Source organism: Thamnophis sirtalis, unplaced genomic scaffold (genome assembly GCF_051295495.1).
Source record: "Thamnophis sirtalis isolate CommonGarterSnake01/CBP01778 unplaced genomic scaffold, rThaSir2_p1.2 scaffold_2, whole genome shotgun sequence".
In the NCBI taxonomy this organism is placed as follows: Eukaryota; Metazoa; Chordata; class Lepidosauria; order Squamata; family Natricidae; genus Thamnophis; species Thamnophis sirtalis.
Genome location: NW_028261382.1, coordinates 93,561,435 through 93,705,613, shown reverse-complemented (window position 1 = coordinate 93,705,613; position 144,179 = coordinate 93,561,435). Strand labels below are relative to the sequence as shown.

General features: G+C 45.0%; 1 protein-coding gene across 3 annotated transcripts; it reads left to right on the top strand.

The window, feature by feature from the left end:
- The first annotated feature begins 26,334 nt into the window (after window positions 1-26,334).
- Window positions 26,335-128,134, top strand: IGSF9B (immunoglobulin superfamily member 9B). 3 transcript variants are annotated; one of them, XM_087706379.1, is made up of 20 exons: window positions 26,335-26,575; window positions 58,692-58,889; window positions 63,085-63,231; window positions 73,073-73,224; window positions 73,859-73,976; window positions 75,537-75,678; window positions 76,615-76,760; window positions 81,838-81,980; window positions 83,911-84,051; window positions 85,397-85,513; window positions 88,670-88,820; window positions 91,038-91,161; window positions 95,754-95,929; window positions 97,660-97,886; window positions 101,211-101,295; window positions 102,771-102,932; window positions 104,782-104,827; window positions 106,730-108,361; window positions 123,977-124,083; window positions 124,986-128,134. In XM_087706379.1, exons 1-20 carry the CDS (start codon window positions 26,494-26,496, stop codon window positions 125,207-125,209), a joined length of 4,320 nt encoding a protein of 1,439 aa, XP_087562505.1. In that variant the 5' UTR covers window positions 26,335-26,493; the 3' UTR covers window positions 125,210-128,134. The 3 variants fall into 3 exon arrangements, with proteins under 3 accessions (XP_087562505.1, XP_087562507.1, XP_087562506.1); XM_087706380.1 differs by having other exon boundaries at window positions 26,336-26,575; window positions 91,038-91,149; XM_087706381.1 differs by lacking the exon at window positions 123,977-124,083 and having other exon boundaries at window positions 124,986-125,149.
- The last annotated feature ends 16,045 nt before the right edge of the window (window positions 128,135-144,179 follow it).

The window sequence follows — 144,179 nt, the reverse complement described above, 5'->3', positions numbered from 1 at the left end:
CACCATTGCATTGCCCAGTTTGATAGTAACTGCCTTCCACTTAAGCAGGGATCCTCGTGATTACGGATTATTAATGCTTAATTCAAAGCTGGAGGAAACATTTTCATTATTAAGTGGGATGGTTGATTCAATAGGCCCCTTGCTATGAGAGGAGATGAGCTTTTTGCTGAGCGATAGAGATGGAGAGATAGATAGATAGATAGATAGATAGATAGGTAGGTAGGTAGGTAGGTAGGTAGATAGATAGATAGATAGATAGATAGATAGATAGATAGATAGATAGATAGATAGATAGATAAAGAGCTAGATAGATAGACAGATAGAGATAGAGAGATAGGTAGGTAGGTGGATGGATGGATTGACAGACAGATAGACAGAATTAGATAGATGGATGGATAGGTAAAAAGGTAAGTAGGTAGAACTAGATAGATAGATAGATAGATAGATAGATAGATAGATAGATAGATCGATCGATCTATCTATCTATCTATCTATCTATCTATCTATCTATCTATCTATCTATCTATCTATCTATCTATCTATCTATCTATCTATCTATCTATCTACCTACCTACCTACCTACCTACCTACCTACCTACCTACCTACCTACCTATCTATCTATCTATCTATCTATCATTTACCTACCTACCTACCTACCTACCTACCTACCTACCTACCTACCTACCTACCTTAGCTAATTGACCTTTGTGGTTACACACCTTCCATTGATGGTTAGAAGGAAACAGCCAGGTGATAAATGTTGATAGTTGGATTCTATCAGTTGATATAGTTCTTCATTGATTATGTGGCATCAAGTTGGTGCTGATTCTTGGCAATCAGATTTTCTCCATGATGACCTGTCCCTAACTTGGTCCTTCCATCCTTCCAATGGTGCATCCAGCTGAACCTGAATACATCTATCTTCCTGCTGATCATCATCATCATCTTCATCTTCATCTTCTTCTTCTTCTTCTTCTTCTTCTTCTTCTTCTTCTTCTTCTTCTTCTTCTTCTTCTTCTCCTCCTCCTCCTCCTCCTCCTCCTCCTCCTCCTCCTCCTCCTCCTCCTCCTCCTCCTCCTCCTCCTCCTCCTCTTTCCTTGGATCATTTGAGCTTGGTTCTTTGTGCCTTGCGGGAGGACTTTCAGTTGATTTATTCAATGATGCATCAGTTTGTTTCCTTGGCTCTTCATAATATGGGGAGTCTTGTCCAACCCCAAAGTTCAAAAGCGTCAATATGCTTCCTATCTTCCTTTTTTCTTTTGCTTGAGAACATCACTATTTAGCATTAGATTTATAAGCCACCTTTAGTTGTACAATTCACTGTGGCATACGTAACAACAATCCATTCGGTCAACCTATTCTCCAAAGCAACTGCAGGCAGGACAAGGAGCAATGGGTGGAAACTAAACAAGGAGGGAAACAACCTAGAACTAAGGGGGAATTTCCTGAAAGTGAGAACAAATATAATCAATGGAACAGCTTGCCACTAGAAGTGATGGGTGCTCCACAGTGATGGGTTTCAAAAAAATTTAGAACCTCTTCTGTAGGTGTGGCCTGCTTTGTGGGAGTGGCTTACCAACCATGTGGCTGGGTGGGAGTGGCTTGTTGGCCATGTGACCAGGTGGGAGTGGCTTGCCAGCCATGTGACTGGATGGGCGTGGCCAACTTGTAAAATGTGGCGAAACTCACTTAACAATGCTCTTGCTTAGCAACCAAAATGTTGGCTCAGAAACTCTGGCATTTGAAGCACACAAATCTTAAAGCTGTCAAGTTACAAGACCCTTGCACCCCTAACCCTTTAGAAAAAAAAACCCAGGGGTGTTCAAGCTTGACAGCTTTAAGACTTGTGGACTTCAACTCCCAGAATTCCTCCTCTCGCTCTTCATCTTGATGATGTGCGGATGGGTGGAGGGGAGGAAGCTGGAACCGGTTCTAAACAGCATGGTAGATTTGTGGAACCTCTTCTATAGAAGAGCTTAGAACTGGCAGGAACCCACCCCTGGTGCTCCATCTCTGGAGGCTTTTAAAAAGAGACTGGAGAGCCGCTTGTCTGAAGTAGTATAGGGGAGTGATGGTTAACCTTTTTGGTGCCAGGTGCCCAAATCGCATGTACGAAACCCCAAAATGCCATGCGAGCACCCCTGCCCATTTTTGGCTTCCAGGCTAGTGCAGGAGGCTTTCCAAGTCCAAAACGGGGCTCATGGGAGCCTTGCACTGCTACTACACACCCTGTTTTGGCTTCCAGATTAATGCAGGAGGCCTTCCAGGCCCAAAATGAGGCACAAGGGAGGGCATGCACACATGCACAACCCCCCAAAATGCAATGCGAGTGGCCCTCGTGCATGCATGCATGTATCCCTGCATCAGTGTGTGTGTGTGTGTCCCATGTGCGTCCCCCCTACATGCGCGGCTCAGACCTGAAGACTAGCTGGTTTGGGGGAGGCGCATGCACATGTGCGGACCGCTGAGCTGGGGCGACAGCTGTTGTGCCCGCAGAGAGGGCTCTGCATGCCACCTGTGACATGTGCGCCATAGGTTCACCATGATAGGTATAGCGTCTCCTGCTTGAGCAGGGGATTGGACTAGAAGACCTCCAAGGTCCCTCCCAACTCCGTTATTCTTTTCTGTTGGGCTGAAATGGAAAGACGGGAGCGCTAGAACTCACAGTGCCCTGGTTTCTAATTTGGCATCTTAACCAAGAGAGCCAAGTTCCCTTCTGAAATCTGAAGATCCAGCTAGAGACCATCTCCTGGTTTGAGTTGAAGGCCAGCATTGTTTCATCAAAGAAGACGTTTTCCTCTATGTTTTCCTTTCCTCTCCTTTTCTGTACCATCCTAATTGCCAACTCCCCTCTTCCCCCCCTCCCGTCCTTCCCTACGCTCTCCTGAAAGTTGATTGTGCATTGTAAGAAGAAGCAATGTGCACAGCATTCATTTCTCAGCTGCCTGAATTTAATTTCTTGAGTCCTTTTTTTTTTTCCTTTTTCCTTTTTTTGTCACCACAGCCAGAGAACCTGTCCAACCGCAGAACGACAAACAGATGGCAATGGATTAGTTCCCGGAGGGTCATCTCTGCTTTATAGATATTATCCAGCCTTGATATCCAGCCTTGCTATTTCTCAGTGGAAAAGGGAGGTGAAGCATCAAACAACTAGAGAATTGGGGTCTAAGCTTCATCGGGGAGGGGGGAAGGGACTTAAAGGTCCATTTTGAAGTTCATTGGAGCTTGCCCTCTGAAGCAGCATTGAAATAATCCCTTGTATGTTTGAGCATGATAGCTCAGTGGTTAAAGATGCTGAGTTTGTCAGCGGGAAAGCTTGACAGAGCTTCGAGATCTGAGCGCCACGCAATGGGGTGAGCTCCCATCACTTGCTCCAGCTCCTGCCCACCTAGCAGTTTGAAAGCAGGCAAATCAGGAGTGAAATTCAGCAGATTCTGACAGGCTCTGGAGAACCGGTAGTGGAAATTTTGATTAGTTCAGAGAACCAGCAAATACCACCTCTGGGTGGCCACAGAGAGGGGTGGGAATGGAGATTTTACAGTATCTTCCCGCAGGAGTGGAGAGGGAATAGTGGTTTTGCAGTATCCTTCCCCTGGAGTGGGGAGGGAATGGAGATTTTACAGTATCCTTCCCGCAGGAGTGAAGAGGCGGACTATATAAACCCCTTAGAGAGGGGTGTAAAGCACTATGAAGCAGTATATAAGTCTAAGTGCTATTGCTAGTGCAAGGTGGGACAGAGAGAAAGCCAGAGAGACTTTCCAGAATCTCTGACTTTACTATAAGATTTTACTACCCTGAAATTCCTCCCTGCTGGTAGCCCTCCACTTACGGCTGTTTGAAATTATAACAGCACTGGAAAAAGTGACTTACAACCGGTCCTTGCCTCACGACAGAGCAAAATGGCCACTGTGAGCATCCTTGATGCTCTCTGAGGTTAGTTGTCTTCTTGCAGACATTTCATGACCCAACAAGGTAACATCATCAGTTCTCAGCAAGTGAGGGATTTGCTCCCAGGTAGTTTCTGTTGAACGACAATCATCCAGTGACCCAAGTTATGATGGCACTGCACGAGGGAGTCGAATGGTGGGTCCTCATTGTTGCAGCTACTGCAGTGTCCTCGCTCTCACCATTTGTAATCTTCACCACCAGCTTCCGTCGTGCAAAGTTTCCACCTTGGTGGGTTCCTTGACTGATTAGAGTCTTCCCCTTGATTTATCTGGAGCTGATCCCTGCCTACGAGAATGTGGAGGCGTTTGTAATTTTATTTTATGTTTTGGTTGTTTCTTTCCTGGCATTTTTAATCGTCTCTTTTGAGCGGTGTGACAAATTGCCATTGTCATCTTTCAGACGGTACTGCAATCCTGCTGTTTTAAGACGCTCCTGCGGAAGGAATTCACCCAAGAGAAGGGGGAGCCGCACCTGCTTTCCATCTGATTATTTCCCTGGACCGCCTCTAATGATCATATCGGTTACAAACGGCTGGGGTGAACGGCGTGTTTTTGTTTGCTCACGCAAGGGAATCTCTCCGTCGCCAGCGTCTTTCAGCAGATGCATTTCTGCTCCTGTACTAGGAAAAAAAGAAGAAGATGGAAGTCCTGAAGTGGAAGAGTGGAAGAGCTTGCCTCTGGGAGGTTGTGGGTGCTTTACAGTGGTGGGTTTCAAAAATTGTTCGAACCTACTCTGTGGGTGTGGCCTCCTTTGTGGGAGTGGCTTGCCACCCATGTGACTGGATGGGAGTGGCTTGCTGCCCATGTGACCGGATACGAAGATGCCGGTGACACTTGTCAGAACCACCTTAAATTACCTCACACACAGCACTGGCATGCATAAGAATAGGATGTAAACTTGTTTTTTTAAAAGGCATCTTCGGTTTGCGTTAAAACAACTTCAACACACGCAATGTTCTGATTGCACCACAAACGCCGTAGTCAGCCTTACCTTTCACAGAGGCACTGAGTTTTATAAATATGAGCATGATAGTGTAGAATAATCATATCCAAGGACCAGTGGTGGGTTTCAAAAATTTTGGGAACCTCTTCTGTAGGTGTGGCCTGCTTTCCGGGTCCACTGGTGGAACCTCTTCTAACCGGTTCGGTAGATTTGACCGGTTCTACCGAATAGGTGCGAACTGGTAGGAACCCACATCTGGTGCTTTATCACTGGAGGCAGTGGTGAAATCTAATTTTTTTTGCTACCGGTTTTGTGATACGAATAAGTGGGGACAGTAGGACAGGGATGATAGGCATGTTGGTGCGCTTATGCATTCCCCTTTAAAGATCTCTCGGGAATGGGTTGAGATCAACAGTAGACCATCTAAGGTTAAAGTTTTGGGGTTTGAGGATGTAACAACGGAGTCAGGTAGAGCATTCCAGGCGTTGACCACTCTATTGCTGAAGTCATATTTTCTGCAATCGAGTTTGGAGCAGTTTACCTTAAGTTTGTATCTATTGCTTGCCCAGGTATTATTGCGGTTGAAGCTGAAGTAGTCATTGACAGGTAGGGCAGATAATTTTGTGTAGTACGCTCAGGTCAGACTGAAGGCGACGTAGTTCTAAGTTGTCTAAGCCCAAAATTTCAAGCCTGGTGGCATGCGGGATTCTGTTGCAAGAGGAGGAGTGGAGGACTCTTCTCATTAAAATATCTCTGGATTCTCTCAATTGTATTAATGTCTGATATGCAGTGTGGGTTCCAGACAGATGAGCTGTATTCGAGAATTGGTCTGGCAAAGGTTTTGTATGCCCTAGTTTGCAATACAATATTACCGGAGAATAAGTTTTGCAAGATTAGGTTAACAACTCTGAATAACATTTTGGTAATGCTCTTACAGTGAGCTCTGCCACTTAGATCATTAGAAATGAGTACTCCAAGGTCCTTGACTCGGATATTCTTGGCAATCCTAGAAAGTTAGCAGCTGAGAATAAAGTGGGTCCTTGGATGAGTTTTAGCAAATTAATGGGAAATAAATAAATGCATAGATTCCCCCGGTTATGGAGAAGTATTATCAGCCACATCCCTCCTTGCTTTCAAGTGTAGGTGTAGCTACAGTTCTCCTACACTTTCCCTGGGCATAACGCCAAATGCTGATTGTTGCCACCTCGGGAACAAGTGCCACGTCTCCACCAACTTTCACACCGAAGCCTCTCGCAAACAACATCCAGCTGTCTGCAGAAGTAGGTGTAGAAATTACGTTCCCATCTCCTTCTGCTCAGGGGTGGGCTTCAAAAATGTTGGTGAGGGGTTGTCTGGCCAGTTGCTGGGTGGGCGTTGCCATGGTGGGTATGGCCTAGTTGCCCCCATGCACCACAATAATGGGGGCATTTTTGCCCTTCCCAGGCTCCGGAGCCTTTCCTTGAGCCTCTGGGAGGGAGAAAACGGGCCTATTTCCATCCTTCCCGAATTTCCGGTAGACCCATTTTTCGCCCTCCCGGAGCCTCCATGGATGCTCTGCACTTACCTGCACCCAAAATGGGCCACTGGGGACTCCAAACGGCACAGAATCTTAGCTAGAGGTTCTCCAGAACCTCTGTGAATTCCTAGCAGCCCACCTCTGCTTCGGATGGAGCGGCATGTGAGTCTTCCTAGATTGGAAAGATGCATCTTGACAAAGCTAGGAGAGGCCTCTAGGATGGGTCTAAGGATCTAGTGCAGTGGTGGGATACAACCGGTATGCCTTGGTATGGGCGTACCGGTGCCTGCTGGGAGCACCAAGTACCATTCTGGTACAGTACTGCAGAGGGCCCACCAGCCCGTCCACCATTCTTACCTGTATTTGAGCCAATCGGGGCTTCCGTGCACACGCACGGAGCGTATGGTACCTGCGCGACGCTCCGACGAGCAGCTAGAGTGTTGCGGAACTGTGGCGGAGTGTTGGGGGCAGTAAGTATGCTTGTGAATGCTGCATGGATGCTGCACATGTGTATGTGGTGGACGCCCAGCCCCGCTGCACCGTACTGGTTGCAATGGGATCTGGAACCCACCTCTGATGTAGTGGGAACAGTGGGTCAGGCAGCCCCCTTGATTTCTCTAAGAAGACTCCATCAACGTCCTCCAAGGGGGGAGATTTTTGTAGCTTAGTTTTCACAAGCCACAGCTCAAGTGTTAAGCTTCTCCCTAGTATGAAGTGCCTCGTGTTTTCTCCTAGAGCCAAGCCATTGTGAAAACAAGCACATCCTTATTCAAAGTCAATTGGGTGACTTGGAGGAGGATTTAAGACTAGTGAGACTGTACCTCATTGCAGAGGGAGGGCCATGTCTTGACTATGAAGCAGTAAATCAATACTTTAGATCTCCCCCCTCACAGCTTGAAGTGGTACAGTCCACAGGCAGGCTTCCTACTCTTCCGCTCGGTGTAAGAATTCATCTCAGATCATCACTCTCTAAAACGACTGATCGCACGGGAAGTTTGATATGGGATTTATAAAGTCTTACAAGTTCCATGTTTGGGGTGTTTCAATGACACAATGACACATTGAACTGGGAATGTCTAGTATTATAAAAAGAAGGACTAGCAATGTTCCAATATCTCAGGAGCTGCCCCAAAGAAGAGGCAGCCAAGCTATTCTCCAAAGTGAGCATGAAGGCAGGACAAGAAGCAATGGGTGAAAACTAATCAAAGAGAGAAGCAACCTAGAACTAAGGAGAAATTTCCTGACAATTAGAATGATTAATCAGTAGAACAACTTGCCTCCAGAAGTTGGGAATGCTCCAACACTGGGAGTTTTCAAGAAGATGTTGGATATCCATTTGTCTGAAGTAGTGTAGGGTTTCCTGCCTAAGCAGGGGGTTGGACTAGAAGACCTCCAAGGTCCCTTCCAACTCTGTTTCTATTCTATTCTATTCTATTCTATTCTATTCTATTCTATTCTATTCTATTCTATTCTATTCTATTCTATTCTATTCTATTCTATTCTATTCTATTCTATTCTATTCTATTCTTATAGTATACAACCCAATAATCCAAAGTGGGATATAAAGGTTGAATTCTACTGCAGCCAAGCAAAAATGAGCAAATTTGCATCCTTTATTCCTCTTTTTACATTCTTCTGCAAAGGGCTGTGTGTTTTTGTTAGGTGTATAAAGGAAAAGGCTAGAGACAGAGCAAGGCTATATATTTTAGTGATACCAGTTCGGTGGTGAGGGATACAATACTGGCGTCCTCATGCAGTGCCCTAACATGACTCTTTGGCAGTGGGAAGACCACAACATAAGCTTCGATGCTAAGAGGTTGACCACTGATCCTATCAACTAATATCTCTGGGTAGTTAGTGTGGGGAGAGAGACTGGATCATGGGATTTATTTGTTTATTTTTTTATCCCACCTGTATTATTTTATAAACAATTCAAGATGGTGAACATACCTAATATGCCTTTCTCCTCTTATTTTTCCCAGAATAATCCAGGGTTTGTTTGTTTGTTTGTTTGTTTGTTTGTTTATTTATTTATTTATTTATTTATTTATTAGACTTATATACCGCTTCATTGGGCTTTCAGCCCACTCTAAGCGGTTTACAGATTTTTAGCAAATTGAGTCAGCAAATTGCCCCCACAGTCTGGGTCCTCATTTCACCCACCTTGGAAGGATGGAAGGCTGAGTCAACCTTGAGCCGGTGAGATTTGAACCGCTGAACTGCAGATAACAGTCAGCTGAAGTGGCCTGCAGTACTGCACCCTAACCACTGTGCCACCTTGTCTCAACTGGGTTAACTGAGAGAGAGGGGGGGAAGGAGGGAGGGAGGGAGGGATTGGCCTAAAGACACTCAGCCAGCATTAATGGCTAAGGTAAGACTACAATTTATCGTCTCCTGGTGATTGGACTAAAATCACTCTGGTGGCTTTCATGCCTAAGGTGGGACTAGAACTCACCATCTCCTGGTGATTGGCTCAAAGTCACCTAGCCAGCTTTCATGCCTAAAGCAAGACTAGAACTCATTATCTCCTGGTGATTGGCCCCAAATCACCCAGCTGGCTTTCATGCCTAAGGCGGGATGAGAACTCACTATCTTCTGCTTTCAAGCTGGATGTCTTAACAACTAGAACAAACTGGCTCTATAGCGGTTAGATCCTCCAGGTTGGCTCCCTAGTCCTAGTTGCAAAACTGTGGAAGACTTTCCCTCTGACATAACTACATGGAGGGAAGAAGTCAAGCTCTGGACTGGAAGATGTGCTGGAGATGGATCTATCCAATGGCTTTGACATCAGCATCCAGAAAACAGCGCAGGCGATGGGCAGATGAAATATTTAATTAGAGAGTATAGATGTCCTACTAATTATTTTTTTAAAACTTGTAACAGAGTTTCCACAGAGTACGGTTAAGTTTTCTGTAAAGGAATTCCTACAGAAACTTCTGTAGAGGAAAGCTTAGAGGCTTTTAAAATTTTTGTGCTCACCTATTTTACTTTTTTCCAACCTTCCTTCCTCCTCCTCCTCCTCCTCCTCCTCCTCCTCCTCCTCCTCCTCCTCCTCCTCCTCCTCCCCACCTCCCCCTCCCTCTCCTTCTCCTTCTCCTCCTCCTTCTCCTCCTCCCTCCTCCTCCTCCTCATTGCAATCTCTCTCCTCTGTGATACAAATTCACTGGAGTACATAATAATAAGTCTCTCTGTGAATTTCATTCCTTAAGAGTTCCTACTCTAAATCTTTACATGGCCTAAGCTTTGAAATCCTTGTAATCAAGACGTGGAACACCAAATTATCTGGTTTCCGTATACATATTCACATTTTAATTTGCAAAGAAACTGGGTCTTTAAAAAAATGGTGCTAAGTTATTGTTTAATTTCCCAGTTGCCAGAAGGGAAACATCGACTGAAAAAGATTTAGATGAATGGATGCATTCAGCTCTATTTTTAAATTGTTCGGAGAGTTTCCTGATCCTCCCCCCCCCCACTAAAGTCTCTCTGCTTCTGAACAGACTTTGTTCGTGGCTCAAACACTAAAATCTCTCTCGCCCTACACCAGATGGACCTCAAAGAACATATATAGGACATGCGTCTGTTGCGCATCATATGCATTATTATTCAAACAAGCCAGAAATCGAAGCTATGCATCATCCAGAGTTGTTTGCTGGCTTTTGGTCTGTGTATTATGTATTGTAGGGGGGCAATTCTAGCGTTCTGACCTAGGCTTCCCCCAAAAGCATGAAGCAGATTCCTGGTCCTGACAAACTCCCTTTTATTAAACGAATGTGAATTCATCTCATTCACATTCAGCAAAGACCTGATAAGCAGTCTTTCAAAGGTGAAGTTATGACCACAGACCTTATCAAGCTTGGAAAACTGCCATGTAAATATTTTCCATGTGAGGTGCTGTGCAAGGAAAGACTTGGCACAGAGTCTCTGAGATTCACGGACAGATCTTCACACTCCTGAAACAAATCTAATGACTGAAGAGCCAAGGTGGCGCAGTGGTTAAATGCAGCACTGCAGGCTACTGCTAGATCAGCAGGTCAGCGGTTCAAATCTCACCGGCTCAGGGTTGACTCAGCCTTCCATCCTTCCGAGGTGGGTAAAATGAGGACCCAGATTGTTGGGGGCAATATGCTGACTCTCTGTAAACCGCTTAGAGAGGCCTGAAAGGCCTATGAAGCGGTATATAAGTCTACTGCTATTGAATGTACGAATTGTTTCCTGCAAAAGCCCCCTCCCCTTTTGCTCCTCTTTTATTTCCTGTGGGAGGGGCCAATCATTTTCCACCTGTGACTTTACTCCCAAGTCTACCCCGATTTCTGAGTTGTTCTTTTCTTCTGGCAGCTCTGCGCATGCACACACTGGGAACAGGCTCCAGCTGTTCCTCTGCCTCACTGCTATCTAGCTCCGTAGGCACCTGATCACTGCCAGAGGGCCTCAGCCCTATCTCTGCCTCTGACACATAGCCCTCTTCCGAGCCTTCCTCAACTCCAGGACTGGCCCATGTTCCTCCCCAACCTCCTCACTGTTCAACTCTGACACAGTAGTTAGGAGGCAGTATTGCAGGCTAACTCTGCCAACTGCCAGGAAATTGATGCTCACTGGCTCAAGGTTGACTCAGCCTTCCATCCTTCTGAGGTGAGTAAAATGGGGACCCAGCTTGTTGGGGGAAAGGTGTTGACTAAACTGCTTAGAGAGGACTGTAAAGGTTTGTGAATTGGTTTATAAGTCTAAATGCTATTGCTAAGTGCTAAAGAAAGAAGAGAGAAAGAGGGAGAGAGGGAGGGAGAGAGAGACGGAAGAAAGAAGGAAGGAAAGAAGGAAGGAAGGAAAGGCCATGGTGACACAGTAGTTAGAATGCAGTATTGCAGTCTAACTCACTGCTCACTGCCAGCAGTTCGATTCTGACCTGCTCAAGATTAACTCAGCCTTCCATCCTTCCAAGGTGGGTAAAATGAGGACCCAGATTGTTGGGGGCAGGATGCCGACTGCGTAAACTGCTCAGAGAGGGCTGTGAAGCACTGTAAAGCGGTATATAAGTCTAAGTGATGTTCCTCTGGTCCCTTCCTCCTTTTCTGCCTCTTTCTGAGCTACCAGCGGGACGAGCAACGTGCACACAACCGCTAAAACCCAGGAACGGTGGTTAACTTGTAAAAGTGCGGGCGTGAATTTGTCTCCCTGAAGCCTGGGTCAATGCAATCGATTGGGGAGGAGTGATGAATCAACATTAATTTGCTTGATGGGCCGACTGCCACCACAAGTCCAGAGCAATTAGAACCGCTACTGATGTTGAGAATGGAGACCTTCCCCAAGACTCTATCTGTATCCTGAGCTCATTAATGAAGTCAGGAGCCAATGGTGGCATTATTAATTTGAGGAAATGGCCTTTTTTCCTCTTTCCTGTTTTGTGTCAGCCGGTGAAGTCAGGGTGGAAAGTCACGTGTGAGGATAACTGGATTTATGTCCTTGGTTTCTTTACAATTTATTTGCTCCTCACATTTATTTATTTTGGCGACAATTTTATTGTATTGATTTATTGGTTAGATTTATATAGCCACTTACCCGTGATTCTGGGTGGCTTACAAAGTTGAAAATGCAAAAAAAAAACAAAAGCCCCATATCCCAAGCCCTATACAAACAATCTGACTAACTCATTGCGTCCTGGGGATTCGGCCAAAGGCACCCAGCCGGCTTTCATGCCTAATTGCGGGGGGGTGTTTAGAACTCCCTGTCTGCTAGGTTTTTAGGCTGGCACTTTAACCACTGCACCTGATTGGCTCCTACATTATATGAGATGAAATTGAAGGATTCAGCCAGAATTGTTTCGACTTCTTTCTTATGGGCAGGACACAATGTAGAGGAAGCAAAAAACTAACATCTGATCAACACTTTCATTTCTCTCTCTCTCATATACATCTATCTATCTATCTATCTATCTATCTATCTATCTATCTATCTATCTATCTATCTATCTATCTATCTATCTATCTATCATCTATCTATCTATCTATCTATCTCTATCCATCTATCTATCTATCTATCTATCTATCATCTATCTATCTATCTATCTATCTATCTATCTATCTATCTATCTATCTATCTATCCATCTATATCTATCTATCTATCTATCTATCTATCTATCTATCTATCTATCTATCCATCTATCTCTATCTATCTATCTATCTATCTATCTATCTATCTATCTATCTATCTATCTATCTATCTATCTATCTATCTATCCTATCTATAATTTCCATTTTTAAACTTGTCTGTCTGTCTCTATCTGTCTGTCTATTATCTACTTACCCACCTACTCACCTACCCACCTATATCCATCCATCCATCCATCCATCCATCCATCCATCCATCCATCTATCTATCTATCTATCTATCTATCTATCTATCTATCTATCATCTATCTATCTATCTATCTATCTATCTATCTATCTATCTATCTATCTATCATCTATCTATTCCATTTATCTATCTGTCTGTCTGTCTGTCTCTCAGTCTCCCTGTCTGTCTATTATCCACCCACCCACCCACCCTCGGTCCGTCTGTCTGTCTGTCTGTCTGTCTGTCTGTCTGTCTGTCTGTCTGTCTGTCTATCTATCTATCTATCTATCTATCTATCTATCTATCTATCTATCTATCTATCTATCTATCTATTTATCATCTATCTCTCATTTTTCTTTCTACTATTTGCCTGCCTGTCCCTCTATCTCCTTGACATTCCACTTTTCTTCTTAGAGCTCAAGAGAGCTTAGAGATACATCTGAATGACCCCTCACTTTATTCATACAATAATGAAACCTTTGAGACAGGCTAAGTTGAGAAATAGTGACCTGGTCGAGGGTCATTCAGTGAATTCCATAGTTGAATGGGGACTTAATAGTCATTTCGCTAGACCAAGTCCTAAAACTTTACTATTATATCTCACTGACCTTTTATATCAGGGTTTATGATATCAGCCATTGTTTTGAAGGTCAAGCTGTTCGAAACAGCTCCAGTAATTTTTAAAGCAATTATTGTGAGCAAAGGATATCCGTCTATCCATCATCTCAGGGAAAGCCGAGGTGGTATTCAGCAGGTTCTGACCAGTTCTGGAGAACCAGTAGCAGAAATTTTGAGTAGTTCAGAGAACCTGGTAGCAAATGCTACCTCTGGCTGGCCCCGCCCTCATCTATTCTCTGCCTCCCGAGTCCCAGCTGATCGGGAGGGAATGGAGATTTTGCAGTATCCTCCACCTTCCACGCCCACCAATCCACACCCAACAAGCCATGCCACACCCACCAAGCCACACCACATCCACAGAACTGGTAGTAAATTTTTTTGAATCCTACCACTGAGGGAAAGCCTTTGCATTCATTGAAGTTCCACCTAGAGGAGGTGTGCAAAATATTGGAGCTATTTTTCTAACCTATCCTTGAAATTTCTGCTCATGCTTCCTCTGGATTCAAAATCCATAACAATGAATGCTTCAAGCAAAATGAGAAGCTCTACATTAACTCATGGCCAATGGTTGCCACTGTGTGTGGAGGTGTTTTCTTTTTCCCTAGTGGAAGGAGAGAACAAAGGGAAAGAGTCGGAAGAACGTAGATAAGACCGAGAAGAAGAGAAGTGATGCAGAAGGAAAGGATGAAGTAAACAATGAGTCCAGAGAATAACAAAGGAGGAGAACAAGCAGTGTGCAGCAGCTGCCAAAAAAAGCCAACACAGTTCTAGGCTACGTAAACAGAGGGATAGAATCAAGATCATGCGAAGTTTTAATACCACTTTATAAGGCCTTGGTAAGGCCACACTTGGAATACTGCATCCAGTTTTGGTCGACACGATATAAAAAAGATGTGGAGACTCTAGAAAGAGTGCAGAGAAGAGCAACAAAGAGGATTAGGAGACTGGAGGCTGAAACATATAAAGAATGGTTGCAGGAACTGGGTATGTCTAGTTTAATGAAAAGAAGGACTAGGGGTGACATGATAGCAATGTTCCAATATCTCAGGGGTTGCCACAAAGAAGAGGGAGTCAAACTATTCTCCAAGGCACCTGAGGGTAGAACAAGAAGCAATGGGTGGAAACTGATCAAGGAGAGAAGCAACTTTGAACTAAGGAGAAATTTCCTGACAGTGAGAACAATTGATCAGTGGAACAACTTGCCTTCGGAAGTTGTGAATGCCCCAACACTGGAAGTCTTTAAGAAGATTGCTGGATAGCCATTTGTCTGAAACGGTATAGGGTTTCCTGCCTAGGCAGGGGGTTGGACTAGAAGACCTCCAGGGTCCCTTCCAACTCTGCTATTGTATTGTAAGACAAAAAAGGGGCCCTCTTCAGATATGAGCTAATGGGACAAAGCAGCCACTCATTTGTGTTAAATATTCATGTGCCATTGCTGAAAATGGCTAGCATGCGAGAATCCATTGGCACTGTGTACATCTGTCAAGATGATGGCTGTCACAACTTTGTCAGTGAAGGAAGTCTGCAATCTGCTACTTCTCCCTCTTTTCTTTAAAAAAAATTTTTTTTCTTGAAGATTTTTACATAAATAAAAGGTAAACATGAAATTATGGAGTGTGAAATTGAGGAAAAAAAGAGAGAAAAGATAAAAGAATAAATAGAAAAGACAGTGCAAGTACAAGGAAAGGAAAATGTATGGGAAAGGGGAAATGGGAAAGGAATATAAAGGAGTGACTTCCGATTGTTTTTTTAGCACAGTGTTTCTCAACCTTGGCAACTTGAAGATGTCCGGACTTCAACTCCCAGAATTCCCCAGCCAGCATTCGCTGGCTGGGGAATTCTGGGAATTGAAGTCCGGACATCTTCAAGTTGCCAAGGTTGAGAAACACTGTTCTAGCAGTAATAAATAAGTTCATTATTCAAAGCAATAAAGTTACATAATACTTCTTGTCTTTCTTTCTTTTTTAAATTGAATTTTTTTGAAAAAAAAAAGGCTTTTACAAATATTTACCTCCCCTGGTAGGAACCCACCTCTGGTTAACATATCATCATCATCATCATCATCATCATCATCATCACCATCACCATCACCATCACCATCACCATCACCATCACCATCACCATCACCATCACCATCATTCATCATTTACCTCTGAGCACTTAGCACTGAAAATCCCAAAGATGCTTTGGGACAACCCTGGGTGACTGAGAATCTCCATGGACACCTTCCATTGGAGAAGATTCTTTCTCTCTTCTTAGTGGTACTGTCAGTACTGCGGAGAGGAACGTGAAATTTATAGCACGAATTCAGACCTTTAGGTTCTGCAGTGCCAATCGAAGTCGAACCTACGAAGAAGCTTTCACGCTGGAAAGGCGAATGGAAAAAAAAACCTAGCTAGAAGGAAAACCAAGTGTGGAGAAAGTGCCTGCGCATTCCTTGGATAGCACAAGGTGACAAACAAGGAAGTAATGGAGCATAGAAAATCAGACACATCACTGGAAGGCAGAATCACAACATTTCACCTTACTTATTTTGGCTGTGTCATGCAAGCAGACTTGCTGGAAAAGGCAGTTATGCTCAGAATGGTCAGCGGCAAAAGAAAACGAGGCCACCCCCCCCAAAAAAGGAAGCTAAGATACCATCAAAACCAACTGGAGCATAAAACAACCGAAAGAAGCAGAAAAACAGAACAACGGAGTTGGAAGGGACTTTGGAGGTCTTCTAATCCAACTCCCTGCTCACGCAAGGGACCCTATGCTATTTTAAACAAATGGTTGTCCAATCTCTTCTTAAAAACCTCCAGTGACGGAGCACCCACCACTTCTGAAGGCAACTTCTGTTCCACTGGTTAATTGTAGAGCCGAGGTGGCGCAGTGGTTAAATGCAGCACTGCAGGCTACTTCAGCTGACTGCAGTTCTGCAGTTCGGCTGTTCAAATCTCACCGGCTCAGGGTTGACTCAGCCTTCCATCCTTCCGAGGTGGGTAAAATGAGGACCCGGATTGTTGTTGGGGGCAATATGCTGACTCTGTAAACAGTGTAGAGAGGGCTGAAAGCCCTATGAAGCGGTATATAAGTCTAACTGCTATTGTTCCCATGGTTGGGAAGTTTCTCCTTAATTCCAGGTTCCTTCTCTTCTTGATTAGTTTCCATCCATTGTTTCTTGTCTTGCCTTTTGGTGCTTTGGAAAGTTAATGTCTTCTTTATGGCAGCACCTCGAATATAGGAACGCTGCTCTCATGCCAGCCTTAGTTCTACTTCTTATTAAACTAAACCGGTTGGGGAACCTTTTGGCATCGAGTGCTGAAATGAGAGAGAGAGAGAGTGCGTGCGGGGGAGAACCAGAAACTGGAACAGCAGCTGCCTGGCATGCATGCTTCCAGTTTCCAGCACCTGGTCTTCCAGTTTCTCTCCCCAGAGTCTGGTCATTAAATGAATCACCATAGTCACTGAACAAACTCCGAGGTCATTAAGCAAACCTTTAAAGTTAAAGTGGCATAGTCCACCGATAGGCTTACTACGCACATCAAGCAGAAGAACTCAAACCAGGTGGCCAATTTACCAATTTAGATTGAAAGTTTTATTTTCAGGGTTTGCCTCATTTATTCCTCTGTTTACGTAAGTAAAAACATTCAAACGAGAGCGAAATGCGGAAGTAGAAAAATAAACAAACGAATAAAGACTGTATTTTTTCTGAGTATAAGACGCACCTCCCCCCCCTTAAAAGAGGGCGAAAAATTAGCTGCATCTTAATAGACCGAAGAAGAGCTTTCTTGGCTTCCCGAGCCCGTTGTGTGTTGCATTTTCGGCATCCTGGCCCCCAGAACCCATGGGTGTGTTTTTGGCGAAAATGGACACGTTTTTGATGAAAACGGGCTGTGCGGAGCACTGCAGAGTGCTTCTGGGGCCAGGGAAGGCAAAAACGTGTAGGGGGCCAAAAATTATTTTTTTTCTTGTTTTCCTCCTGCAAATTTAGGTGTGAAAATATAGTCCGAAAACTACGGTAGTGAGCTCCCACAATTGCCAAGAAACTAGAAGTCTCTACGTCTTTGCATTTATTTTAAAAGTGCCCTGGTTTCCTGCTTCTCTGATTGTGCAAGTTTTATTTTGTGTAAGGAAGAACACACCAAGATTTTTAAAAAAAGGATTTAGGTACATCCAGCGGATCATGGTAGAAATGACGTTGTTTTAGAACAATTAGAGGCTCAGATGTGAAGATTTCCTAGAGCTGTCCATGGTCCTGTTTCTCTAGCTATGGAGCTCCAGATTACAGAAAGACCTTTTGCAAAAGATTAATCTTTTACTACTACTAAGTCTTTTACAAAGATTAGTGGGTCCAATTGCGATACAACTATACTGGTTAATGTGCAGGGGTGCGGGAAGAAGAATTATATACACTGGAAGTAATGGTATCAACTGCATTTAATTAATAATGTTCAATTAATGTTCAAATCCAATTAAGCCAAATTAGTTCATGTCCTAGTGCCAGATTCCTCCTAAGTGCAGTCATTATCAGCTGGTGATGATGATGATAATGAAAACCATGCATGGTTCTTTTCTAGAGAAATCGACTTTTTATCTCATTACGAAGCCTTCAGAAAATGAATTTCTTCCCCACAGCCCCAGTACTCAAGTCAAGTCAATATGAACCAGTGTTAGATTAAGAAAAAAGGATTAGTGGGGAGTTGTTGGAAATGTGGTCTACTCAGCATCAAGCCAAGGATCTACTTCAAGCCCCTTCCTCCCCTTAAAATGTGTCAGGTGCACAGAATCAGTGCCACATGTTAAGTTACAGCTAAAGGATATTTATCGCTCATGCTTGTACACAAGAATCTAATGTTACACACTAAATTGGCCCTACATAAGAGTAAACTCCTGGGGAGGAAAGCTATGTCAAATCTAGACAGCATACTAAAAAGCAGAGACATCACCCTGCCAACAAAAGTGAGTATAGTCAAGGCTCTGGTTTTCCCAGTTGCAATGGATGGCTGTGAAGGTTGGACCATAAGAAAGGCTGAGCGCCAAAGAATGGAGGCCTTTGAACTCTGGTGCTGGAGAAGACTCCCTTGGACTGCAAGGCAATCCAACCGGTCAATCCTAGAGGAGATCAACCCTGACTCCCCTTTAGAAGGCCAGATCCTGAAGAGGAAACTCAAAGACTTTGGCCACCTAATGAGAAGGAAGGACTCACTGGAGAAGAGCCTCATGCTGGGAACGATGGAGGGCAAGAGAAGAAGGGGACGACAGAGAATGAGGTGGCTGGATGGAGTCACCGAAGCAGTCGGCGTGAGCTTAAATGGACTTCAGAGTATGGTAAAGGACAGGAAGGCTTGGAGGAATATTGCCTATGGGGGTCACGATGGGTCAGACACAACTTCGCAACTAACAACAACAAGAGTAAAAAGAATTCGAGAGGGGTTGGACTTAAACCACTTGTGAGCGTTTAATGATACTAAGCTGATAACTCTCTTGACTCTGTCCCCAGACTTTTCCTGTCCTTCTCTGACCCTCCTGGAGGGTATTCTAACCTCCTGATTCCATTCGACTGCAGACAGCCTCAAGGAGATTGGGACACAGAGAGATGCAATTGTGTGGACAGGTGTGATTTCAACTGAAGGTTCGGTTGGAAAGATAAGACGGGAGGCTTGCATTACTCTAGTTGATTTTATACAGGAGGTTAATAGGAGATGACAGACAATTGCTGCTCTCTAATCCAGGAGTTGTTGTGCAAGTGAGTCTATTAGTGGTTTGATGACTAACGCAATATGTTGGAAGATGTACTAATAGGTGGAAGAGTTGCTAATATGATTCAAGCGACCCATTATACTGGAGCTACCATTTTTCATTTATTTTGTTTGGTTTGTCAAACATGTATAAGATAGCAGGTATAAGTATGAACATGTCCATACCCCCTTTATGGACCTCTTAGGAATGGGGTGAGGTCCACGGTAGACAGTTTGAGGTTGAAGCTGTGGGGATTTGAGGATGTAATAATGGAATAAGATAGAGCATTCCAGATGTTGACCACTCTGTTGCGGAAGTTGTATTTTCTGCAATCTAGTTTAGAGTGGTTTACCTTGAGTTTGTATCTATTGTTTGCCCGAGTATTATTGAGGTTGAAGCTGAAGTAGTAGCTGACAGGTAGGACATTGTAGCAGACAATTTTGTGTACTACGCTTAGGCCAGACTGTAGGCCGCGGAGTTCCATGTTGTCCAAGACCAGAATTTCGAGCCTGGTGGCATAAGGGATTCTGTTGTGAGCAGAGGATGTTTAAATGTAAACATGTTTAAAACATATTTAAAAGATGTTGCATAGTGTTTTAAAGCTGTCTCCCCTTCATCTTCACCGATAGATCATAACAAAAGTTTTTTTATTATCAAGTAATGGTGGACAGAACCCACCCCTGCACTGCACTACTAACCAGAGCATACAAAACCTTTGCCAGACCAATTCTCGAATACAGCTCATCTGCCTGGAATCCACACTGCATATCGGACATTAATACAATCGAGCGAGTCCAGAGATTCTTCACAAGAAGAGTCCCCCCCTCCTCTGCTCGCGACAGAATCCCTTATGCCACCAGACTCGAAATTTTGATCTTAGACAACTTAGAACTTCGCCGCCTTCAGTCTGATGTAAGCGTAGTGCATAAAATTATCTATTACAATGTTCTACCTGTCAATGACTACTTCAGCTTCAACTATAACAATACACGGGCACACAATAGATACAACCTTAAGGTAAACCGTTCCAAACTTGATTGCGGAAAATGTGACTTCAGCAGCAGAGTGCTCAATCCTTAGAATGCTCTACCCGACTCTGTTGTTACATCCTCAAACCTCCAAAACTTTAACCTTAGACTGTCTACTGTTGACCTCACCCCATTCCTAAGAGGTCTGTAAGCGGCATGCATAAGTGCACCAATGTGCCTACCGTCCCTGTCCTATTATTCCCTTGTATTTTTATCAATTCCATGTATTCATAAACATTTTTATACTTATATATGCTATCTTATACAGGCTTGACAAAACAAACAAACAAATAAATGCTATACTCCAAAAAAACTATAGTAGCCTCCTTAGAGATACCCTCATTTCTGCACTGGGTGTTTTTCCATTCATCCCCAGCCCTTGAAGTGAGAACACGTGTAGGATCACGAATCAAGGTGTTTCTTTCCCATTAAAAATAATAATAATAAGGGGGGAAATCCTATTGAGTTGTGGAAGCTCAAGATGCTGGGAGGGAATTTGCAGGCTTTCTCTTCAAATCTTGGGATTAAAAGCTGACTCGGAGCCTTTAAGATTTTTCCTCCTCCTTTTCTTTTCCGGCAAAGAGAAAAGCAGATTATAAACAATCTGAGACCAAGATCCTTGAGTAAAAGGTTGGTTAGCTTTAGATTAATTGTCAGCAGGTGGAATCCTTTGTTTATCTTGATCCCATGGAGAGGGATTCCCACCTCTCAATTCTATAATAATAACAATAATAACAACAATAATAACAATAATAACAACAACAATAACAACAATAACAACAATAACAATAATAACAACAACAACAACAATAACAACAACAATAACAACAATAACAACAATAACAATAATAACAACAGAGTCCCCTTCAGGGGAAAAGGGCGGCATATAAATGTAATAAATTGAATTGAATTGAATTGAACAATAATAACAATTCAACGACTATGGCACAAACCAGCAGTGGTAATTCCAGTGGTAATTGGCACACTGGGTGCTATTCCAAAAGCACTGGAATTACATTTAAAACAGTTAAAAATTGACAAAATCACCATTAGTCAAATGCAAAAAGCCGCACTGCTTGGATCTGCACGCATATTACGAAAATACGTTACGACGTCCTAGGCCCCTGGGTGGGGCCCGACTAGTAACCAATGCCAAATCCGGCGAAACAACTGGCCGCTGTGATACAATTGTATAATAATAGAACATTCTGATTCTACAAAAAACCACCCTACTTGGAACATATTATATCCTCCGATGTTACCTTAACAGTTCCTAGGTCCTTGGTTAGGACTCGACCTGTTGAGCTACCAACCAGCCCCAAAGGTTGTGAATCTCACAAAAGATTAATCAAATAACAACAACAACAACTTGCAGGAGTTACCAGAACGTGGTTGTACGCAGTCATGAACTGCTTCTGGGACTCCGGCTCCGGATTTTGCCTTGAGGTTGATTCCCGAAGTTTTTCCCAGTAGTGGATAGAGCCACCTTTCAGTAGTGGATAGAGGTTTGGAATCGGAGTTTCCCTTCTCCTTGAAGATTGTCCCACCGCTTTATCTGCCATTGGAGCGTAGAGCCGTCTTCCGCCTTCAAAACCGTTGACCGTCTTCTCCTGTAACCCTGTAAAGGAGCCCTTATGAGGTGCTCCCAGCTGGGCCAGCTGGACCAAGGATTTTTAAGGAGGTGTTACTCCTCCATCACTCACCCTTTGTCCTGGCTTGTGACAGGCAGAGCCTGGCTTCTCAAATGTTGGGCCCAGTATGGCAGGCTTTATAAAAAATATGAATATAAATATGAATCTTTCTTTGGGTGGGATTGGCCTCTTCCTAGAACTTAGTGTAGGCGTATAGGATATGATACTAGGACTGAATTCTTAATTGTAGTATGTTCTCTTCTATTTCTCTGTCTGGTCCAATTTTTCTTTCTTGTTGGAAGAAGTTCTTGACCTTCTAGCTGAGACATCTAATGTTAGGAACTGACCTTGCAGTTCAGATATTTTGGCTGAACCTACAGCTTTGCAGGAAAGCATGTTTTTTTATTTTTACAGTGAGCTAAGGCTGCTCATCCTTGGTCTGTGTTACCATGACAAATTCAGGCTGGGTCTCCCAAACACATATTACTCGTAGCCATAATGTGTTTTGCTTTTAGCTTTGCATGGTCTATGAAGTTTTGTGGCTTGTAATCCATTACGGTATTTTATTTTTATTTAGTTTACCACCCATTATTGTTTATAAATCATATTTCATGGCTGATACAAATCCAGCCAGTTTCTGTATCTTTGATAAAAGGCTGAAAAAGGCTCTTAGCTTAGCAAAATGTGTGACCCCCAGTAAGTGATGCTGTTTTAAGAATACTAGCCCGTTTTTTTTAAGTGTGCAAATATTTGCAGGCAAGAAATCCCACAAAAATCCTTCTCAAAATTTGATAATAGCGTAGCATCTGTCTGTCTGTCTGTCTGTCTGTCTGCCTGCCTGCCTGCCTGCCTGCCTGCCTGCCTACCTACCTACCTACCTACCTACCTACCTATCATATTCTCTCTCTCTCTCTCTCTCCCTCTCTCCATCCAATCATCTATCTCTGGATTGCATCCATTCATTTCCTTGCATTTATCTATATCTATCTATCTACCTACCTACCTACCCACCTACCTACCTACCCATCTACCCACCCACGCACCCACCCACCCATCTCTGGATTGCACCCATCCATCTATCCATTTACTATCATCTGCCTGCCTGCCTACCTGCCTGCCTGCCTGCCTACCTACCTATCATCTATCTATCTATCATATCCATTCATCCACCCACCCACCCACACATACATCCATCTATTCATCTATTTTTGGATTGCATCCACTCATCTATGGATTACATTGCATCTATCCATATCTATCTGCCTGTCTGCCTGTCTGCCTGTCTATCATCTATATCAATCAATCAATCAATCAATCAATCAACCAATCAGTCTGTCTGTCTGTCTGTCTGTCATCTATCATATGTCTGTCTGTCTGTCTATCTCTCTCTATATATATATCTACCTATCTATCTATCATTTATCTAATATCTTGCCTTTATTATTATTATAACTAACCCTAGGTAGCAAACAAGTTTTATACTCATTCCTTTCTTCTACTTTCCCCACAACATCTCCCGTCAGGTGAGCTGGGTTGAGAGAGAGGGGCCCTAAGCCACCCAGTGGGCTTTAATGCCTAAGACAGGACTAGAACTCCTGGTCTTTTTTTTTAAAAAAAAGTCAAATCAACGTGTGAACAGTGTGACACCTAGGCACCATGCATTCCAATACAAATAAAACTGGGTGAAACATTACTATTACATTCAATCAACTTCTGTATTCCTAATAACAATACGCATCCATATCAGATTGCAAGTTATCATTATTCAAGCATTCCACCTATTTCTCATTGTTACTTTCGTTTTATCAAATAAAAATGTATATATTAATATTCCCTTTATTTCTATCACTTACTCTAGCTATTCATCATGTCGCCCTATATTAAAAGGGTTTTTTCCTTTCTTTCCTGTGTTGCTTCTAATCATGTCACCTGCCTAAAAAAGAGAGAGAGAGAGAGAAAAGAAAGAAAGTAGAGAGGGAGAACAGTCTCCTGATACTGGCTATTCCATGGCATTGCCTGACTTTAGCTGAGAGAGGGAGGGAGGGAAAGAGACAGAGGGAGGGGGCATCATTTGCAGGTCAGGTCAGAGATGGTTAACTTGTTCCCCAGATGGTGCAGCCCTAATCCGTGCAGCAAAGGATGCTGGGAATTTTACTTCACAATCTTTAGAAAATTCAAAATTCCCTGGGATATAATATGGTGTCTTTGATCTGAAAGGGTTACCTCCCTGATTTCCTTCTAGCAAACTTTTGATGATACAGAAACCACAACCTTCAATGTGGTCAACTTTAGTCGTAAAGTAGGAGGAGGAGGAGGAGGAGGAGGAGGAGGAGGAGGAGGAGGAGGAGGAGGAGGGGAAGGAAGAGGAGGAGGAGGAGAAAGAGAGGGAGGAGAAGGAGGAGGAGGAGGAAGAAGAGGAGGAGGAGGAGGAGGAGAAGGAAGAGGAGGAGGAGAAAGAGGGGGAGGAGAAGGAGGAGGAGAAAGAAGAAGAAGAAGAAGAAGAAGAAGAGGAGGAGGAGGAGGAGAAGGAAGAGGAGGAGGAGAAAGAGGGGGAGGAGAAGGAGGAGGAGAAAGAAGAAGAAGAAGAAGAAGAAGAAGAAGAGGAGGAGGAGGAGGAGAAGGAAGAGGAGGAGGAGAAAGAGGGGGAGGAGAAGGAGGAGGAGGAGGAAGAAGAAGAAGGAGGAGGAAGAGGAGGAGGAGAAAGAGAGGGAGGAGGAGGAAGAGGAAGAAGAAGAAGAGGAGGAGGAGGAGAAGAGGAGGAGGAGAAAGAGAGGGAGGAGGAGAAGGAGGAAGAAGAGGAGGAGGAGAAGAAAGAGGAGGAGCAGGAAGAGGAGGAGTATTAGTATTAGTATTAGTATTAGTATTAGTATTAGTATTAGTATTAGTATTAGTATTAGTATTAGTATTAGTATTAGTATTAGTATTAGTATTAGTACTAGTATTAGTACTAGTATTATTATTAATAGTAGTATTAGTAGTATTAGTAGTATTAGTAGTATTAGTAGTATTAGTAGTAGTATTAGTAGTAGTAGTATCAGTAGTATCAGTATCAGTAGTATCAGTAGTAGTATCAATATCAGTATCAGTAGTAGTAGTAGTAGTAGTAGTAGTAGTAGTAGTAGTAGTAGTGGGGGAGGGCATACCCAGGGCGGCAGACCTGGGGGGGGGGACAGCAGCCCCAGCCCTTCACTCTTTGCCCAGTCTAAGCAGCTGTTGTGAAACCAGCCAGCAGAGCAGGCCAAGGTAGACTCCATCTAGATATCAAAGCATAGTATCAAGGCTGGGCTTCCTAAAACCAAGGCCAATGGGGAAGGGGCTTTGCATGTTGTGGGAACCCAAACCAGCTGGCCTTTCCCAATCATCCTCTTCCATGGAGCCCAAGAGCTGCCATTTTGGTCCCCAAGTCTAAAGAACTAGCTGGCTCTTCTTGGGGGGCCTGGCATGGCCAGTGCTCCTTCTGCTCCTCTCCTGAGAAGGTGGGCATTGCATAAGAACCAGGGCCGAGCCAACAGTGCCCCCCTTCGCCCTTTCCTCACCCCCTCCCTCTCTTGTCCTTCCCCACCAAGCGGCCCTTCTGCTAGCCCCGCGCATCGCCGCAGCCTGGCTCCCCCTCCCGCGAAAATCCCACCGACGTGCTTTCCAGCGGCTCTCCGACTGTGGGAGCCTGCCTGCCTCTGTTTCCCCTTTGTAGAAAACGGGACAGGCGAGCCGGCTTCTTTCTGAGGGCCGTGCCTGGCCCGGGATAGGAGGCTGCTAATAGTGGGTCGCGTCGGGGGAGAGGGAAGGAGGGAGAAGAGAGAGGGAGGGAGGCGTCCGGAGTAGAAGCCGGGCCGGGTGGGGGCGGTGGGGCCAAGCGCCCCCTCCCCATCCCAAGGTAGATCAAAAGAGTGGGAAGCCGGCAAAATCAAAGGAAAAGGACTCCCCCCCCCGCTTTGGAAAATTGAAGGGGGGAGGGGAAAAAAGAGTAGGGGGTGGGTGGGGGTGGGTGATTCCCTCCCTGCCCCTCCCCTCCCTGCCCTCCCCTCTTCCTCCTCCGCACCAGCTGCAGCGGGAAGCTCTGCGGAGAGCTCCCGTGATGAATGCGCTGCAACGGGTCCCCTCCTCCAAGCCCCTTCCTCCCCCCCCCTCCAGCCTCCCTCCCTCCTAGTCCCGGAGCATCCTCCCGTTGGAGAAGTGGCCATGCAGTGTAAGCGGTGCGGGGGGGGGGGTGGCAGAGAAGCGCTGCCGGCCTGGGCTCCAGCATTGCGCATGATTCTGCGGCTCTGTTGCCTTTGCACGCTCCAACCCACCTTGGCACGGGAGGGGGGGGGAGAGAGGGGGCCGCCCCGCTCTCTCCCCCCCCTCCCCTCGGGCCCAAGCTGTCAGAGCCCTCCGCCAATCGGGACCCGCCCTCCCGCGCCGGCTGCCCAATCGCCGGCCGGCGGGGGCGTCGCCCGAGTGAGTGCGGGGGGGGGGCAGGGGAAAAAAAAGCAGCGAAGCTGGCATGGCCCAGGCTAGGCTGCGCGCCGGGAGAAGAAGCCTGCGGGGCTGAGCGCTCGGGCGGGCGAGCGGCGGCTGAAGGGGGCGCAGGTGGCTGGGCGAGGCGAGGCGAGCGAGCCAGCCGGACGGCGAGGATGGCCGGAGCGACGGCGGGGAGGAGGCAGGCGAGGGTCGCGCCGGGCGGGCGGGCATGAGCGCGGCGGCTGCCCTCAGCCCGGGCGCGGAGAAGGGCGCTTGGCCGAGGAGGATGACGCCCCTGCTCGCTGGTCGGTAGTACTATGATTTGGTATGTGGCCGCTTTGATAGCAAGTCTGATCGGCAGCAGCCCCCGGGGACTCGCCGCCGCCGCCGCCGCTCAAGGTGAGTCGAAGTGCACGGCGGGGGCTCCGGGTTGGTCCCGGCTGGCGCAAGAGACGCCGCTGCCCCGGATCTCCGCCGCGCTCTCTCCCCGGGGTCTTGGGCTGTGGGGAAGAGGGGATTGGGGGGGGGGGTGTCCGATGGTCTCCGGGATGGAGAGTGGGGGGTTCAGTTGCCTTTTCAAGCGAGAGGTTTCCCTGCTGGAGAGGGAGGGAGGGAGGAAGGAAAGAGGGAAGGAAGGAAGGAAGGGAAGGAATAGAACAGAAGGAAGGAAGGAATTGAAGAGGAAAGAAGGCGGGAAGGAAGGAATAGAGTATAAGAAAGGAAGGGAGGGAGGGAGGAAAGGAGGAAGAAAGGAATAGAGAAAAAGGAAGGAAGGAAAGAAGGAAGGAGGAATAGAACAGGAGGAAGGAAGGAGGAAAGGAAGGAATAGAGTATAAGAAAGGAGGGGAGGGAGGTAGGAAGGAATAATATAAGGAAGGATAGAGTAGAAGGAAGGAAGGAAAGAAGGAATAGAGCGGAAGGAAGGAAGGAATATATAAGAAAAAAGGGAGGGTGGCAGGAAGGAAGGAAGGAAGGAAGGAAGGAAGGAAGGAAGGAAGGAAGGAAGGAAGGGACACCCCCTTGCAGAAAGTTGCCGAGCGGGCGAAAGCTGTCAGCTTTCCCTCCTGCTTCCGAGCATCGGGGGGGGGGGTGTGATTTTAGGAACAGATCGCAGGCCAGTTTGTCAAATTAATGGAGAGGGGAGAGGGAGAGAGAGAGAGAGAGAGAGAGAGAGAGAGGGAGGGAGGGAGGGAGGGAGAGAGAGAGAGAGAGAGAGAGAGAGAGAGAGAGAGAGAGAGAAGAACGAGGAGATGGAATTCCCCCCCTCTTTTCTTTTCCTCCCCTTTTTAATTGCAGACTTTTCTGAATGGTTAAAACGCAGCAGGCAGCCGGGTGTTTCCCTTGTTTTCTCGCCTTCTTTTGGTTTTTTTTTATTTTATTTTTACCCTTTGCTTTTTAATTCCCCGGCCCACTCGCTTTCAGAGACAGATGAAGCAGAAGCGGCGGCGGAGATACCCAGGCGAAATGACGTGGGATGGTGACGAGCGCGTTTTATCTGAAGCAAAAGTGGATGGGGTGGTGGTGGTGGTGGTAATCGGGCAAGATTTTCTCTTTCTACGTGTGCTTCGTGCAGAATATTCGTTTCCCCGAACAATCCCGGGTTCCCCGGGTTTCGGGATTCCATACGTGCTTCAGACGTGCACCCCCACCTCCCCCATCCACTTCGTATGTGACACGCGTGTCGCACTTGCGGGAAAACCTTTCCCGGACAGAGTTCAGAGATCCGGGAAAGTCTCATCATAGGATTCCCTTGGGGAGTTTTTTTTTCCCTCTTGGGGAGGGAAATAAAAGAAAGCTAGAAAAAGAAAGACGGCCAGTTCGTGGTGGAGCAGTTGAGACTTCCACTAAATCAATCCGTGGTGATTTGGGAGATCAAGATTTTAGGAGCCCTGTTGCAGCAGGCTAATAACCCAAGAACAGTGAAATGGATCAGAGGCTTGATGAAAATTGGGAGACTCCAGGCATCCTTGATGGAATCCTGGCTGGATGTTTTGAGAGGATGGTCTGATATGTGATATATTCCTTCCTGGGACTGCTTGGAAAACAGGCTGAATCCGTTAAAGCTTGGGGCATAAAGATGTGCAGTGCGTTTGCTCTGCTTGGAGGGGAGGGGGGCATCACGGTTAAACACCCCCCCCCCCGCGCACACAGGAGTTCCCAACATCATCTTGGCTCTTGATTTTTTTCTTCTTATTTATATGTTGGAAGAAACTGTTTTTATTATCCTTGACTTTTGTTGCAAATCTTTGTCCATTCTGAGTCTGACTGCATCTTTATAGATTCGGGCTATCTGCTGATATTCTGCCTTAGTTGCTTGCGTGGGATATAGAGGGGAAAGCAGGCAGCAGAAGCTAGAGCATCTCTTGACCTCTGGCGAAAAATGCAGAGCCTGTGTGTGTGTGGGGGAATGAATGACCTCTTCGGCCGAAGGAGTTTATCGGCGTCAGGAAGCTTGCGGGGAGACAGTTGTGCATTGCTGCTGCCGATAATGCTCTCTTGATGCTCTCTGGAGGACTGGGAGATGGTCCTTTTAAGAGATCAACTCCAGAGAGGGAGTGGCCAAGCTGGGATGGAGAGATTCTTGAGTGGTCCAGGGCCAATGGTGGGAGGAGGGAAAATACACCACCCTGCCTTCCACTCTGGAAGATCTGCCGGATGGAGGTGGAGATCACCACTTTCTTTAATGTTTGCAATTATTGCTTCTGTCATTTGGGCAGTTTTGGTTACATTTTGTCATCTGGACTGATCCTTGAAATATGATTTTGCTCTCTGTAGTGGGGACTAGCTGCAAGTGTTCACCTGTGTGATGGATATTTGGATCGGTTTGCACTAAGGTCCTCTCGGCAGTCTTCTCCTCCCCAGGAGGGAGTGTGAGAGCCTTCACATAATTTTATGATAGCACCGTTCCGCATGTGCTTTGCCCCCCCCCCCAGCTTCTAGTTTCCCCGCTTCGCGAATAGGCACCCCGAACAGACCCCCCCCCCGCCAAACAGTGCTCACATTCCATTAATTTAATTGCATTTCTCCACTGTCACTGATTTTCTGGTTGCTAAGCATCTCTTACATTTTTGTGTGGTGGGCTACGAATCTTCTTGACATGGGCTGCAACACAACGGTCCAGTCAACATGTGTGCAGCCGAATGACGTGGCAACGTGGTGGAGGTCAGACGAACTGAAAATATGTCAGACTGCAGGGGGTGGTGAGGGAATCCAGTTCGGGAGGCTTTCTGGTGGAGGTGGAGAGCTCGGTTGCGCAACAGGGAATGAGCTGGCGTGCTCCCAAGTGCGCTGTTGATTCGTGCAGGGAATCCTTACTGTGGGATCTAAAAATATCTAAATATCTTTGGCTACTGAAAGGCCCCAGATTGCACTGTATCGTCATGTCTTTTCTTTTTGGTGCTGCGATTTTATCTCGCTTTGCGGATGGAACTTGACTTAAATCCTGGAGGAGGTAACTTTTGACCGGTGAATTCTACCAAATCTTAGTACTGATGAAGTGAACCCAGTAGCTGGAATGAGGAAATGGTAGTCCAGCTCCATCAGTTGGGCTGCCGGTGGCCCACCTGTGTTGGGAAAAGTTGAACTTATTTAACGATGATATAATCCCCCCGAGGTTCTGAGGAACATCAAGATTCAGGTGGATCCTGAAAGATCTTTCAGAGCTCTGTCACCTGCAGGGGAGGGTCACTGCAGCTCTGATGGAAAGAGTTGGCTTGGCCCCAGCCACTAATGAAGAGATGTTGGGAAAGAGGAATAGAATTCAGCATTTTTAGAGGACCTAGAGGACATTTTTCTTCTCTGCGCTGAAGAATGTAACTCTCAGGTTAACGATTCTCTGGGTTGTGTAGGAAAACTACGCCAAGCCAGATCTGGCTGGATTTGATGACACACGAAAGGCTCATTGCAATGCCATCAGCCTGGACACGAAGGTCTATTTCGACCCTCTGAGCTTTCTTCTCTGCTCCTTTTTAGCATTGCACCACAAAGCGAGGTCAACTTCAACCAGCTCTTCTCTCTGGTTTGAAGAACCCATACCTTGCGTCTTCCCCTCTCCTGCCCCTCAGATGAAGGGGCTGCTGTCCCCAGAAACATAGGGGTCGGAGGGCTGGTGACACGTTTTGTAGGGTGGCAAATTCTTCTCGGGAAGCCCGTGCTGCATAACCCAATGGCTGTCTGGCCGATCCCATCATCAAACCTCCCCCTCCCCCTATTGGACTGGCCAATGCTACTGAGTAGAATGTTCTGTCTGCAAGCTATGAATCATGTCATGCAGAGTCTGGTTGGCTCAACAGCCTTCAGATGCCTCGAACTACATTTCCCATCAGCACCCAGGAGCAGGGCTGCCAGAGACAGTTGGAGCCTGCTCAGTTGACCAAGCCTGGCTTGATGGGGAGCCCATAGATGGAGACAACGTCTGTATTCCAGATGCTGAAATTGAAGGAGGAAAGATGTCATTATTTTTTTTAGGGGGGAGTGCATTATTTGGGGGGGGGGCATGATGAACTTCAGGCATCTGGGTTTGGTTGGGTCTGTTCTGACCGAGGCTTCCCCAAAAAGCACGAGGCAGAGTCCTGGTCCCGACAAAATCCCTTTTATTAAACAAATGTGAATTCCTCTCATTCACATTCAGCAAAGGCCTGGCAAACAGTCTTTCAAAGGAATATTTATGACTACAGACCTTATCTATCTTGGAAAGCTGCCATGTAAATATTTTCCAAATGAGGTGCTGTGTAAGGAAAGACTGGGCACAGAATCTCTGAGATTCACGGACAGATCTTCACACTCCTGAAATGAATCTAATGACCGAACAAACAAACAAATTGTTTCCTGCAAAAGCCTCCTCCCCTTTCGCTCCTCTTTTATTTCCGGTGGGAGGGGCCAATCACCTTCCACCTGTGACTTTACTCCCAAGTCGAACCTGATTTCTGAGTTGTTCTTTTCTTCTGGCAGCTCTGCGCATGCGCACACTGGGAACAGGCTCCAGCTGTTCCTCTGCCTCACTGCTGTCTAGCTCCGTAGGCACCTGATCACTGCCAGATGGCATCTGCCCCATCTCTGCCTCCAATGCAGAGCCCTTGTCCAAGCCTTCACCAGCCTCCAGGACTTGCCCCCTGTTCCTCCCCAACCTCCTCACTGTCCGACTCTGCTGCCAGCTCTCCTGGCCCCTGGTGGGCCACAACAGTGTCTTCATTTAGTTTTAGTTCTTCTTTTCTTCAGATGGAAGAGTTCGGAAGTTGCCAAACCAGGCGACTATGAGTTCTAGACCCATTCCCCTCTCATCCTAACTCACCTCACAGGGTTGTTGTTGTTGTTGGGGAAAATAGGAGAATAAAGAGTCATATATACCTTTGCTGCCTTGGGCTATTTAAAAAGCAATAAAAATAGGATAAAAATCTAATCCCTAAAGCAAACGCCTAAATGAAAATCAGGATGGAGAGTAAGAAAGTGGGTTGTTTCCTAAATGTCACTTTCAACACAAGGTGCATCCATCTGAAAGGAAGCACCGACTTTGATTCCCATCGGTTTTGTCCATGCTTGGCTATATTAGCATCTTGTGGGCTGAAGTAGAGCAAGCGAGAATATTTGCTGGGATTTTTCTTCTTGCTAGATTTGGTGCCTCAAGGACTTCTTGTACTGTAGATGAAATCAGTGGGTATCTGAGACCTTCTTGGCATACTTCTCAAAAAAAGAACCGATTATAAACAGATTAACAAGAGTCAAAAGGGACCTTGTAGGTCATCTAGTCCAGCCCCTCAACCCAAGCAGGAGAACCTACACCATTTCTGACAGATAGCAGTCCAATCTCTTCTGGAAAGTCTCAAGTGATGAAGCTCCCACCACTTCCAATGGCAACTTCTGTTCCATGGGTTGATGGTTCTCAACTATTTGGAACCCTGACAGAAGGTGGAGTAGACCTGAAAATGGCTTGGTTATTTGAAAGACCACCTCTTGCCTATTACACCCCCCCCACCCCCCCCCCCAAGGACAAGAAGGCAGGGCATGTTATGAAATTCCCACCAATTAGGGATTATCATTATCACCCTCTGAGGGACACGATTGGCCTCAACCCTGCTGCTTTTTCCAAATGGCCCTAAAACACAGTTTGGTCAGCGGGACAGGGGACCACAAATTTAGACAGAAGCAACTGATTTGATTACGCTGTTGCTGCCATGGGAAGCGTAGGGCGATGGGTTTTTTTTTAAATGGATTTTTATTATCGGGTAGATTTTTTAAAATTGTTGCCATTGTTCCCCTCTGGGAGGAGGTTTCGAAGTATTTCTAGCAGGACTGATTCTGTAACAGCTTTGTTCCCTATGCCATCCATCTGGTAAACTCCCGAGATTCGGTTTTTCTCGCATGTACGTGTATACATCTGAACTAGACTGTGTGGTTTCTCTGGGTCACATAATATATGTGGGTATATGAATAACTCTCTCATCTGTCTGTCTGTCTGTCTGTCTGTCTGTCTATCTATCCATCCATCCATCCATCCATCCATCCATCCATCCATCCATCCATCCATCCATCCATCCATCCATCCATCATTCCATTCCATTCCATTCCATTCCATTCCATTCCATTCCATTCCATTCCATTCCATTCCTACCTACCTACCTACCTACCTACCTACCTACCTACCTACCTACCTACCTACCTACCTACCTATCTATCTATCTATCTATCATCTATCTATCTATCTATTTCTATCTATCTATCTATCTATCTATCTATCTATCTATCTATCTATCTATCTATCTATCTATCATCTACCTACCTACCTACCTACCTACCTACCTACCTACCTACCTACCTACCTACCGATCGATCGTATATTGGAAGTGGTGACCCTTTGAGAGCTGCATGTCACGAAATTTCCTTTTAATGTATGCCAATTAGTGTACATTCAAAGTGACAATAGAGTTATTTTAAGTTATTTTAAGCCTCTGAATTTTGATTGTGTGATCCTGGGGAATGCTGCAGAGGTTGTAACTGTGGAAAACAGCAGTAAGTCCCTTTTCTCAGGGCTGTCGTAGGTTTGAACGGTCACTAAATGGAACTGTTGTTAAGTCGAGGACTAATTGCACTTGCCTCAAGGCCCTGTCTCTGTGGGAGCTATCTGACATCTTCTGAACATCTGCCTCCACCTGATGCTGCTTTGTACTGCTTTTTCTCATCTCCAAAAATCCAGCATGTTCTCGCCCCATCTGTTCCTTGATCCCAAACCTGATGATGTCACAGTGCCGTGCAGCTAATCAGGCTGGGATCTGGGATGATGTCACAGGGAAATTCCTCTTGCTCTGACTCCCTCCGAAGGAAGGGATCCGAGGGGAGGCGATGCACGTCTTTTCTTCTTCGATTTCTTTGACGCGAAAGCCATACTTCCTGCCGAGGTGGCTGACTTTTAAGGGCGGAGGAGAAGACCTCTGCTGGGATTTAGCTACAGAAGGGGTGCAGAAGGTGGGAAGGTGGACATACCTGGATTTGAAGTTTGGGTATACAGTTGTGTGTGTGTATCCCATCTCACTGTGTGTGTGTGTTTGTGTGTGTGTGTGTCAGGAGGAGAAGACTTCTGCTGGGACTTAGCTACAGAAGGGGTGCAGAAGGTGGGAAGGCAAGCTTGTCTGAATCTGAGGTTTAGGTATAACTATCAACACAATAGTCATGTGTGTGTGTGTCCCATTTCACAATAGTTGTGTTTGTGTGGCAGCAGGAGAAGACTTCTGCTGGGATTTAGCTACAGAAGGGGTGCAGAAGATGGGAAGGCAGGCATACCTGGATCTGAGGTTTGGGTATAACTATCAACACAAGGTGTCTGTGTCCCATCTTACAATAGTTGTGTGTGTGTGTGTGGCAGAAGGAGAAGACTTCTTTTGGGTAAGGCAGGCAGCTGGGATTTAGCTACCGAAGGGATGCAGAAGGTGGGAAAGTGGACATACCTGGATCTGAAGTTTGGGTATATAGTTGTGTGTGTGTATATATATCCCATCTCACAATGCTTGTGTTTGTGTGGCAGGAGGAGAAGACTTCTGCTGGGATTTAGCTACAGAAGGCGTGCAGAAGGTGGGAAGGCAAGCTTGTCTGAATCTGAGGTTTAGGTATAACTATCAACACAATAGTTGTGTGTCTGTGTCCCATTTCACAATAGTTGTGAGTGTGTGGCAGCAGGAGAAGACTTCTGCTGGGATTTAGCTACAGAAGGGGTGCAGAAGGTGGGAAGGCGGGCATCCCTGAATTGGAGGTTTAGGTATAAGTATCAATACAATAGTTTTGTGTGTGTGTCCCATTTCACAATAGTTGTGTGTGTGTGTGTGCCCATGTGTCCTATTTCTGCCTTTTTGCTTGCATTGTGGCCGCTTGGCTCTAGACCAGCATTTCTCAACCTTGGCAGCTGGAAGATAGTGGACTGGATTGCATCCAGTTTTGGTCACCACACTATAAAAAAGATGTTGAGACTCTAGAAAAAAAGTCCAGAGAAGAGCAACCAGGATGATTAGGGGACTGGAGGCTAAAACATGTGATGAACAGTTGCAGGAACTGGGCATGGCTGGTCTAGCGAAGAGAAGGACCAGGGGAGACATGATACCAGTCTTCCAATATTTGAAGGACTGCCACAGAGAGGAAGGGGTCAAGCTAGTCTTCAAAGTACCTGAGGGCAGGATAAGAAGCAATGAACGGACTGAAACTAATCAAGGAGAGAAGCAACCTAGAATTTTTCTGACAGTGAGAATGATCAATCCATGGCACAGAAGTTGCCTTCAGAAGTTGTGGGAGCTTCATCCTTGGACACTTTCAAGAGGAGACTGAACTGCCATCTGTCAGAAATGGTCTAGATCAGGCTCATGGTTGACTCAGCCTTCCATCCTTCTGAGGTGGGTAAAATGAGGACTCAGATTGTTTTTTTTGGGGGGGGGGGCAAGAGGTTGACTCTGTAAGCCGCTTAGAGAGGGCTGTAAAGCACTGTAAAGCGATATATAAGTCTAAGTGCTATTGCTAGTCCTTCCTTCCTCTCTCCTCTCCCTCTTCCTCTCCCTCCTTCTTTCTTTCCTTCCTTCCTTCCTTCCTTCCTTCCTTCCTTCCTTCCCTCCCTCCCTCCCTCCCTCCCTCCCTCCTTCCTTCCTTCCTTCCTTCCTTCCTTCCTTCCTTCCTTCTGTTTTGGAGCAGTGGTTAGAATGCAGTATTGCAAGCTAATTCTGCCAACTGCCAGCAGTTCGATCCTCACTGGCTCAAGGTTGATTCAGCCTTCCATCTTTCCAAGGTGGGTAAAATGAGGACCTAGATTGTTGGGGGCAAGAGGCTGAGTCTGCAAACCACTTAGAGAGGGCTGTAAAACACTGTAAAGTAATATATAAGTCTAAGTGCTATGGCTAGTCCTTCCTTCCTCTCTCCCTCTCCCTCTCCCTCATTCTTTCCTTCCTTCCTTCCTTCCCTCCCTTCCCCCTTCCTTCCTTCTGTTTTGGAGCAGTGGTTATAATGCAGTATTGCAGGTTAATTCTGCCAACTGCCAGCAGTTCGATCCTCACTGGCTCAAGGTTGATTCAGCCTTCCAAGGTGGGTAAAATGAGGACCTAGATTGTTGGGGTCAAGAGGCTGAGTCTGCAAACCGCTTAGAGAGGGCTAGAAAGCACCGTGAAGCAATATATAAGTCTTAAGTGCTATTGCTATTTAGGCAGCGGAAACATTTGTGCAATTTGCCCTCCCTAGTCTATCAGCTTGCAAAATAGTATTTACCTGTTCATCTTGGGTATGTGCGGAAGAGAGGGATTGATGTTTATTTGATATAGGTAACCAGTTCATTTATTTGGAGTAAGCAGTTTGGCTTTGCATATGCCTTGTCCTGGAATGTCACAGGAAAAAAAACGAAGACAGACTTCATGGAGAGGAATTTAATTCTGCTGGAGTAGAATTGGTAATGAGCATCTGTTGCGGCTCGCAACAGCACCGTCCGTGGACTTTGTTGAGCAGACCTGTTCGAGGTTGTGTGCTTTGCGTCAGAGAGGTGCATTGCACCACAGAGCAGCCTGGGTCCAGAGGTTTCTCCTGTCGTCTTCTAGCAGCCAGTTGAGGAGCTCTGGAAGTCAGAGGAGGTTTCTTGCCTGCATGGTGCAGGATCGCCTCTGTCCTATGGAACCAGCAGCCTCACATATCTTGAGGATGTCGCCTTTCATTTTCTTTTAAAATGTAGGTTTCTGGTTTGTTAGGGCTTCTCTGGGGAGATAGGAGGAAGGAGAAGGCAAGGGGTCATAAGCTGATAACAGCAACAACAATAATAATATGCTTGCAATTTCTTCCCAGGAAAAGAGAGAGGGAGGGAGAGAGAGGAGGGGGATATGATATTGATGATAGATAGATAGATAGATAGATAGATAGATAGATGATACATAGATAGATAGATAGATAGATAGATAGATGATAGATAGATAGATAGATAGATAGATAGATAGATAGATAGATAGGTAGGTAGGTGGGTGGGTGGGTGGGTGGGTGGGTGGGTGGACGGATTATGCATGGATGATAGATAGATAGATAGATGATAGATAGATAGATAGATAGATAGATAGATAGATAGATAGATAGATAGATATATGATAGATGGATGGATGGATTGATTAATGATGCATGGATGATAGATGATAGATAGATAGATAGATTAGATAGATAGATAGATAGATAGATAGATAGATAGATAGATAGATGATAGATAGATGATAGATAGATAGATAGATAGATAGATAGATAGATAGATAGATAGATATATGATAGATGGATGGATGGATTGATGATGCATGGATGATAGATGATAGATAGATAGATAGATAGATAGATAGATAGATAGATAGATAGATAGATGATATATGATATATGATATATGATAGATATATGATAGATGGATGGATGGATTGATTGATGATGCATGGATGATAGATGATAGATGATAGATAGATAGATAGATAGATAGATAGATAGATAGATAGATAGATAGATAGATGATAGATATATGATAGATGGATGGATGGATTGATTGATGATGCATGGATGATAGATGATAGATGATAGATAGATAGATAGATAGATAGATAGATAGATAGATAGATGATAGATTGGATGGATGGATGGATGGATGGATGGATGGATGATGCATGGATTATAGATGATAAAGATAGATTAGATGGATGGATGGATGAATGGATGAATGAATGGATGATGGATGATGGATGATGGATTAGATAGATTAGATAGATAGATGTATGGATGATAGATGATAGAGATAGATTAGATAGATAAATAGATAGATGATAGATAGATTGATTGATAGATTGATTAGATATGTGGATAGATGGATAGGTGGATGAATGGATGGATGGATGGATGGATGGACGGATGGACAGACAGTAGATGGATGATAGATGATATGGACAGATGGATGGATGAATACTTGGGTAGGTGGGTATGTAGGTAATGGACAGATAGACAGACAGACAGGGCTTAAAAAGGGAAATTGATTCAGTATAAAGACAAATGAGGCAGTGGTTACCGCACTGTTGTAATGAGTTTATTATTATTTTATTTATTTTATTAAAAGGAACTTATGTAGCTGATCAACTCACAGTCCGGGCAGCTTGCAACCATTGCAGCCCTTCCGATAGCTTGACCCCAAATTGTGGATGGCTTTGAAGCAGAGGCTGGCAGCATTTTTCCGACTTGGGGTGGGGGGGGGTGGGGACTCTGCTAAGGAAAGGCCTCCGACTGATACAGAAGGAACAGCTACGAAGCCAGTGAAATTTCCGTCCGCTTCCCTCCCTATGGATATGTTGTATGTGTACACACATGTTTTACGTGCAGCTCGTAAGTGAAGCTCCAGCATGGGCAACCGTGAGAAGCAAAGGCCTAGAGAAGGAGCAATGCGTTCTGCTCAGAGCATCGGTGCGCATTGAGAATAAGGCAGGAAAGATGCTAATCTGATGTGCTGAGAGAGGTGGCATCTCGCACACTAGCATGCACCTGAAAGTGTGGTGCCACTGTCGACACCCTCACAATACCAGATGCCACAAGCGGCCCTGTTATTCACTCCAGCGGGTATTTGTAGGTGAGGCCGGCTGTGTTTGGGAAGTGGGCTGGGAGAAGCATGGTGTGTGTGTCTCTTGACATTTTCTATAGTGGCTTTGGGATGGGGTGTCACACTCGAGGCCCGGGGGCCACATCTGGCCTACAGGGTACTTAGATCTGGCCCACGGGGCCACCCTGAAAACAATGAAAGACCGGTCCACAGTGCCTCTGCCAACAAAAATGGAGCTTACAAGGGCTGTTTTGGCTGGCAGAAGGTTGCAGGAGTCCATTGCAGGCGAAACCAGAGCTTGGGAATCCATTTTCACTGGCAGAGCATGCGGGCCACCTGTTGTGGGCCGCCAACAGAGCTGGAAGCAGATTCGGACAGTGAGGAGCTTGCGGAGGAACATGGGCGAGTCCTGGAGTCTGGGGAAGGCTTGGATGAGGCCTCTATGTCAGAGGCAGAGATGGGGCCAGGGTCGTCTGACAGTTATCAGCTGCCTTCAGAGTCAGAGATCAGTGGGATAGAAGAACAGCTGGAGCCTGTTCCCAGTGTGCGCATGCACAGAGTTGCTAGACGAAGGGAGCAGCTAAAGAACAGGGGTCGACTTGGGAGTAAGGCCACAGGTGGATGGTGAATTGCCCCTCCCAGAGGAAATAAAAGAGGAGCAAAAGGGGAGTGGAGTTTTCAGGAGACCATTAGTTTGCTTAATTGGTTCGTGACTCTCCAAGACTCCTTGCCAAGTTCTGTAGATATCGGCTTGGCAGCTCTCCAAGCCAGATAAGGTCTGTGACTGTAAATCCTCCCTTGAAAGACTTTGCTGGCTGTGAATGATCAGAATTCCCAGTAAATTAATAAAAGAGGTTTTTATTGGGACAAGGAATTTGCTTCATGCTCTCAGGAAGCCTCGGTCAGAACTCCACCATAGGCACCCCCGACATGAGTGATGTTGAACTGGCCATGCCTACCTTGGCCATGCCCACCCCAGCCCCCCAAGTTCAAACACAATCCTGATGTGGCCCTCAATGAAATCGAGTTTGACACCCCTGGGTTAGACAAGCTCAATGTGCCGCAGATGCGAGATTGATGGTGGCTCACATCATTGGAAAGGGCAATTTTTCAACCCCTTTTTTTCCAGACTTGGTAAGACCCAGAGCTAAAATGTGCAGAAATTGCCCCTAAGTTGTAGAAATGCACTCCGGGGTCTGCAGAAGTCAAGAGAAGACGGTCTTAGCCCAGGGGTGGGGTTCAAATATTTTAGCAAGGGGTTCTCTGCCTGGTTGCTGGGTGGGCGTGACCAAGATGGGCATGGCCTAGCCATCTTCCTGCATCACAATGGTGGGGGAGTTTTTGCTCTCCCCGGGCTCTACAGGCTTTCTTTGAGCCTCCGGGAGGTCACAAACTGCCTCCCCCAGGCTCTGGAGGCCCTTTGGAGGCAGGAAATGCATCCATTTCCAGATTTCCTGAACTTCCGGTAGGACCATTTTTCACCCTCCCTGAACCTCTGTGCGCGCCCTGCACTTACCCGTAAAATGGGCCGCGTGGGGACTCCTGGGAGAGAAGGGTCAGGGTGGGCGTGGCCAGCCAGGAGTGGGATTTAGGGGTTCTCTGAACTGCACAGAATCTTGGCTTGAGATTCTCCCGAACCCCTGCGAACTCCCAACAGCCCACCCTCTGGGACTTTTAGCCCACCCTGGTATAACTCGGCTTGTGTCTGGCACAAAGAATCAGGACCACACATTCCATTCCATTCCCCCCCTCCCCAAAATTTAATACTTAATACTTGCTTGCGTGGACTTTTATCGCTGAAGATGCTGCCTTCCGCAGAGGCTCCTGTCTTCGTGAATGCAGAACGGAGCCTTCGGGTGACATCCGATCAATATGTGTCAGGGCTCCTGATTTGCTGATTCGAGGACTCACATGCAACATTTCACCCAAATGGATGCAAAAGGAGATTCAGGGAGCCGCTTTTTGCGATCCTCAGCAATTCCTGGTGCTCGAGGCGGGGGGGGGGGGACGTTTATTTTCAGCCTTCCTCGAAATCAGGCTGAGCGTTTGCAGAGGAGGCACACTGTCCATGCTCCTGCACCGGAAGGCATTAGTGCTCGGAGAGATTAACCTCATTTCACTCTAGCTGTGCAATTCTTATTCTTCCCCCGCTGCCCTCCCCGGAAACACTTCGTCAACCTGATTTTATTTATGTGGCCCAGGAAAAGTCTTCCCTGGCATGGCATTCCCCCAGATTTAGTTCCTTAAACAGTCCATATATTTGTGGGATGTGCATGGTTGCCCAATTTCAGAATTGTGTCTCTAAGCATCTTCTGTTTGTAAAGCAGAGTTGGAAGGGACCTTGGAGGCCTTCTAGTCCAACCCCCTCCTTAAGCAGGAGATCCTATACCAGTGATGGCGAACCTTTTCAGCACCCACTTTTCCTGGGATTGAAAAGAAGGTGAACCATCTGGGTCCTAAATTACCAATCTTGGAAGGATGGAAAGCTGAGTCAACCTTGAGCTGGTCAGGATCGAACTCCCGATCGTGGGCAGACTTAGCCTGCAATGCTGCTTTCTAGCCACTGCACCACCAGAGCTCTTGGATGATGGGCTTTGTGTGTTTCCAACAACATCTGGGGGGTGGGTTCCAAGATGGGAGACACTGCTCCAGAAAATACGTAGCTGTTCCAGAGAGACACAACCATCGGCTTCATCATAAGAGCCGAGGTGGCGCAGTGGTTAGGGTGCAGTACTGCAGGCCACTTCAGCTGACTGTTATCTGAAGTTCAGCGGTTCAAATCTCACCAGCTCAAGGTTGACTCAGCTTTCCATCCTTCCGAGGTGGATAAAATGAGGACCCAGACTGTGGGGGCAATTTGCTGACTCTGTAAACCGCTTAGAGAGGGCTGAAAGCCCTATGAAGCGGTATATAAGTCTAACTGCTATTGCTATTGCTATCATTTGGACTTGCCAAACAAAATGGAAGTCACTTTCATCCTCTTTACTGCTGTGCCTTTGTGAAGGGAGGATAGGACCTCTTCCCACCGGGTGTTAAGCTGATCTGCAGAGGATGTTGGCGGAATCACGCTTTTCCTTCTCTTAACAGCATTTTCCATGCTGCGGCTGCCTTTTCTGTACGACCTTGAGGCTAATGCTTGCCCTCTGCACATTCTCCATCAGTCACTCTGTGAGGCTTTAAAAGCAAGAGCAGCACATCAAAGAGCTGCTTCAACACTTCCCCTCCCCTTCCCGGAGGCCACTTTGCAAAGCCCAAGAAGCGAAAGCAGAGTAAGAAAGGTCATTGCTCTGGGACTTGCAGGGATGTTGCCTTCCGTTGAGGGAGGTTGTCAGAAGGAGACCTAAAAAGACACATCAGTTCTTAAAAAGTCATGAATGCAGCCTCTGCTGGGCAATGGGAGAGGCCTGTTTCTTGGTGGCGCAGTGGTTAAATGCAGCACTGCAGGCTACTGCTAGATCAGCAGTTCAGTGGTTCAAATCTCACCGGCTCAGGGTTGACTCAGCCTTCCATCCTTCCGAGGTGGGTAAAATGAGGACCCAGATTGTTGGGGGCAATATGCTGACTCTCTGTAAACCGCTTAGAGAGGGCTGAAAGGCCTATGAAGCGGTATATAAGTCTACTGCTATTGCTATTGCTATTGCTATTGGTGTGAAATCTCCAGATTGAAGTCTGCTTTCTTTTAGGCATGATTGCTTAGCTAACTGTACCTTTCTAATGGCTGTATGGAACAGCTGGCCAGCAATGTCAGAGTTGACCACCGGTGGGATGGGTGCTCTTCAGAATGGAAAGCTTCCCAGCTTCTTCCTGGGCAACCTTGATGGTTCCCTTTGTCAGACATTTCCACAAGACAAACTACTTTGCAAAAGCGCGGACTTCATTCCTGACCATGAGTGGTGCTGGTAGCTGCTACCTTTTAAGCATTGCCGAATGTCCAGCTTGTTCTGGGGCATCTTCATGAGGTGACCATTTTCAGCAGCAGTAGATTAGCTTCTGCACCATGCCCACCGACTTGAAAAATTTGGCAGGTCAATGGTGGACTAGTCTATGGGCCTGATAACCTAATTATACGTAGGAGATCTCTTGGGATCTCTACACCGGTCGCTGATGTGTGATCTACTTTAGAACTTTAGTTCACTGTGAACAAGGTCATAATGCCTTTTCTGTGTGCCCTATGGAACACCCTTCTCCTTACATCCAGGAGATCCCACATCCTTTTAACCTTCCACAAGTCCTTTGAGCCTTCCGCAATCCCTCTAAACCTTCCTCTAACCCTTGGTAGGTTAGATTAGATTAGATGAACAGAGTTGGAAGCGACCTTGTAGGTCATCTAGTCCAACCCCCCACCCAGGCAGGAGACCCTACACCATTTCTGACAAATGGAAGTCCAATCTCTTCTCAAAAGCTTCCAGTGATGAAGCTCCCACAACTTCAGAAGGCAACTTCTGTTCCATTGGTGAATTGTTCTCACTGTCAGAAAAGTTCTCCTTATTTTCTGGTTGAATCTCTCCTTGTTCAGTTTCTATCCATTAGTCCTTGTCTGGCCTTCGGGTGCTTTGGAAAACAGCTTGACTCCTTCCTCTCTGTGGTAGCCCCTCAAATATTGGAAGATGCTCTCCTGTCTCCCCTGGTCCTTCTCTTCATTAGACTAGCCATGCCCAGTTCCTGCAACCGTCCATCGTATGTTTTAGCCTCCAGTCCCCTCATCATCTTGTTTGTTCTTCTCTGCACTCTTTCTAGAGTCTCATCATCAACAATCCTCCTTACAGGAGATCCCTCATTCTTTTAACCTTCCACAAAGCCGTGAAGACCTGGCTCTTCCTCCAAAATACGTTGCAGTCAAAGCTGGAAGTTGGCCATGTTGACTGCATCAAAGGAGATGGGTTTGTGGCACCCAGATTTTTGTTTCTGTTGTTATCGTTGCCCAATGTTTGGCTGGATATAACTGTTGTGAGTCACCCCAGAGTTGTGCTTTCAAAATGGGCTACTCCTGCAAGGCTGCGTTCACCATTTAAAACACCCCCTTGTAGATGGTACCATCCACCACATCCCTGCAGGGAATTCCACCTGGCAGTATACGGTGGCAGAAGTCCAGCATGTCTTGTTGCCTATTAGAGCAGAAGGCTCTGTGTGCCATTAGTTGGTTGTTGAGCTTGTCTTGTAGCCTTGAGTGAAATTCCAGTCGGATGCATAATTTGTTTTGCGTGCAAGACACTTCCAGGAGCCCTATTTCTGGGGGTGGGGGCGGGGGTTCCAGAGTGATGGAGAAAAATGCCTTTGGAGATGATGCTTATTCAGGTGTAGCTCAAGTTCTCCTAGGAGAAAGAGGAAGAGAAGAAGGAAAAAGCAAAGCAAAAACTCCCTTGCATTGAAAAATTATCTTGGCAGACTTTTCTGGAACACTTCGAGCCTTCTGCAAATCCATTTAGGGTGCTGAGTTCAGCCAAACAGGTAAAAATAGATCTCTCTTATTCTTTTTTGGAAATCTGGGTTGAATTTAAAAAAAAATCAATTAACTGTATCGTTCTGAAACGGCTTAAAATGAAATGGGAACAAAGACATTCTGGATTCTCTTCTCTCCTTAAATATAAATTAGTGATCTTCTCAGCCAGGACTCGGAATTGAAGTCTGTTTTTCCCCCAAATAAAATAGAAAATCATGCGAGGCGTGGTTGGTTCCTGAATTAAGGATTATCAATGATGCAATAGGTCATGCATTGTATTTGTTGCTGTGGCAAATTATGAATATTTACGATTCTTTTGACTAAACAGCATGGGTCCTTTTCCGTCTCATGGACAGCCCCACAGAATTTTGCCTATAATTACTGTCCGTAGAAGTGAAAACTGCTGGGCAATTTAGTTCACAGGGTAGTCGGGCTTACTTATTATTGGCCTGTGGCTCATTCATTATTATTATCATTAAAAATAATAGCAACTATTTTTCAACGTAGGTGCTATGTAGAATGAGTGCAATTTAAAGCATTCGCAAATATGAAATTAAACATTCAATAATTAATGAGTAGTAAAACATTCATCTCAACATTTACGGGCCCGATGTGATAAATATATTTAAACTGTTTTTTTCCAAGGAATTATGAGATGGTAGCCCAACAGATTTCGAAGATAGCAGATTTGAGAAGGTTGGACTAATAATATATGACAGGTGAGAATGTCTGTTGATAGATTGTTGGTGTCTTCATGCATCTGTTGAAGTTTCTGAAGAAGATTCAAGGACGTTGTCAGATACAATATACTGAAAGCATCTAACTTACTTCTCAATTTCATTACTTCAGTTTCTTTTCTGGGAATATTAGTAGATACAAGTGACTCTAGTGAGTACATGATCTTTGTTAGCTTTTTTGACATTACAGAAATCCATGAATTAAGAAAGGTCTTCATTCATCATAATGAAGAAGGGACAAGACATGCAACCTGCATCTCCAAATTGTCATCCTTGAGTCAGCCCTTGCTGTAGAAGAGGATGCTCTTATGAATCTTCTTCTAGGAGGTTACCTCTGAGTAAATTGGGTTGCAGGTGATAGTTATCTGAGAACTCAAAAGGGGCATTTTACCTCTTCTCCCTTTTAAGAAAAAAAGTAACCAGAATGGAAATCAAGTTGGAATGGGAAAGAAAGAAGAGAAAGAAAGTGAGAGAAAGACACACAGAGAGAAAGAAGTAAAGAAAGAAACAAGGAAGGAATGAAAGAGAAATAAATAAATAAAGAGAGAGAAATAAATAGAGAGAGAAAAAGAGAAGGAAGGAGGGAAAGAGAAAGAAAGAGAAATAAAGAGAAAAAGAAAGAATGGGAGAGACACAGAGAGAAAGAAATAAAGAAAGAAACAAGGAAGGAAAGAAGGAGGGAGGGAAAGAGAAAGAAAGAAAAAGAAAGAGGGAAGGAAGAAGGGAAAGAGAAAGAAAGAGAAAAAGAAAGAAAGCATGAGGGAGAGACACAGAGAGAAAGAAGTAACAAAAGAAACCAGGAAGGAAGGAAGGAGGGAAAGAGAAAGAGAAAGAAAGTGAGAGAGAGAGAAAGGAAGAGGGAAGGAAGAAAGAAAGACGGGAAAGAAAGAAAGGAAAAGAAAGAGAGAAAGAAAGGGAAGGAAGAAAGGAAGAAGGGAAAGAGAAAGAAAGAAAGAAAGAGAAAGAAGGACAGAGGGAGAGTGAAAGAGGGTAGGAAGGAAGGAGGGAAAGAGATAGAAAGAGGGAAGGAAAGAAGGAAGGAAGGAAGGAAAGGTGATCTCAACCTTTTGCAGAGGAAGGACAAAAGGTTGACCTTGAATAATGTGGTTATGATTCTTTGGATATCCTTGGATACATCCGTATTGTGTGTGTGTGTGTGTGTGTGTGTGTGTGTGTGTGTGCATGCGTGCATGCACGCATATACGCATACACGCACGCACACACACATACGTTCTCCAATCTGTTGGAAGAAATATTCCTAAAGCTAAACTGAGTGAGTTAAGATTTGAGGGACTGCTTGTAACACTGGGCCTTCCTCAAAAGTGCTCCTGAAACAATTCCTCACGATGGGATGGAAGAAGGTGCGATTGTGTTAAAGCCCCCCACCCCTTCATCGAAGGGCATTTTGAATGAAGCTTAGAAAGCCGGGCGAAAGAAACCACATGGACGATCTATCCTCCTTCATCTTCCTCCTCCAGCAAGACGGGATTTGGTGGGGTGCCATTCCCTGGGTCCCGAACCTTCCATGCAGAAAGGAAAGTGAGGTCTCCCTTGCGTTCTCGATCCCACCCGCTTGGTGAAAGTGGATCTCTTTCTCATCGGATTGGTGGATGTGTTGCAGCCGGGACACATCTCTTTTTGCAGAGTGAGGGTCCTGGAGCTCCAAGGAGAGGACGCAAGGGCCTCTTTTGGTGGCTGTGGGCACAGTTGCCGCTTTTGTCACCAGGAAATGTAGGGCTTGCTTCAAGCCGTGCCACGTGCCCCAGAAACTCACTAATTCTCTAACACCGGCTGTGCCCGTTTGGCATTTGAACGAGGATGTCGTGTTCATTATTGCACATCTTCCAAATCTTGTCCGTCTGGTTAAAAATAGCACCGCCTGCCTCCTGAACGAGTCAAGCCCACCGCTGCCCTCGTTTGGTGCCCGTTCTTTCCTTTTAATGAAATCCAGACTAGCTCGTGCAGTTAGCTTGCATGAAGGGGAAGCTGCCTCACATTTTTTTTTTGCAAATGCACTGCTGGGGGAAGCATCTTGGCATCGGACGGGAGGATTATAATCTGCTGTTAGGAGAGCGATGTCATCTCTGTGGTGACAGATGCAGCTTTCTAGTTTTAGAGGAAAACCTCTGCACAGCTGATGATAGCAATAGCACTTAGACTTATATACTGCTTTACAGTGCTTTACAGCCCTCTCTAAGCAGTTTACAGAGTCAGTCTATCGCCCCCTAACAATCTGGGTCCTTCTTTTTACCCACCTCGGAAGGATGGAAGGCTGAGTCAACCTTGAGCCAGTGAGGATCGAACTGCTGGCAGTTGGCAGAATTAACCTGCAATACTGCATTCTAACCACTGCTCCAAAACAGAAGAAAGGAAGGAAGGAAGGAAAGGGGGAGACAGAGAGGAAGGAAGGACTAGTAATAGCACTTAGACTTATATACCGCTTTACAGTATTTTACAGCCTTCTCTAAAGATCGAACTGCAGGCAGTTGGCAGAATTAGCCTGCAATACTGCATTCTAGCCACTGCTCCAAAACAAAAGGAAGGAAGGTTCTGGAAGCTTCCCTGAAGCCTCCGGAGTGTGAAAAAAGGCCCAACGTGCAAACTGGAAGTCCGTTACCAAACTTCTGGTTTGCGCATTTGGCTGTTTTTCGCCCTCCAGAGGCTTTAGGGAAGCTTCCAGAAGGCTCCAGAGGGCGAAAAACAGCCTTAAAAGAAGGCCCAAGTCAGCTGGCCAGTGCATGGATGCGCACTGGAGCTGACAGGGCAACGCCTCACGCGCCCTAACAAATGGCTCCGTGTGCCACCTGTGGCACGCGTGCCATAGGTTTGTCATCACGGTTATAGACTATCACGAGGTGAAGAGTTTCTTGTTTTATGCTGATCCACCTTCCTTCTTTCCGGTAACAGTTAACTTTTGCCTTCATTCCCGGAAACAAATGGTTCCACATCTTGTCAAACGGTTGCAGACATATCCGTATCCACGCCGGCAGGAAATGGAATCAAAAGCACTTAAGGTCACTAGAATGGATTTTTTTTTTACCTGAGCCTTACAAGATTGCCAGCCGTATTCCCACGGGAGCAAGCGAGTCTAGTTGTCCACGGCCTTGTCGATTTTAGGCAGACAAGGATCTCATGTGGCTTGGCGTTTGTGTCTTGGTGCGCTGAGAAATCATTAAACGGTTGCTGAATTACCGGCATCTTCCTGTCAGTGGAGCCCACAAGGAAGGGTCTCGAAAGACAATCTAGTTAAGAGCCCCTTTTTTTACACTTGGTAGTTGCTTGAGGGATGGGGGGAAGGTTGGAAATGATCCACAATTCGATTTCGATTTCGATTTTATTGTATTTCTATGCCACCCTATTCCCAGCGGGACTCAGGGCGGCTCACAAACCAAGTCGGGGGGGGTACAAACAAGAAAAAAAAAGACAACGGACAACACAACACCACAATTTTAAAAACAATCAACAGCTACACCATTCGAGCGGGGGCAGGAACTCATCAGCCCCAGGCTTGTCGGAACAGCCAGGTTTTTAAGGGCTTTGCGGAAAGCCTGGAGGGTGGTGAGGGTCCGAATCTCCACGGGGAGCTCGTTCCAGAGGGCCGGAGCAGCCACAGAGAAGGCTCTCCTCCGGGTAGTAGCCAATCAGCATTGGCCAGTGGATGGAATTCGGAGGAGGCCTAATCTGTGGGATCTAATCGGTCTGTTGGAGGTAACAAGGCCTCTAGATCAGTGTTTCTCCACCTTGGACATTTGAAGTGGCATTGACTTCAACTCCCATATTTCCTCAGCAAGGATGAGTGGCTGGGGGATTCTGGGAATGGAAGCCCACCCATCTTCAAGCTGCCAAATTTGAGAAGCCCCGATCTAGTCTATGGCTACATGTGGGTTAATTCCATAAAACGCAAGTTAAACAGGCTGAAAAATTCTTGGTGTCGGTCTACATATCTAGAGTTATCTGCAGTTGGGGTTGTCTTGACTATGGTTAAGCCATCTATGAACAAGTCTACTGTTTGATTGCAATCATTGGCTTTGGACGTATTTTGTCCAAAATAATGGGGATTTTGTAGCCCAGATGTGGTAGCCATACAATGGTTCGCTTCATCAAGTGTGATGATGGCTTAGTGTAGATGGGTTAGATCCTTAAGACATCTTAAGTAGAACTCCAGTGTTGACCAGATATCCTTCACTTGACTTCTTCATTCAGTGTCATCATCATCTTGCTATCTGATGGGTCTCTGTCTGTCTGTCTGTCTGGCTGTCATGTATGAAACTAGAAAGATCTCAAAAGAGCAAGAGTGATCTTGATGCTCATCAAGTGATAAGAGAACTGGAGATTTTGCCAAAGTGCATCAAGTCTTTAGCTTGCTAGAAGACCACCAGTTCCATCTTGGAGAGATGCTGCAATGACTTTGTATCAGTGATGGCTTGGATTAGCACCAGTCTTCCATGGCGAAGACTTCTGGCCCGGAAACATGAAACTAGCTAATACACGAGGTCCGTTTGCATGAGCTACTGCCATTCTTCCCAGCATTGATCCAACACTTCACCAAGTCTCTAAAAGTCAATCACAAACCCCCCATAAAGAGTAGCTAAAGGCTCCCCATCTGGGAGGTTTGATGGGTCATATTTAAGTATCTATAATCAAATAACAACAACAACAACAACCCACTGGGAACATCATGTTGAGAAGGTTTTAGAGAATGAGAAAGTCAAGATCTTGTGGGACTTCAGAATTCAGACTGACAGTCACTTGGCCCACAACACACCTGACATAACAATAGTTGAAAAGAAAAAAAAAAGTATGGTTCATTGACATTGCAATACCTGGAGATGCACGAATTGAAGATCAACAGCAAGGAAAAAAATCACAAAGTACCGGGACTTGCAAATTGAAGTTGAGCGACTGTGGAAAAAGAAATTGTGTGTTGTCCTGATTGAAATTGGAGCCCTTGGAGCAATACCTAAAGGGCTACCTCGCTATTTGGAAATTCTAAATTTATCTGACTTGAACATTCTGATTCTACAAAAAAACCACCCTACTTGGAACAGCTTATATCCTCCGATGTTACCTTAACAGTTCCTAGGTCCTTGGTTTGGACTCGAACTGTTGAGCTACCAACCAGCCCCAAAGGTTGTGAATCTCACCAAAGATTAATCACATAATAATAATAATAATAATAATAATAATAATAATAATAATAATAATAATAATAATTAGCAATGTTCCAATAACTAAGGAGCTGCTCCAAAGAAGAGAAGTCAACCTATTCTGCAAAGTACCTTAAGATAGGACAAGAAACAATGGGCGGAAGTTAATGAAGGAGAGAACTGTCCTAGGACTCAAGAGAAATTTCCTGACAGTAAGAACATTTAATCAGTGCAACAACTTGCCTCCAGAAGTTGTGAGTGCTCCATCACTGGGGGTCTTTAAGAAGAGATTGGACCACCATTTGTTCTGACATAGGGTCTCCTGCTTGAGCAGGGGGTTGGATTAGAAGACCTCCAAGGTCCCTTCCAACTCTGTTATTCTGTTGAACAAGTCAAATATTGCTAAGATTGTTGAAGCGAAGTGTGGGTTTTTGGATTTCTGAAACGGATGGGGCAGGATAGTCTGGTTCTTATTTTTGACTTGGAGGATTGTGGCCCTTGTGAAATGGATTCACCCTGGATTTGGAAATTAGGACCAATTGTGCTGCCTCTATATTCCTTAAGAAGGACATCTTCACTTTTCTCTTTCCTTGGTCTTCAACCAAGAAAAATACCCAAGCAAACAATAGATACAAACTCAAGGTAAACTGCTCCAAACTCGATTGCAGAAAATACGACTTCAGCAACAGAGTGGTCAATGCCTGGAATGCTCTACCTGACTCTGTTGTTACGTCCTCAAACCCCCAAAACTTTAACCTAAGACTGTCTACTGTTGACCTCACCCCATTACTAAGAGGTCTGTAAGGGATGTGCACCAGCATGCCTACCATCCCTGTCCCATTGTCCCCATTTATTCGTACTCATTTCCTGTATTCATATTTAGGTTTATGCTTCTACCTGTTATCTTTTACATGTTTGATTACCTAAATAAAATCAATCAATCAATGAATCAGGAGGGGTGGACAGGCGCTCTCCGGAACCTGCATCTTTCTGTGGTTGACCAACAGAAGAGAAGGGGAGGAGAGAGAGAGAGCCAACAACCCACGTAGGCAAAGGAAAAGCTGCTGTTCCTAGCATCCATCTGATTTAAAGCCACGTGCAGAGAAGAGCAACACAGATGATTAGGGGATTGGAGGCTAAAACACATGAAGAACGGTTGCAGGAACTGGGTCTGTCTAGTTTAATGAAAAGAAGGACTAGGGGAGACACGATGGCAGTCTTCCAATATCTCAGGGGTTGCCCCAAAGAAGAGGGAGTCAAGCTATTCTCCAAGGCACCTGAGGGCAGGACAAGAAGCAATGGGCGGAAACCCATCAAGGAGAGAAGCAACTTAGTTATATTAGATGAAATATCTGAGACGGTAAATATTATTTGAAGATGCAGAGGTTAAAACAACTGTAATCAAACGACATGCTGCATGTGATGATGGGGTTTTTTTGGTCTTTTTTGTCTTTCTCCTCCCCCTTTTTTTTCTTTTTTTTTTAAACCCTAGGTTATTGTGGTGTTTATTAAATATACAACAGAGAGATACGGGATGTATAAACGTAGTAGGGATGCACCTGTGATCAAATGACATATTGTATGTGATGATGGGGTTTTTTCCCCCTTTTTTTTCCTTCTCCCTTTCCCATTGTTTTTTTTTTCTATTGTTATGTGATGTTGTCTATGTAATAAAAAATAAAATTATATATATATAAAAAAAAAGAAGGAGAGAAGCAACTTAGAACTAAGGTGAAATTTCCTGGAAGAATGATTAAGGTTTTCAAGAAGAGACCCGACTGCCATCTGTTGAAAATGGTGTAGGATCTCCTGCTTGGGTGGAGGGTTGGACTAGATGACCTACAAGGTCCCTTCCAACAATCTGCTAATCTGTTAAAACCCAGTGTCACTCATTTCCTTTGCTGGAGGCCTGTCATCCAGATTGCAAATACAGTGATAAGGAGACACATCTGGGGGGGGAGGGGGTAGACAAAACAGTGAGTGCTTGCATAGGGTAAATGGTTTGGTTGAAGAGGGGTGCTGAGAGGTGGCATCCCCTCCCCCCCCCCCCCGAACGGGCACCTGCTCTTCTCTCTTCTTGCTCTTTCCTTTGATGCTTTCTCCAGCAGTCCAAGGAGAATCAGACCACTGGCATTTCAAACCCCTCTCTCCTTCCTTTCCTTTCTTCTCCTCTCTGCTTTTTCTTCCCACCGGCATTGAAGCCTCTTTCTCAGTGTAGCTTCATCATCTCTCTTCGTCAGGGAGTGTGCGTGCATGGGGAGAAGCGGTGTGTGTGTGTGTGTCTGTGCATGTGTGAGAGAGACGAGCAGGAATACTGTGTCTCTGGGCATTCCCACCTGTCCTTTCTCCGTCCCATCCCGGAGGGACTTCTGGCATCGTAAGCTCACCCCGGCCCCATCGGAGCCAGTTGCTGGTTAATGCCTTGTCTCGTGGGTGCCAAAAATAGACTCGCTGGCGGACCAGACTCCTGTTGTGGAAAAAACGGTGATGTCATCTCGGGCCAATCAGCAACAGCCCAGCAGGGAGGTGGTGATGGCGATGGTGGGGAGGGGAGGGGGGGGTTGGAGATGAGAGAAGAGCACTTCTCTACCTTTTATTTTATTTTATTAGAAGCTATTTTATGGCGTGTCTGGAGAAAGTCAGGTGCAAAAAACCTTGTGCTGCAGATTGCAGTTAGAAACGGGGATTGTTAATAGCTAATGGAGGGAAAAGTCATGTAGAAATCCAGCTGCAGGAGCCTGGAATCGGTTTGAGGGAAATGCTAGTGCTTTGCATCCGTCCATTTTGATCGGGGTCGTAACTAGTTCGGGGAAGTGTGGCTGTCAATCACTTATATTTTGGGGTGGGGGGAGAATGTGATCAAGACAGGAAAAAAAATATGTATCTTCTCCCCAGATGTTTGATGGTTTGGACTGACACCAACAGTCCAGCTGTGTTCCCAAGTCCTGTAAAAAGCTGTGCTTTTACTCAGTTTAGGATTTATTAATTCAAATGTCACTGCATTTAATTCAGATGTCAGGCCTGCAGCCATCTTTTCTTTTGCGTCTTTGGCCTGCCCCACTTTCTATTATTGTGCTATGCATTTTCTAGGGTGGGAAAATGGGAGGAGGGATTGTATGGAGTGAGATGCTATGTAGCCATAACAAAATGCTTTCTAGAAAGCCAAGGTCATCCCTTGTTTCTGCACCTCTGCACCTGACCGGAACTGGATGGGAGGAATCTTCCTTGGTGGCAGTGACTGATTGGACCATGTGATGGACTTGTGGGTGTAGGGGCAAGATCTTGAACTTTCAACTTGGTGGGAAAACCGGGAAGCTTTCAGATTTGGGTTTTCCTAGATGTGCCAACGTGGCTCTCTTAATAAATTGGAACTTTGAGCAATACTTTGCCTTGGACTCTGATTTAATTTTGAATGCTGTTGGGAATCCTGACAATTGACTAGATTGTTTGCAGGTTCCTGCAACATGTCCAAGCCTTGTTTTGTGGCTTAGCAGAACACAAAGGCAGCATGGCCACGCAGGGAGCAGACAAAGGAACCGTGTGGTGGCTCTGTGTGATGACCTGATTTGCACAATGGGTCATGAGAATATCGGAGTTTCTGCAACTCCGATACCCATGAAGGACTATCTCATCTGAACCTCACCTAACAAACCCTGCTGGTGTGTAGTTCTTCGTACGTTATGTGGCTCAGCTTCTTCCAATAAATCAGCAGAATCACCTCTGGTTGGGTTCCTGCAAAGGAATCTATAGATTGCATATTTCATGGTATGATAAGCCCCCAAGCGGGTTTATCATTCTTTGCGACTGACACTTGAAACCGTATACCAGGGGAGTCAAACTAGATTTCACTGAGGGCTGCATCAGGTTCATTGTTTGACCTTAGAGTTCCCGAGGTGGGGTGGGGGAGTACATTGCCCAGGGAGGTGAGTGGCCATGGTGGGCATGGCTGGGGGCATGGCCATGGTGGGCGTGACATGGGACTTGTGTCAGGGGCATCTGTGGTGGCCAAGTGCTAAGACAGGATTTCACTGAGACCCTCCCTCACTCTCATTATAACCTCCTTCCTTCCTTCCTTCCTTCCTTCCTTCCTTCCTTCCTTCCTTCCTTCCTTCCTTCCATCCTTCCTTCCCCAATCGCAACCCTTCCTTCCTTCCTTCCCCAACCCCAACCCTTCCTTCCTTCCATCCTTCCTTCCTTCCATCCTTCCTTCCTTCCTTCCTTCCTTCCTTCCTTCCTTCCTTCCCTAACCCTAACCCCAACCCCAACCCCAACCCCAACCCCAACCCCAACCCAACCCTTCCTTTCTTCCTTCCTTCTCCAACTCCAACTCCAACCCCAACCCCAACCCCAACCCCAACCCCAACCCCAACCCCAACGCTTCCTTCCTTCCTTCCTTCCTTCCTTCCTTCCTTCCTTCTTTCCTTCCTTCCTTCCCCAACCCCAACCCTTCCTTTCATCCTTCCTTCCCCAACCCCAACTCCAACCCTCCCTCCCTCCCTCCCTTCCTTCCTTCCTTCCTTCCTTCCTTCCTTCCTTCCTTCCTTCTTTCCTTCCTTCCTTCCCCAACCCCAACCCTTCCTTTCATCCTTCCTTCCCCAACCCCAACCCCAACTCCAACCCTTCCTTCCTTCCTTCCTTCCTTCCTTCCTTCCTTCCTTCCTTCCTTCCTTCCTTCCTTCCTTCCTTCCTTCCTTCCCTAACCCCAACCCCAACCCCAACCCCAACCCCAACCCCAACCCCAACCCTTCCTTTCTTCCTTCCTTCCTTCTCCAACTCCAACTCCAACTCCAACTCCAACCCCAACCCCAACCCCAACCCCAACCCCAACCCCAACCCCAACCCCAACCCCAACCCCAACCCCAACCCCAACCCCAACCCCAACCCCAACGCTTCCTTCCTTCCTTCCTTCCTTCTTTCCTTCCTTCCTTCCCCAACCCCAACCCTTCCTTTCATCCTTCCTTCCCCAACCCCAACTCCAACCCTCCCTTCCTTCCTTCCTTCCTTACTTCCTTCCTTCCTTCTTTCCTTCCTTCCTTCCCCAACCCGAACCCTTCCTTTCATCCTTCCTTCCCCAACCCCAACTCCAACCCTTCCTTCCTTCCTTCCTTCCTTCCTTCCTTCCTTCCTTCCTTCCTTCCTTCCTTCCTTCCTTCCTTCCTTCCTTCCTTCCTTCCTTCCCCAAGCCCAAGCCCAAGCCCACCCTTCCTTCCTTCCTTCCTTCCTTCCTTCCTTCCTTCCTTCCTTCCTTCCTTCCTTCCTTCCTCCCTTCCTCCCTTCCTCCCTTTTCTTCCTTTTCCTTCCCTCTTCATCCTCCTTTCTTCTTCCTTCCCCTCTTTCCTTATTTTTCCTTCCTTGTTCTCTTCCCATCTTCCCTTCTTTTCCTTTCTCTTTCCTCTTTCCCTTTCTCCTTTCCCGTCCCTTCTTGCATGTGCAAAATGCAAAAGGGGAAACATTTCTCCCTTTCTTTTGTTTTTGGTTTGTTTTGATAGCCCTCTGCCAGCAAAAATGGAGCCCTGGGCTGCAGGAGGCCACCCAGGCCATAAATGGAGTGCAGGGGAGCCACACGTGGTCCCATCCCATGCTCCATTTTCACTAGCAGAGGCACCATTGGCTGCTCCTTTGCTGTTTCCAGGGCCAGGTCTAAGCACTCTGTGGCTCACAAGCCTTGAGTTTGACACCCCTGCCCTATATGGTCCCACCAACAGCTTAACTAAGTCTCTCCTTTTGCATACTGGAGCAAGTAACACTGTAATTGGAAACAAAAACAAGGAGCTCAGTTTTGAGAGTGGACCTTTTTATGGCATCCAGATGTGCCCTGATGTTTACTGAAATAAGAAACCAAAATCCAAGTGTAGGGCAGCATTCAGATCTAAGTAGGCATGGAGGTTGACTCCTTGATGGTGGGAAAGGATGGTGGAAATGACCATTGAAATAAAGTCACCTGGAAAGGGCATGGATCTAATCAGGAAGGGTCCATGAGGCCACACCTGGATCTTTTACTCCTACTTGGTCCTGGATGGAGCTGATTATCTAGGGCTAATTCGGGCTGGTCCCTGGCCAACTTGGGATGGAGGGAGCTTTCTTGATTGATCTGCCAGAAGAAGTATGGACACTGTATATTAACAGATTAACAGAGTTGGAAGGGACCTTATATGTCCATGATGGCAAAACTGTGGCATGCCTGCCAGAAGTGGCACACAGAGCCATCTCTCCAGGCATGGCAGCCGTTGCCCATTGCTGTTCCGGGTTCCAGCGTGCACATGAGTGCTGGCCAATTGGTTTTTGTACATGCGGGAACATTGGAAACTGGAAGAGCAGCTCCTTGGTGCACATGCACATGCCAGGAAGCTGAGCTTCTGGTTTCTGGAGTGCCAGCTGGTCTTTGTGTGTGCATGCATGCCAGAAACCAGAAGACCAGGTGACCGGCTCGCATGTGCACGCCGGAAACTGGAAGGTGCTCATTTTGGCACTCAGTGCCAAAAAGTTTGGTCAACACTGTTATAGCTCATCTAGTCCAACTCAAGTGGGAGACCCTATACTATTTCTGACCAATGGCAGTTCAATCTCTTCTTGAAGGTCTCAAATGATGTAGCTCCCACAACCTCCGAAGGGTTGATAGTTCTCACTGTCAGAAAAGTTCTTCCTTATTTCTAGATTGAATCTCTCCTTGTTCAGTTTCCATCGCTTATTCCTTGTCTGACCTTCAGGTGCTTTGGAAAACAGCTTGACCCCCTCCTCTCTGTGGCAGCCCCTCCAATATTGGAACGCTGCTATCATGTCTGCTATCATGTATGTTACCCTCAGATATTGGAGAGCCTTTTGGGGTGATTTTAGGTTTATTTGGCTAAGCATTCTTCGGCTAAGCAATCCTAGTGGGATCCACTGGCTTTGGGATCAGTGCTGCCAACTCATTGACTGCAATCCTAGTGACTTCCCCATCAAAGACCCTTCCAGGAATTTTTTTTGGGTGTTTGTTTCCAGGCTCGGATGGCAGATCAATTTATGAATGGATGCCACCGAGAGGAAAACCACTCCCCACAGATATTATTAGGCGAGTCAAAAACCGTTCAAGGAAGAATAGTAAAGGAGCAGCCACAGGGCTGACTCCCTCCTCCCCCTTTTGTCTCCCCACCCCTCCCTGAAGTGAGAAGGAGAGAGAAAAGGGGGCGGAGGTAGGGAGAACATGCCGGAAAGTCACCTTGGAGCGATGCTGAACAGCTCCATTCAAATGTTGCCTTGATAAGCTCAGGCAGAGACCATCTTCCCCCAGGGTGGGTGGGTGGGTGGAGAGGTCTCCTCCTCGCCCGGATAGACTCCCCCATCTCCCCTTCTTCATCAATCACTTTTTTTAATGGACTATAATCAGCGCACGTTCCTATAAATGCAGGGAGCATTTCTCCTCTCTCTCTCTCTGGCGCTCCCCTTCTTCCTGAAAAGCCGGAGTCACCTTGAAGCCTAACCTGCTGCGTGTAGGGGCTGCGGATGGGCTCTTCCAGCGGAGAATGATGAAAGAGCTGCACCAAAGCATTTGTGGCAGTTCCCGGGGTTAAGAAAAGAACGCTCAAGAGCCTTTCCGAAGATGACCTTGGTAAAAGGATAGGAGTTGTTAAGCAGAGACAATGCGGCTTGATTGGTCGCCCCTGAAGCAAAATGAAGATTGACTGAAAAATAGGTATGACCCCCCCCCCTTTGCATTAAGAGAGGGATGCAATCAAGATCAAGGGAGGTACTAATACCACTCCATAAAGCCTTAGCAAGACCACACCTAGAGTACTGCAACCAGTTTTGGTCACCACACTATAAAAAAAGATGTTGAGACTCTACAAGAAGTGCAGAGAAGAGCAACCAGGATGCTTAGGGGACTGGAGGCTAAAACATGCAGTCAACGGTTACAGGAACTGAGCAACCAGGGGGAGTTTTAAATAGCAAACGCAGCCTTGCAGGAGTAGCCCATTTTGAAAGTACAACTTGCAGGGTTCACAATCGAGGTTCGAGGTTCATTTTATTTATATGCCGCCCTATTCCTAGCGGGACTCAGGGCGGCGCACAAACCCAAGGAGGGAAGGGAAACACAAGAACTACAACAAAAGGTACAAGGCATTTAAAAACAACCAACACCCACACGATTCGAGAGGGGAAGGGAACTCATCAACCCCAGGCCTGCCGACACAGCCAGGTTTTAACGGCTTTTCGGAAGGCCTGGAGAGAGGTGAGGGTCCGAATCTCTGCGGGGAGCTCGTTCCAAAGGGCCGGAGCCGCCACAGAGAAGGCCCTCCCACGGGTAGTAGCCAGATGACATTGGCTAGTAGATGGAACCCGGAGGAGGCCTAATCTGTGTGATCTAATGGGTCTTTGGGAGGTAATTGGCAGCAGGCCAATTATATGAAGCCAAAGATCGTGCACCGATAACAACAGAAACAAAAACCTGGGTGCCACAAGCCCTTCTCCTTTTGATGCAGACAACACGGCCAACTTCCAGCTTTGACTTCACTCTATCTTGGGGGAAGAGCCAGGTCTTCACGGCTTTGTGGAAGGTTAAAAGAATGTGGGATCTCCTGTAAGGAGGGTTGATGATGTTGAGACTTTAGAAAGAGTGCAGAGAAGAGCAACCAAGATGATGAGGGGACTGGAGGCTAAAACATACGATGGATGGTTGCAGGACCTGGGCATGGCTAGTCTAGTGAAGAGAAGGACCAGGGGAGACATGATAGCAGTCTCCCAATATTTGAGGGGGTGCCACAGAGAAGATGGGTGTCAAGCTATTTTCCAAAGCACTTGAGGGTCAGACAAGGAACAGTGAATGGAAACTGACCAAGGAGAGATTCAACCTGAAAATAAGGAAAATTTTTCTGACCATAAGAGCAATCAACCCATGGAACAAAAGTTGTAGTAGCTTCATCACTGGAACTTTTCAAAAAGAGATTGGATTGCCATTTGCTAGAAATGATGTAGGGTCTCCTACTTGGGTGGGGGGTTGGACTAGATGACCTACAAGGTCCCTTCCAACTCTGTTAATCTGTATCTTTATTCTGTTGGGTATAGTTATAGCCATAAATAGATTTTCTTCCTGTCTTAGGGGAAATTACTGAATTGTCCCTTCTTTTTTCCCCCTTTCTCCCCTTCCTTTTTTTCTCAGGTGCCCACGGTTTAAGAGAAGAACCCGAGTTTGTGACAGCTCGTGCTCGTGAAAGCGTCATCCTCGGATGTGATGTAATCCATCCACTGACGGGCCAACCCTCTCCTTATGTGGTTGAGTGGTTCAAATTTGGGGTGCCCATTCCCATCTTCATCAAGTTTGGGTTCTACCCTCCTCATGTGGATCCAGAATATGCTGGTAAGTTTAAAAATATAGAGGGAGTCCAAACAATTTTGGAATCGGTTTAATTATTAAATTGAATATCTCCCAACTTGGTTACTTTAGGAGGGTTACAATCAACTCTCAAAAAAATACACTCATATAAAACATCAAAACTTTAAAACAATAAATGCAGACATTAAATTTAAATGTATGTGTGTATCTATATCTCTATCTGAATCTGTATCTGTATCTCTGTCTATATACACACAGACACTGACACACAGACACACACAGACAAAGACACAGATAGATCCAGACAGCCAGACAGACACACACAGACACACACAAACACCACATGTTGGAGAGGAAGGGGACAGAATGGAGTATGGAGGTGTGGTCTTATTTAATCCATCAGCCACCTCCAAAAGCCCCTTCTAAAATGATCTAATGCAGGGGTGTTAAACTCAAGGCCCAGGGCCCGGATCTGGCCCTCGGGGTGCTTAGATCGGCTTCCGGGGCTGCCATGGAAACAGCAAAGGACTGGCCCATGGTGCCTCTGCCAGAGAAAACAGAGCTTGGGAGGGCTGCACACTGATCCTCCCAAGCTCCATTTTTGCTGGCAGAGGATTGCAAGAGGCTGTCGCGGCTGAAAACAGTGCTCAGGAGCCTGTTTTGTCTGGCAGAGTGCTTGGGTGTCTACAACACGAGTGATGTCAAGCTGGCCATGCCCACCCTGGTCATGCCCACTCTGCCCCCCGCCACTCTGAGGTCAAACACAACCCTGATGTGGCCCTCAATGAAATCAAGCTTGATACCCCTGATCTAATGCTACCCCATGCTAGTTGGCACTGCCAAGTCTTCAAGCCCTTTCTGAAGGCCAAAAGGGTAGGTGCAGTGGTGAGTTCCTACTGGTTTGGACCAATTTGGCCGAACCAATTGTGGTTTGGGGGCCTGGTCACTGGAACCAGCAGCAACCCAGGCCTGCCATGCCACTGAACCGGTCTTCGGGGTGCGGTCATTTTGTTTTTTTGCTTTTGCGCATGTGCAGAACAATTTTTATTGTGCCTGCTGGAGTCCACCCCTGGGTAGGTGTAAATCTCATCCCAGGAGCATGACGTTCAAGAGGGCAGGAGATGTGGCAGAAAAAGCTCTTCTGCTAGAGCATGCCGGCTGAAATTCCTTGACTGGTGGGTTTTCACAGCATGCTCCTTCTGCCAGCACGGGTGAGATGGCCCAACCCCATTGGAGTGAAACGGTTCCTCTGGTAGTCAGGTCCCATGCCACAAAGAGCTTCAAAGATGATAACCAACACCTTGAATTGGACCTGGGAAACAAACTGGCAATTGTGGTGGTAACTCAACTCTCATAACTTCCTTTGAAAGATAATAGCTTTTAGGAATACGCAGATGATACCACTCTAATGGCAGAATTGAAGAGGAACTAAGGAGCCTCTTGATGCGGGTGAAGAAGGAGAGTGCAAAAGTTGGCTTGAAACTCAACATTAAGAAAACTAAGATCAGGGCATAGGGCCCTCTCAATTCCTGGCAAATAGATGGGGAAGAAATGGAGGTAGTGACAGATTTTATTTTCCTGGGCTCCAAGATCACCGCAGATGGGGACTGCAGCCAAGAAATCAAAAGACGCTTGCTCCTGGGGAGGAAAGCGATGGCAAATCTAGACAGCATCCTAAAAAGCAGAGACATCACCCTGCCAACAAAAGTGTGTATGGTTAAGGCTGTGGTTTTCCCAGTTGCAATCGATGGCTGTGAAGGATGGACCATAAGAAAGGCTGAGCAACAAAGAATGGAGGCATTTGAACTCCAGTGCTGGAGAAGACTCCTGCAAATCCCTTGGATTGCAAGGCCATCAAACCGGTCAGTCCTAGAGGAGATCAGCCCTGATTGCTCTTTGGAAGGCCAGATCCTGAAGATGAGAGTCAAATACTTTGTCCACCTAATGAGAAGGGAAGACTCCCTGGAGAAGAGCCTCATGCTGGGAACGATGGAGGGCAAGAGAAGAAGGGGATGGCAGAGAATGAGGTAGCTGGATGGAGTCACCGAAGCAGTCGGTGTGAGCTTCAATGGACTCCCGATGATGGTAGAGGACAGGAAGGCTTGGAAGAACGTTGTCCATGGGGTCACAATGGGTGGGACACGACTTCGCAACTAACAACAACACCATCACCCTCTACTTTTGTCTCCTGCCTCTGAATCTTCTTCTGCCTTTCTCATTTGGAGACTGGATCTATATTGAACTCTGCCTTTCAACAAATCCTCCTGGCAAAATGATAAGTGCTGTCTTGCCTGCTGGTATCTCTGGAGCCAAAGGCTGTTCTCTAACCACCTCCTGGCTTTGCATCTGCTAGGACCATGTGCTGGACTGCCTGTCTGCTAAGGCCCCAAGCTGTCAAGGGTGTCCCTGACTCCAATCCAGGAATACTAATTAGCTGATTAGATCAGATTGTGGGGGAAAAAACCTGCAGCTCCTTTCATCCCTCTGATGCTTGAATGGCAGGAGACAAGCAGATGAGTATTCAAGACTACCTCAAACAAATTGTTGTTCAATCTCGTCTTAAAAAATTCCAGTGTTGGAGCATTCACAACCTCTGGAGGCAAGTTGTTCCACTGATTAATTGTTCTCACTGTCAGGAAATTTTTCCTTAGTTCTAAGTTGATTCTCTCCTTGATTAGTTTCAACCCATTGCTTCTTGTCCTGCCTTCAGGTGCTTTGGAGAATATCTTGACTCCCTCTTCTTTATGGAAACCCCTTAGATATTGGAACAGTGCTATCATGTCTCCCCTAGTCCTTCTTTTCATTACTAGACATACCCAGTTCCTGCAATCGTTCTTCATAAGTTTTAGCATCCAGTTCCCTAATCATCTTTGTTGCTCTTCTCTGCATTCATTATAGTAAACATCTTTGACTCTTTCAACTTTCCCCCATGGGACTTGACTTTGCTGCTTTTCTTCCTTACTTGAGGAAACATGGGATAACTGAAAGAAAAGACCATAATAACATGTAGCTGTTGTTGTTAGTTGCAAAATTGTGTCTGACCCATCACGAAACCATGGACAACATTCCTCCAGGCTCTTCCTGTTCTCTACCATCTTCTGGAGTCCATTCAAGCTCACGCCGACTGCTTTGGTGATTCCATCCAGCCACTTCACTCTCTGTTGTCCCCTTTTTCTCTTGCCCTCCATCGTTCCCAGCATTAGGCTCTTCTCCAGGGAGTCCTTCCTCCTCATTAGGTGGCCAAAGTATGTGAGATTCCTCTTCAGGATGTGGCCTTCTAAAGAACAGTCAGGGTTGATCTCCTTTAGGACTAACCAGTTTGATCACCTTGCTGTCCAAGGGACTTCTCCAGTACCACAGTTCATGTAGGCTAGGGAGCACATAAAAAGTGTGATCTTCTCCTGTCTTCAGAGAAAGCTTAGATGAGCCTGCTTGAGTTCCAGGCATCCATTTGTCCTCAAGAGTCCCCCCAAGTTCTCCGCAGTGTTGTAAATGTAACTTGGCTTTAGGATCTTTTTATCATATGTGGTGGCTATGTACAAAAGCCAAGCATTTTTGGCGTCTGATAAAGACGTGGTTGGAAGAGATGCTAGATCAAAAGATTCCTATTAGGAATAATAAAAGAAAAATATGGTAAAGGAGTGACATATTTAATGCTGCATGTGGTATATGCAAAATTGGAAAAACAGAGATGCCCTCACTGAAGAAGAGGTTGTAAAGAAAATTTCGGTCTGTGCAGAAATGGACAGACTGACACTAGGAATCAAAAACAGAGACGAGACAGAATATTATGAAATTTGGAAGAACCAAGTATCAATGGTTGAAAATGAGGAAAAGGAGTCGGAACAGAATGTTTTGAAGATTGTAAAATTGGAACTGGATAATATATAGATAAATATACAAAGGCAGATGAAGGATATGTTAATAAGATTAATGTACGATAAGTGGAAACTGTATTTGTTGTTATGTTAAAAGTATGTATGGAAATGACAAAGCCAGAAAGGTCGCTCTATATATGTCCAATGTTTTTAACGTTTATTCATTTATTTTTTTAAAAAAAGTCCCACAAGTCTCACTTCTGGTATACTCTGGGATAAGGTTTACTCTGAATGTCTCGTGTAGCTTCTGGTGTAGCCTTAATATTATTGTTCATCTCAGCAGAAGAAAGATATTCTCTTTCCCTCTCCACTGACCTCTCTTTTTGACTGCTGTCTTCTAGGCCGTGCGAGTCTACATGACAAAGCCTCTCTACGCATCGAACAGGTTCGCTCTGAAGATCAAGGCTGGTATGAATGCAAAGTACTCATGTTGGATCAGCAGTATGACACCTTCCATAACGGCAGCTGGGTGCATCTCACCGTCAACGGTGAGTAAGGGATCTTCCTTGTTCCTAGCATTCTCTTTTCTGGACTTCGCTGGCCTTCTAGATGTTGCTGAGATATCTTTCCAAGGTTCAGCTGCCATTGACTGGGATGCTAGAAGTGCTATCACAGCAAGTATGTAGAAGATGACACCTTTCCAACTTTCTAGTATCTCGTATGTTTTTTTTTCTCCCCTTCCCCAGGCATTAACAATGCGCAATCTGCAAAGGACACACAGTCCCTTTCTCCCTTCCTGCTTAGAACCGTCTTAGTTCAACAGGATCTGACAATATTCTACATGACTATTAAAGCTCCTCTGTTTTTGAACACAGATTAGCAAGCGAAGATGTCAGGGTTCCAAATATCATCTAAAAGTAAATCAGAGTCCAAGGCAAAGCATTGCTCAAAGTTCCAATTTAATAAGAGAGCCATGTTGGCACATCTGGGAAAACCCAAATCTGAAAGCTTCCTGGTTTTCCCCACCTAGTTGAAAGTTCAAGGTCTTGCCCCCCACACCCACAAGTCCATCACATGGTCCAATCTCCCACTGCCATGCTGGCATTTCCACCCATCCAGTCCCGGTCAGGTGTAGAGACAAAGGATGACCTTGGCTTTCCAGAAAGAATTTTGTTATGGCTACATAGCTTCTCACTCCATACAATCCCTCCTCCCATTTTCCCACAAGAGAAAATGCATAGTAGAATAATAGAAAGTGTGGCAGGACAAAGATCCAAGAGAAATATGGCTGCAGGCCTGACAGAAGAATGATACCATGTTTCCCAGAAAATAAGACAGAGTCCAATTTCCTTTTGACCTCCAAAATAAGCCATTGGCCTTATTTTCAGGGAGGTCTTATTATTTTTGTGGTGCAGGAGGCCCCTTAACCTTGGCCCTTGGGTCAGCTGATCCAGAGAGGGCCGGAAGTTATGTCTCTGTGGCACACTCTTGCCAACCCTAGCGTCGCTGGGCCTGCTGCTCTTTTTGCGACCGCCACTAAGAGAAAGGGCACGGTAGCTAGTGTTTACGGGAGCGGTCTCCGCGAGGCTGTTCTGCATGGATGGCAGGTGCATATGGGGCACATGGGGCATATCCCCCCCTTCTCTCCAGGACATGGGGTTTGGCTGCGCATGCGGTTAAATATTTTAAGGGAGGGCTTATTTTTTGGGGGGAGGGCTTATTTTAACGCATGCGCTCAAAAGCCCGATTGGGCTTATTATCCGGGGAGGTTTTATTTTTCGGGAAAACAGGGTAGGATGTTGGTACTAGAAAGAGTGGGTTGCGTTGAATGTTTTGCCTGTGTGTTGGCACTTCTCTGGCAACGGCGAAAGGAGAAAAACAATAAACATGAGTTATGAGTTATGAATTACGCGCAGATCTCCCGGCTTGATACTCCCAGTGATATGTCTCTGCAGTAACCCTGAATGGATACTTAAACTCTGAATCAAATGTACATTTTATAGAGTAACTCCGAGGAGGTTGTAATTTTCCCGTGACCCAGCTACTAAATCCCCTTTCTGATGCTCCAGCGATAAGGGGTGCGTTTATGAGAATGACGTGAGAATGTCCTTCTGGGGAGCAATGGATCTTCCATAAATATGTCTTGCCCACTGCCTCTTGTCTCCTTCACTTTCGGTGGCTTCTCCCTTTTTAAGAAGACAAACCTGGAGTGAGTTATTGTTGGTAGGTCTAGGCTGCTGGTCTTGCTCTCCACCAAATCATAGAGATTATGGCACCAGATTGGGTGAGCAGGAGAAAGTGGCTTTTAGACATCGCCTTAATTAATAAGAACCACTAAGGATATTTGTAGCTCACGGTTGCCATGAGGGGCTCTTGATGCTCTCTGATCCTCTTGTTTTCTTACGGATGTTTCAATTACCCAAACTCGGTAGCATCATCAGTGCTAGTCTTGCGTAGCACTGATTGATGATAGTCTGTAGAGATTCTCAGTCATCCAGGTCATTGTTGTCCCAAAGGTGCTTTTTTGGAAGGCAACTGGACTTTCCTTTTTCTTTTGAAGATGTTTTGCTTCTCATCCAAGAAGCATCTTCAGCTCTGACAGGATAGTCAGAGCTGAGAGGAATGGAAGGGTTTCTATTCCTTGCAGGCAGCTGGTCATTTGCATCCTTTTAGAGGGTCGTTGAGGCCACTTGGAGGTTGATCTGTGTCCTCAGGGTCATCTGAGTGGTGCAAATGGTTCCTGTAGTCTGAATTTTTTCCTCTGGAAATCCATTCCTGCTCCCGCACCATTCAAAGGATGTTTATCCCAAATTGTATTGCTAAAAAGTCTGTAGAGATTCTCAGTCATCCAGGACATGGTTGTCCCAAAGGTGCTTTTTCAAGAGGCAACTGGACTTTCTTGTTTCTTTTATTTTCTTTTGAAGACGTCTTGCGTGAGAAGCAAAACGTCTTCAAAAAACAAAAATGACAACCAACAACAACAACAACAAGAAAGTCCCATCACCTTGTGAAAAAGGACCTTTGGGGTAGCACTGATGATGTTACCTAGTTTGGGTTCTGCAAGAAAACAAGCAAGGTCAGAGAGCACCAAGGACCCCACAGTTGTCATCCTCGTCCTCCTCGTCCTCCTCCTCATCCTCCTCCTCCACCACCACCACCACCTCCTCCTCCCTTCTAGCACTGATGACGTTGCCTAGTTTGAGTTCTGCAAAAAAACAAGCAAGGTCAGAGAGCACCAAGGACCCCACAGTCATCGTCATTGTCCTCCTCCTCCTCCTCCTCCTCCTCCTCCTCCTCCTCCTCCTCCTCCTCCTCCTCTCCCTCCTCCTCCTCCTCCACCACCACCATCACCACCACCTCCTCCTCCCTTCTAGCACTGATGGCGTTGCCTAGTTTGGGTTCTGCAAGAAAACAAGCAAGGTCAGAGAGCACCAAGGACCCCACAGTCATCGTCATTGTCCTCCTCCTCCTCCTCCTCCTCCTCCTCCTCCTCCTCCTCCTCCTCCTCTCCTCCCTCCTCCTCCTTCTCCACCACCACCATCACCACCACCTCTTCCTCCCTTCTAGCACTGATGGCGTTGCCCAGTTTGGGTTCTGCAAAAAAACAAGCAAGGTCAGAGAGCACCAAGGACCCCACAGTCATCATCGTCATTGTCCTCCTCCTCTTCCTCCTCCTCCTCCTCCACCACCACCATCACCACCACCTCCTCCTCCCTTCTAGCACTGATGGCGTTTGGGAAATGAAACATCTGCAAGAAAACGAGCAAGCAATCTCAGAGAGCCCCAAGGACCCCACCGTCTTCCTCCTCCCCTTCCTCCCAATAAACCCCACTCCCTTCTAGCTCTGATGATGTTACCTAGTTTGCGTAATGAAACGTCTGCATGAAAACGAGCAAGCTCAGAATATGAGCCAGATGTCGCCTCTTGAATAGCTCTAATCAAAGCTTGGGGAGATCCGTGGCTCTGAAGTGGGGAGGAAAGAAGGATGGGACTCTCCGTGCCTAACGTAAACCCTTCCCCGGGAACAGGGAAAAACCCAACAGCGCTTCCATAGCAGCAGAAAACGATCAACCTGGGCTTGTTAACTTTTAATAGGAGCCTCACACGCCACCAAGCAGCTCTTAATATGTATTTTTTGAAGTATTGGCATGCTCACTGGAGCAGAGCCTTGTTCTTCGTTGCAGTTTTAACCTTTCCGCAGTGGCAAAGCCCTGGGGTGCTGTCTGGATGACGCCAAGGCCAGGGGTTTGCTTTAAGGAGCCCTCTAGGGACCCATAAGGCCTGGTTTTTATTTTTGATCTAACTCGATGAATCGCTAACTCTCCTTTGGAACGAGGAGAATATTACCTGCGACTCATTTCAGAGCTTGGAAGCGAATGGCCCAAAGATGGCTTTGAGAATAGAATAGAATAGAAACAGAAATAGAAAAGAAATAGAAATAGAAATAGAAATAGAAAAGAAATAGAAATGAAATAGAAATGAATGAAATAGAAATAGAAATGAAATAGAAATGAAATAGAAATAGAAATGAATTAGAATTAGAATTGAATAGAATTAGAATAGAATAGAATACCATAGAACAATAGAATTAAGAATAGAATAGAATTAAGAATAGAATAGAATTAAGAATAGAACAGAATAGAATTTGGAATAGAATAAAATAGAATAGAATTAGAATTAGAACTGAATAGAATTAGAATAGCATAGAACAATAGAATTAAGAATAGAATAGAATTAAGAATAGAATAGAAATAGAAAAGAAATAGAAATAGAAATGAAATAGAAAGAAATAGAAATAGAAAGAAATAGAAATAGAAAGAAATAGAAATGAAATAGAATTAGAATAGAATAGAATTAGAATTGAATAGAATTGGAATTGAATAGAATTAGAATAGAATAGAATTAGAATAGCATAGAACAATAGAATTAAGAATAGAATAGAATTAAGAGTAGAGTAGAATTCAGAATAGAACAGAATAGCATAGAATAGAATAGAGTAGAATTATTTGTTCAGCAGAGTGATGGTGTCTGGGGAAAAAACTGTCCTTGTGTTTAGTTGTTCTGGTGTGCAGTGCCGTTTAGCATCGTTTTTGAGGGTAGGAGTTGAAACAATTTATGTCCAGGATGTGATGGGTCTGTAGATATTTTCACAGCCCTCTTTTTGACTCTTCTAATTGTGCCCTTCTAAAAAATATGCCCACCTCTGTCATAGTGAGACCGTATGAAGAGGAAGAATCCTTTGATTTTGGTTTTCCTTTTGCCTCTCTACGTTGTACTCTCTTGAATATTTATTTGAACATAGTGTAGGGTTTCCTGCCTAAGCAGGGGGTTGGACTAGAAGACCTCCAAGGTCCCTTCCAACTCTGTTATTCTATTCTATTCTATTCTACTCTACTCTACTCTACTCTACTCTACTCTACTCTACTCTACTCTACTCTACTCTACTCTACTCTAATTCATCTTCATCATCTTTCAGCTGGTCCAAGCTCAATACCCCTGCTTCCATTCAATATTTCCATATCACATTTTTTCTCCCAATTTTAATGTTGGATTTCTCCATAACAACAATTTGGCATTGGAAAACAGGTGAAAGAATCATCGTCATCATCATCCTCATCCTCTTCTTCTTCTTCTTCTTCTTCTTCTCCTTCTCCTTCTCCTTCTCCTTCTCCTTCTTCTCCTCCTCCTCCTTCTTCTTCTCCCTTTTCTCCTCCTCTTTCTTCTCCTCCTCCTCTTCTTCTTCTTCTCCTCCTCTTCCTCCTTCTTCTCCCTTTTCTCCTCCTCTTTCTTCTTCTTCTTCCTCCTCCTCTTCCTCCTCCTCCTCCTCTTCTTCTTCTTCTTCCCCTTCCTCCTCCTCCATCAACACCACCTCCTCCTCCTTCTCCTCTCTATAACTTTCTTATTGATATAATACTAGTCCCAATATGTTCAGAGGGATATACAACCAGTGAAATGGGTGTTTCCAACCCAACACAAGCCACTCCCAGCTTTCCAGAAGTTGATTCGTAGCCATGTTGACTTTGGTTATGGGAAGCGGTGGATGGGCAATCTCTGGAGTACAATTCTCAACATGTAGACCTGCCCTTGGTTCCTTCTGTGTACATCAGTTGTGATGCTGTTACGCATCCCATGTTAAGTAGGTCATTGCTTACCGCCGGGAGGATGACTTGATTGTAGATTCAGGATCAGGGGGTTATTTCATATAGAGGAAGTGATTAGGTATGCAAATCTGCATGTAAGTGCAGAAAACCTTCAAGTAGCAAATGAAAGGACACCCTGTCCAGTGTCTCGGAAGCAAATCCTGTACATAGATGTACAAATTGTTCAGAGAAGAGACTCCCGAAATGCTCAAATCACATTCAGCGCAACTGGAAGTACATTTGGTTTAACGCTTTCCCAGCTGGGTAGTTGTTAACCAAGAGCGTGCCACGCTGTGGACTTGAGATGGAAGTGAAATTCATCAGTCTAGTGGCATTGTGCAAATACAATAAAATCACAAGCAATGAAATGTGAATTTCTCCCGCCCCCTCCCCCCAGAGATAGGATGCCGGAGTGGCTGAAATTCTGTAATTTGATACCATAATTAAAAACCAAGAAGGTTTCTAAGAGTTGCCAGTAATTGCAATTGAAGACTTTCCTCCCTTCTTTTCTGATTAATGCAGGAAATCCTCCATTCATTTAGAGACTGTTCAAAGTTACTGATCTAACCCAGGCTTCCCGAGAGCATGAAGCAAACTCCTTGTCCCGACAAAAAAACCCTTTTATTAAATTACTGTGAATTCTGCTCCTTCACATCCAACAAAGTCTTTTGAGGCAGGATTGACAGTCACAGACCTTATCTGGCTTGGAGAGCTGACAGGCCGAGATCTGCAAAACTTAGCAAGGAGTCTTGGAGAATCATGAACCAATGAAGTGAACTAATGGTCTCCTGCAAACTCCACTCCCCTTTCGCTCCTTTTTTACTTCCTCTGGGAAGGGCCATTCACTGTCCACCTGTGGCCTTACACCCAAGTTGACCCCTATTCTTTAGTTGTTCCCTTCCTCTGGCCACTCTGTGCATGCGCACACTGGGAACAGGCTCCAGCTGTTCTTCTGCCTCACTGATGTCTGACTCCGAAGGCAGCTGATAACTGTCAGACGGCCCTCGCCCCCTCTCTGCCTCCGACGCAGAGCCCTCATCAGAACCTTCTCCAGACTCCAGGACTGGCCCATGTTCCTCCCCAACCTCCTCACTGTCTGAATCTGCTACCAGCTCTGCTGGCCACTGGTGAGTCACTGGCAGGCCATTGGTGGGCCACAATACAGAAAAAAGTGAGGTATAACCAATCCTCACACTTACAACTGTCACAGCATTCCTGCCACCACGTGATCAAAATTTGTGAGCTTGGCAGTGTTTACAACAGTTGCAGGCTGCGCGATTGCCACTTGCAACTGGTTTCTGACAAGCAGTGTCAATTGGGGAAGCCGGATTCACTCAATGACTATGCAATTCGCTTAACGACAGCAGTGATTGACTTAACCGTGGCATAAAAGTCAGAAAATCAGGTGTGGTTCATTTAAAGAATTACTTTGCTTAGCAGTGGAACTCCCAGCTCCCATTATGGTTCCAATAGAATTGGCATGCTGGCTGGGGAATTCTGGGAGGTGAAGCCCACATTTCTTGAAGTCGCCAAGGTTGAGAAATACCCCGTGTAGGGGCAGGGGTACAATATGAATGCAGTTACCCCTAAATTATTTTCCCCTAAGCAAGGCAAGCTGTTTTCCTCTTCCTGGAATGAATTACGCTGACTTTTAAGAAAATGGAACGGTTTTGCTACCAGGAATCCGTTTTTTTATTTTTTCAGCTGATATTGCAGAAATGTCTTCCTCGAAAATTGGATTTAACAGCTATTTACAATTAGGCTGGTATCCTAATTGGCAAGAGCTCGTTTAATCAAAGGGCAGAGTAGTATCTGCAAGGGCGTGTATCCTCTGCGTGTTTTGATAGCCTACCACCGAGAGTGAGGTTGAGCAGCCAGTGTGAGTAGAGAATCCTCCATCTTTTATATTAACAAAGTCCCCGTTGACTAAGTAGTCAAAATGTCCATAATCAGGGTGGGAAAAAGCAAAAATTGAGTGAGGATTTTGTATCCAAAGGTCTCAACCACAGCAACAATGTCGTTCGTCCATGAGTGCCACTCGCTCATGGAATTTCTGAACCATAATTTAATTATTGGATGTTTTGCAAGGGGGACGGGGGTTTCTAAACTAGATTATGGCCCTTCTTTTTATTCCAGCTGCTTGGGTTTTAGAAGGTGGCTCAATGGCTAAGACGCTGAGCTTGTCGATCAGAAAGGTCAGCAGTTTGGCGGTTCGAATCCCTAGCACCGCGTAACGGAGTGAGCTCCCGTTACTTGTCCCAGGTTTTGCCAAGCTAGCAGTTGGAAAGCACGTGAAAAATGCAAGTGGAAAAATGGGAACCACCTTTGGTGGAAAAGTAACAGCATTCTGTGCACCTTCGGCATTGAGTCATGCCAGCCACATGTCCATGGAGACATCTTTGGACAGCGCTGGCTCTTCGGCTTTGAAATGGAGATGAGCACTGTTCCCTAGAGTTGGGAACAATTAGCACATATGTGCGAGGGGAACCTTTACCTTTACCTTGGGTTTTAGATCTGGGGGAATTTGGCTTATTTTAGGGAATAGCTGTCAGTTTTGTGCGTTTCTGGCTTCATGATGATTGATGGGCCTGCATACAGTTTGTTGAGAGCCGGTTTGATGTAGTGATTTACCAAGAGGAAGATGTGAGTTCTAGTACAAAGCCAACTGGGGGACTTAGGGTCAGTTCCTCTTTCTCAGCCCTAGGGGAAGGGAAAAAAAGGCAAAATTAAGCCAGTTTTGAAAATCTTATTTTTTTAAAAAAAACTAGAACAGGCAATCACCTGAATCAACACCTACAAAATGGTGTAGAGTGTCAGGTTGTCTGCACCTGTTGCAGGAAGTAGGTCAAAGCAGCTAAACAACAAAACAAGCTACTGGTTGCACAAACCTCTCATATAGGTAGCTATAACAATTCCAGGGACTGACTCTCTCTTTCTCTTTCTCTCTCTTTCTCTCCCTTTCTTTTCTTCTCTATCTCTCTCTGTCTCTCTCTTTCTCTTTCTCTGTCTCTTTCTCTCTTTTTCGCTGTCTCTCTGATTGTCTCTTTCTCTCTCTCACACACACTTTCTCTCTCCCTTCCTTACTTCTCTCTCTCCCCCTTCTTTTCTTCTCTCCCTCTGTCTGTCTCTGTCTCTTCTCTCTCTTTCTCTCTCTCCCCCTTCTTTTCTTATTTCTCTCTCTCTCTCTGTCTCTTTCTCTCTCTGTCTCTTTCTTTCTCTCTCTCTCTCTCTCTCTCACACACACACACACACACTCTCCCTTCCTTTCTTCTCTCTCTCCCCCTTCTTTTCTTCTCTCTCTCTCTCTCTCTGTGTCTCTCTCTGTCTGTTTCTCTCTCTCTCTTTCTCTCTCTCTCTCTCCCCCTTCTTTGCTTCTCTCTCTCTCTCTGTCTCTTTCTCTCTCTTTCTCTCTCTGTCTCTCTGATTGTCTCTTTCTCTCTCTCAAACACACACTCTCTCTCCCTTCCTTCCTTCTCTCTGTCTCTCTGTCTCTCTGTCTCTCTGTCTCTCTGTCTCTCTGTCTCTCTGTCTCTCTGTCTCTCTGTCTCTCTGTCTCTTTGTCTCTCTGTCTCTCTGTCTCTCTGTCTCTCTGTCTCTCTGTCTCTCTGTCTCTCTGTCTCTCTCTCTCTGAAATTAAGCAGGAAGTATGTGGTTTGAAAGCTGTTACCCGTAATAAGCCCTAATGGGTCTAGGTAGTACCATGTTAGGAGAGGAGAGCCAGTTTGCCATCAGGCCAGAAAGCCGGAGCCCATGAGTTCAAGTCCCCACCTTAGCCATGGAAGCTGGCTGGGTGACTTTGGACCAACCACCAAAGGAATTTTAGTGTCACTTAGCCATCGAAGCCAGCTGGGTCACTAGTTAGTTTACTTTATTGTCATTGCACCTCATACAATGACATTAAATGGCATCTTCAGTGTAGAAGATGACGATGTGGGCTAGTCACTCTCTCTTAGACTAACTCACCTCACAGGGTTGAAAATAGGAGGAGGAAATACGTTGGATATGTTTGCTGCTTTAAGTTATCTGTTAAAAATATTAAAGGCAGGATACGGGTGAATAAAATAAAATAAAAATTAGAATGGCCCTCTTGGATGCCTTCAGAGTACAAAGAGCATGGATCCCATTTTTTTTTTGCATTCTGGAGTAGTAGATTCAAAATGAATTTGTGTTGGTGTCCTTGAACCACACAACCTAGGAACAAATGGTGTCATCTCTGTCTCTCTTCCTTCCTCCTCCATCATCTTGGCAGCTCCTCCCACCTTCACAGAGACTCCCCCCCAATACGTAGAGGCAAAGGAAGGGGGCAGCATCACTCTAACCTGCATGGCTTTTGGAAACCCTAAGCCAACCGTCACCTGGCTGAGAGAAGGAGAACTTTTGGGTGGTAGCAACAAATACCGGGTAAGTTTGCGGTCTTGGAAAGACCGCTAACAGTCTTTGCATACACCGTGGAACTGTGGTGGAATGTAGTCTGGATCCCCAGGAGGGAGGGGGCTGCATCCCAGAGGAACAAAAGGCAGCGAAGCTTAGATAATTTGGTTGGGAGAACCTAGTAATTCTCAGAGAATATCTTCCATGATGCAACCTTTAGTTCGGCAAGATTCTGTCTATAGATGAGGAACAATGAAGGAAACTGCGTAGATGTAACCCTGTGTCTTTCTTGATTTTTGGAGCCTGATAGTTCTGGAGCAAACAATCAAGAACATAGCTAAGGTTGCAGCATGGAAGTGCTTTACGGCCCTTTCTAAGCGATTTACAGAGTCAGCATATTGCCCCTGACAATCTGGGTCCTCAGTTTACCGACCTTGGAAGGATGGAAGGCTGAGTCAACCTTGAGCCGGTCAGGATCAAACTCCAGGTTATGGGCAAGCTAACTGCCTGCCATAATGCATTCTAACCACTGCACCACCAGATCTCCAAGGAGAGAGAAAAACCCAAGGACTCTATTAATGCTGCGTTTTGTGTGGTTTTGGGTTTTGTAGTCCCCTGATTCTGTGCATTGAACTTGTGTTGAAGTGAGCTTTGGCTTTTTCAGGTTTCTGATGGGAGTCTGACCGTTACGTCCATCAGTCGCGATGACAGGGGTGCTTACACCTGCCGGGCCTATAGCATCCAGGGAGAGGCTGTGCACACGACCCGCTTGCTTGTCCAAGGTAATGGTGGGGTGAAAAAATCGATGGGTGTGTGTTTGTGTAGGGGGGGCATTTTGTATACGTAGCATCTTGCTGCTGGATCAGAGACTGAGGAACTAGCAGAGAATACAGTAACCTTCAAGGGCGTCTCCATGGTTTTGCAGGCTTAAATATTAAGGTCCAGAGGGGTAACAGCACAACCACCTATCATTCATTGTGAGTTAATACTCAGGTGTAAAAAGGATAGAAGGTGAAAACAAACTTGCTGGAAGTTGAGCACAGCAAACCAGATTGCTACCAAATAACCTACATATCCATGAGATCACCAGGATGCCACATCTTAAATCAATCAAGACCTTCTCTGTCTATCTATTTGCCTGCCTGGCTGCCTGTCTATTGATCTATCTGTTCCTTTCTTTCTTTTTATCATCTATAATAAATCATCTCTCTCTCTCTCTCATTCTCTCTCTCTCTCTGTGTGTCTCTCTCATTCTCTCATCTATCTCTCTATCAATCATCTATCTATCTGTCTATCTGTCTATCATCTATCTATCATCCATCAATCATCCATCAATCATCAGTCATCAATCATCTATCTATCTATCTATCTATCTATCTATCTATCTATCATCTATCTATTTATCTATCTATCATCTATCTATCATCCATCAATCATCCATCAATCATCATCCATCAATCATCTATCTATCTATCTATCTATCTATCTATCTATCTATCTATCTATCATCTATCTATCATCCATCAATCATCCATCAATCATCAGTCATCTATCTATCTATCTATCTATCTATCTATCTATCTATCTATCATCTATCATCTATCATCTATCATCTATCATCTATCATCTATCATCTATCATCTATCATCTATCATCTATCATCTATCATCTATCATCTATCATCTATCATCTATCATCTATCATCTATCATCTATCATCTATCATCTATCATCTATCATCTATCATCTATCATCTATCTAGCATCCATCAGTCATCAGTCATCTATCCTATCTATCTATCTATCTATCTATCTATCTATCTATCTATCTATCTATCTATCTATCTATCATCTATCTATCATCTATCTATCTAATCTATCTATCATTTAAAGTAGTTCCCCTCTTATTGGTGATCCATATTTTTGCAACCACCCAAAATAGGGTGCCACCCTTGAGTGATTAATTAATAACGATGACACCATCTGTTCCGCTGTGTCCGACTCTTGGCGATTTTATGGGCGTGGTCTCTCCGCATTTTCTGATCTTGCATTACTTCTTCAAGTTGTTCTCTCCTCTGGCAGGTGCCAGCTTTGATGGCAGAGTGATTAATTACCTCAGCCACTTGCCTCCTTCTCCAACTGATAACCCCCAGAGATGCTAAGCCTACAGCTCCTGGTGTTGCTAGTAGTTTAGCTGATGAGCCCAGTGTATAGGGACCTGATGGGTGCCTAGATCCCCGTAGTCCTATGCCTGATCTTTGCATGAACTCTGAAGCTCCTGCTTATGAACTCACCTTCCTTTTTCGTCTGCTGAGGTAATTGTTTGCCTCCTGGTTTCCCACAGGACCCCCTTTTATCGTTTCTCCCCCGGAGAACATCACTGTTAACATCTCCCAAGATGCAATGTTCACCTGCCAGGCGGAAGCATATCCAGGCAACCTGACCTACACTTGGCACTGGGAAGAAGACAATGTGTACTTTAAGAAGTGAGTCCAGGACCTGGATCTCGGAGGTTTCAACTCAATGGGGTACCAACCTATTCCGCCGAGCGATATCCTTGAAAATTGAGAGGGACATGGAGATTTGAGCGATGTTCTCCTTCTCTCTTTGCCTGGTCTTTTAAGGAAACCGAGATCTATGCATGGCAAATTGGTGAAGGGGCGGAGTTTCGGGAGGCAAAAAAATGCTGTATTCAGTGTATAAGACGCACCCAGATTTTCAGCCTCTTTTTGAGGGAAAAAGGTGCGTCTTATACTCCGAAAAATACGGTAAATGTAATCCCTTCTAATCTTAATTTCAGGAAAAACAATTTCAGCAATAGAGTAGTAAATGTGTGGAACACCCTACCCAATCCTGTTGTTAGTTCCCCTAACCCCCTCAACCTTTGACCTTAAGCTGGATCTTACGCATTTCTTAAGAGGTCCGTAAAGGGGTCGTGCATAAGCGCACCTAAGCGTGCCTACCATCCCTGTCCTACTGCCCCCACTAATATATACTTGTTTTATGTGTTTATGGCTATGTTTTGCTTATTTACATCCATTTATTTGCGCCATTTTTTTCATGTGTTTTCATACTTGTTTCCTTCTACTTGTTGACAACTAAATAAATGAAATGAAATGAAATATCTGCTGAATATAACTCCACATTGGTGACAGGAAGGGCAGCTGGCCAGTAAACATTCAGCTCCATTCATTTCACCCCATGAGGGATTATGGGGTCACTAAAAGGAGATGCTTGCAGTTATTACTCCCAGCCCATTGTGATATGAGGCCCATCAGGTTGGCATTGGCTGGAGTAGAGGAGGAGGAAGGCAGCCCCCTTCTTCATGAAAAGGGACTTCATCCGGGAGAAACTTAATATGGAACAATGCCTAGTTTGATGTTATGTGCCCACTTCTCTCCTTGTTCTCATTTCACTTGCAGTGACCTAAAACTAAGAGTAAGGATTCTGATTGATGGGACGCTGATCATCTTCCGAGTCAAACCGGAGGATGCTGGCAAATACACCTGCATTCCGAGCAACAGCCTTGGCCGATCTCCTTCAGCCTCTGCCTATCTGACTGTGCAATGTGAGTGTGTTTGCCCAAGGGGGACACATTTATGGGGTCATTGTTTTTTCCCCCCAATATATTTTTATTATTTTTACATTTAAAACAATGCAGGACCGCGAAGTCGGAGTAACTATACATTCACATTATATACAGCTAGTCACAACTATTGACAAGTAGCCTACTAAATACATTATCAATCCTTCTGTCCAATCACAGTATATACAGTTTGTTCCAGTCTTGTCACCTTGTCTTATACCAGTCATAAAATCTATTCCAGACTTCAAGATATTCTGATTCCCCCTTTATTTTTAAGTTCAAGAGTGAGCCTATGTCACTGCCCCTTCATTTAATAACCAAGAAAGAGACCACTCAAGTCCATATTTCAGAATTAAGTGTACTTATACTGGTTACAAACGAAAAGAAGGAAAGCAAAGCTGAATCTGAATAAAAAGGCGCGAAAGCAATAGATACCAATACAAGATTCAATCCCCTCCCCTTGGTACCCCAGTCCATAGTCCAATCATAATTCACCCAACTGTCAGGTGGAAGACATCTTCGAAAATCATCATCAGGATGGAATGCTGGACAGTTGGCCTTGGCGGGAAACTCCCTTCCTTCCACATGCGCAAAGAGATGGTGAGAATAACTCCCCAATTAAACAGTCCTCCAGCACAGAATGATTCCCCTCCCAAATACCATGCCCCCCCTCCCCGTTTCAATGGCAGCCGAAAAGCAGCAGCGAAGCAGAGGCTGACAGCCTATCTGCTTCTGCACAGGCCAACACTTTTCTGATTATATCTAGCTCTGATGGTGTATTTTCTTTTTTTCCAATATTGTGCATAAGTTATGCACGCCGCAGTTAGTACATGAATAATTAAATAAAGTGTATCTTTCTTAAACCCTTCTGGTATTGTACCTAGGAGAAAAATTTCTGGTTTAAACAGCATTTGGTCTCCCACCATTTGTTCTAACCATGATTGAATCGGTTCCACCACAAATCCGCGAAGCCCTTATCCGCGGAGACATAAGCGCGAAGACTAATTCATGACGTTCTAAGCGCTAAGGAAAAACGCGACCCTACTGCGATGACATAATCGCGGAGGGCAAAATCGCGCATTCCCAAGCACTCAGTACCCTAAACCTAACCCTAAACCTAACCCTAAACTTAACGCTAAACCTAACGCTAAACCTAACGCTAAACCTAACGCTAAACCTAACGCTAAACCTAACGCTAAACCTAACGCTAAACCTAACCCGAAACCTAACCCTAAACCTAACCCTAAAACAAACCCCTAAACCTAATCCTAACCCTTACCTTAATTGAAGTCGGCTTTCTGCCGCGGCGATGTTTTAAAGCGCCCTTCTGTTGCCGCGCTGTTGTCGCGGCGGTGATGATGGGCGGTGATGACGGGCGGTGATGACGTCGCGGCTTTAGCGCCGCGATTTTGACTAGCGCGGTTTTGTCGTGCCACGGATTGAATCTTTTTCCAATAATTTGTTGCCTCACATTTATGGGGTCATTTTTTGGGGCGCCACGATATAAAAAAGACACCGAGACTCCAAAAAGAATGCTGAGAAAAGCATAGAGATAGATATAGCAGCCTCAGTAGGTTTTTTTTCAACCAATGTTCTTGGAAACTATGACCATCCAGAGGTCATGAGCCCTTGAGAATGCTGGGTAGACAGGCATTTCTTTCGTTTTTCTCTTTAATAAGCAATTCCATTTTGTTTCAGCCTCTCAATTTTTAGAACAATCACCAGGGGGAAAAAAAGAAATATCATAACGCCTTCAGAACTGCCCAACTTTCCCAAAGTAGAAAAAAAAAATCCCCATCTTGGAATATTATTCATGGAATTTTTTTCTAGCCGACATTTCTGCATGTCCCTGTAAACTGGGAATGCAGAACTGGAAACGAATAAGGAAGAGGGTGGAGTACAAGTACAATATATCCACTAAGTGGAATGCAAAGGGGGCCCTTCAACAAATTAGATAAGGTCAATACTCATGCCAGATCTTATTTCATTTAGTAATGGATTAAAATATGTTGCATAGGAAACTTCCTCTGCGTTTACAAATAGTGCTTTGTTTAATGAGCATTCCAAGTTACAATGGCACTGAAAGAAGTGATTAATGACCATTTTTGACAGTTAGACAGGCCAGCATTTCTGGTTGCATGGTAAACATTCCCCAGAGCAAAGTGACATCGTCAGTGTAATAGAATAACAGAATAACAAAGTTGGAAGGTATCTTGGAAGTCTTCTAATCCCAACCGCCTGCTCAAGATGACCAACAGATTAACAGAGTTGGAAGGGACTTTGTAAGTCATTTAGTCTTCTTGAAAGCCTCCAGTGATGAAGCTCCCACAACTTCTGAAGGCAACTTCAGTTCCATGGATTCGATTGTTCCCACTGTCAAAAAATCCCTCCTTGTTTCTAGGTTGAATCTCTCCTTGGTCAGTTTCCACCCATTATTCCTTGCCTGGCCTTTGGGTGCTTTGGAGAATAGCTTGACCCCCCCTAACTCCTCTCTGTGGCAGCGCCTCAAATATTGGAAGATGCTCTCATGTTTCCCCTTGTCCTTCTCTTCATTAGGTAAGCCATGCGCCGTTCCTGCAACCATTCATCATATGTTTTTGCCTCCAGGCCCCTAATTATCTGGGTTGCTCTTCGCTGCACTGAAGATGAATAATGTCTAGGGACATTCTCAGTAATCCAGGTCATGGTTGTCCCAAAGGTGCTTTTTCAAGAGGCAACTGGGATTTCTGGTTTTTCTTTGAAGACATTTTGCTTCTCATCCAAGAAGCTTTTTCAGCTCTGAAAAAGGTGGGGGTATGGAAGGATTTATACTCCTTTCTACACCTTTATACTCAAGGAGTATAAATCCTTCTATTCCTCACCATCCAGACAGAGCTGAAGAAGCTTCTTGGATGAGAAGCAAAACATCATCAAAGAAAAATCAGAAAGTCCAGTTGCCTCTTGAAAAAGCATCTTTGGGGGTATGAAGAATGGTTGCAGGAATCGGCTAAGTCTAGTTTAATGAAAAGAAGGACTTAGGGTGATACAATAGCAGCATTTGAATATCTAAGAGGCTGCCACAAAGAAGAGGATGACTGGATGAAGAATTCTGGGAGTTGAAGTCCACAAGTCTTAAAAGTTGCCAATTTTGGAGATCCATGGAGATTGCAAACAAAGTTAACTAGCTGTGTTCTCTATCTTTGCCTTTGACAAAATGAATGTTTAAATAGCAGAAATGGCTAGCTGATGGGAGTAAGGTGTGACAACCCTCATCTATTCCAATATAGGAACAATGATATGAATCTACTGTACTGGGAGGATGGGAACAGAGACATGGTGACTCAGTGGCTTAGACTTAGGCTTGTCGATTAGAAAGGTTGGCAGTTCAGCAGTTCGAATCCCTAGCGCTGTGTAATGTAGTGAGCTCCCGTTACTTGTCCCAGCTTCTGCCAACCTAGCATTTCGAAAGCATGTGAAAATGCAAGTAGAAAAATAGAAACCACCTTTGGTGGGAAGGGAACAGCGTTCTGTGTGCCTTCGGCCTTGAGTCATACCGGTCACATGACCATGGAGACGTCTTCGGACAGCGCTGGCTCTTTGGCTTTGAACCGGAGATGAGCACCTCCTCCTAGAGTCGGGAACGAGTAGCACATATGTGCGAGGGGAACCTTTACCTTTATGCATTTGGAGATGCCTAGAGGACACCCAAGATGACAATGGACCAACCACTAAAGCTACCTTAAATATTTCTCCTAAGGAGAACGTGTCCAAATTCAGGTTGAATTATGGGACACAGTTGTAGCAGCTCAGAGGGGTTACACCCCAAGTCACCGATTTGATTCCAATCGCTTTTTTGAATCTTTCTTTGCCTTCTTGGCCTGGAATCTCCAAATTGTCTTTAAAAGTCACTCAAAGCCCATTCTTGGGTGATTGTGCCAAAATGGGCATCTGTTTGGTCCTGTACCCATCATTAATTGTAAATCGTTTTCTACCTCTCCAGTTTTCACAGAAGGTTTTTACACCTGCTAAATCTGCGTAGGAAGCATTTTTGTGAAAACATTTTTAAAGCCAGGCTAAATATTTTAGTGTTGATCGTGGAGGTGAGCGAGAATGTAGACACTTCTACTTTCCAGCCCCCCCAAGTATATTTCTTAGAGCTAAGTGCAGATAGGGGAAATTCAGTTTCCAAGGCTGAAGCAGATGCTAAGTGATATGCTAATGGTTTTAGGAAAAGATAATGAGTCTGAATATAATAGTCTTTGGTGGCAGTAATGAACATTGCTAAATTAGCATAAGGGCTTGGGGAGGCCGTTAAAAAAATGTTACTATTGTTTTCCCGTTCCTTATTTCTGTGGTAGAAATACGTGCGTTTCAACCAGTTCGGAATTGAGCAAAGAAAAGTCCAGATGTTTCATAAATTCAATTTCAATTTTAATGGATTTGTATGCCGCCCAATCCCGAAGGACTCCGGGCGGCTTACATAAAAACAGTTTAAAAATATTAAAAGAGTTTAAAATACAAGATAGAAACGAATTAAAAAAGACACAACACGCATTCGATTTTAATGGGGCTGAAGTTCAATGAAGATCAGCAACCCCAGGCCTGCTGGAACAGCCAGGTCTTAACAGACTTACGGAAGGCCGAGAGAGTGGGGAGGGTCCGGATCTCAGGGGGTAGATCGTTCCAAAGGGCCGGGGCAGCTACAGAGAAGGCTCTCCCCCGAGGAGCCGCCAGACGACATTGTGTAGTCGACGGTACCCGGAGAAGGCCTACCCTGTGAGATCTTATTGGGTGCTGGGAGGTATGTTGCAGGAGGCGGTCACGGAGAAATCCAGGTCCTAGGCCATGTAGGGCTTTAAAGGTGATAACCAGCACCTTGAAGCGTGTTTGGAGACCAATAGGGAGCCAGTGCAGCTCACGGAGGATAGGCGTAACATGGGTGTACCTAGGTACACCCAGTATCGCTCGGGCGGCTGCATTCTGGACCAATTGTAGTCTCCGAACGCTTTTCAAGGGCAGCCCCATGTAGAGCACAAGACTGATTACACTCCTTCTTCATAACTTCTGCTTCCAAATTCAGATCCTGCCAGGGTGGTGAACATGCCACCCATCATATACGTTCCAGTGGGGATTCACGGATACATCCGTTGCCCAGTTGAAGCTCAGCCACCCGTTTCCTTGGTCAAGTGGAACAAAGACGGACGCCCTTTGCACATTGAAAAGGTAGGCGTGGCTTACTTACTTACTTTTTTTTCCAAGAATTGCAAGCGTCGGTTGCGTTTCTGTCCCCTCTTCCCTCCAGAAAGGTCAAGATTTCATGAAAAAGGGTCCATTCCTCCACTTTTGTCTACACAGCTACCTGTTCTGACCCAGGCTTCCCCCAAAAGGCACGAGGCAGAGTCCTCGTCCCAGCAAAACCTCTTTTAAACAAATGTGAATTCCTCTTATTCACATTCAGCAAAGGGCTGGCAAACAGTCTTTCAAAGGTGAATTTATGAGCACAGACCTTATCTAGCTTGGAAAGCTGCCAACTGATTCATATTTATGACGGTCGTAGTGTCCCAGGATCTTGTGGTCCCCTTTGGTGACTTTCTGACGAGCAAAATCCAGATTCCCTTAACAACCAGGTTGCTAACTTGACAACTGCAGTGATTCTCTTAACAACGGTGGCAAGAAAGGTTGCAAAACTCATTGAACAAATGTCTCGCTTAGCAACACACATGTTGGTCTCAGTTGCGGTCGTAAATTGAGGACCACCTGTATTTATTAACAGTTAAAAGAGTCTCTCTAATGAGACTTCACTCTGCTATTATCTTGGTTTAAAATTCCTATTGAGGACTTCACCCGGCTAAATATTTAAGCAGAACGCTCAATATTTAGAATTCTTTTTTTAAAAAAAAATTAGTGTCTGAAAGACGATACCTTGTTTTAAATCCAGACTCATTCATTGCTATGCCTTTCATCTTTCATCTAGCTTAAAAGAGACAAAGTCAAAAGCAAAGCTCTGAAGGTCATTAATTTCTACCCAAGAGATTTCTTCACATGCTTTATTCACCCATTGAAACCAATGATTATCTTGAAAGCCTAATATTTGATCAGATTTCATTCCCTTCTCTTCCCCTCCACCCTAAAGGGACAGCACCCTTTTCTTCACTGATAAATCTAATTTGATTGCCTTTCACTTTTCCTGTAATATAAAAGGTAAAGATTCCCCTCGCACATATGTGCTAGTCGTTCCTGACTCTAGGGGGCGGTGCTCATCTCCGTTTCAAAGCCGAAGAGGCAGCGCTGTCCGAAGACGTCTCCGTGGTCATGTGGCTGGCATGACTAAATGCTGAAGGTGCACAGAACGCTGTTACCTTCCCACCAAAGTAGTTCCTATTTTTCTACTTGCATTTTTTGCAAGTAGAACCGAACCGGTTCTCGCGGTGCCGCTGTAGGTGCTGCCATCTTGTTTTGGGGTTCTGTGCATGCGCAGAATAATTTTAGCTGCACTGCGCATGTACACGCAGCGCGCACATGAGCGAGCTGGCAGTAGTGCCTGCCAGAACCCTGCCCTGGTTTGATCCTTCCCTTGGGCTCAGCCTGGTCATCTCCTTCATAGGGATGATTCTGGACCAAAATATTTCTATTGGCTATTAAGTTTTCCTTCCCTGTCTTTGTCAGCATTCCAAATATCATCCAGAATTAAATCAGAGTCCAAGGCATAGCTTTCATCAAAGTTCCAATTTAATAAGAGAGACATGTTGGTACATCTGTGGGAAACCCGAATCTGAAAGCTTCCTGGGTTTTCCACCCAGTTGAAAGTTCATGATCTTGCCCCCCACACCCCCAAGTCCATCACATGGTCCAATCTTCCTCTGCCATGCTGGCATTTCCACCCATCCAGTTCCGGTCAGGTGCAGAGACAAAGAATGACCTTGGGCTTCTAGAAAGGAATGTTTTATTTTGACAACAACACATTCTACAATTCTACTCCTTATACTATTCCCCTTCCCAATTACCCACTCATGAAACAGCATAGTAAAGAAAGAGAGAGAGAGAGAGATGGCAGGCCAAAGATCTTAAAAGGAATATGACAGTCTTATTCAGACGTCTTCATTCTGTGAAACTCATGTCTGCCGGAATTTAATTTCTTCCATTGCTTTGGCAGTATTCAGGCTGGAGTCTTCTGGAAGATGGTTCCATTCGAATAGAAGAAGCAACAGAAGATGCTCTTGGCACATACACCTGCGTGCCTTATAATGCCCTGGGGACTATGGGCCAATCGCCCCCTGCCCGATTGGTACTGAAGGTATTTCATTGGTTGATGTATTCCTTTTTGGGGGTGTGGGTGTGAATGTGTGAATAAATGCATGTCTACTAGCAAAGGACCTGAGTTTATCCTGTGCAGTAGTGAGATATAAGCTGCTGTGATAATTCTGCAATGTTCCAATGGTCTCATACATCAAGGGGAAGATATTTACACAGCAAAAGTGTAGAAGGAGTGGGTAGAAACTGGAGGTGGAGTTAAGAAAGCGATCAATCTAGAATCCCAACGTAGCCACAATCAAACTAAGGCGAACCTCCCTTGAATTCTTTTTTTAATTTTTTAAATTGTTATAAACACTTTTACAAATATTTACTTCCCTTGAGATATGCAGATATTTTAGCCATCTCAGCTAGGTTTGTTACTTTCAATGTCCATTCTTGAATAGTAGGCAAGTCTTCCTTCTTCCAGTATTGCGCAATCAGCAGTCCAGCTGCGGTTATTAAATGCAAAATCAGGTTAATCTCTACAACTGTACAATCAGTAATTATACCTAACAAAAATAACTGAGGGGTATTTCCCTTTCAAATGCCTTCTAATTTTACACTTATAATCCTATTGTTTCTTACTCTTTTGCTTATCAGTCAATGTTTGGTTATTTGTATCAGACAGTCTTTGTTGTTCTTCTACTACTATATTACTTTTGTAAATCCTGCTTTTCCTATTTTCTTATCTTTATTTCCTACTTCTTCTATCATACAAATTACTTTCCCCAAATTCTTATTTCCTGTTTCTAGCATTTAACCCAGTGGTAGTCAACCTGGTCCCTACTGCCCACTAGTGGGCGTTCCAGCTTTCATGGTGGGCGGTAGGGGTTTGCTATAACTCTGCTTTATAAATTTTATAAAGTAAAATTACTTCCCTACTTTACAAATCACCATTACTGTGGAACTGGTGGGCGTTTAGAAATGTTTACTACTAACAGAGATACAAAAGTGGGTGCTAGGTATAAAAAGGTTGACTACCCCTGATTTAACCTCTTATACCATTTCCCCCCCAAATTAAATAGTACTTTGTTTCCTCTTTTCCTTGAATTTCCTTAGTCAATTTATCCATCTCTGCACATTCTCAGACCTTCCGCGTTATCTCATCTTTGTTCGGTATTGTGTTGTTCTTCCATTTCTGTGCATATGTTATTCCGGCAGCTGTAATAATATGTAGAGTTAGGTATAGAGTCTCTTTGTTGTATTTTGTTGTGGTTTCTTCTTTGGAGAAAGTCTGTAAGTGGCTGAAAAACCTCGCAGTTGGCTGGCAGCTCCAGGTTTTCAGCGAGAACTTTCAGCATCGGATGGTAATTGTTCTTCGTTTTTTTTCCTTTCTGGCTTCACAGGACCCACCCTATTTCACGGTGCTACCAGGCTGGGAGTACAGACAGGAGGCAGGGAGGGAGCTCCTGATTCCCTGTGCCGCAGCAGGAGATCCGTTTCCTGTCATCACTTGGAGAAAGGTACCCGGCCTGTCAGAAAAATCTGCAAGGGCCTGTGGCTTTTTGATGAGTAGCCACCTTTTCTCCCTGTAAGAGCAAACTGGGGGCTGCTCTACCACTCTACAAAGTGGGTGGGTGGGTGGGAAAACCCAGCTCCTTGCCAGGAAGCATGTAGGACAGCCTTTCTCAGCCTTGGAGAGCTGTGGACTTCAACTCCCAGAATTCTCCAGCTAGCTTCCTCTAAGACATGGGGAATTCTGGAAGTTGGAGTCCACCCTGTGTAAAGTTACCAAGGTTGAGAAAGACTGATGCAAAACTGTAGGAAGTGTCGTTGGGACCTTGAAGGAACCCAACGCAACCTTAGTCCTTAGTTAAGCAAAACCAAGGGCAATCGTCCCTACTGGTTCGGCCGAAGAACTGGGAAGATTTCACCCGTTTACAGCCCTCTCTAAGTGGTTTGCAGAGTCAGCATATTACTTCCGCCATTTTAGCTCCCCATTTTACCCACCTCGGAAGGATGGAAGGCTGAGTCGAATCTTGAGCCTGGTGAGATTCGATCTGCCAAACTGCTGGCAGCCGGTGATCATCAGAAGTAGCCTGCAGTACTGCACTCTAACGCTGTGCCACCACTAACTCAACGGTCCAGAGCTGGGCCATCCCCCTGCACTGTGAATTTGGTTTGAGATGCATTGCAGCCCATGAGGACTTCATTGGGGAACCGAAGAGGGAAGGAGATCTTGGCCTCGAGGGGAGCTGTTGAGTTCCACTTCTTACACCTATCTCAGCTTGCCGTGGGTCTCCTAGAGTTGGGAATGACGAGGGGAGCTGAAGTCAGGCATAAGTTAGAGGGACCGAACATGGTGGAGTTAACCAATGAGACCGTATTGATGTGAAGGGAGCCAACTTGGGGGAAAGACTAACGTGAGACACAATAAGAAGTTCAAACTTTGGTGTTTCAACCTTGATTTTGGTGGCCTTTGTTGGCTTCTTTCTTCTGAAGTCTCTGGTATTCAGACTCTGGAGCTGCTTTTTAAAACTTCCCCCTTACTCTTGTAATTCCATACTGGGCCCCATTGAAGTTCCCATGCTCTTAATGTTTGGGGTGCTTTGCTTCATGTGGTCTCCATCCACTTCTTTCCACCAATTTGGGCCTTTTTTGTTATTACTAAACCGCAGCCCCAGCTCTCCTGATTCTCACTTCATCCTTGGACATGGAGCCAAACCACATGCTAACTGACTCCACTTTAGCCGAGCTTAGCATCTTCTCTGAATCCAGCCAGTGTGTTTGTTTAATTTAAGACCCATTATTGTGGTGGGTAAACCTGACCATCAAGGAGGACTACAGTCTGGATTGAAATGGCTTCAGCAGTGGGTGAACCTGGCCAGGGGAATCATCAGTGAAGGGAGAAGGAGCTCTCATTCCAGGTATCTTTCCTTGAGCTGCGGTGGCGCAGTGGTTAGAGTGCAGTGCTGTAGGCCACTTCTGCTGCCTGCCGGCTGCCTGCAATTTGTCAGTTCAAATCCCACCAGGCTGAAGGTTGACTCAGCCTTCCATCCTTCCGAGGTGGGTAAAAGGAGGACCCAAATTGTTGGGGGCAAATATGCTGATTCTGTAAACTGCTTAGAGAGGGCTGTAAAGCGGTATATAAGTCTAAGTGCTATTGCTACCATTGTCCCAGGAAAAGTGCAAACCTAAATTAGCATCCTTCCTCAGTCCTCCAGCAGGAAAGAAGCTGCCTTTCAAACGAGTTGTGACTTCATCAGTAAGCTGGTCTTAATTTATTAAAGGGAAGGAAAATCAATGGGTCTTTAGCTCCCCCTTCTGTTCTAAAGCAGTGAAAACTGCGAACGAGGCCGGAATATCTCCTGGAACTGCACGCTTCAAGAATAATTCATAAGGAATGCCTGGGAAAGATCCAAATGGGCTGCTTTCATGAAGAGCCAAGAAATTCTATGATTTCTCAAGATCCAAAGCCCTTCTTCGGAATCAATTTGGAAGCTTGCACAGCTTCATAGATCAGAACTTCCTAGCATGACCACCATTTTTTTTTTTTTAAAAAAGAGAAGAGGATTAGAGGATTTCTGTAAAAGAAGCCAACAAAGATCTCCTCCCTGGGGTTAAAATTTTGAACATTCCTGGAATCGGAAGCCTTAGACATTTCATGGAACGTGATCCAATTTTGCTGGATGGTGTGGCCAATTCCCTGGAACGTGATCCAATTTAAGTTTATGGGGAAGCTGAGTCAAACGAATGTCCCTCACTCTCCCCTTACTTTTGGAAGTTAGGGAACCCTGTGTGGCTCTATCTGGGGCTGCAGAGGGCATGAGAGTTGTGGTTACGCCCAGTGGTGGGATTCAAATAATTTAACAACCAGTTCTCTGCCCTAATGACTATCTGGGTAGGTGGGGCTTGGTGATCATGTGACTGAGTGGGCTTGGCCAACTCAATGTCACTCAGGTCAATGGGCGCTTCGCCTTAGCTCTTACAAGGGTAATAAGGGTTAATTGGAGAGGCAGTTTCTGTAAGCAGGGCAATAAAGATGAGGCTAGAAACAACACCATAATGTTTCCTTCCTGCCTTCCTTACAGGATTAGCCCCGTAAAGTGGGGAAAAACAAAAGATTTCTTCCAACAACTGGTTCTCCGAACTGCTTAGAAAGTTACCAACTGGTTCTCCCGGATAGGTCCAAACCGGCTGAATCCCACCACTCAAATACATATATGCAAGGAGAGGAGAAGAGAGCAATGGATTGCAATAAGCCGGCTCTCTGGGAAAAAGAAGTCGTAGATGCTGGCCAGCCCCTCCCTGGCTGGGAAATAAATAGTAGGCACTTGGGAGTGGCCCATTGTGTCAGCAACTGTTTGCAATTCGGATTTCTTGGCCTGGTTTGTCGGGACTGATTACCGTTGCTTTTTGTTTATCCCCGTGAATAAAAGTCTGCTCCTACCCTGTTTGAAAAGGGGTTTGTATTCGTGAGTAAGCGGCTTGTCGTTACTTGCTAAGGCTGGGTCAGAACATGGAGTTTCTCTGTCCAAGACCCCCTCCCACCCCCTAGGTGACAATAGCACCTTATGTCCAGATACTTGCAACATACCTCTGAGTTGTCTCTCTCTGTGTCTTCCTCCCCGTCCCTCTCTCTCCTTCCTTCCCTGGGCCTTCTCTCTTATTTGACCAAGGTAGGGAAGCCTAGTAGAAGTAGGCATACCACCCTTCCCAGTGGAAGCCTCCAGTTCCGATCCCTCAGTAAGGATGACCACGGAGAATGGGAATGCGTTGCCACCAACATCGTCACAAGCATCACAGCAAGCACACATCTGACCGTCATTGGTAGGTATGAGGCTGGGAAGCATGGTTGATGTGACCAACTGGTTGATCATTGGGAGGGCTATGGACACTTGCAACATTTCTGCTCCAGGTGTGTGTTTTTTTTTAATTTAAAGTTTTATATGGCTACTCAATACACAAAAATATGATTCGGTGTAGCAAAGAGTGAGGAGGTTGAGGAGGAACATGGGCCAGTCCAGGAGTCTGGGGAAGGCTCTGTCGAGGGCTCTGTGTCGGAGGCAGAGAGGGGGCCAGGGCTGTCCGACAGTTATCAGCTGCCTCCTGGGTTGGAGATCAGTGGGGCAGAAGAACAGCTGGAGCCTGTTCCCGATGTGTCCATGCGCAGAGCTGCCAGGAGAAGGGAACAGTTAAGGGCTGACTCGGAAGTAAAAGCACATGTGGACGGTGAATGGCCCCTCCCATAGAGAATAAAGAGGAGTGAAAGGGGAGTGGAGTTTAGAGGAGACAATTAGCTTAATTAGTGTGAAGATTTGTTGGTGGCTCTCAGAGACTCCTTGCCAGGTATTTTCTTGTACAGTGTTGCATCTGGAAGATATCAGCCTGGCAGCTCTCCAAGCCTGATAAGGTCTGTGGTTGTAAAGTCACCCTTGAAAGACTGTTTGCCGGGACTTTGCTGGATGTGAATGAGAGAAATTCACATTAGCTTAATCAAAAGCAGTTTTGTCGCGACAAGGAGTCTGCTTCATGATTTTGTGAAGCCTAGGGCAGAACATAGTCCCGCCTTAGACACAAAAGCTGAATGGGTGACTTTGGGTCAGCCCCTCTCTCTTAGCCCACACCACCCCCCGGGATTGTTATTGTGGGCGAAATGGGAGAAGGAAGGACTATTAGATATGTCCGCCAGTTGAGTTGTTTAGAGAAATAATAAGAAAGTAGGATATAAATCATACAAATAAGGTATTTCGCCTCCCGGGACATGCTCTCCTCAATCCAGATCCAAAGCTTGAGGCTTTGAAATTCTTCTTGAAGGCTAATAGGATTGGGGCCAGTGGGATCTCTGTGGGGAGGGGGTTCTGCACTGCAGGTGCATTAACTAATTGGAGGAAATAAAGCTAGACAGTACAGAGAAACATTTTGTGAGCGACAGCATTTTCCAGGGTCTTTTTTCTCACTTTCAATTAAATCTTCCCAGTTCCTTCTTGCTTATGGTTCGGCTGCCCCCCCTGCCAAGCCCTGATCATTTTGCTAGCTATTAGGAGAAGCTTCCTGGAGAACTTCCATTTAAATCTAGTGATGTTATATTTGATTTTGTTTCCAATCGGATTGCTTCCTTCTTTAAAGTGACAGTTCATCTCGACTGAGTGACACCCTGGTTGATTTCTGCCTGGGGAAGGGTCTATATATCCCTTTGTGCAGGTTCTTTGATGTCTTTTAGCTTATCAGATAATAAACACAGGAATGTTAGAGTTGTCCAATGATCCCTATTTGTAAGGGAAGTCCGTTGGATGCTTCCTTTCTTTCATCCTAGTTCTGGGGTGTCAAACTCGATTTCACTGAGGGCCCTAAAGGCAGGGTTGTGTTTAACCTCGGAGGGCAGTGGGTGGATGGGCGTGGCCATGGTGAATATGGCCATGGTGGGCATGACACGGGATTTGTGTTAGGGGCCTCTGTGGTGCCCAAGTGCCAAGGCAGGGATTCCCCGAGATCCTCCTTCACTCTCATTATAATCTTCCTCCCTCCCTCCCGCACTCCCTTTTCTTTTTAGCCTTCCCTCTTCATTCTCCTTCCTTCTCCCTTCCCCTCTTTCCTTATTTTTCCTTCCTTGTTCTCTTCCCGTCTTCCCATCTTTTCCTTTGTATTTCCTCTTCCCCTTTCTCCTTTCCTGTCCCTTCTTGGGTGCTCAAATGCAAAAGGGGAAACATTTCTCCTTTTGTTTTGTTTTTAGTTTGTTTTGATAGCCCTCTGCCAGTAAAAACAAAGCGCGGGTGGGCCATCCGCAGCCCCCACCCCCCATGCCTCATTTTCAGCCAGGACGGCCTCCTGCAGCCCTCTGCTAGGGAAAAACAGAGCTCAGTTTAACTGGGCAGAGGCACCACGTGCTGGTCCTTTGCTATTTCCATGCCATCCCCGTGAGCAGGATATAAGCACCCTCCTGTGGGCCAGATATGTCCTGTGGGCATTGAGTTTGACACCCCTGTCCTAGTTTAAACTCTGTTGCATTAATCTTGATGGTCCTAATTCCCCTCTCCTTGTTTTCAGGTACAAGTCCCCATGCCCCAAGTAACGTTCGCGTTGCCGTTTCCATGATCTCAGCAAACGTTTCCTGGGAACCTGGCTATGATGGCGGATATGAACAGACATTCTCAGTTTGGTACGGCCCTCTGTGAGTCATCCCAGCATGCTTTGCTCTCTGCTTCTTTTCTTTCCCAGTTGGCCAGGGTGAACAGTAGATGTGAGGCCGTGTTCCTCTTAAGCTGAGTTCTCTTGAATGTTGACTGTGTAGCAACAATACACAGGTACCCCCGTTTGAGTAATGAGAGTTTTGTAATCCCTGATCTTGATCAGCTGACTTTTGTGGCATAGGGGAATAGGGCTGTCTATCCCTTTTTGTAAGGTGACTTTCCCCATCGTGAAGAGATGTTCAGTGTCATTTAAATCTTGCTTTTCTTCCATGATGGAACCCAAATTACTCCTCATGGAATCTGCATAGATCATTCTATCACATCAAATGCTTTCTTGGACCTAGTACATTTGATTTTCAGTTAAATAGAATCCATCAGGAATCTCCCAAGTCAGATTTTGAATCATGGAAAAACAATGGATTTAGATTGGCTCCTGTGGTTATCCAAATCTGTACAATGGAGCAGTAGCTTGCACTCCTGGGGAAACAGGAGCGGCAAAAGGACTGGTGGGAAGGTAAAGTCTTAAATACTATCTTTCGCTCACCTAACTCCTTTATGATACAGGTCTAGTACTGATCCCTTCTTCCTCTGCAAGTAAGAAACAAAGCAACACACAACACAATGCAACAAAACAAACACAAATGTCTTCCACAGTTCATTAAACTAAAAGCACTCAACCAGCAACGTATCTGTGATCCATCTTCAGACTCGGGGTCTCAAGTGAACAAGACGTAATAAATCTTCAAACATAATAGTTGAGTTTACCCAACATGCTGATTTCTAAATCTGACATAATAGTGCTGCATTCATGTAATTTGTTGGACCCAAATTAACTATACATCCTTTGATGGTTTGTTTCACACAACAGCTAAGAACACAGTTGGATTTCCACCACGTGCTTAACCAAACATCTAATTTAGCTGAATCTAGTGTTGTGTAATCCTCCAATTGGTTAGCATGCTACACATTGTATGTATTATATAATCTATCCTTCAAGAAAACGCAACCTCAACATATCTAGAAAGGCCCAGCTGGAAAAAGCTGGTGTATCAAATTTTATGTGGTGATATAACTATTCACATCCTCCTCCTTGTAAATTGGATGAAATTGTTATTTAGAAGCTGTCTTCCTAGGCTAGCAATATCAAATAGCTGCTAAAAGTCACTGGAGTTTAATGGTTCTATATTCATCAGTGCGCATCATGTATTATACCTCTAAAATATGACAGACCAGAATTGGGGTTCGGACAATTTACATTCTTCTACACATCGACTGTAGGTCTAACTCCATTCGGATGACTCTAGGTGCCAATATCCATTTTGAATTGAAAACTTTCCCTTCCTCATCATCTACTTTGTCCAGGTTCTTCCTTTGTAGGGGTTTAATTTTAGAATTCACATGTCAGTAGAAAGTTGATGGTTAGCTCACACTTCACTTCCCACCTGCAGCATCGAAGAGTGATATGGAAGTGTGAAAAAGCTGTCATGCCAGAGAGGTATCTGGACCGCTTATGCAATATTTTTCACTATTCCAAAATAGCTGATTTTGCCAAAGAAAATATAGGGCATTCCAGTAAGCTTCACAATTCCTCTCCCCAAGAAAGCTATCCCTGCATCTGGCGTCCCATCGGAAGAGCTATTCAGTTGTAGGTCTGAAGGCATTTTGTTGAGGTTCTTCTGAAAAGGAAAACAAATAAAATAAATCCAGAATCTACATAGGTTATTTCCTGGGGTGGGAAGTCCATTCACCTTTCTTTAAATCACACTCCTTGTGTCAGTTCACAAGTCCTTTTGGTGTTGATTAATCAAATGATGTATGTGCAAACAATCAGCTTCCGTTGAAAAGATCCCTAAGGTCAGATCCTGTACGTTCCCCTAGATTTGGGGGGCATATTACCGATATTTAAGTAGTAACAGGTGAAACCAAAGAATTCACCAGCATGGGAGCTTAGAACATTGATTGCTGGTTTTAGGTTTGAGATCACTGGATGAGTTAGATAAGACAATGGACTTTCATTGCTATTGCAAATCCTTCTCGCTGCAGCAAACCTCCTTTCTTTTAAGCTGATGGGCGTTATCTCAGTTGGCTGAATAAGGATATATCCATTGCCTTCTGTATTAGGTTTCCTATTTGCTTCTTGTCCTTCTTTCTTCTTTCTTGCTTCTGTGTCCTCTCTTCATCCCATTTGACCAGGGAAGTCTACTGGTAACTTAAATATTAAATGTACAAGTCCGATTATAAAGAACTGTTCTAAATTTTGGATAAGAGGGAAGGAAATTTGAGTGCAGTGGACGGATTCAAGGACAGAGATGGGGAGCGCCCCTTTGGGAGATTTGAAAGAACAGGCTAGGGACACCTCATCTTGGAGAAAAAACCAGCTTAGCATTCAGAGTGCAAAAATAAAGTCTCCAAATAAATGGCCGAGTTTGGCATCTTCAGTGGTTTTGGCTTGGACCGGGGCCAGGAGGGATGAAATTGTAGCTTGGACTTCAACCGTTGCTGAAACGGCATCACAGGTGAGCAAGGCTGAAAGAAGCACAGGGGGCCATTTGGCTGTCGTGCCGAGGACCTCTGAGTCATCGTAGTCCCCACATATGTGTCTGCCGTTTGAGTTGGTTTTACGCTGTGAAGAGAGCCCCCCTCCCCCCCTGAATGGATGTTTACATTTGCCTGCTCAAATAATCAGACGTTTATGGTGAGATGCCAATGGGCAGCATTCTCATTAGTGCACCGCTTGTGGCTTTCATGACTTCATCAGTCATGCCATTTGAAAAGGAAGATGTGTGCTCAGCAGTGGTGGGATTCAGCCAGTTTGCACCTATCTGGGAGAACCAATTGGTAACTTTCTAAGTAGTTCAGAGAACCGATTGTTGGAAGAAATCTCCTTTTGTTTTCCCCCCGCTTTACAGGGTTAATCCTGTAAGGAAGACAGGAAGGAAACATTCTAGTGTTGTTTCTAGCCTAATCTTTATTGACCTGCTTACAGAAACTGCCTCTCCGGTTAACCCTTATTACATTGTCACAGCTAAGGCGAAGCGCCCATCGACCTGAGTGACCTTGAGTTGGCCAAGCCCACCCAGTCATATGACCACCGAGCCCCACCTACCCAGATGGTCATTAGGGCAGAGAACCGGTTGTTAAATTATTTGAATCCCAAATAATGCTCAAGTATCAGAGAATAAGCAGAAACTGGGTTGATTATCCTATCCGTTTGTAGCAATTGCAGCTTGTATAAACGTAGAATGTAAACCTTGAGATATCCATGTGCAGAGTTTTTATGGAGGGATAAGTAGAAGAGCCCGATGAAAGAGAGCCGAGAGCCTCCTTTGTACCCACTCGAGAGACTTTTTTTTCAAAAAAATAAATAACCAAGTCACGGAATTCAGATTAAAAAAAGAAAACACTTGACGGAATGTGGGTAGCCAATGTTTAAATGGCAGCAGCCAAAAGAGATGTGATGTCGAAGGGATGGAGATTGTCTTCCTTTGTTCTTTTCCGCTCACTCCTTGTAATCAAGTGACGCACATTGAAGTCAACATGCAAACAGGATGTAATATTTCCATGTTGGATGGCTGGGGAATTCTGGGAGTTGAAGTCCACATGTCTTAAGGTTGCCATGTTTGGCACACCCCTGATTTAGCTCACCAAATTCAGTTTTTTCCCTCCATGTGGAATTTAGGCGAACTGGTGTGTGTGTGTGTGTGAATGAAAGAGAGAGAGAGATATTAAATAGGATCCAGGCCAGGTGTGGTATTCACTTACTTTCCCTACCGGGTGACAAATGTGAGCACGCACTTTGATTGCATGTGTGGCTTGCACGCCTGCACGTGGCTTGAAAATGTGCCTAAATAGGACGGTGATTTCCACCCATGATTTCCACTACCGGTATGAGTGAACTGGTCTGAACTGGCTGAATACCAACTCTGATCCTGGCATCAGGAACAATCCCCAAGCCAAGGCCATTGTTCATTGTTGTGACTCAGCAGAAGTTTGCTGTGAGTTGAGTCGGGATGCGGGAATAACAATGCAGCTGGGGCTCGTTAGTGTCGTCTTCTGGAGATAAAAAGACTGATGGTGCCACGCCCTGGTTGCAGAAGTCAACATTCACTCGTTCGTTCGTGGTTTGTTGTTCATCAGTCATGGTTTGTTTGTGAGAGGCACTTGGATAAGTGATTCGTTTTTTGTAACCCTGATTCAAAGAGACACTTGGAGAAGTGATTTGCTTTATTTCTGTAAACCTGGTGTTGCTGTAATAGCTCTTTGTTTTTGCATTCTGCTGCGTAACCTTTTTACCAGAGACATTATTTATGTTTATTTTTGGGCTCTTAGCCAGAGTGAGCCAGGACTGATAAAGTTATTTCCTTTTAAGTCTGTCTGACTGTCGTCTGTGAACGAGCGAGGAAGGGGGGGGTCAGAACAGTTCATTAAGAAATTATCTCTGCTTTGCTTTCCCCTTATGGTCCCTTCTCCGCCTCTTTTCTGCTTTGTCCTTCTTTCTGTTTTTCCTTTGCAGTTCTTTCTTTCTGAAGGACTTGCTCCTTGGATGGTCTTTCTTCTATCTCTCTCTCTCTAGGATGAAGAGGGCACAATTCGGACCTCATGATTGGCTCTCCCTTCCAGTACCGGCTGGCCCCAGTTGGTTGCTTGTGGATAACCTAGAACCAGAGACTGCCTACCAGTTCAGTGTCTTGGCCCAAAATAAGCTGGGCACGAGCTCCTTCAGTGAGGTGGTCACCGTAAATACTTTAGGTGAGCCCTGGAGATGAACGCTTTCCACCATCCTTCTTTTCTTGCACCCATTCCAGTGGTGGGTTCCTACCGGTTCACACCAGTTCGGTAGAACCGGTTCGTCAAATCTACCGAACCAGTTAGAAGAGGTTCCACCGAGGGAGAAAAAAGAGAAGGAGAGAGAGTAGGAAGGGGAAGAGAGAAGGTAAGAGTAGGAGAGAGGTAAGGGAAGAAAGAAGGGGAAGGAGAGGAGGTAGGAAGGAAGTAGAGAAGGAAGGGAGAGAGAAAAGAAAGAGAAAAAGATGATGTCACAATAGATGCTTGGGATGGTAAATAATACAACCCAAACTGTACTCTATAATCTCTTAAAGAGAATAACAATAGTATAAGATTGGCAAAGAAAAAGAATAACCATGTGAATGTTTACCTGGAATTGTATGTGTGTGTGTGTGTGTGTGTGTGTGTGTGTGTGTGTATGTATGTATGTATGCATATATATATATATATATATATATATATATATATATATATATATATATATATATATATATATATATATATATATATATATATATATATATATGTTTTTTTATTTGTGTTGATAAATAAATAAAGGGAGACTAGTATAGATCTATTTCAAGCTATTTAGCTCTCATCAGCTAGCCATACCCTTACTGGGATTTGAACCTGGGCTATATTGCATACTAGGCATACTAGGCAAAAATCTTATATATATAAGATATATATACACTGCTGTATGATACATGATGGAACTTATTGTTCCCATGTTGTTTTAAGTCATGTGTTTGTTCTTGTTGATGTGTTTATGTGTGTAAAATAAAAACTTTAAAAAAAAGAAGAGGTTCCACCAGTGGACCAGGAAAGCAGGCCACACCTACAGAAGAGGTTCCAATTTTTTTTGAAACCCCCACTGACCCATTCAGCAAAGTTCTAGGTAGGCTATAGCCTACTGTCCCATTTTAGAATTCTGGGAATCAGGAGTTTTCCAGAAAATAATATTCCAAAATTGGTAGGGCTGGATAGGTATGATTCAGAGGATGGGTAGAGCTTTCCTTGTGGTAGGTTGCACAGATACTCCTTTTCTTCTTTCTAAGGAATCATTATTCTTTCTCCCTTCCTGCCAATTTGGAATTATTCTTCACACAAAGTGTGGGCAGAGGATTTGTTCACAGAACGCTATAAAATAATCTAAGCAGATCAGTTTAAGCATTGGGGAGAGTTTGTTTAAGCCACAAATATGGGTTGGAAAAAGGGACCTGGTGGCTCCGGGGCTAAGTCGCTGAGCTTGATCAGAACGGTCGGCAGTTTGGCAGTTCGAATCCCTAGCGCCGCGTAATGGAGTGAGCTCCCGTTCCTTGTCCCGGCTTCTGCCAACCTAGCAGTTCGAAAGCACGTAAAAAATGCAAGTAGAAAAATAGGAACCACCTTTGGTGGGAAGGGAACAGCATTCCGTGCGCCTTTGGAATTGAGTCATGCTGGCCACATGAGCACAGAGATGTCTTCAGACAGCGCTGGCTCTTCGGCTTTGAAAAGGAGATGAGCACCGCCCCCTAGAGCCAGGAACGACTAGCACATATGTGCGAGGGGAACCTTTACCTTTACCTTATGTTTACAAACGTCCTCTAGAACTAAACATTTGTGCTATTCATGAAGTCCTTTCCTATCCTGGTTATTTACTTTTTTCCTCTTCTCTTTTTAATTTTTTTAAAAATTGAAAACCATATCTTTAGCATTCCCCATCACAACGCCAGAACCTCTGGTGCTGGTTACTCCACCAAGGTGCCTAACAGCTAACCGGACGCAGCAAGGTGTTCTGCTGTCATGGCTCCCTCCAGCCAATCACAGTTTTCCGATTGACCGGTATGTCATGGAATTTCGGATTGGAGAAAGATGGGAGATTTTGGATGATGCCATCTTAGGGAGCGACAGTGATTTTTTTGCCAAGGACTTGACTCAGGTGAGTGGAAACTCTGGGAAATCGGTAAGTGGCTTTTCTCCAACCTTTGGACACTAGTCCTATTGTCAAAGCAATGTTGTATGCTTTGATGGAACAGGACATCCTTTGATGGAACAGGATAATTGCTTGATGTGATATCTGCAGCGCCATTGTGGTGTTGTGGTTTGAATGCAGTATTGCAGGCTAACTCTATCTGCATTGGAAGTTCAATCCTGACCGGCTCAAGGTTGACTCAGCCTTTCATCCTTCCAAGTTCAGTAAAATGAGGACCCAGATTGTTGGGGGAAAGAGGCTGAATTGTAAACTGCTTAGAGAGGCCTGTAAAGCACTGTGAAGCAGCATATAAGTCTAAGTGCTGTTGCTATTGCTATACCTCACATTCCAAGTTGCTGGCATTAATAATTCCAAAATAGTTAAACTATTCAGCTTAAATAATATATTTCCCCCCATGTTTTCCATTGTGATCAGTTCAATAAAAAGCAGCAGAATAATTTCCAAATTAATTTATGTTAATTTTTTTAAAAAAAATTATAGTATTGCTGGTGTTGTATAAGATTCACACTGAGGTAAGGTTTGAAGTGTGAATTCAAAAGGTGCGATTTAATACAATGACTAGGAAAAAGTAAAAAGGAAAGGAAAAGAAAAACTGGAAATAAAACAGATGTTATCTGTAAGGAAAAATAAATCCACAAAACATCCGTCACTCATTTCTCTTTGGTTGTACCTGTTCCCGTTTTAAATTTTACTTAATCTTGTGAGGCCCTTGATATCAGAATAAGAAATAGAATAACAGAGTTGGAAGGGGCCTTGGAGGTTGTCTAGTCCAGTGTTTCTCAACCATGGCAACTTGAAGATGTCTGGACTTCAACTCCCAGAATTCCCCAGCCAGCGAATGCTGGCTGGGGAATTCTGGGAGTTGAAGTCCAGACATCTTCAAGTTGCCAAGGTTGAGAAACACTGGTCTAGTCCAACCCCCTGCTTAGGCAGGAAATTCTATACTATTTCAGACAAATGGATTTCCAACATCTTCTTAAAAACTTCCAGTGTTGGAACATTCACAACTTTTGGAGGCAAATTGTTCCACTGATTAATTGTTCTCACTGTCAGGAAATTTCTCCTTAGTTCTACCTGGATTTGACCTCTGCTATTGTTGAATTTATCTGGTCTGCTGTTATCTTTTATGATTATGGTGCTGATGGTACATCATCTGTATTTAACGGTAGAAGCTACGCTACGGGACTCTTTTCAAAGCAGAAGGTCAGGGTGTAAATCCCATTATAAGTACATCAGAATGTGGATCCATAAATAATCAACTCGCATGAATGCCTGTTTGGATGGATCTACAGGGAAAAAACTTTACTGCAACCCTGTTTAGAAGTAAATCTATTAAGTTAATGGGACTTGTTTCCATATAGGAACACTAGCTGATAACCCGGCATTGCCCGGATATTTATTTATCCTAGACAGGAAAATCCCTGATTTCGGCAACAATTAAATTAGTTACAAATGTTTTCCCTATGCCCCCAGAAGCCATTCATTTGTTCACAAAAATAACCAAAGCCTGGTTGAAAATGTCCGGACCAAACGTAATTTCTAATGTTGGATTTTCCCCTTTATCAAAGGGAGCCTCCTTTTATTGTGAAGCCATTACCATGGCAACTCCACTGCGCGGTACAGTAGAATCCATTTTACGGCAGTACGGTAGAAGCCATTTTAAGGCATCACAGGCTGTATCTTAACAGAACACAAACCCCAGGGGTGCGTTAGGGGTGTCTTACCCCCACAGTATTTATTTCCAGAGAGTAAGTCATCTCTGTACCAAGTTTGGCTGAAATTGCTCAAGGCGTTCCACAGTTATAGTGGAACACACACACACACACACACACACACACACACACACACACACACACACACACACAGAGCCATTTTCATATAGATAGATAGAGGAGTACAGCTGAACTCCTCTATCTATCTAGCTGAACAAGCTATGTTTGCCAGATTGTGAGAAGTCCTAACGCTGAAAAATGACTTGTCTGGTTTTGCTACAAAATTAAAAGCCTGTGGATGCTGCATTTGCTCCTTGGACCTGGAATTGTGGTCTCTAAACTTGGTGGTTTTCTTGCAGATGATTCATTACCAAACCAGGTGGTATATTCAGTGTTGTTATCAAAGAAGGCAACACTGTTGGTGTCACCTAGCTTGGTAATGAAATGTCTTCAAGAAGAATAAAAAACCAAGCTCAGAGAGCACCAAGGACCTCACATTTCAGTCCTGACCTGCAAATACTATCTTCTATCCACCTCGGATAGGGACACGGTGGCTCAGTGGCTAAGACCCTGAGCTTGTCAATCAGAAAGGTCAGCAGTTTGGTGGCTTGAATCCCTAGCACTGTGTAACGGAGTGAGCTCCCATTCCTTGTCCCAGCTTCTGACAACCTAGCAGTTTGAAAGCATGTAAGAATGCAAGTAGAAAAATAGGGACCACCTTTGTTGGGAAGGTAACAGTGTTCTGTGCATCTTCGGCGTTTAGTCATGCCAGCCACATGCCCGCCACATGCCCACGGAGACGTCTTCGGAAAATGCTGGCTCTTTCGCTTAGAAATGGAGATGAGCACCGCCCCCTAGAGTCAGGAACGACTAGCACATATGTGTGAGGGGAACCTTTACCTTAACCATCTTGGAATTCTCCAAAGGATTGTCTTGAGTCATACTGCTGGGGAACTGTAGGCCTTGAAGTGCCAACCCATTCAAAGGGTGGCCAGTTGAATAAGAATTAGCTCTACTTAATACAGGTAGCTGAACTTAGTCTGGTTGTAAGGAATATGTTTGCCATCTCTCTCCCTCCCCTTGGGAATCATTGGTTAGTTTGAATAATGACGAGATTGTTTTCCATCAACATTATTGAGACTAACAACCCTTAAAGTTCCTTTAAGAATCTTTGGCCTGCCACACTCTCATTAAGGATGGGGGGGGGGAATAGTAAGGGGTAGAATGTGTTGTTTTCAAAATAAAAAAAATCATTCCTGGAAACTCAAGATCATCTTTTGTCTCCACATCTTTGCACCTGACCGGAAGCAGCTAGGCGTAGGTCCCGGCGTGGAAGAAGAAGATTGGACCATGTGATGGATTGTGTGTGTGGGGGACAAGATCATGAACTTTTAACTGGGTGGGATTCTGATGTAATTTCCAGAATTGGGATTCCACAGCAATGTGCTAAGATGTCTGCTTTATTAAATTGGAACTTTAAGGATCGTTTTGCCTTGGACTCTGATTTAATTCTACACGATACTTGGAATGCTGACACCTTGCCTGTTTCGTGTTGTAGGACACGTGGTATGAATTCCGGATTTTGGCTGTCATGCAAGGTCTAATTAGCGAACCCAGCAATATTGCTGGAGTCTCCAGCACAGGTAAGCAAGGATTTTACTTACCCTGGCAGGCAGGTGTTCAACCTCTAAATCTAACCCAGTTCTGAGATCTCTTCTGACCTAGGCTTCCCCAAAAAGTACAGAAAGCAGATTCCTGGTCCCGACAAACCCTCTTTTATTAAATTAATGTGAATTCTTCTCATTTACTTTCAGCAAAGGCCTGGCAAACAGTCTTTCTTTCTTTCTTTTTTTTAAAAAATAATTTTTATTCAACATTTTTTTAAACATTAAAATCACAGTTACACGTTTACAGCGTTCCGTTATTGGTATTCCCCCCCTCCCAATTTTGAATTTCTTATTCTAAGGCCTATTGTTTTATACATACACCTCCTTATTTCATAATTACTCATTTATGTTATATATACAACGTTTATACCTCTCTTACTCTCTAAATATACACCATTTCCATTTGTTATACTTTCTATGTATTCATTGTGCATTAATTTTACACCTAACCAACTATACCATCTATTCCATATCTTATAATACTTGGTTTCCTCTCTATCCCATTGTTAATTTATCCATTTCTAAGGCCTATTGTTTATACATACACCTCCTTATTTCATAATTACTCATTTATATAATATATACAATGTTTATACCTCTCTTACTCTCTAAATATGCACCATTTCCATTTGTTATACTTTCTATGTATTCATTGTGCATTAATTTTACATCTAGCTATACTATACCATCTATTCCATATCTTATAATACTCGGTTTCCTCTCTATCCCATTGTTAATTTATCCATTTCTGTGCATTCTAGAATCTTTTTTTATAATCTCTGCATTTGAGGGGACTTTTTTTATTTTCCAATTCTGGGTGAATGTAATTCTGGCTGCAAAAGTTATGTGGAGCATAATATATTGAATTTCCTTACTTATATATCCTTTTATTATTTCCAGAAGGAAGAGCTCTGGCTTCATGTCAATTTTTTGTTCCGTTATTTCCTCCAACCATTTTTGGATTTTTTCCCCCAGTACTCCCTAACTTTTGGACATGTCCACCACATGTGGTAGAAGGTCCCTTGTTGATGATTGCATTTCCAGCAATTGGGGGGGGTCTATTGGGGAACATTTTGGCCAATCTCGCCAGGGGTAAATGCCACATTTTGTAGATATTCTCCTTGCAGACGGCCGACATCGTCGGAATTAATTTTTTAAAATAAAAATAGTAACATTCTTTTTTATGTCTGAAGAAAAGAGATAACATTTGCAAGAGGTCCAGATAGACACCTCCTCCCAATTCATTGGAGTATAAGTGGGTGGTGGTAGGACAGCACAATTGAAATTGATACGATTCTGTTATTATAAACCAATCTAAAAAAAAAGCTGTTTTAGCCGTTCTGTAGAGTTCGGTTTCCCAGATTGCTCCATATAGAAGAACTGCTAGGTATTTCTGTAGGCGTCTCCAAACCTTAAATTTACCCACCTCTTCTATCTTCTTTTCTACCCAGACATATTTCCACAGCCGGAACTGACTGATGAAGGATTGGCGCGTCCGGTGTTGGCGGGCATTGTTGCTACGATCTGTTTCCTCGCTGCTGCCATTCTTTTCAGCACGTTGGCGGCCTGCTTTGTCAACAAGCAACGCAAACGGAAGCTGAAGCGCAAAAAAGGTGAGGGCTTTCCTGCTGATCTTGTTGGCGATCCTACTCAGGTGAAGGCAAGCAGGCTGGCTTGGAAAAGGGGAGTGGAAGGCATCCCAGAACATCCCAGCATTTGTCTGTTGTGCCCTGCCAGCAGGCTGGCAGCAGAGTCGGACAGTGAGGAGGTTGAGGAGGAAGATGGGCCAGTCCTGGAGTCTGGGGAAGGGTCAGACGAGGGCTCTGTGTCGGAGGCAGAGAGGGGGCCAGGGCCATCTGACAGTTATCAGCTACCTCTGGAGCCTCCGGAGTCTGACATCAGTGAGGCAGAAGAACAGTGGGAGCCTGTTCCCAGTGTGTATATGCGCAGAGCTGCCAGAAGGCAACAAGAACAATTAAGAAAACAGGGTTGACTCGGGAGGAAGGCTTGGAGATGATTGGCCCCTCCCATAAGATATAAAAGAGGAGCGAATGGGACGTGAGCTTTTTCAGGAAGCAATTAGTTCATCTGGTTGGTTCAAGCTTTGACTCTGTGCTAAGTTTGCCTTGCTCTGCATTTGGCAATTAGTTCTCTGGCAGCATTCCAAGAGAGATAAGGTGGGTCTTTATCAACATTCCCCTGAAAGACTGTGGCAACTCGAGCAGACATCTGTCAGAATCTTCATAGACTGTTTGTGAAGCCTTGCAGACTGTGAATGAGCATAATTCACAGCCGTATAAATAAAAGAGGGCTTTGGGGACTAAGATTGTGTTTTATGCTTACTCAGGAAGCCTAGGTCAGAACATCGTCTTCCAGGGAAGAAAATGTAAGTTCAATCCAGATGTTAAGATTCCTGGTCTCTGATGCATCTCCATTTCCAAAGTTCACCTGATCCTAATGTTAAGCAATGCATCTCCGACTTTTAAGGGGCTTTGTCAGGGATGGGCAATTAGAAATGGGGACTGCTGTGGAAGGCTGAACCTATAGGCTTGTGAAGGTGTGTAGGCATGCATGCACAACAGAGGTGGCATTCAGCCAGTTCTGATCGGTTCTGGTGAACCGGTAGTGGAAATTTTGAGTCGTTCGGAGAACTGGCAAAATACCATCTGTGGCTGGCTACGCTGCCATCTATTCACTGCCTCCCAAGTCCCAGTTGATTGACTGGGTCTTATTCTGTTGCCCTGTACAGGAGAACGGAACTGGAAAACAGATTAGTGGAGTGGGGAGGGAATGGAGATTTTACAGTATCCTTCCCCTGGAGTGGGGAGGGAATGGAGATTTTACAGTATCCTTCCCCTGGAGTGGGGAGGGAATGGAGATTTTGCAGTATCCTTCCCCTGGAGTGGGGAGGGAATGGAGATTTTACAGTATCCTTCCCCTGGAGTGGGGAGGGAATGGAGATTTTACAGTATCCTTTCCCTGGAGTGGGGAGGGAATGGAGATTTTATAGTATCCTTCCCCTGGAGTGGGGAGGGAATGGAGATTTTGCAGTATCCTTCCCCTGGAGTGGGGTGGAAATGGGGCTTTTATAGTATCCTTCCTCTGCCATGCCCACCAAGCCACATCCACCAAGCCATGCCCACAGAACCAGTAGTAAAAAATTTGAATCCCACCACTGATGCACTACATACGTAATTTTTTTTAAAAAAAAGCAATTGCCTTCAAAATAAAAGCTACTCAGGTGCGTCAGACAACCTCAACTGTTTACTTTTACACAGTAATGTAAATTGGCCATTTCTGTAACAACAAATCTATCCAACTGATAAAGCCCAAAATCAAAGTTTCATTCTTCCGCCCCTCAAACACAAAGTCCAGAGTTGACTATTCAAGGAACATAGTTTCTCATTCATGGAATCTGTCATGGTCTCTTTCCCACCTTCTTCTTCTTTTATTGCTTTGCAGACCCTCCTCTCTCTATAACCCACTGCAGGAAGAGTCTAGAGTCTCCGTAAGTATTTTGCATTGTGAGCACAGAAGCTATAACTCGATGGATGGTTAGCTAAAAGCGGCACTGCTGACATCAATCTTCTCCAGGTTGATGTTCTCCTAATGCCTTGAAGTCCCACATGCAGATCTTCTAGACCAGGGGTCGGCAACCTTAAACACTCAAAGAGCCACAAAGGTCCCAACCGAAAGCCCCCCGTTCAATTCTGGAGCCAACCGAAAGTCCGGTTCCCCCACCATGGAGTCTCCTCCTAGCATGGTGTCCTTTTTCCTCTACCTGTCCTAACCAAAAGCCCTATCAATTGTGGAGCTACCGGAAAATCCACCCCTTGCCATAGAGTCTTCTCCTGGCATGCCGCGTTCCCACCCCACTAACCAGAAGCACCTCTCAAAATTGTGGCACAGACCAATGACAGGGAGCTGCAGCAGAGGGAATGAAAGAGCCACATGCGGCTCCAGAGCCACAGGTTGCTGACCTCTGTTCTAGGCAATCATACAGATTCTATAAGCCTGGGGAGGTAAAAGAAACAGGAAATGATTGGCTTCAGTTGAACGTTTCAGAAGTTCAACTGCAGAAAAATTAGGGATTTTTTCACCTGCCTGGAAATGGGAGTGGTGCAGGATGTTTCAGTGCTTCACCTCAAGCAACTCATGGCATATAACAATAGCACTTATATACCGCTTTACAGTGCTTTTACAGCCCTTTCTAAGCTTTTGACAGAGTTAGCATATAGCCCCCCCCCCCAAAAAAAAAATTGGGTCCTCATTTTACCCACCTCAGAAGGACAAGTCAATCCTGAACCTGGTGAGATTTGAACTGCCAAATTGCAGGCAGCCAGCAGTCAGCAGAAGTAGCATGCAGTACGGCACTCTAACCCAGGGGTGAAATGCTACCGGTTCAGACGGTTAGCCCAAACCGGTAATTAAAAAAAATGCTACCGGTTCAGGTGAACCTGTATTTCTGACGATCAGCTGTGCAACAATCAGCTGTGCCACACAGCTGATTGTTGCACAGCTGATCCTCTGGTAGCGTTTTTTTTACTACCAGTTCAGAAGAACCAGTAGCTCTGATTATCAGCTGTGCTGTGCGAATAGAAATCGTGCAGCACAGCTGATTGTCACACAGCTGATTGTCACCCAAACCGGTAGCTCCAATGAGCAGCTGTGTTTTTGTGCATATGCACAAAGTGGGTAGGAAAGCAAACCAGTAGCAGACTTCAGAGAATTTCACTCCTGCTCTAACCACTGCGCCACCATGGCTCATAGAAAACAGTTGCACAGAGGAGCTGGCCCTCTAGTCTTAAGGCCTTCAAGAGAAAATCGATCTAAGTTAGATCTTGTTATTGTGCTCATTGTTGAAGTCTGGTTATAATTTGGAGAAAAATCATCTTCACATCCAGTTGTTCCTTGATTTTGTAATACTCTCAGAAGTATATTTTAACAGGTCCATTACTGCTTGGAGATAAAGTAACATGTGGTTTGGTTGCCTTCCATAACAAAGCCAAGGAAAATTCCTAGCGTTGGTTCTCCTCAGAAAAATGTATGTGTGTGCATTGTTGTGTACAGGGCATATGCAAATGACCTGGAAAAGCCTACCTCAAAGTACTGATCAGACTTTGAGACAACATTATTGTCTCAGTGCGTTGAGTCATCCTAGAGTACTGTTTCCCTAGTTGCTGGTTGTGGAATTCTGGGAATTGAAGTTCACCCATCTTAAAGTTGATGAGGTTGGGAAAGAGTGCTCTAAAGTCATATATAACCTTGATAAAATCTTTGCTTGGAGCTCCTCTTGGCATGGTTCCTACAGCCTTATTCTCATGTCCTGAAGTTTGTTGAGATATTTTTCAGGTGGTGGCCGTAACTTCTCCAAGAGCTTTCCCTCTTTCTTCCATTCCTCCTTTCCTAGGCTGTCTTCTGGCAAGGTGAGTCCCGAGAGCATCCGTACTCTACGGCCCCCTTCCGAGTCGTCCGATGACCAAGGTCCATCTGGCAAGCGCATGCTCAGCCCTAGCAAGGAGAAGGAGCTGTCTCTTTACAAGAGGACCAAGCGGGCGATCAGCAGCAAGAAGTACAGTGTTTCCAAAGCTGAAGCTGAAGCTGAGGCCACCACTCCCATCGAGCTCATCAGCCGTGGGCCGGATGGCCGCTTCGTCATGGACCCTTCAGAGATGGAGCCCTCGCTGAAGTCCCGTCGGATCGAAGGCTTCCCTTTTGTCGAGGAGACAGACATGTACCCCGAGTTCCGCCAATCAGATGAAGAAAACGATGACCTTGTGATGCCTCCTTCCGTTGTGGCCCTCAAGTCTCAGTTGACGCCTCTTTCTTCCAGCCAGGAGTCTTATCTGCAGCCACCAGCATACAGTCCCAGATTCCATCGGGGTCTGGAGGGAACAGGGGCCCTTCAAGCCACTGGTCAGGCCCGACCCCCGGGCCCCCGGCCATTCCACCACGGCCTATATTACGGTTACCTCAGCAGCAGCAGCCCCGGAGAGATGGACCCTCCACCATTCTACATGCCAGAGGTGAGCCCTCTCAGCTCTGTCATGTCCTCCCCTCCCCTGCATCCAGAAGGACCTTTTGGCCACCCTACCATCCCTGAAGAGAACGGAGAGAATGCTTCTAATAGCACACTGCCCCTGACTCAGACTCCAACGGGAGGCCGGTCCCCTGAACCGTGGGGCAGAGCCGAGTTCCCTTTCAGCGGCCTGGAGTCCTCGCCCATCCTCTTTCCTCACCAGCTCCATCCGTGCGAAATGTCCGAGAGTATGCCGCCCCAGGCCAGTCTTCCGAGGGGACCTCCGCCTTCCTCCCTCCAGGTTCCTGCATCCTACCCTGGCATCCTGGCTCTGGAGGCACCCAAGAGTTGGGCTGGCAAGTCACCCAGCAGGAGCCAACCTTCCATGATGCCCACCACCTCCAGCACCCCCAAATGGCAGGACAAACCTATGCAACCAATGGTGAGCCAAGGGCAGCTAAGACATACCAGTCAAGGCATGGGAATACCGGTGTTGCCTTACCACGGGCCGTCCGAGCCAGTTAGCCACAGCAGCACAAGCACATTTGGCCTAGACACAAGGTGGTACGACCCACAACCGAGACCTCGGCCAAGTCCTCGGCAAGCCAGGAGGGTGGAGCCCAGTTTACATCAGGTGGTGTTGCAACCGTCAAGGCTTTCACCCCTGACTCAAAGCCCCCTCAGTTCCCGCACCAGCTCCCCAGAGCTGACGGCCCGTGCCAGACCACGACCCGGACTCATCCAGCAGGCAGAGATGTCGGAGATCACTTTGCAGCCCCCAGCTGCAGTCAGCTTCTCACGCAAGTCGACGCCCTCCACCGGTTCTCCCGCCCAGAGCAGTCGCGGAGGGAGTCCCAGCTTCCGACCAACGATGGCCTTCACCTCTTTGGCCACCGGCTTTCCTCCTTCTCATTGCCCTTCCATGCCCATGGAATCCATGGACGTCTTTGGACAGATGTCCTCGCCAAGGAGGACTGGGGAGGAAACCCATAGGCCAGAGCTGACACCGGCAACCAGTTCAGGGTAAGGATGTGCACGCGCAAGTGGAATTTGCTTGCCTTCCTTTTTTTACCCAGCCCTTCTTTCCCTCCCACCTCACCCGCTCCCACCCCTTCCCCCAAAGCCCTTCCCCAAACACCATCAATGGAGTCCTTAGAGTTGATCTAGACACCCTTTTAATTTAATTTTTTTTTTGGGAGATGACTAGTTCCCAAAGTTCACTTTGCACTGTTGGATTTGCAATACCTCTGCCTGCTGTTGCTCATCTCAGCAGGTTAGGTCAACGGAATGCTGTACCTTTGAGTTAGTTGTGGTTTTGCATTTGTTTTTGTTACCTGAAACTCCCACTTCTTTCCACCCTCCATCGTTCCATTGGAAATCTCATTCAGAGCTTGCTTCTGGCTTGGGGACTGACGCCTCAGATGAACAAAGTTAACAACATGTCAGATTCAGGAGTCTTTGGAGAGAGGACGGTTGGTGTTTCGTGGGGACCTGGGTGAATGAATTCTAGAAATTGCTGACATTTTGCTGTTCTCATTCCTGGCTGTTGACTCTCCTGGAATACGAAACCCAAGTTTTTGCCTTCCTCACATCCTTTCCCCCTCCCAATAAGCTTGATCATCCTCCATGATTCCAACTAGGCTACCCAAGCCACCTTACTTTCCTCATCTCCAAAAGGGGTGTTGCAAGCTTTGCCCCCAGGTTTGTCCAGGGCTTTGGCCCATGGAACAAATTGCCAGGAGAAGGGGAACTCTAAAACCCAACCTCAACTTAGAACCCCAACCCAACCCAAACACGGTGAAGTCAACATTCTTGGATCCTGAGCATGAAAGGTGACTGCTGGAGCTGGTCTTCTCTCCAGCAGCTGGTTTCTCAGAGACCAGCTTTGCAACAGGCAGACTGTTCTTTCTATCTGTCTCTTCCTTCTCTCCTCTGCTCCTCTGTCTGATGGCAGTGTTTCCCATCTTGGTTGTTCTTTGTTGATGCAGCTTTTTGTTTTGATTCTTGATGTAGTGGAGTTGTATCCCCTTGCTCTTCCCTTTTGATCCTGAGGACTTTCTGGAAACAAGTGGGGCATTGTGCCATCTGCTTGGGGAAGGGACAAGAGAAAGGGAAAGGATGGGAGGTGTGGTCTGCTTGTGATGGGAACAAACATGGATTGCCACTGCTAAGTTGGCAGGAGCATAAGCTACAATGTTAGGAGAGTAGCAGGAGGGGTTGACTTTCATTGTCCTTGCAAAGCTTCTGCCATTTCATCTGTGCTATATCTGGTGCCTGGAAGCTCCTAATTCATTAATGAACCCAATCAGCCCAATTATGGGATGCTGCTTTCAGGAGATCCAGAGTGTAGGAGATGTACGTACACAAAAAAGGACAGAGCAGTCTCTTAGTGTTTGAAAACAACCAGAGATAAAGCAGTGAAAGCCACCTCTCCGATTGGGAAAGATGGACCTCATGGACCTTCTCATGGATCCAAGGTCACACCAAAGTCCATTACTGGGAAAATGCCCTTTTCTGATGCTGTCTACCTCCAGATTGATGAATTTTAGGATTCTCAGCACAGCCACCTTAGCTGAGGAGCTTCTGGAGGCTGAAGTCCACACATCAGCACCCAAGGCGTGGAAGTCTTCCATAATGGAAGGTTGAGGAATACAATACCTTCTAAATCTTGTGGATTTTTGGCCTCCTATTAGTCCTAGTCTCAATGGTCAGGAACAAAGGAAAATATTGTCCAATGATATCTGAAGGACATAGAGTTTCCTTGGCCCTTCTCCACACCATGAACATTATATTTGCTTTCTGGTCCCTTTAGTGATCATGGCTGTCCCAAGAGAATCATGGAAATTATAGATAGTTTTTTAAAAAGCCCTGAGGTAGAGAGGGACTCCAGTCTGTTGACTTTACAAATAAAATTTTAAATGGGCTTTTCTTAGAGGATGGGGGGCAATTCACCATCTTCAATGTTGGCCTCAGATCAGGGTTGGGTTCCTCCCGGCATTACTACCGGTTTGGCACGCATAGTGCGCATGTGCATTTGCACCTAAAAACTTCTGCGCATGCGTGCAACTTTACAAGAGGAAAAAAAATTACATTTCTTCAATGAAGATGGTTCTGCGCATGTGCAGAACAGAAAATCAAGATGGCGGCCCCAAGCATAGAACTCGTTCGGGTGCTTGTCCCGCCGAGTTACTACCTACTCCGCCTAACTGGTTGGAACCCACCTCTGCCTCAGATCCTTTTTCATGATGTCAGCCATTTTTCTCCTGATGGAACTACAATTCCCAGGATCCTTTGGGAAAAAAGAGTTGGGACTGGCCCGAGGGAACTTAGCAGGGAGTGACCCGCTCTGTAGCAGTGAGAAGTCCTTCGTACTAGATTTCCCCCTGTTGCATTGATGACGAAGCTCTCTACACTTTTAGCTCTCCTTTCTTCCTTACTCCCTTACTTTCTCCAGCAATGTTTGTTCGTTTGTCTCTTGGTTTCTTTCCTCCCTTGCTTTTCCTTTGGTTTTTCTTTTTTCTCCCCCCACTCCCCTTTTGATTTGCTGATGTCTTGTGGAGTTTGGCTCCGTGCGGATGTTGATAACTGCTTTGTTTTTGATTAATCTCAGCTATCTGGGCAGTGTTGTCGAGACAAGCCACTCCTCAGCTCAATAGGTAAGGGTGATCAATGTCTGGAAGGATGGTGATGGGTTCTGGGGATTCGGTTGGGGTTCGGGGTTCGGTCGGGGATGTGAGAGGGGCTTCCCCCCCAATAACATTTATTTATTGATTTGTTTGGTTATTATTATCATTTTTAAATCCTTTTCTTTTCCTTTAAAGGGGAATAAGGCATTGCAAAAACTAGGACAAAGTATTGCACACACAACCCTTTGTGGCTTTGGGGTTTTCTCCCTTTCGTCAGGATAGCAATAGCAACAGCACTTAGACTTATATACTGCTTTACAGTGCTTTACTGCCCTCTCTAAGCAGTTTACAGAGCATATTTTCCCCTGGGTCCTCATTTTACCCACCTCGGAAGGATGGAAGACTGAGTCAACCTTGAACTGGTCAGGATCGAACTCATGGCTATGGACAGAGTTAGTCTGCCATACTGCATTCTAACCACTGTGAAGGAAAGGAAGGGAGGGAGGGAAATATCCATAGCATTTAGACTTATATACTGCTTTATAGCCCTCTCTAAGCAGTTTACAGCCAGCTTATTGCCCCCAACAATCTGAGTCCCCATTTTACCCACCTAGGAAGAATGGAAGGCTGAGTAAACCTTGAGTTGACAGTTGGCACAGTTAGCCTGCAATACTACATTCTAACCACTGTGCCACCACAGTCTTCCTTCCTTCCTTCCTTCCTTCCTTCCTTCCTTCCTTCCTTCCTTCCTTCCTTCCTTCCTTCCTTCCTTCCTTCCTTCCTTCCTTCCTCCCTCCCTCCCTCCCTCCCTCCCTCCCTCCCTCCCTCCCCTCCTTCTTTAGCACTGAGCAATAACACTTAGACTTATATACTGCTTTACAGTGCTTTATAGCCCTCTCTAAGCGGTTTACAGTCAGCTTATTGCCCCCAACAATCCGGGTCCTCATTTTACCCACCTCGGAAGGATGGCAGGCTGAGTCAACCTTGAGCCTGGTGAGATTCAGACTGCCAAATTGCACGCAGTCAGCAGTCAAAAGAGATTCAACCTGGAAACAAGGAAGAACATTCTGACAGCAAGAGCAATCAATCCATGCAACAGAAGTTGCCTTCAGAAGGTGTGGGAGCTTCATCACTGGAGGCTTTCAAGAAGAGACTGGACTGCCATCTGTCAGGAATGGTGTAGGGTCTCCTTCTTGGGTGGGGGCTTGGACTAGATGACTTGCAAGGTCCCTTCCAACTCTGTTATTTTGTTAACACAGAATAATAGGGTTGGAAGGGACTTCAGAGGTCTTCTAGTCCAACCCCCTACCTATGGCGGGAGATCCTATACAAGTGATGGTGAACCTTTTTGGCACCGAGCGCTCAAAAGGGAGCGTGCTTGCTCATCTGGGCCGCAACCCTGAATAGGAGATGCTCAGGGTGCATGCGCATACCTAAAAATCAACTTCCAGTTTCCAGCGCACGCATGCATGCCAGCCAGATAGTCTTCCATGTTTCTGGCACTCGTGCGCACGGCAATCAGCTGGCTGGCGCCCATGCACACTCAGGAAAACAGAAGGCCATCTCTTTCAGTTTTCAGTAGTGCCACATGTACGAAGGCCAGTAGATCCTTGATTGATTGATTGATTGATTGATTGATTGATTACATTTATATGCCACCCTTTTCCCTGAAGGGGAGTCAGGGTGGCTCACAATTCAATCAGGGAAGGAGGTACAGACAGGGGGATAAAAAGACAAGACATAACAATACAAAATTTAAAAACACACAACAAACCATACCATTCGAGAAGGGGGGCAAAAACTCTTTAGCTCCAGGCCTGTCGGAACAGCCAGGTTTTTAGGGCTTTGCGGAAGGCCTGGAGGGTGGTGAGGGTTCGAATCTCCATGGGGAGCTCGTTCCATAGGGTCGGAGCAGCCACAGAGAAGGCTCTCCTCCGGGTAGTCGCCAGTCGGCATTGGCCGGCGGATGGAATTCGGAGGAGGCCTAATCTGTGGGATCTGATCGGTCTATTGGAGGTAATTGGCAGCAGGCGGTCTCTCAAGTACCCAGGTCCAATACCATGAAGGGCTTTATAAGTGACGACTAGCGCCTTGAAGCGTATCCGAAGACCAATATGCAGCCAGTGCAGCTCGCGGAGGATAGGTGTTACGTGGGTGAACCGAGGTGCACCCACAATCGCTCGCGCGGCTGCATTCTGGACAATGCCTTGGGCATGCATGCATGCCAGAAACCCAGAAGAGGGGTGACGCTGCGCATCCCATTCAACCTGGCTCCGCGTGCTACTTCGCGCATGCTTGCCATAGGTTCGCCATCATAGTTCTATGTCATTCCAGCCTCTTCTTGAAAACCTCCAGGGATTCCTGAGCAACTATGATCTTCTGCGCAAGACTGCGCTATTGGAAGTGGTAAAGCACTGAGTACTTTGTAACATTGATCAGTGCTTCTAAACAAGAGACAAGAGTTGTTTGTGCTTCATTCTTCATCCATTATGGTTTGTTTTAAGAGGTCCCATTAAAGCACGCAGCCACCCACCCCCCCAGACTAAATTGTTCTTTTATGAGTGGGCTCTGTAAAGTTGTCAGGGGCTGAAGGCATTGTGGATGGTTTATAACCAGGCTAAGTAACACCAAAAAAATCTTTCTGTTCTTCCTTTCCTTAGCCCTTTATTTTATGCCACCATAAAACAGGAAGCGCAAGAGAACTTATTGCAATTTATGTCAAAGCTTCAATTCCTCTGCCAGAGAGAGAGACACAAAGAGATCCATATTTTTTTCTTTTCTTTTTTGGGGCCACATGGGATATAAAGCAATTTGGGCAGCCTTTTGAAAGATTGCCTGGAAGATTTCTGAATGTCTCTTTTTAGGATTTTTTTAAAAAGCCTTTTTCTAGACATCTTGATCACACGATGCTGGAACTCAGCTAAAACTGCCCAGGCGCTCACAAAAACTGTAGCAAGCATCTCTAAGTCGGGGTTGGGATTGAAAAATGTTAGCAACCGGTTCTCTACCCAGTTGCTGGGCGGGCATAGCCATGGTGGGCGTGGCCTACTCGACTTCCTGCACCATGGCGGCGGGTGGGGGGGCATTTTTACCCTCCCCAGGCTCCGGAGGCTTTTCTCGAGTCTCCAGGAGGGCAAAATTGGTCTCCTCCCGGCTCCAGAGGTCCTCCAGAAGCTGGAAAAGAGGCCCGCTTTTGGACTTCTGATACTTCCAGTAGACCCATTTTTTGTCCTCCCTAGGCTCCAGAGGCTTTCCCCATCTTTCCCATGGAGACTCCTAGGAGGGGAGGGGCTGGTTGGGCAGGGACAGCCAGTCCTTGCAACAACCAGTTCCGTGAACCTGATGCAAAATTAACATCCAGTTCACCTGAACCAGTGCGAACCGGCTGAATCCCACCTCGTCCCTAAGGCCAGAAAGTTGTCATTTCTTAAAGCAGGGGTGTCAAACTCAAGGCCTGCAGGTTAAATCCGGCCTGTGGGGTGTTTAGATCTGGCCTATGGGGCCACCCTGGAAACAGTGAAGGACTGGCCTGCGGTGCCTCTGCTTGCAAAAACAGAGCTTGGGAGGGCTCCATTTTCACTGGCAGAGGGTTGCAGGAGGCCGTCCCAGCCGAAAACGGAGCCTGCATGCCTGTTTTCACTGGCAGAGCACTCGGGCCATCACAGGCGCTCCTGAAATGAGTGACATCAAGCTGGCCATGCCCACCCTGGCACTAAACCTACCCTGACCCCCCCCCTCCAAGATGAAACACAACCCTGATACAACCCTTAATGAAATCGAGTTTGCCATCCCTGTCTTAAAGGTTTAGCTGCACTTCTCAGAAAGCAGAATTTGTTTTTTGGGGGTAGGATCAGTTACATTTTGGGGGGCAACTTTCCACAAAAATCCCCCCCTTGCTTTCCAGCATGCACTGAACCAAAGCTGAGTTCCTCTGCTGCTCACGGATCAAAACCCCAAAGCCACAAAAGATGTTGGTGGATATCCCTGGACCTCACTCTCTTCTCTCTCTCTCTTCCTGCATATTTGTCTCTGAACCGGGATCGTCCTCTCAGCTCCTAGCCTTAGAGCATCCAAAGTGGGGCTTGGCAAGTCCTTGTATGTGCCCTGAACCCTTGTCACTCCGGTGTTTATCTTTGGAGTATGAGGATCCTTGTCTGTCTGTCTCCTTTTTTTTTTAAGAAGTAACCAGTTTTCCCCTTTAAAGGTTGTCTCTGTTATCGGGCCTCTGCATGTTTTTCACCCTTGCTCTGGCTTGGAGAAATTGTCAATTCTCTCGTCTGAGTGCTTCGTCAATTCCTTCTCTCTCTTTTTACATATATTTTATTTGTGATTCCTCTTCCTTTCTTACGTTTTGCCCTCGTTCTGTTTCTCCTTCCTCTCCCTCTCTCTTTCTCATGCCACGGTGAGCCCTTCTCCCTTCTCTCTCTCTCCTCTCTTCTTCTTCCACCTCTCCTCCCATCTCTCTCTTCTGCCAGCATGGTGAAAATCCATCATGTAGGCCAAGTTGTGCTGATCCCGCAAAGCTGGGGAAAATGGGGGGGGGGTGCCTTACTTGGGTACGTGCTCTGCTCTTCCTTCGGCTTGTCCTTCTCTCATTGCCCTGCTGGTGCTGGTTGTGGTGGAGCTGGCACTGCAGTAGCAAAACGCTTCGTGGTGTGTTTGTGTGTCCATGTCCGGGGTGTGGGGCAGCAGGTTCCCTCGCTCCTTCCTTTAGCAACTCTCATTAGTCCAGCTTGCCCATTGCTATGCAACCGTCCTTCTCCTATAGTAGCTGCTTCCTGGCAATTGAGGTGGCTGGCAGACCTTTTTAACGGGTGGTGGTGGTCTCTGCGCATTTCCAAGGGGTTCGCCGATTTGAGGTGGTAACATTGGGAAAAATTGTCTTTTCTGAAATTACTTCCATGTTGGTTTCCTTCTGCAACCAAAACTCTCTTCGGAGGTCAAAGTATGTGAAACTTCTTATCACCCCTTCCAGCTTCTCCTGTCTTGAAAAGAAAATGCACAGCTGGTTCCTGCAAAAAAAAAAGGCTGGTTCCCACAACAGGTTTAACCTACTGTATTTTTCGGAGAATAAGATGCTCCAAAGTATAAGACGCACCTAGCTTTTGGGGAGGAAAACGAGGGAAAAATATCTGCCTCTCCCTCCCAGCAATTTGCCTCCTTGCAACAAACAGCAAACAGTATAGACAATATACACTGTTTGTAGTGTTACATTTCAGACTATACTTGTACAGATGCTGTTAAAATTGATGTGCTTTCTGGAAGTATAGTTATTCTCTGCTATTTAAAAGAACCACACTTTTTAAAACAATAGCACTGGGCCTCTTCAGATCAAGCATTTATTTTAAAAAAGCTTCTTCATTTTGTTAAGGTGTGTAGAATAATAATAAAGCAGTCTTTAAAAAATAAGTCTAATAATTTGAACATTCCCCCCTTCTCTGACGACAGGCAGACAAACTTAAAAGGAAAGAACTTTATCAGTCCTCGGCTCAGACTGGCTGCGAGCCCAAAAATAAACAGAGATAAAGTCTCTTTCAAGAAGATAATAGAATGCAAAACAAAACTCTTACAAAACAATTCACTTCTCCAAGTGTCTCCTTGAATCAGGGTTACAGAATGCAAATCACTTCTCCAAGTGTCTCTCACAAATAAACCACGACCGAGGATCAATGAACGAACGAATGAATGTTGACTCCTGCAACCAGGGTGTGGCACCATCTGTTCTTTTATCACCAGAAGACGCCACTAATGAGCCCCAGCTGCATTGTTAATCTTGCATCCTGAAAAGACTCACAGGAGACTTCTGCTGAGTCACAATAGGCATTTATAGTTATTGACTTACCTCCTTGCAGCAAACAGCAAACAGCCTGTTTAGCACAAGAAAAATAAATCTGCCTCTGCCTCCCAGCAGTTTGCCTCATGGAGCAAACAGCAAGTTTCACTTTCAATTTCAGCATGGGCTTCCCGATCATCAGCTGTTTCAGGCTGCAGGGATTGCTGTAGCCTATTGCAGCCTCCACAAGCCCCATTTTCCCCATTTGCTGCAAGGTGGTAAATTGCTGGGAGACAGAGGCCAAAGGGTTGGGGCCGGTGGGTGGGTAGGGCTACATTCAGTGTATAAGACGCACCCAAATTTTCACTCTCTTTTAGGAGGGAAAAAGGTGCGTCTTATACTCTGAAAAATACGGTAGCAATGGAGGTTTTTTCCTCGTTTTTTGGGGGTGAGTGGGATCGGGACAAAAATTGTGCACAATAGAATAATGAAATAGCAGGTTTTCCAAACAAGGCTGGAAGATCTAGCCAAGCCTAGTTTGATCGGAGATGCATTGCTAGATGTGGTTCAGTGTTTTGGGTTTATATAGTAGTTATCTCCTTTGCAAATGAGCCGAATCTTTTATTTCAGCATGGTTCAAGACTGCTGTGCCAGAAAGAAGAAGAAGAAGAAGTTAGTCATGCTTCCTTTTCTGGGTGTGCTTTTTTTTTTTGTCCCCTGTGCCCAAGCTCTGCTGGCAAAGAATCACAGAAATGGGGTGAGGGCTACACAGCAGAAAATAGCTTTAACAGAATAACAGTTGGAAGAGACCTTGGAGGTCTTCTAGACCAACCCCTGCATAAACAGGAGATTCCATACCAGGGGTGTCAAATTCAAGGCCCGGGGCTGCATTTGGCCCACTGGGTACTTAGATCTGGCTCTGGAAACAGAGAAGGCCTGGCCCATGGTGTCTCTTCCAATGAAACCAGAGCTGGGGGGCATGCATGGTCCACCCAATCTCCATTTTCACTGACAGGGGGCTGCAGGAGGCCGTTGCAGCCGAAAACAGAGATCAGGAGCCCGTTTCCACTGGCAGAAACACTTGGGCACCATAAGCACCCCCCGGCACAAGTGATGTCAAACTGGCCATGCCAACCCTGCCCACACCCCAGGTCAAACACAACCCTGATTCAGCCCACAATGAAATAGAGTTTGACACCCCTGTCCTATACCATTCTTCAAGATGGTTCCAAGTATAATTTCTAAAAGTTCCGCCAGTTTAGCTAAGGGTGAAAAACCACGAATGTAATCCCAACTCTGGATGATTCTGGAGTCCATATTTTAATTCTCAGGTTGTTGTGGTCCGCCGGCGGCCTGGAAGCAGAGTCGGACAGCGAGGAGGTTGGGGAGGAACATGGGCCAGTCCTGGAATCTGGGGGAGGCTCGGATGAGGGCTCTGCGTCGGAGGCAGAGAGGGGGCCGGGGCCATCTGGGAGTTATGTGCTGCCTACGGAGCCTCCAGAGTTGGACAGCAGCGAGGCAGAGGTACAGGCTCCACCTGTTCCCAGTGCACGCCTGCAGAGAGCTGCCAGAAGGCAAGAGGAGTTAAGACAGAAGGGAAGACTCGGGAGTAAGGCTTGGAGGTGATTGGCCCCTCCCATAAGACATAAAGAAGGAGCAAAGGCAAGTGAGGCTTTGCAGGAAGCAAATTAGTTCATGCTGGTCAGTTTACTTTCTGAAGCTCTGTTTTGACTCTTTGCTCCGTGTGGCCTCGCGAAGCTAATTGCTAATTAAGTCTTTGGCAGCATTTCAAAGAAGATAAAGGTGGGTGCTTATTAGCCTTATCCCAAAGAACTTCTGTGTTTAGTTTCCTGTTTAACCTCAACTGCTAGCGACCCACAGAAATTACGCTCCGCTCCAAGTTCTCTTGTGATTTTTCAATAGCATTTGATATAAGATGTTGGAAACAGAATTCCTGTTCTACAAAGGTTACCCACCCCCCACCTCCAGAAAGACATTTCTTACATGACCAGTCTTACGTTTAATGGCAGCTTCCCTTTTTTTTCTCTTCTTCCGTTGAAAACTTGTTTAATGTCAGTGGATTTTTGAGAGGGTTTAAACATTGTGATTCCTTGGTTATCTCCCAGGAAAACCTGAGGCTCAAAGGCAGTACAAGTGAGGTCAGAACATACAAAGACCTGGGGTGTAATTGAAGTGTCGTGAATCTAACAAGGGAGAAGACAAATACCCGCGACGCAAATGCAAATGAGTTGTACGATTGGCCTACTTTCCTTTGTCGTTCCTTATTAGCGGGAGAAACAATATTGTTTTCAGAGGTGTGGCTCAAAAATTGGGAAAGGGTTCTAAACAAGAATGTAGGACAAAGGTGTCAAACTCGATTTGATTGAGGGCTGCATCAGGGCTGTGGTTCCGGGGGCTGGCTGGGCGTGTCCAACTGGGTGGGCATGGCTAGCTTGATGCTGCTCATGGGACGTGGCTGAGTGAGTGAGTGTGGCTAACTGGGTGGGCATGGCCAGCTTGATGCTGCTCATGGGGTGTGGCTGAGTGGGTGGGTGTGGCTAACTGGGTGGGCATGGCCAGCTTGATGCTGCTCATGGGGCATGGCTGAGTGGGTGGGTGTGGCCAACTGGGTGGGCATGGCCAGCTTGATGCTGCTCATGGGGTGTGGTTGAGTGGGTGAGTGTATCCAACTGAGTGGGCATGGCCAGCTTGATGCTGCTCACAGGGCGTGGCTGAGTGGGTGGATGTGGCCAACTGGGTGAGCGTGGCCAGCTTGACACCGCTCACTGGCTATGGCTGACTCGGGACAATCTATCCCTCAAGCACTGGAATCCCATAGTCCAGCCCTGCATCCCCAAGGAGGCATCGCTTACCTCCTCCTCAAGGCTACTGCCAGTGCCACCACGGGGCCAGGCCAGGTGAAGAGGCCAAGTGAAGAGATGAGGCTGGGCGAAGACACTGGCTGCTATGCTTCACTCTGCTTGGCAACAGCTGCAGTTTGGTGGCCTCTCGCCTCTATGCCCAGCCTCGCCCGCCTCCTCCTGTGCACATGCATGCAGGCTGGGATGCAGTGGGCCGGGCTGAAGCAACACGGGGCGGCCTCTTACAATTTCCAGATCCAGCCCGCTGTCCTTGAGTTTGACACCCGTGATCGAGGAAATAAGGAGAGATTCTAACATTAGATCAGTAGCAGAGAAAGAGAAGCAATATCAAAGAAATTCACAACACAGCCACCACAACTATTGCAAAAGGAAAAGAATGGCAAACAGTAATCTAATCTTTACGCTGGCTATATATTTCCAACAATGCTTTTATTTGTGTTGGTTTTACTGTTTTGATAGGATGCAGCATTGTCCTTTTATATTTTCACTGCTCAGGAAATTCTCTTGGAGATATACAGTATAGTGTGTGTTTTTGGTATGCATTTGAGAAAGCAGCTATAAACAAAATTTATAGTGGCTGTAACACAAGAGACAACCTCTTGTGAATCGGGTAAGAAAATCTTCTCCTTTGTAAAGTATGATTTATCTGTTTGGAAGTCGGCGTCCTGCAAAAAATAATTTACTTATCTGCAGGATATCGTATCCTGATATACAGTTTCTTTCTTTTTTTTCCGGAGAAGTAACGGTGCTAATGGAAATGATGGAAAAAGCTTTGCATTCCCTTATCCAAGGCATAGTTTAATCAATTAACTGTATTAATGAAGGGAACAGTTGCTTTAAACCCAAATCTCTTTTTCTCCAAATAGGATTTTACTCATGTGACATGTGCTGTATGTATGCATGATATGGGAGTTCATTCATTGCATATGAGGTCCACTCACAGAGAGATATGGTAGATTCACTGTTTTTATTCTGAGATTTTTTTATGTATAGTTAATGGAATAACAGAGTTGGAAGGGACTTTGGAGGTCTTCTAATCCAACTCCCTGCTCAAGGAGGAAACCCTATGCCGTATCAGAGAAACGGTTGTCCAATCTCTTCTTAAAAACCTACAGTGTTGGAGCATCTACAGCTTCTGAATGCAAGTTGTTCCATTGATTACTTGTTCTCACTGTCAAGAAATTTCTCTTTAGTGCTAGGTTAGTTCTCTCCTTCATTAGTCTTCATCCATCAATTCTAGTCTTGCCTTCAGATGCTTCGGAGAATAGGTTGCCCCCTTCTTCTTTGTGGTAGCCCTTGGACATTGGAACACTGCTATCAAGTCACTCCTGGTCCTTCTTTTCATTAAAGTAAAGGTAAAGGTAACCCTTGCACATATGTGCTACTTGTTCCCGACTGTAAGGGGCGGTGCTCATCTCCGTTTCAAAGCTGAAGAGCCAGTGCTGTCCAAAGACATCTCCGTGACCATGTGGTCGGCATGACTAAACGCTGTTACCTTCCCACCAAAGGTGGTCCCCATTTTTTTACTTGCATTTTTACATGTTTTCGAACTGCTAGGTTGGCAGAAGCTGGGACAAGTAGCGGGAGCTCACTCCATTAGGCGGCGCTAGGGATTCGAACAGTTGAACTGCCGATCTTTGTGATCGACAAGCTCAGTGTCTTAGCTACTGAGCCACTGGGTCCCTTCATTAAACTAGACATACTTAATTCCTGCAACCATTCTTCATATATTTTAGCTTCCAGCCCCCTAATCATCTTCTCACTCTTTCTAGAATCTCAACATCTTTTTTTATATATCATGGCGACCAAAACTGGATGTAAATTCTGTCCCTTATTTGTTTGTGAACTATAGAGCAATAGCCTGTACATATTGCAAAACTCAGTATTTGAATTTCCACTGGAGACGACCGGAAGTCTGGTTCCCCCACCATAGAGTCTCCTCCTAGAGTGGCATCCTTTTTACTCTACCTGTCCTAACCGAAAGCCCTATCAATTGTGGAGCCCACTGGAAAACCTGCCCCTTGCCTTAGAGTCTCCTCCTGGTTCACTGTGCTTCCCCCCACCCCCCAACTGGAGGCTCCTCTCAAAATTGTGGCCCCAACTGGAGACAGGGAGCCGCAGCAGAAGGATGAAAGAGCCCCATGCGGCTCCGGAGCCGCAGGTTGCTGCCCCCTGTGATAGGCACTCTTACTTAATTCCCTCTATTTCGAGTACTCATTCTTTCCTCTGAATTACGAGGCATTCAAATCTGAAAAAAAGTCGTACCTTTTTGAAGCCTTAGGAAGACGTTTTAAATTAGCGTCTTGGCTGACTTTTATTGTCTAATGTTAAGAAAGGGCAGGTAATACATTAGCTTTCAGTTCCTTTTATCATCTTCTGGCCCAAGGCAGTTTTCTTGATTATTTGATTGATTGTTTCACAGCGAACATCTTTGAATTTTTCAGACATCTTTGCAGAATCAGGAGGGCTACAAAATTGAATTAAATCTCTTTTCTGCTCTCATCTCACTCTTGAGAGCTGGCTATCTCGTGCCATCTCGTAGAAAATTAGTCTATCTCCTCCTATTGATTCTTGATGTAGTATTACATTCAATTAGCTTAGGTTTCCCCGCCCCCAACTTAAATGCAGAACTTTACTTGTCTTCCATCCTATTCATTTCAGTCTGCTGCTCAAGCCTATCTGGATCTTTTCAAAACATCTGTTTTTCCCACAGAGATGCTTTGTCTCATTTGCAAACTTCTTAAGAATTTCCTAACTTCTTGAAAACCTCCTAACTTTCCTCCTAGTCATTGATAAAAAACGTTGGACAGCGCAGGGCCGAATCCTCTGGCATTTTATTTGATATTTTGCTGTTAGCCCAGGGTGTCCAATCGTGACAAATTTTAAGACAACCCAACCCAGATATTAGTGTGAGAGAAAGAGGGTGAAGACAGTCTCTACCTAATTGTTCCCAGAATATATTGTATTTTGTTTTAATTTTTTTGTTATTTTTTAAAAACACAAATAATACAAATAGTACATATACAACTGAATACAAAAAAAGAAAGGCAAAAGGAAAAAGAAATACATATTACAATTCAACCCCACCCCTGGGAGACCTCCCCCCACTTATATTTCTTAGATATACAATATATTCCAATTGTGCCCTTATACCCTAGGTATGTTGAGAAACCCAAAAATTATCAATCTTGTTTGTAATGCAGAAGATAACAGGCTGCAGATGGACTGGGCTGGTGCTGCTAGATAACTTGTGTGGTAGCTACGTTGATCCAGTGGTGTTCCCTATAGCAAACTCATCAGCTGGGCTTTAAGTTGTAGTTGTCCATAAATGGGATTGAAGTGTGAAAATGCTTGTTGTTGTATGTTCACTTTACTGCATAAACTATACTTGTCTGTGGGATCTGCTGTTTGCAGCCTAATCTTTGAAGGCAACTTGCCAGAACTTTCTTTGAACCGTGTACAGTGATGTATGTGATGAGTGTGGCTAACCCAGGGGGCGGCAGCCTGCGGCTCTGGAGCCACATGTGGCTCTTTCATCCCTCTGCTGCGGCCCCCTGGTGCTCAAAATATATGTCGCAATCGCAATATATATATATTGCCTATGTATATATAGGCAATCTTAAGGGTCTCCTCTCAACAGAACCTCCCCCCTCTCCTCCCTTTTAAAGGATGTGTTACTGTGAATGCATCTGTTCTTGGTAGTCTTCTAAAAAATCTCTTGCAAGCCCTAACGTGAACTTTTCTGAAAGATTTTCACTCTTGCAACTAGCAAAAATGAAAAAGTGCCTTAAAGCAGCCTAGAAACTGCCACTTTTAACCCTTCTTCCTTCTTTTCTTCTTCTTCTTCCTCCTCCTCTGTTCAACACTGCAGATGGTTCAGGCCCAGACCCTCAGCCTTCCTTTGGCTTTGTTTCCTTCCTTTTGCTTTAACCACCATTCAGCCACGTTCAAGAGGCTGGCTCTGTTCCCACGAAGGATAGGCCCAGAGCCCTTTCTATATATATAACCTTTGCCTGGTTTGAATCGAAGTAGTTCCGATGTTAAGAACAGGAAAAAAAATGAAGATGGCCAACTAAAGGAAGGGCCACGTTGGATGGGGTTGCCTTGGAATGCAGGGCTGGTGGTATGGAGGAAACAGTAATAATAACCAAGGAGGTAAGATGCTACGTTCACCTCCGGCAGAGAACATGATAGGGTGGATTTGGTATCCACCCTGCTATGCTTGTCACCGTCTTTTCCTTCCCTGTGGCAGACCAGGTGGAGGTTGAAATGCCCTCTTTGCCATCAGAGTGACCCTCGCTCGAGAGAGAATTAGGGCAGGGGGCCACTGATGGCGCTTTCTGCTTTGTCTTTCTAGAAGACGTCCATCACCAACCCGGAACGCGGCCGCACCTGAGAGGCTCGAAGCTCTGAAATACCAACGGATTAAGAAGCCCAAAAAGTCGAAATCCAAAAAACAAAGCAGTGAGTGCGAGGAACACCAGATTTCGCTCCCCTGCCTCTCCCGCTGCCCCTTCCCCACCTGGCACAATGCTCATTGAAGTCAACGACTTGTAATGGGAATTGCTTTCTGTCGCTCTGTGGGCCTGAACGTGGCTATGTGGTTTTTTTTGTTTGGGGTACGACCCAGAATAGAGATTGTTGGGTGACCCTCTAGCTTGGTTCTTCAGAACTGAAACATCTCCTTGAGTTTTTTTGCCTCATTCCTTTGGCTACCCTTCTGCATCCTGGGTGCCTTGTAGATGTGTAGTCCTCAGGTCCCAGATCTCATAGCAAAATGGCCATGCTGGCTGCAGCATTTGATGAGATGGTCCAGCGATGTTTCCAGCGATGGTTGGCTGGAGAAAACTTGCCTTAGACCAAAACTAGCTTCTAGTTCTCCTAACCTCAGTCCCTACAGCCAGTATTTCCCATGGGGTGGGTTCTGTCTTTAAAACCACCCTCTCATGCACACTTCTCATAGTCCATCCTCCCTTTGACCCCCTGCTCCTCAATAACTTTTCCTGGTTCCTCCTCTTTTAAATGATTGTGGTGTTTTTGTTTTGTTACTTGATTATGTCTTTAAGGCTTATCCATCTTGCTGCAATTGCTAGAGCTGCTCCCCCACCACACAACCATGTTGGTATGAGTGTGAAAATCATCTTCACCTTCCCCAAGAGCACCTCCATGCCTTCCTGGTTGACCTCCCTACAGCTCAAGCTTCTCATACCTGCACCTTTATGAAACATTAGGTTGTGTGTGTGTGTGTTGATTGACAGTGATGCTGGCCTGCTTTTTTTGTTGGCTTAAAGAGAGAACTTCAAAGGCTTAGATGAATACTGGTGCTGGAGATTGACCAACTCCTTCCTCTTTGCTTTCTTCTCCAGATGGTTCTGCCTCCCAGGTTCAACATCATCCTAACTCTCAGGTACTCTGGCCTGAGGAAGCTGTCTGTCTACGCAAGAAGAAGAGACATTCTCGCCAGGACCCCTTTGCTCGCCTCTCCGCCCTGAAGGATGACCTCTGTCACCGCCAGGTTCCTGAAGACCAGACCGCCATTCTGAACAACGTAGACCATGACGATTCTAGTGGGCACGCGACCTTACTTTAGGAAAGCAGCAGCCAGGAAGAGGGAGAAGGAGGAAAGAAGGAGAAAGAAAGATTAGATCTCTCTGTGGTCACATGCGTGGAAGGAGAAATTGAAGCACAGGTTGGTGTGGCTTTAGACCTTCAGGATCCAGGCTCCGATCGGGTGACACGGGATGTGACAATCACACGCTACGTGTGACTCTGGCGTGATCTGTGAGAAGATAAAAATCCAGGGTGAAGTCTTTGACTTTGGGGAGGAGCGAGTTGCATCTCCTACATAGTCCTCTACTGTAATGTAATCCACAAGGAGAGGAGAGATCCTAAGTAAACCGGTGGGAAGGCGGAAAGCAAACATCTCAATTTAACCCTCCTCATCCTCTTTTCAAGCTTTCTCTGGCTCTCTTGCAGAGATGGGCAGTGAAGAGCTGGGAGCTCTTTGGTAAGAACTGAACAACCACTTGCTCTCTGCTGCAGCTTCGGCTCGTATACTTTCTGGAAAGGGGAAATGCGACTGATCGAATTGTACAAACCTGGTCCTCCCAATATTATTTATTCATATATATGAGATATTTCCCTATTCGTATATATGAAAGAGAAACCACAGAAGCAAGAGACGGTGTGCATATACCGCAGCGTTTATTTAGAATTTCACTAGAGAAAGAAAACACGGTATTAGTTGAGGGATCTGGGTTGGTATATTATGGGATGCAGCAAACAGACCAAGATTTTGAGCTGAGGTTTATGAGCGTTACGACCTGTTAGTTTTTATTGACTGGTGTGTGATTAGAAATTAATCAAATGCACCAAGGGGGAAACAAACAAAAAATATTCTGCTTGTTTCAACTGTCATACCTCTTCGATGTCTGAATATTCTGAGTGAAAAATGCAACGTATAGTTGACTTTCTATATCTGTTGGGTGAAGAGCTAGGATTAGAGTATGCCTTCTACTTTGCACAGTTCAATCATCTTCGGAAACTTTCTTAATTTATGCTAGAAAGGGGGCGGGGGAGGAAGCAAAACCTGTAGGACATTTTATATCAGACTAAAGAAGAAAATGGCAATTTGTTTGTTTGTTTGTCTCAATGGCCAGGGAAATTGACAGCCCAAATAATACTTTCTAGCAAATTTTAGGTTTAGATGGAGCTTCTTTTAAGATGTTAATTTTGCTATGCTTGTACTATAGTACACCTTTTTTTTGGTCTTTTCACTATAAAGCATCATTTCATTAGCTTGGCTGAAAAGAAGGAGATTTTAAAACTCTTTTGTGTATGTTTAAGCAAGGATTTCTCTTATTTCAGTCTTTGGGGTTTGTTTTTTTCCCCTGACCGCATAATAAAATAGAAGAACAACAGAATGAGGAGGCTGAACCCAAGTTATCAGAGAGGTCTATACAATTAGCGGACAGTATTTGGAAATCTTTCTCGGCCAAGTAAATGGTCTGCGCAGAATGAGCTCAGTGGAGAGGGAAGTTAGAACTACTTTTAAAAACTTGCAAAGGATTTCTGCTTTAAAAAAAAAAGAATTGAAAGGATTACCATTTGCAGTCTTAAAAGAAATACAATTCATTCTCTGGCTTTCAAATGCTACTGGATGACTTGTTGTGAGTATAGACTTGAGCAAAATTTAAAAAAACGTAAAAGAAAGAAAAAGAGAGTTTGGAAAATAATTTAACCTTCCAAAGTCGAATACAGAAATTCTTTCAAGTGGCAGCTAGTGAAACCAAATTCCCCATAATCTTCCTACCACTATGCCTCTTCCTTTGGATTTTGATCTTTTGGAGTTTTGTTCCTCTCCTTCCTCATCATGGTCTTAAGGCATGTCCTTATCATGCTTCCTTTTATTACTGTTATTTTAGGTTTGTAGAATAAACGTTTAGAGACTACGACCGTGAAAAATTGAATTTTGCAAACATCTTTGGGGTGTTTCTCTACGTCACCAAACTAGCTTAGTTGGGTGTATCTAGTGGTGAGATTCAGCCAGTTTGCACCTATTCGGGAGAACCAGTTGTTAACTTTCTAAGCAATTCGGGGAACCGGTTGTTGGAAGAAATCTCATTTTGTTTTTTTCACCACTTTACAGGGCTAATCCTGTAAGGAAGGCAGGGAGAAAACATTCTGGTGTTGTTTCTAGCCTCATCTTGATTGTCCTGCTTACAGAAACTGCCTCTCCGGTTAACCCTGATTACATTGTCACAGCTAAGGCGAAGCGCCCATCAATGTGAGTGATGTTGAGTTGGCTATGCCCACCCAGTCACATGACCATCGAGCCCCGCCTACCAAGCTGGTCATTAGGACAGAGAACTGGTTGTTAAATTATTTGAATCCCACCATTGCATATACCACAGTTGGGTTTATCAGGTAGGATTATTCAGAGAATCAAGTGATGGGTGGTGAGGAAGATTAGGGATATTGCTGTCAATTTCTTTGAATACTGTGAGTAGCAACACATAGTGAACCCCAGAAATAAGTCCTCGTATTGCTTCTTAACCATGATAAATCCAGAACATGGGGCGAAGAGACTGTGCTTGGTTTTGTAGATTACACATTGTTGCTTGGACCCACCTAACAAGATATAGGGTATAACAGTGCATAGATTGTTCCTATAGCTTTGAACATACCTAATCAGATCTTCTAGCTTTTTAATTAAATTTATTTTGAAGTGTTCCTTGTATCTAATACTTAGGTTTGCTTCTTGGGCAGCTTGGAGTAAATAATGATGTTTCCTTCAAGAAGAGGTCAAGTTTTAGTCTTGGCATGCCCAACTAGTATTCTTGACAAAAATACAGAAAGGATTTTGAGTTGCTTTCTAGATTTTTTTAAACAAAATCCCACTCTAGCCCAGTCCCTGAAATGTCCTAAATATCAGCTAAGTCTGACTCTTGCTTAGCTTTTCAAGATCATTGATGTTTGATTAAAGAGGACTAAACAGTCTGTAGAACTCCAGAAACAAGCCATTTCTGAGTGCAGATGTCAGCGTTCCAAATATCATGCAGAATTAAATCAGAGTCCAAGGCAGATCTATCCTTAAAGTTCCAATTTAATAAGACAGACATGTTGGCACATCTTTGGAAATCCCAATTCTGAAAACTTCCTGGGATTCCACCCAGTTGAAAGTTCATGATCTTATCCCCACACCCATAAATCCATCACATGGTCCAATCTTCTTCGGCCATGCTGGCATCTCCACCCAGCTGGTTCCGGTCAGGTGCAGAGGTGCGGAGACAAAAGATGACCTTGGGCTTCTAGAAAAGAATGACAACAACACATTCCACAATTCTACTCCTTTCTATTCCCAACTACTACACTAATGAAAAAGCATAATGAAATATTAGAAAGTGTGGCAGGCCAAAGATCCTAAAAGGAACATAACTAGAGGCCTGACAGCAGATTTAATGTCAGATTTTTATTGATGGTAGCCTCTGATACCATCTTCTACAAAAGAGGACTTCTCTTAGAGAAGATCTCTACCATTGGCCAATTGCAATAGTGCAGTGATGGCAAATCTTTTCAGCACTGTGCCCAAACCAGAACATGCGCATCAGAGTGCTGGAAACCCGAAGACCAGCTGGCCATTGGCAGACCTACAGCATGCATGCCAGAGGTGGCACACAAAGCCCTCTCTGGGGGGATGTGTGCCATTGCCAGCTGCTCTTCTGCTTTCTTCAAGTTTCCAGTGCTCCTGGGCATGCATGCGTGCTGGCCAGCTGGTCTTCGCACACGCCGGAGCACTGCAAACCCAAAGAAACTAGAAGAGCAGCTGGCGATGGTGCACGTGCCCACAGAGAGGGCTCTGCGTTCCCCCTGTGGCACACGTGCCACAGGTTCGCCATCATGGCAATAGTGCCTACTGCCCCAAAGGGCTACAGTATCAGTTGACGTCAACCAGTTGCATGGAGGATTATGACAAGGGAGCTGGCATGAAATGCATATCGGTTTAGAAGGCTGGTATATCTTTGGTCTTTCACTTGAAGTCATCGGCAAGAGCCTTCTTCCTTTCTAATGCAGTCTTACTGTATGGGAATGGATAGCAATAAGAAACAGATAAATTGACTTTCCCAGGAGATGAGACAGAAACCACAGGGACTTATTTTAGCTATCCAAAGCAATACATTGTGGACTGAGTTGAAAGCAAGCATCTTTACCTCCTTATTGGAGCGTGTTCTTCAACTTTATGCCATCCGGTTTGCCACCTGCACAAGCTTCCATTTAATAATGGGCAGGCTGGGGGAGATGTAAATGCAATGATATAAGGTGGTTGAAACGAACAGATTCTCTTTCTTGGTATTACTTGATACATTACCAGGCCTACTTAACACATACCCAGCCTATGTCTCAGCATTTCCATCCATAAAGAAAGCATTTTTTAAAAAAAGAAACTGGCAATTTGGATTATTCATGGCCATAATCAGATAATTGTTACCGTCAAATCAAGTCAATCCACTGCAGGATGAAGAGTTCACCAAGATTATGGACTGTGATGTGCCATGTTGACCAAGTGTGGGTTGATAAATACAGGTTTTTTTTAAAACTTCATAGTCTAGGATAGAGAGAGAGAGATTAGCCAAAGGTAATATGGAATACTGCATCCAGTTTTAGTCGCTCAAGATGTTGAGACTCTAGAAAGAGAAGAGCAATAAAGATGATTAGGGGACTGGTTGCAGAAATTGGATATGTCTAGTTTAATAAAAAGAAGGATTGGGGAGACATGATAGCAGTGTTCCAATATCTCAGGGCTGTCACAAAGAAGACAGGGTCAATCTACTCTCCAAAGCAACTGAAGGCAGAACAAGAAGCAACGGATAGAAACGAATCAAGGAGAGAAGCAACTTAGAACTAAGGTGAAATTTCCTGACAGTTAGAACAATTAATCAGTGGAACGACTTGCCTCCAGAAGTTGTGAATGCTCCAACACTGGACATTTTTAAGAAGAGATTGGACAACCATTTGTCTGAAGTGGTTTAGGGGTTTCCTGCCTAAGCAGGGAGTTGGACTTGAAGACCTCCAAGGTCCCTTCCAACTCTGTTATTCTATTAAATCATCCAGCTGCCTTCCACCCCTATAGGAGAATTAGAATCTGGCTGTACCCACTCCTAGTCCAGATTTTGATTATGCTACCACACTGATTCCCATGTAGGCATTCAATTTCATCTGATGGGATATTTGCTGTTGAGTTCTTTGTGGGTTTTGCTCACAAAAATCTTGCCTTCTTTGGAGGACTTATCTTTCAGTGAATTAAGTTTTGGGTTCTTGGACCAAGAGTTCAATTAGCCAAGCTACCTTTATTCAGCTAGGACTTTGCTTTATAATAAAACGACTTTGTGCACCCAGAAAATTGTATTACCCACAATTGGCTGCCTGCCCAGTATATAAACATAGCAGCTGTCTGTGTCAGCCATTCATGTTCTGCTTGTGTGAATCTTCTGGGGTGACGTGAAAGGAGAAGCGGAAGAGAATGAGTCCTGGAACCCAGCTGGTGATGGTTTATTCAATAAACCATAGTTGAGGGAACAATGCCTTAGCAGCATATGTGACCCCAGTTATTTGTCACAGCTTGTACCTTCCAGCCTTCGCTCCACACATTGGAGGCTATTCCATTAATCATTCTAATGGTAAATCAGCTGCTAGAAAAATCAGGATTTCAATATTATTTTGGGTATCTTTAGTGAATGTGTTCAGTTTTCAAAGCAAGGATGTCCATCCTTGGCAAATTTAAGTCTTGTGGACTTCAACTCCCAGAATTCCTGGCTGAGGAATTCTGGGAGTTGAAGTCCACAGGTCATAAAGAGGCCATAGTTGCCCACCGCTGTTGTAATTATTTGATCACCAATATTTTACATTTTTTGATTTTGGAGCAAAGTGGTCCGTTTAAATCAAAGAAGGAATTCAGAATTGGTGGCCTCTGAATCCACTCCGCCGAACTTTATGAATTGAATGGATTCAGAAATCCCGATCACCTCAGTAATAATTCAGATTGGGTTTGCCCCAAATCCCCCTCCCCACAATCCTTCTGCGGAATCTGGGGAGGGGGCATCTGTTTCCATGCTGTGTTGAATATTTCTTTGTTTTCCACTTTTGTCTTTCCCGTAATGAGGCTGGAGAAAGTTTATATTGTCGTTTTTATTTATTTATTTTGGGGAGACAGAGAGGCTTTTGGATGGGCCCGTTTTGTGTAATCCAAACGAGGATCGGGGGGATAGCATACCTTTTAAAAAAATACTTTTTAAAAAAGTTTTAAAGGCTAAAATAAAACAAAAAAATGCCTGCACACTGCAACGATAATGAAGTTATCGTTAGAAATGAGACATTGCAGGTTCAAGTCCAGCTAACTGAGTGACATTTTAGCCCAATTTACCTCATAGGGTTGTGGTGGTGATAGAATAGAATAGAATAACAGAGTTGGAAGGGATCTTGGAGGTCTTCTAGTCCAACCTCCTGCCTAGGCAGGAAGCCCTATATTGGAAGTGGGGTATGCCAGGATTAAACTCCTGGGATATAAACCCAACAAGGACAATAAAATGAAAAAAAAAATACAAATCACCGGCAGCGAGAATGTGTTCAACTCCCATCTCTAAGCGAGACTTCTCCTCTCATTGGTTGGGAATGGAAAGGGTGGTGTAGTTGTATTATTATTTTATGCCCCAAGTTTTAATGGCTTATTGATATTTCTCAAGCCAGGTATAATCTACTGACTACGTACTATGGCCCCAAAGATCCTCGTGTTTTTCTTTTTCCCCTGTTGGAGTGCAAAACACAATAAAGTGTGCTGAGCATCTTTCAAACTTCCAACAGAAGAGAATATTTGTCGCTCAGGGTTGAACCATGGAGTTCTTGGTCGTCTCTGAGCTTGGTAATTTGCTTGCAGATATTTCATTACCCAACTAGGGGGCATCATCAGTGCTGGGCAGGTGTGGGATTTGATCCTTGTTCATAAGTAGTAACTTACTCTGCCTGTTTTTTTTTGGGGGGGGGAGGTATGTTTTTCTCCTTGGAGGAAGACCTCTTTGGACCAAGGAGAAAACCATACCCTCAACCAGAATGGGCAGGGCAAGCTCCTGCATACAAACAGGAAGTAAACCCCACACTTCCTCACACTGAAGATGTTACCTCGTTGGGTTAGGAAACGTCTGGAAACAAACCAACACACTCAGAGAGCATCAAGGATTCCATCTTTTCATCTCTTATGAGGCATTGAAGAAGTTGAGTTAAGTTACACACTAAGCAGGCTTAGAAAAAGGCACTCCATTCACTCGAAGAGTTCTTGAAATGATGATAGAAGTCTTTCCAGAGTTGGGCTGATACTCTGTGGAAAGCCACGATGTAGTTCATTGGTCTAGGGATAGAATGTCATGTAATGCTGGCCAATATAGTTTGTGAACCATGGTTTATTCCTTAGTGTCATTTATTAACTAGGTCTTTATGGCATATTGTAGTCAGCTGAATGTGGTTAAAATGAATCCTATCTTAGCATAGTTTAGAGCACTGCTAGACATTGATAATTATTGTTTTCTAATACAGGTATAGTAAGATGATCAAAGTAGAGTCAAACTTCTGAGGCAACTAGTTACAATGACGCATCTCTGTGTTTTACTGCAGATATACACTGGGTGTGTTCTGAAGAATTAAAACCACTAAGGTTTAATATTACTATTTTGAAAAAAAAACAAATTGCTAATTTAAATTTCAAAAGCAATCTATAAATGGAAATTAAAAAAATAGGTCCAAGAAAGGAGCTTTCAAACATTTTGACCTTTGGTGAGTTTATGTGGAGTTCGGCACATTTGAGCGGGTGATGGGGTATAGTCAGAGTAACTTTGGCCCTGCTGACTGAGAGATTAGAGAGGTGAACTCCATCACATCGGAAGGGCACCAGGATAGAGAAGAAAAACCTGTTCCAAGGGGCGCACGTGGATCCTATGAGACCACGTCATGGCGCATGCGTGGAATCAAGCCAGTTTTATGCTTCTCTCCTCTGTTCCCGCTTATACCAGCTATTGCTTCTCACTGTTGGTTGAAAAACCCTGGAATCTTTGAGAATATTTGCAGTCGGGGCGAAGAGCAGAGTGTAATTGAGCCAAGTCTGTTGAGCAGCAGTGGGATTCCCAAAATTTTTCTACCGGTTCTATGAGAGAGTGCTTTGCGCGCACAGCACTCAAGGACCATCCTCGGTGTCAGCGCTGGTGAGCTGAGCTGTTGTTTAGCTCAGCTGAGGCACGGCAATCCACTCTGCCACGTGAATCAACTGAGTTACAAAAACAATAGCAATAGCAATAGCAATAGCAGTTAGACTTATATACCGCTTCATAGGGCTTTCAGCCCTCTCTAAGCGGTTTACAGAGTCAGCATATTGCCCCCAACAATCCGGGTCCTCATTTCACCCACCTCGGAAGGATGGAATGCTGAGTCAACCTTGAGCCGGTGAGATTTGAACAGCCGAACTGCAGAACTGCAGTCAGCTGAAGTAGCCTGCAGCGCTGCATTTAACCACTGCGCCACCTCGGCTCTCTTTCAAACTCTCTCGGAGTACCAGACAGGGAATGGCAGAGGCAGGTGGGCGAGGCCAACCAGAGGTGGTATTTGCCAGTTCTCCGAACTACTCAACATTTCTGCTACTGGTTCACCAGGAGCAGTCCAAACCAGCTGAATACTGTTGAGGTTCCACATCATCTTGTCCAGAGGTAGTATTCAGCAGGTTCTGAGCAGTTCTGGATAACTGCTAGGGGAAATTTTGAATAGTTTGGAGAACCGGCAAATACCACCTCTGGCTGGCCCTGCCCCCATCTATTGTCTGCCTCCTGAGTCCCAGCTGATCGGAAGGAAATGGGGATTTTGCAGTAACCTTCTCCTGGAGTGTGGAGGGAATGGAGATTTTACAGTAACTTTCCCTTGTCAAGTCCATCACACCACACCCACCAAGCCACACCATGTTCAGCAAACCACACCCAGCAAGCCACACCACGCCCACCAAGCCATGCCACCAAGCCATGCCCATCAAACCACACCCACCAAGCCACACCATGCCCACCAAGCCATGCCCACAGAACCAGTAGTAAAAAAATTTGAATCCCACCCCTGATCCTGTCCCTCAAGAATAAGCTGTTTTCTTGAAAGGGAGTAGAAGATGACTTTCAGAGAATCTTAACCTGACGTTACTGAGGGGCCTCTGGATTTCCAACCGAACTCAGAATCACTAAGTTAGGATTGTGAGACCGAATGTTTGCATGTCAGCAATCCTGATACACATTCTTGGATGTGTGATGACTTCTGCTTGGATGTGCATGTGGTCACAGTATATGGAACGCTCTCGCGATGTTGATTAATGAAATAGCTTTGCAGAATGCTAAAATCCCAAAGTGATTTTTCTTTTTTTGCCTAGCTGTTAGTAGCGTCGCTGTATTAATGATTTGGCCAGCTTTTATCCCCTTTTTAATATTTTTTAACTACCGTTCTCAAAACTGCAGAGTCCGTCATCATTGGATAGATTTGCATTCATTTTTTCCCCCACAATTGGAAAGGCGACTTTTTATTCTTTGAACAGGCTTTCTTTCTTTTCTTTTTTTAAAAAATTGAACAATTTTTTTCATTTTGTAACACAATTTCAATCTTTACAACGCCCCGGTATCGGTATATCTCATACAGTATGTACATACAAGTTATTTACATTATTTTTCCTTTTCTTTTATGTGCATATCTACTTTATAAAGTATACTATTATTATAATTACATCACAATATATATTAGGTTTTTGTCACCTCTTAATTTACTTTCTTGATCTTTACTTAGAAGTAAAGATCAACTTTCTTGATCTTTACTTCTATTCTCCAACCAATTATACCATGTGTCCCCAATCAAATCGTATTCAGTTTCTCCTCTTTCTTTTATTTCCATTGTTAGCCTATCCATCTCCTCACATTGGGCATTCTCAACTGTAGCAGACTCACTGAACCGGTACCAGATTTCAGAGGATTTCACCGCTGCTTCAATTCCACTTCAATAGATACCTTGCCTCCCCAATTTAGGCCAAGGAGTGGAATTCTGAGAGGAAGAGGAAGATTTTTACTAGAACGATATTTCCCAGGATTCTTTGGAGCAAGTCCTGATTGTTTGAGAGACATAAAGCTGATGTAGAAATTCAGCAATGACTATAGACTTTCACTTGGTCAAAGGAAGCCCTTTGTTAGTCCTTTGGCCATTATAAATATAGATATCCGTGAGTGACAGAAATAACACCTCAGAGCAGGAATGTCCAACCTTAACAACTCTCAAAATTCTGGGAGTTGAAGTCCATAAGTCTTTAAACTTGCCAAGGTTGGATACCCCTGTCTTAGATGAATTATTTAGAGGAGTCCTATTTTCTCTTCAGACTTTGGAATATGCGCACTTCAGGTATTCCAGAACTGTGTTGTATATAAAAGTATATAAAGATAAATTTGATTTCTATTTTACATGTAGGATGGGGGGGATGGGAATAAAGGATGAAAAAGACTATTTAAAGAGATAGCAAGTAAATAGATGTTTAAGAGTTCAGCAAAGTTATTAACGATGAAAAAAAAAAGCTAGGCATTTTTTTTTTTCATTTTGAAAAAATGTGTTGGCACTTAACGCTTCCACTTCTCAGCTAATTTTACTATGTTCTTTTATTTTAGTATCTGGGTTGGACTAATTCTGAAAGTCATTACGTCAGTTTACATTTTAGAATGAGTTTTGAATATGGAGAAAAGGGTGTTTTCTGTAGACATCCATCCGGGGTATGAAGTGTATCATTAAGAGCTGCTCGTAAAGGACACACAGAATGGGCTGTGTGAACTTTTCAAAAGGAGAGCTGGTGTGGCGGTGTTTTAAAATAGTTGCACACATTTCTTTTCTTAGAGCTCAAAGGTCAACTACAAAATGTGTAAGGAATACACCGTGAAACCCTGGCCTTTAAGGTTTCCAGTGATCAGAGGGCAGGACACCAATATCTTGTACCTATTTGTGCCTTTCCCAAAGAAGGCATCCTCCCAAACTATGTAGGTTTAATTGGCATAGTTAAGACAGCCCGTGCAATTCCTCTGAAATGCCAAATGATGCTCACAGACCAGGAGAATTACGGTACAGTAGGCACCTGCCTTTTCTGAACACAAAAACTGTATGGATCCAAGTTTGATATTGCACTCCAGTGCCCACACTGTGCTGGGGTGTTTCCATTGGCTTTTTGTGAAATTGGAGCCATCAACTTTTTAAAGATCCAACAACTGAATGACTGGCCCAGAGGAAACCTGCAAAAATACTTTGTGGGCACTTTCTGGTGGAGCCACAAGGCAGATAGATGGTTGTATGTTGGTGAAGGCATCTCAATTGCCTTCCAGCAATTCTCCCCTTTCATCTTCTAGAACTTCTTAATGGCGTTCTCCTTGGCGCTGTCAGCATCGGCATCTCTGCAGCAAGCAGTTGTTAGCTACATCAAGAGGGAGACGGGGCAATAGGTCAAGGTAGTGAAGAGGAGGCATAATGTGGAGGACCGAACTTTTACTTTCTACTCTTGGGGTTGGCTGTTTTGGAAGGATCGTGACTTTGCAGGGTGAAAGGGTTTGCGTTTGGCCAGTTGCAACCACACACAGTCCTGTGAATGGTGCAACTTAGGAAAAGCGTTTTATATTACTGTTATTATTATCGTGGGTAGTTTAGAGAAACGTTAATGGGGAGGGGAGGGAATTGGGAAAGTTGTTGCTAAGGGATGGTAGGAATAACAACAACGTAGTGGATGCCATCCATCATCACCTCTTCTTCTGTAACTTGGATGCGTGTGGGAAGTTTTCATCTCAGTATTATAACCCAGGGCTGCATTGCGTTCCTAATTGCATGAGGTGTTGCAATGAAGTTCCCACTGTGTAGATCGCGGGCGTCAAACTCGCGATGTCACGTTGCCGTCACCTGACGTATCGCGATGTTTTTTCCCCTTCGCGGAGCTGGGGTGGGTGTGGCCTGCTAGTGATGCTTCCAGTCCCCAGGCCGCCCATTTGACACACCTGGTATATAGATGGGAGGAATCTTCACTTCTTACCCAGTAGCTCTAGGATGGTTTTTCCCAGCTGGGGGAAAGATAATGTTCAGCTGGATTTTCTTCCAAGCTTCCCCATTTAGGAAATGAACGTGAAAAGCACTCCGGGTTAAGAGTGAAATTCTCATGTTCAACTGCAGTAGGAGCGGGAGCAAAATGTTTTAGCGTGAGCTGATCTCCACCCATAACAGGGTCCGAAAACTTTGACGTCCTTTCCAAATCTTGTTGCTGTTTTCATTCGTGAAGGATGCTTCCAAGTGAGAATTCAACCCTGCCTCACTCTGAAAACATTGTGGGACTTTTAGATGTTGTAAGGCTTACTTTTTCCATCTTGCTGTCTTGGGAACAAGGAACAAGCCTACAACCTGTTTCAGTTGGTACCCTTTGGAAGTAACCATCCAGGAGAATCTTACTAGACTGGGGAGAAGGTGTTACTCGTGGCAATATCTTCAATTCTATGAGCCTCCATGTAATTAGCAGCATACAATTAATACCTAAATTCTTCCTAACGGTGTCAATGCAGTCAAGTAGTTTAAGGTTAGGCAGTGCACTCGGATTAGTATTAGAGAGCTCAACATGGGTTACCCCAGAGTTACCCACCCTTTTTAAGGATAAAGGTGTAATTATGGGACTGAATGCAAGATTAATAATAATAAAAAAAAATGTTCTGGACCTTGTGACTTCCTACCGTTGGGTGGGATCTCATCAAGTTCCATTCTGGATTTGCTCTTTGCATTTATGGGGGAGGGGCTGCTGGGGCTTTCACCCATTCAGTAAGCAGTTTGTCTAGAATGTTAGATAAGTGAAGGTAGCGTAGTTTCCTGCACTGCTGAATGGCTAGTCTTAGGATGTTGTCTCTGTATACTTGAAGGCATCACTCGGAGTGGGTATAGAGGAGGGCCTTGGGAGACAGAAGGGGGAGCCGTGCCGGAGTTCTTCCCTCTGCTCTGTAAGGCTCTTCTCTACATTCACTACATCTATCCATGCATATCGTGGTACACGTCTTTAGGAGACTCTCATCTTGGTTTACAATTGTACTAAGCCATGATGTGGTGCATGCGGTACATTACCTAAGCCCACACACGCATGACTTAGCAACTATGGCTTATGCAAGACGCTGTAGTGAAGCAAACGATGCCTTAGTATTGGAGGGTGAACCAAGCATGAGTAGCAACCCTTGCAGGAAAAGCTGGAAGCCTTGTTGGCTTGGTACGCCTGCAAAAACAATTCCTAATCCCCCTGGCCCAAAGTCAGAGAGAGGCCACTAATGGAGTGTGACTTTGTAGGAGGAGAACACAGGGGTAGAACCTGTGTACGTCCAGTATGTCAAGAGTGGAACAGGGTCCTTTCCTTCAGCGTTGAACTTTCACTTTCCATCGCTTTTCTCTTCCCCTTCCTTCCCAACATAATGCATCCCATCCGTACAGGAAGTCCTCGACTTGCAACCATTCGTTTAGCCACCTGTTCAAAATTACGACGGCACTGGAAAATAAACCAGTCATTGCAACCGGGTTCTTGCGCTAATAACCATTGCAGGATTCCCCCATTGGTTGTGTGATCTAAATCCCGGTGCTTAGTAACTGTATGTATGTATTTACGATCGTTGCAGCGTCTGGGGTCATGTGACCACCTTGTGCGACCTCCCCCCCCCACTGGCTTCTAACGTACAAAGTCAAAGGAGGAAGTGGCATTCGCTGAACGACTGAATGATTTCCATTGTTAACAATGGCGGGGATTTGCTGAGCAAAAATAGGTTGTAAAATCGGGCGTGCATCACCTGGCTTAGCAATGGAAATTCTGCTCCCGGTTGTGGTCGTAAGTCAAGGACAAGTTAAATATGGGGCTTTTGCTGTAGGCATGGCAGGGCTCTGCTTGCGGGGATAGTTTGCCTTCTCTACGATAGTGGAAAGTGTTTGATGTTGCCCCATTATCTGAGGCACTGGAGTGTGGGAATCTTCCGTCCAAGTTGTGTTCGGGATTTTGTTTTTGTGGCCTGCTCTGTAATCACAGGAAGGAAATAAATATCACGGGCCTTTTACCAAGCACATTTTTAGCAGTAATAATGATAAGCTTTTAAAATGCCAAATACAAAATATCCAGCGTTTTGTTTACCTCCATGTCCTGATAGCATTTAGGAAGATGACTTCAAAGTGCCCCCATTTCCACAGCCTTTCTGGTTTGCTATTTGTCGCCTGACATTCATCCTTAAGAAAGGTCACGTTGGCAATCTCTTCCCCACCCTGTGGTGAAACAATAACTTTAAAAAAAAAAACAAATGGGACCGCCATTGCTGTGATGGAGATGACCCCCGAAGTGTCCAGGTGGGGTCTCGCGGAACAGATAACGTTGTTTCTAGAAAGTCTCGCGCGTGATATCTGAAGGTGCAACCAGATCTGTGGGTTGTCCTCTCCAAGTGCTTGATGACTCCATTCTCTTAGATTCCATCCAATACATTGTCAATTCAAAACTTCCTGCTTCCCGCAAAGAGACGCTGGTGGTTTTGGTGAGGAATTTCCTTATTTCCCGAGTCCCGCCAAATCACCAGTCAAACAAAGACTTGTCTTTAGGTTAGATTTTTGTTTTTTCAGAAAAGCGTCGTGTAAGCGCACTCCATTCTTGGTCTAAGACTCGGGGTGGCGCATCATTTTGGTCTTTCCTGTCGATGGAAAAATCTGTAGAAATGTATTAATAAGTAGAGGAGATGTTTTCTGTAAGTAATCCGCATTCAGGTACAGCAACAGAAGAGACAAACTATATTCTTATAGAGAGAAAGCTACAATCAACGTTTTTTTCCCCTCACTGTCTTTATATCATGCAGTGGGACATTTCGTCTCTACATATCTCAAAAGTTCTTTAAGAAAGCCTCTTGGTTTTCTCGTGTGTCCAAACCACTGAACTTTCCATACGGTGCTATTTCTTATGTTCTTAACAGATTTTTCGTTGAACCATTCAAATGTATTTTTTAAGTCTTGCCTATTGAATTTAACTGACTTTAACTTTTGAAAGGCCATGCAACTTTCAATTCCATGTCTTGAATGTTGAGTATTACTATGTATAACTCATATTAAGGTGCTTTTCAATGCTGTTTCCACAGCAGCCATGGGAGGTGGGGGAGGATGGGGGGTGGGGGTGGGGGTGGGGACGACTTTAAAAAAATCCATAAAAACAATAAAGTGGAAACTTAATCCCCCACCCTATTTCTTTTATGATTTTATTCTTTTTGGGGGGTGGGGGAGCTGGTTACAAATAGTCGGGAATGTGTGCTGATTCATGGTTGGCACATATCCAACTCTTCCATTCTTAACTATCCAATGGACATCTAAAACAGGGATCAGCAACCTGCGGCTCTGGAGCCGCATGTGGCTCTTTCATCCCTCTGCTGTGGCTCCCTGTTGCTGGTCGGCTCCACAATTCAAAGGGCTTTTGCTTAGGACAGGTAGAGGAAAAAGGATGCCACGCTAGGAGGAGACTCTATGGTGGAGGAACAGGATTTCTGGTTGGCAGAGGAAAAAGGAGGCCACGCTAGGAGTTGACTCTATGGTGGGGGAACCAGACTTCCAGTCAGCTCCAGAATTGAATGGGGGGCTTCTTTATAGCTCTTTGAGTGTTTAAGGTTGCTGATCCCTGGTTTAAAAAGATGTACGTTGATTTTTATTAGGATTTTAAAAATCGCAGGGGCAAATAGAGATCAGTACAGGCATACAGAGTGTTAATTTAAAACTCTGGATAACGGAAATGAAAAGCTGTCCAAAAAACCCAAAACATTATTTCCCAGTATGGTTTTTTTTTCCCCATGCAAAGTTTCCAAAAAAAAAACAAAAACCCTTACGATACAATGGTGCTGTACCAAAGCCTTATACGAGATTTAATCTGCAAGAGGTATAATCTCTCTATATCTGCATTGTTTTTCTCTGCTTCCATTGTGTAAAGGCCAGTAAAATACCAGCAAAGAAAGAAGTCGGAATCAAGAGCTGGATTTTTGGACTTGCTAGCTTGTCTTCTTTGGAGGAAGAGGAGGCACGTCCAAAGTTCAGCAGAAGGCCGAAGATTGGATGTGCAAGTTATTGTTGATTCCTCTCCTTGTACTTCCAAGCGGAGAGGCTCGTCCTAACCTACAACAAGGTGGTGCACATCTAATCCCCTTATATGCACACCCACTTTCCCTCTTGTCTCAAATGGCTCTTCGCAGTAATCCCAGAGGTGTTTTTCCAAAAGGAAATTGGACTTTCTTGGGGTTTTTTTCCCCCCCTTGAAAACATTTCGCTTCTCATCCCAGAAACTTCTTCGGTTCTGTTTAGAAAACTTCTTCAGTTCAGTTTAGAGAACTGGAGAAGCTTCTTGGATGAGAAGCGAAATGTTTTCAAGGGAAAACGCACACACACACCCAAACACCGAGCAAGTCCAGTTGCTCTTTGAAAAGCACTTTCGGGACAACCACATACCATGGATGATTGAAAACTTCCATAGACGCACATCATCATGGTAGGCAACCTCAATTTTGTGTCTGCTGGCATTCTTCTTTGTTCCTTTTGAGCAACCCAAGAACTTTTTGGGAGATTCTCAAAAGCTTCTTCTTAAGTTCAAAGCCGCAAAAGTAGACACCCAGCGTAGAGTTTGCTTTGGTTCCATGTCTCTGCTTCCCGCTTCCTTGCCCTGTATTTATAGTGAGTGATGCAAAAGGAATTTCCTCCATGACTTGGTGCTAATTAATTTTTGCTTGGAGGAGAGAATAGGCAGGTGAAGGTGATGTCACAAGAGCCAAAGCTCTGTTTTAGTTGCGTCTGACATGCTTCCCTCACCCCAATAGTCTCAAGAAGATCAAAAGTGGAAAGAGGGGTGCATCTGCACCCCACAAATACAAATTAGTAAATTAGTGGTGGCTAACAGCAAAGGGATTCTGGGAAGGCAAAGCCTAACTTTCCCCAACTTTGTGCTTCCTAGATGGCTTGAATTGACAAGTCAAAATTCCTAATGAGCTCGTTCAGGTTCTGGTTAGATCTCACACAGTCCAAAAGAAACAAGGGAGTTGAATTCCACTCATCTCCAACTTGCCAAGGTTGAGAAACACAGAGATAGAAGGTTGGTCCATTACTGAAACAAGAAGTAGATAGAAATACAGAAGAGAATCATTTCTAGACATCTATGTAGAACAGGTTGCAAAATTGATGCAGGAAATGCGATCTAAAGAGAACTCACCATTGATACACTGCAGTTGTGGAAATTGTTAGGTAGCCGTTTTACATATGCAACCTTTACATCCTGGAAAAACATATTCTTGTGGTATGTTTACTTGTCAATCAAGAGGAGCCTACAGGAATGTTAAGGCCCACATATCTAATGCCACAAATTTGGGGAAGATTGATACAGCTGAGTAAGGATAACTACCAGTCTCCCACCAAGACAGATAGATACATGACTGTTGATTCCAGCTGTTGTGGTTTTTAGACCACATGCCAACCCAGTGGGTGTGGTTTATTCAATCAACCATGGTCAGAATAAACCAGAATTTAGCATGCGATAGGATTGCCATCTAATTTTTGAACTTGTTTAGAGATTCAGTGGCTTTTCTCAAGTTCAGAAGCTACTCCTCCAGGGCCCTACAGAGAAATAATCCTAACATTAAGGAATGTGTTTGGTTCCGAGAGGGGCAAAACCAGGAGAGGTGTAATGATATCGAGGAATGTGGGTTCGGTTTGAGCCCTTGGTCTCCTATCTTCCAGAGGTGACCAGGTTAGAGGAAGTCCCTCATGTGGCCAAAGCAAATGCAGATCATGTCTTCTGCCAAGTTCCTCGGTTTATCTGGAGTTGACTTTTTGGTCCTTCCTCAAACCTATCACGCTTGGCTTTTAATAGCTGCATACAGTATGGAGGATTCTTCTAAGCAATAAATCTACTTTCTCTACTGTTGATGTTATTCTCTGTGGGCAACTGGGAATGTTGCCAGTGAATTAAAATGCATGGTGCCCTGCCTTAAAAAGTGGATGGCATGCCTTCAACCCTTCCACCTGCTGGTATTTTACAAGCCTACTCAGCAAATCCACCTTCAGTAACATTGCATGTTCATGATTTTACTTTGACCCCCTTTTTATTTTATTATTTTATTGAATTTTTTTTAAAAAAAAGATGTGTACCCTGTAAAGAAAATTAACGGCAGTGTTGCTATGTTATGTTAAACCTGCCATTCTGTAGGAGAATGATGGATTTTGGAATTGAGTACAAGAAAAAAAAATCATTTAATTGCTCCACATGTAACATTACTCTGCTTCAGAAGTGTTTTGTATTTTGATATAAATAAACATTTGCAAAAAAAAAAAAAAAAAAAAACCTCCTAGTGTGTCCAATTTTGCATTTGTATGGGTTTGTGGTTGTTGCTATTATCCCATATCAGAGGTGGTATTCAACTAGTTCTGACAGGTTCCTGAGATCTGATAGCGGAAATTTTGAGTAGTTTGAAGAACCGGCAAAGAGGCTGGCCCCGTCCTTGCTGCCTCCCATCCACTCAGCTGATCTTCTTTTGTTGCCCTGAACAGGAGAATCAAGCTGGAAATCAGGTTAGTGGGATGGGAAGGGAATGGGGATTGTGCAGTATCCTTCCCCGAGGTGGCGCAGTGGTTAAATGCAGCACTGCAGGCTACTTCAGCTGACTGCAGTTCTGCAGTTCGGCTGTTCAAATCTCACCGGCTCAGGGTTGACTCAGCCTTCCATCCTTCCGAGGTGGGTAAAATGAGGATCCGGATTGTTGGGGGCAATATGCTGACTCTGTAAACCGCTTAGAGAGGGCTGAAAGCCCTATGAAGCGGTATATAAGTCTAACTGCTATTGCTATTGCTATTCCCCTGACACATCTACAAAGCCATGCCCACGCCCAAAAAGCCACACCCACAGAACCAGTAGTAAAAATTGTTGAATCTCACCACTGTCCCATATGATGTTATGGTGAGCATGGAGGACCTGA

Excerpts from the sequence above, each read along its gene's own strand:
- IGSF9B (XM_087706379.1), top strand. The coding sequence starts at position 26,494 with ATGATTTGGTATGTGGCCGCTTTGATAGCAAGTCTGATCGGCAGCAGC. Across the intron at positions 88,821-91,037 it reads CACACATCTGACCGTCATTG|GTACAAGTCCCCATGCCCCA; the intron begins GTAGGTATGAGG and ends CCTTGTTTTCAG. Across the intron at positions 104,828-106,729 it reads AGGAAGAGTCTAGAGTCTCC|GCTGTCTTCTGGCAAGGTGA; the intron begins GTAAGTATTTTG and ends CTCCTTTCCTAG.